This window comes from Phyllobates terribilis, unplaced genomic scaffold (assembly GCF_046119375.1).
Source record: "Phyllobates terribilis strain yellow unplaced genomic scaffold, ASM4611937v1 Scaffold_1__5_contigs__length_1240528914, whole genome shotgun sequence".
NCBI classification, from domain to species: domain Eukaryota; kingdom Metazoa; phylum Chordata; class Amphibia; order Anura; family Dendrobatidae; genus Phyllobates; species Phyllobates terribilis.
In genome coordinates, this window is record NW_027362761.1 from 181,004,793 (window position 1) to 181,148,971 (window position 144,179).

General features: G+C 44.7%; 1 protein-coding gene across 1 annotated transcript; it reads left to right on the plus strand.

The window, feature by feature from the left end:
• The first annotated feature begins 51,667 nt into the window (after positions 1 to 51,667).
• On the plus strand, positions 51,668 to 117,931 carry LOC141252826 (annexin A1-like). The gene is made up of 13 exons (XM_073670587.1): positions 51,668 to 51,825; positions 61,695 to 61,775; positions 61,929 to 62,016; positions 64,764 to 64,858; positions 66,504 to 66,617; positions 67,086 to 67,176; positions 69,195 to 69,274; positions 75,278 to 75,334; positions 78,505 to 78,598; positions 83,072 to 83,167; positions 96,434 to 96,492; positions 102,944 to 103,066; positions 117,669 to 117,931. Exons 2-13 carry the CDS (start codon positions 61,710 to 61,712, stop codon positions 117,723 to 117,725), a joined length of 1,020 nt encoding a protein of 339 aa, XP_073526688.1. The 5' UTR covers positions 51,668 to 51,825; positions 61,695 to 61,709; the 3' UTR covers positions 117,726 to 117,931.
• The last annotated feature ends 26,248 nt before the right edge of the window (positions 117,932 to 144,179 follow it).

Below are 144,179 nucleotides of genomic sequence, written 5' to 3' on the forward strand. Positions count from 1 at the left end.
AGTCTTGCGGAATTGGTGCGTTCTAATGCAAGTCAATGGCGGCGAAAACGCAGCGCTTCCGCAAAATTAATGGACATGCTGCGGATTTTTGAGCGCAGCATAAACGCTGTGGAAAAATCCGCAGCATGGTCATTGAAAGTGCGTAATTGCATTGGAGACCATTGGGGAAGGTTTACCAAGCGTTTCCCAAGCGTTTACGCTGTGGAAATTCCGCAGCGTAAATGCTTGAAAAGCGCATCGTGGGCACACAGTCTTAAAGTGTAACTGTTATTTCAGGAACATTTGTCGCAGAATGTCTGTGTCTGTCTCTAGCTCTTTCTTCCCGCTCTCCATAGAATCTTGTAAGCAATGACTGCCATCTCATATCTCAGTAATGTGAAAATCTGTCTTCACTGAATACAGATTTTACCCATAAATTGAGAGTGAAAGGTCAATCTAGGGGGTGAAAGAAGCACATTTCTCTTATAAGAGTATGCGCTCATGATCAGGAATAGTAGCGTTTTGGTGCTGCGTTCTACGATACAAGCACAGTGGATGGGGTTTATAGAAATGCCATGCCCACTGTGCTTCTATTTAACGCTGAGTACATTCATCCGGGGTGCGGGTTTACGAGCCGCAGCATGTGAATTTCTGCGGTTCTATTTGTCTACCCTTTTATATGCATTACTTCAACTTTGATATACAGTAAGGTTTTTAATATAGACAGTGTAGGACCATCCCAATTTAGGGTCACCTTGTCATTGGTGGGACGGCTTGTATACTTTTTTTGATCAAAAATAGTTCACTAAGTACCCTATATTTCATATGCAACTTTGCTTTACATTTATATATAATGATGGTAGGGTATGAGATATTTTTTGTCTTTTGTAGGTTTTGTATCTTTTTGCTAGTGTGAACATGCTCCTATTTCTTGCATGTGTACCATCTTAGACCTCAGTTCACACTGCTTGTTTTTTTGTCTTGTTTGCATTCTGTGCAAATTAGGGGTGTGGCATCCCCCTTGTTGAGCTGGTTAGTATATATGTAGCTTACCACGGGCTTAGGTGGTCTGATATTGGGACCCGGTTCTATTTGTCTACCCTTTTATATGCATTACTTCAACTTTGATATACAGTAAGGTTTTTAATATAGACAGTGTAGGACCATCCCAATTTAGGGTCACCTTGTCATTGGTGGGACGGCTTGTATACTTTTTTTGATCAAAAATAGTTCACTAAGTACCCTATATTTCATATGCAACTTTGCTTTACATTTATATATAATGATGGTAGGGTTTGAGATATTTTTTGTCTTTTGTAGGTTTTGTATCTTTTTGCTAGTGTGAACATGCTCCTATTTCTTGCATGTGTACCATCTTAGACCTCAGTTCACACTGCTTGTTTTTTGTCTTGTTTGCATTCTGTGCAAATTAGGGGTGTGGCATCCCCCTTGTTGAGCTGGTTAGTATATATGTAGCTTACCACGGGCTTAGGTGGTCTGATATTGGGACCCGGTTCTATTTGTCTACCCTTTTATATGCATTACTTCAACTTTGATATACAGTAAGGTTTTTAATATAGACAGTGTAGGACCATCCCAATTTAGGGTCACCTTGTCACTGGTGGGTCGGCTTGTATACTTTTTTTGATCAAAAATAGTTCACTAAGTACCCTATATTTCATATGCAACTTTGCTTTACATTTATATATAATGATGGTAGGGTATGAGATATTTTTTGTCTTTTGTAGGTTTTGTATCTTTTTGCTAGTGTGAACATGCTCCTATTTCTTGCATGTGTACCATCTTAGACCTCAGTTCACTTTGCTTGGTTTTTTGTCTTGTTTGCATTCTGTGCAAATTAGGGGTGTGGCATCCCCCTTGTTGAGCTGGTTAGTATATATGTAGCTTACCACGGGCTTAGGTAGTCTGATATTGGGACCCGGTTCTATTTGTCTACCCTTTTATATGCATTACTTCAACTTTGATATACAGTAAGGTTTTTAATATAGACAGTGTAGGACCGTCCCAATTTAGGGTCACCTTGTCGCTGGTGGGATGGCTTGTATACTTTTTTTGATCAAAAATAGTTCACTAAGTACCCTATATTTCATATGCAACTTTGCTTTACATTTATATATAATGATGGTAGGGTATGAGATATTTTTTGTCTTTTGTAGGTTTTGTATCTTTTTGCTAGTGTGAACATGCTCCTATTTCTTGCATGTGTACCATCTTAGACCTCAGTTCACATTGCTTGGTAGCATGTGAATTTCTGTAGTGGAGACGCTAGTCTCTGCTGCGTATTTTCCCCAATAGACTGTAATTAGATGCAGTAAATCCGCATAGTGCACTAAACACATGCGGATTTAACTGCGTGATTAGAACACAGCGAAAATACACTGCGTCCAAAACTCTACCGATCCTGATCGTGGGCACGTACTCTTAGACATATTACAAAGTTTCTTATCTTCACTTGAACTATTTACTTATGATTTTTTTTTTAAGTCTATGGGGATCCATCTAAAGTGGATGACACACTAAACACATTCTTTGTTCCATCAAAGTTTCATTTGTTTTCAACCAATACATTGTTAAGAGTCAATGGAGAAAAAAGTTCAGACAGTCTACCTTCTTCAGTGAAAAAAGAGGGATAAGATTAAAACTTATTCAACTAAGATAACACCTGAGAAAAAAATTGGTTTGTTTCTCTGAATGGTAACACCCACACAGATGTAGCGTTAATTGTATTGGCAAGCAGAGGATGTCGATGCAGTTGAACCCTACAGCAGAGCAGAGAGCCGTGGTCTCCTTGCCTTACCGCTTTCTGTTCTTTAGACTCATAGGTCACTTTAGGCATGCAACCTATCGAATGACAGGGAACGCACTGGACATCAGTGTCCCAGGTCAGATGGCTTGATGACATCACTGCATTGCTCTGCCTGCCCCTGGACACTGACTGTGATGTGGACTGTCCACGATCCTGAAGGTTAGGTGATTATATAAGGTACAGACCAAAAGTTTGGACACACCTTCTGATTTAAAGATTTTTCTTTATTTTCATGACTATGAAAATTGTACATTCACACTGAAGGCATCAAAACTATGAATTAACACATGTGGAATTATATACTTAACAAAAAAGTGTGAAACAACTGAAAATATGTCTTATATTCTAGGTTCTTCAAAGTAGCCACCTTTTGCTTTGATGACTGCTTTGCACACTCTTGGCATTCTCTTGATGAGCTTCAACAGGTAGTCATCGGAAATGGTCCTCCAACAATTTTGAAAGAGTTCCCAGAGATGGCCCTTTTGCCTTCACTCTGCGGTCCAACTCACCCCAAACCATCTCGATTTGGTGCCTTCAGCGTGAATGTACAATTTTCATAGTCATGAAAATACAGAAAAATCTTTAAATGAGAAGGTGTGTCCAAACTTTTGGTCTGTACTGTACAGGGGACAAATACAACCACCCCAAGACAAGACCACATATCACCACCACATAGTGACCGAATACTACAATACTGATCATTAATAAAAAAAAGCACAATACTAATATTACTACAAGTGCCATTATACACAGGAGCTGTACATAGTATACAGTGTATAGTGTAAGTGTACAGGTAATATGGGCACTCACCAGTGACATTATACACTGGAGCTCTCTATATAGTGTCAGTGTACAGGAAATACAGTGATCATCAGGGACATTATACACAGGAGCTCTGTATATATTATATAGTGCACAGGTAATACAGAGATCACCAGTGACTTTATATACAGGGGCTCTGTATACAGTGTCAGTGAACAGGTAATACAGTGATCACCAGTGACATTATACACAGGAGCTCTGTGTATAGTGTTAGTGTAGGTAATACAGGTACTCACCAGTGACATTATACACAGGAGCTCTGTGTATAGTGTCAGTGTAGATAATACAGGTACTCAACAGTGACATTATACACAGGAGCTCTATATAAAGTGTCAGTGCACACGTAATTTAGTGATCATCAATGGCATTATACACAGGAGCTCTGTATATAGTATCAGTGTAGGAAATACAGGGAGTCACCAATGACATTATAAATAGGAGCTCTGCATATAATATATAGTATACATGTAATACAGTGGTCACCAGTGACATTATACACAAGAGCTCTGTATATACTATATAGAATATAGTGTCAGTGTACAGGTAACACACTGACTCACCAGTGACGTCTCTAGCTGAAGTCCTTCATGTTTGCTTTTCTTCATCCAGCACAGACCACCATCACTTCTTCCAGCCAGGACTGGTCTCTACATAAAATAACACAGCTATCTAAAGCACCGTTTTCAAAGCACATTCCCCACTTTTCCCCCAACTTCTACACTATGCCAGATGAAGAAAAAAGTGACATAGTGCCACCCTGCACGGTAACAGGACCCCCCTCAATTCATCATTTGCTCTCCCCCCCACCCTCAATTAATCATCGTTTGCTCTCCCCCACCCTCAAGTCATCACCATTTGCTGTTCCCCACTTCCCAGTCTCAATTCATCACCATTTGCTGTACCCCATCCCCCAGTCTCAATTCATAGTCATTTGCTGTCCCCTATCCCGTCTCAATTCATCACCATTTGCTGTACTCCATCCCCCAGTCTCAATTCACCACCATTTGCTGTACCCCAATCCCCCAGTCTCAATTCATCACCATTTGCTATACTCCATCACCCAGTCTCAATTAATCATTATTTGCTGTTCCCCATCTCCCAGTGTCAATTCCTCACTATTTGCTGTCCGCACCCCACAGTCTCAATTCCGCCTCCACCCAGCTCCGTCTCTACCCCTCGAACCTTCCACAGTCCCACTGCCCACTCTTCGAAAAACTCCACTTCTGCACCATGTGCTCACCAATCACACAATAACAGTTCCTATGAACACCATATCACATATATAGCCATCAGCTTTTGATTTGGTCAAAAGATTTTTTAAGCCTCCACCACAACAAGGTAGACTCTTTTGGCCAGGTCCCACTCTACTCTAACCTATTAAACATTTCTTAAAATATCCAATACTCTTGTAAGGTATATTTTTCTTTTTTTTTTCTTTAAGGGAATGTGTCATATACATTTTTTAAAGTGATCAATAATACCACATACAAGAGACAAATACCATCACACCATGTCCGGACCACATATTATCACCACATAATGACCGAATACTACCACACACAAGGAGCAAATACCGCCACACCATGACCAAACAACATATCACGACCACATAGTGACCGAATAATGCCACATACAGGGGACAAATACCACCACCCCAAGACAAGACCACATATCACCACCACATAGTGACCGAATACTACAATACTGATCATTAATTAAAAAAAACACAATACGATTATTACTACAAGTGCCATTATACACAGGAGCTGTACATAGTATACAGTGTATAGTGTAAGTGTACAGGTAATATGAGGACATTATACACTGGAGCTCTGTATATAGTGTCAGTGTACAGGAAATACAGTGATCACCAGGGACTTTATACACAGGAGCTCTGTATATAGTGCGCAGGTAATACAGAGGTCACCAGTGACATTATATACAGGAGCTCTGTATATAGCGTCAGTGAACAGGTAATACAGTGATCACCAGTGACATTATACACAGGAGCTCTGTGTATAGTGTCAGTGTAGGTAATACAGGTACTCACCAGTGATATTATACATAGGAGCTCTATATATAGTGTCAGTGCACAGGTAATACAGTGATCATCAATGGCATTATACACAGGAGCTCTATATATAGTATCAGTGTAGGAAATACAGGGAGTCACCAATGACATTATAAATAGGAGCTCTGTATATATTATACAGTATACATGTAATACAGTGGTCACCAGTGACATTATACACAAGAGCTCTGTATATACTATATAGAGTATAGTGTCAGTGTACAGGTAACACACTGACTCACGTCTCTAGTTGAAGTCCTTCATCTTTGCTTTTCTTCATCCAGCGCAGACCACCATCACTTCTTCCAGCCGGGACTCGTTTCTGCATAAAATAACACAATTATCTAAAGCACTGCTTTCAAAGCACATTCCCCACTTTTCCCCAACTTCGACACTATGCCAGATGAAGAAAAAAGTGACATATTGCCACCCTGCACATTAACAGGACCCCCCTCAATTCATCATTTGCTCTCCCCCACCCTCAATTAATCATTGTTTGCTCTCCCCCTCCCTCAAGTCATCACCATTTGCTGTTCCCCACTTCCCAGTCTCAATTCATCACCATTTGCTGTACCCCATCCCCCAGTCTCAATTCATAGTCATTTGCTGTCCCCTATCCCGTCTCAATTCATCATCATTTGCTGTACTCCATCCCCCAGTCTCAAATATTCATAATCATTTGCTGTTCATTCCCCTCAGTCTCAATTCATCACCATTTGCTGTACCCCAAGTCCCAGTCTCAATTCATCACCATTTGCTGTACTCCATCGCCAGGTCTCAATTAATCATTATTTGCTGTTCCCCATCCCCCAGTCTCAATTCATCACTATTTGCTGTCCGCACCCCACAGTCTCAATTCTTAATCATTTGCTGTCCCCACCCCCAGTCTCAATCATTATTTGCTTAACCCCACTCCCAGTCTCAATTCATCACCATTTGCTGTTCCCCATCTCCTCGTCTCAATCCAGAATTATTTACTCTCCTCGACCCCCAATCTAAATTCATAATCATTTGCAGTTCCCACCCCCAGTCTCAATCAATCATTATTTGCTGTACCCCAACCCCCAGGCTCAATTCATAATCATTTGCTGTCCCCACCCCCCAGTCTCAATTAATCATTATTTGCTGTCCCCCATCTCGCCAGTCTCAATTCAGCATCATTTGCTGTTCCCCGCCCGCCAGTCTCAATTAATAATTAGTTGCTGTCCCCCACCCCCAGTCTCAATTTATAATCATTCACTATACCCCATCCCACAGTCTCAATTCATAATCATTCACTATACCCCATCCCCCAGTCTCAATTAATAATTATTTGCTGTCCCCCACCCCCAGTCTCAATTCATAATCATTCACTATACCCCATCCCCCAGTCTCAATTTATAATCATTCACTGTTCTCCATCTCCCAGTCTCAATTCATTCTCATTTGCTACCCCGGGCCCTCCACACACTCATTTAATTCATTTTATTAAAAAATCTCAGACGATTCCCTGCAGGTGCAGCTCCACTTCTGCTGTCCTCCTGGCGAGTACATTGCATACGTGCCATCATGAGTGCGTTACAGAAGTGCAGCACCAGGCAGGAAAGCTCTGGCTGTCCGGCGCACAGTACATTATACCCTGGGGCCCGGTGAGCAGAAGCACAAGAGCGGGGTGGCCCGGACCAGACTAGAGTCTTAGACATCTTTCAGTAGCACACTAATAGAAGTGGATGAGAATCTTGTCAGCATTTGACCAAATCTATTCCATCATTTTACATACAGTACTTTATCTTTTAAAGCCTTGTTGTAAACTTTACTCTATGAATCAGCCAGAGGAAAACACAATAAGCATGGGCCAATGCTCGTGGGCCTCTGCCTTGTGCTTGCCTCCCCAGGCCAAAATTTGCCAGTCAGCTCCTGGTAGACGTGCACTTTTCCAACATAACAATGATCCAAAACACACATATGTTATATTTCTGAAGAAAAGCATGATGAAACTGATTCAGTGGCTTGGTATGTCTTCTGATCTGAACCCATTCGAACATCTATGGGGAATTCTGAAGAGACAAGTTTAGCATCACTCTCCATTCATCATCCATCATCCAGGCTGTAAAACTGGTCGATCTTGAATAGTGGTAAAAGATAGATGTTGCAGTATGTCACCAACTTGTTCATTCTATGCCTAGAAGACTTGGTGCTTCCTTAAAAATCATGCAGGTCATACAAAATACTAGTGGTAGTGTTTGATGTGGGGTGTATTCATTATTGCATCCATTAATTTGAGTAAAACCGAAGATTTTGTAATGAAAATTATATTATTAACCTTAGTTTCCTGTTATAGGTTACAAAAATGTTATATGAAACTCAGTCTTGTCAACAGTTTGGAAATTATTCTTGTGTTCAGAGATATTAATTAAAATCTTACTTTTCAAAGGGGTGTACTAATTTATGCTGAGCACTGTATGTGTGTGTTTTTTTTAAATTTTCTAGTGCACTGCTACTTTTTATGGGTGGACTCAGGTAAGGGGAATTATTACTATATTTTTTGGAATGGCGTTATCACTATAGCTGGGGGGAAACACATTATTACTATATTTGGGGGTTCTGTCATCATTTCTATATGTGGGGAGACTGCCATTATTACTATATATTTAGTAGGACAGTGATTATCACTATATATGGGGGACTGAAACTATTACTAAATGTGTGCGGACTGACATTATTACTAGTGTTGAGCGAGCACTAAAATGCTCGGGTGCTCGAAGCTCAGGCCAAGCTCGCCGTGATACTCGGGTGCTCGACCCGAGCAACGAGCCCTATGTTAGTCTATGGGAGACCCGAGCATTTTTGCGGCGGCACCCCCGGCAGTCTTTCAAAAGCCTAACAAGTGCCCAAAACGATAGTGACAGTGCTCAAATGACATGGGGACAGCATGGGGATCGCCCCAGGAAGCATTTCTGACCCCCAGGTTACTGCTGTCAACAACGTGGTCAGAGGTATTAAGCCACTTTTAAGGGCTCACAATAAAACATTCAAAAACTAAACTGAAACTGCTTTCCTGTGAAATATGTTAAGGAAGTTCCTTTCCAGGGTAAAGACTTGTGTGTAAGGTAAAATAAATAACCAAAAAAAAAAATACTCCTCCACACCTTGAGCTATGTTCACAAGTAGCATTTTTTATGCATTTTTGCACTTTTGTATTGCTTTCAACTGTGACAAATGCATTCACCGGGAAATGTCATTTTAACATTTTACAACCTTATCTGGCCATGTGCTGTGTGACACATGCATACAGTGCTGAAAAGACATGGGAACAGCATGGGGAAGACCCCTTGAAGCATCTCTGACACCCAGGTCACTGCCTAAAAGTGTGCCCATCAGAAGTCAGCCTTGCCGCATCAGAAGATGCAGACTTGCAACTATCCCCGTGCAAGTTCTTGTCCCAGGGCAGTGTTCAATTGTACCTCCCACATTCCTTGCAATGCAAGCGCAAGTATGCAGCCTGCCACCCACCCACCCCCAGGCTACAATACCATACTGCTTGCTTGCACTTGAAATTGGGCCTTTTAGGCATGTGGAGGCGGAATCTGGCCACCATGTCATGGCTGCGTTGGCGGCCTGGTATCCATACTCAGTCCCCAGCTGCCCGGCGGCCGGGTGTCCACATTCGGTCCCCAGCTGCCAGGGGGCGGCCTGGTGTCCATACTCGGTCCCCAGCCGCCCTGCGGCCGGGTGTCCACACACGGTCCCCAGCCGCTTGGGGGCAGCCAGGTGTCCATAAACGGTCCCCAGCCACCCCTATTTCTCCTTGGAACATCCCCCCACACACTTTTCTTAGCCCGGCCTGCTTTAGGGCAGCATTGGACGAGCCCACCAGAGAACCAGACTCCTCCGGTGGGCCCTGGCTTCTCCATCAGGGGAGTTGAGAGTGCCAAGGTGAGGACCATGATGATGATGATAGAAGTTAGCATCTGCTTTGTTTTCTTGGAATGCAAGCGTAAGTGTGCAGCCTACCACCCACCTACCCCTAGGCTGCAATGCCATACTGCTAGCTTGCACTTGAAATGGGGCCTTTTAGTTTGGAGGAGGCCGAAGCGGGCCACTACCTCATGGCTGCTTCGGCAGCGAGGTATCCATACTCAGTCCCCAGCCGCCCCTATTTGTCCCGGTGTGCCTTATACATAAGATTAAGCGAGCATACCAAAACATTACCTGTGCCCTCCCCAGTGCATTTAGTGGGAAGGACAGTCTATTCCACTGTAGTGTGTGCATGCCAAACCCCTGTTCATGGTACATACAAAGATGCCTCCCACCCTGCACCTGTCGTTGCAGACTTGCAACTATCCCCGTTCAAGTCCTTGTCCCAGGGCAGTGTTCAATTGTACCTCTCCCATTCCTTGCAATGCAAGCGCAAGTATGCAGCCTGCCACCCACCCACCCCCAGGCTGCAATACCATACTGCTTGCTTGCACTTGAAATTGGGCCTTTTAGGCATGTAGAGGCGGAATCTGGCCACCACGTCATGGCTGCGTTGGCGGCCTGGTATCCATACTCAGTCCCCAGCCACCCGGTGGCCGTGTGTCCACACTCGGTCCCCAGCCGCCAGGGGGCGGTCGGGTGTCCATACTCGGTCCCCAGCCCCCCTGCGGCCAGGTGTCCACACACGGTCCCCAGCCGCCTGGGGGCAGCCGGATGTCCATAAACGGTCCCCAGCCGCCCCTATTTCTCCTTGGAACATCCCCCCACACACTTTTCTTAGCCCGGCCTGCTTTAGGGCAGCATTGGACGAGCCACTAGACAACCAGACTCCTCAGGTGGGCCCTGGCTTCTCCATCAGAGAAGTTGAGAGTGCCAAGGTGAGGACCATGATGATGATGATGGAAGTTAGCATCTGCTTTGTTTTCTTGGAATGCAAGCGCATGTATGTAGTAGCGGCTAGGCCTGAGGTGGTCAGCGTTTGGGCGCATATCCTACCTCCTCCGAGGATTGCTGGATGTTTTCGTGCTACTATTCCAGTTCTATGACTCCCATTAAAACAAAGCTTCTGGTGATAAATGATGGATGAGGTAGTGGCAAAAGAGAAAGAGCAGGAGGAACAGGGACCATTCACATCAATATCAGGCAAGTCAACCACACATGTCTTGTAGGATATGTTTCTGTAACAAAATGAGCGGTTCGGCTACACAGTTATAGGGCATACAGTGAGTGCAATGTCTACCAAAAATTTTGAGGCACTCCAATGCCCCGTGGAAATGACATGGAGGTCAGAGGGCCTTAACTAAACCGTTTTTTCCATTTATAGCAACTGGGTCTCCTGTACACTGTTGGCCTAAGCAGTGAATGGAAGGCTTTCCAAAAATTATGAGGAACTGCAATGCCCCTTGAAACAGACGTGGATTACAGCGTACTAAAAACCTTCTACCCATTATTGGGGAGTGGGTCTCCTTTAGTTTTCGCCTTTTCGTTGAAAAGCAAAAGCTGACTAAAATTAGGAGGAAATGCAATGCCCGTTGGAAGAGTCGTGGAGGTTAGAGGTAATTAAAAACAACATTTCAATGCCCTTTGGAAGAGCTGTGGAGTTCAGAGTGGCTTAAGAAGAGGCTTTTAATGCCCCTCAGAAGAGACGTGGAGGTCCCAGTAGCTTAACAAGACGCTTTTAATGCCCCTCAGAAGAGACGTGGAGGTCCCAGTAGCTTAACAAGACGCTTTTAATGATCCTTGGAAAAGTGGTGGAGGTCCCAGTAGCTTAACAAGATGCTTTTAATGCCCCTCAGAAGAGACGTGGAGGTCCCAGTAGCTTAACAAGACGCTTTTAATGCCTCTCGGAAAAGTGGTGGAGGTCCCAGTAGCTTAACAAGATGCTTTTAAAGCCCCTCAGAAGAGATGTGGAGGTCCTAGTAGCTTAACAAGATGCTTTTAATGCCCCTCAGAAGAGACGTGGAGGTCCCAGTAGCTTAACAAGACGCTTTTAATGCCCCTCAGAAGAGACGTGGAGGTCCCAGTAGCTTAACAAGACGCTTTTAATGCCCCTCGGAAAAATGGTGGAGGTCCCAGTAGCTTAACAAGACGCTTTTAATGCCCCTCAGAAGAGACGTGGAGGTCCCAGTAGCTTAACAAGACGCTTTTAATGCCCCTCGGAAAAGTGGTGGAGGTCCCAGTAGCTTAACAAGACGCTTTTAATGCCCCTTAGAAGAGACGAGGAGGTCCCAGTAGCTTAACAAGATGCTTTTAATGCCCCTCGGAAAAGTAGTGGAGGTCTCAGTAGCTTAACAAGACACCTTTAATGCCCCTTAGAAGAGACGTGGAGGTCCTAGTAGCTTAACAAGACGCTTTTAATGCTCCTCAGAAGAGACATGGAGGTCCCAGTAGCTTAACAAGACGCTTTTAATGCCTCTCAGAAGAGACGTGGAGGTCCCAGTAGCTTAATAAGATGCTTTTAATGCCCCTCGGAAAAGTGGTGGAGGTCCCAGTAGCTTAACAAGATGCTTTTAAAGCCCCTCAGAAGAGACGTGGAGGTCCCAGTAGCTTAACAAGATGCTTTTAATGCCCCTCAGAAGAGACGTGGAGGTCCCAGTAGCTTAACAAGACGCTTTTAATGCCCCTCAGAAGAGACGTGGAGGTCCCAGTAGCTTAACAAGACGCTTTTAATGCCCCTCGGAAAAGTGGTGGAGGTCCCAGTAGCTTAACAAGACGCTTTTAATGCCCCTCAGAAGAGACGTGGAGGTCCCAGTAGCTTAACAAGACGCTTTTAATGCCCCTCGGAAAAGTGGTGGAGGTCCCAGTAGCTTAACAAGACGCTTTTAATGCCCCTTAGAAGAGACAAGGAGGTCCCAGTAGCTTAACAAGATGCTTTCAATGCCCCTCAAAAGAGACGTGGAGGTCCCCGTAGCTTAACAAGACGCTTTTAATGCCCCTCAGAAAAGACGTGGAGGTCCCAGTAGCTTAACAAGACGCTTTTACTGCCCCTCGGAAAAGTGGTGGATGTCCCAGTAGCTTAACAAGACGCTTTTACTGCCCCTCGGAAAAGTGGTGGAGGTCCCAGTAGCTTAACAAGACGCTTTTAATGCCCCTCAGAAGAGACGTGGAGGTCCCAGTAGCTTAACAAGACGCTTTTAATGCCCCTCAGAAGAGACGTGGAGGTCCCAGTAGCTTAACAAGATGCTTTTAATGCTCCTCGGAAAAGTGGTGGAGGTCCCAGTAGCTTAACAAGATGCTTTTAATGCCCCTCAGAAGAGACGTGGAGGTCCCAGTAGCTTAAAAAGACGCTTTTAATGCTCCTCGGAAAAGTGGTGGAGGTCCCAGTAGCTTAACAAGACGCTTTTAATGCCCCTCGGAAAAGTGGTGGAGGTCCCAGTAGCTTAACAAGATGCTTTTAAAGCCCCTCAAAAGAGATGTGGAGGTCCTAGTAGCTTAACAAGACGCTTTTAATGCCCCTTAGAAGAGACGAGGAGGTCCCAGTAGCTTACCAAGATGCTTTTAATGCCCCTCGGAAAAGTGGTGGAGGTCCCAGTAGCTTAACAAGACACCTTTAATGCCCCTTAGAAGAGACGTGGAGGTCCTAGTAGCTTAACAAGACGCTTTTAATGCCCCTCAGAAGAGACATGGAGGTCCCAGTAGCTTAACAAGACGCTTTTAATGCCTCTCAGAAGAGGCGTGGAGGTCCCAGTATCTTAATAAGATGCTTTTAATGCCCCTCGGAAAAGTGGTGGAGGTCCCAGTAGCTTAACAAGATGCTTTTAAAGCCCCTCAGAAAAGACATGGAGGTCCCAGTAGCTTAACAAGATGCTTTTAATGCCCCTCAGAAGAGACGTGGAGGTCCCAGTAGCTTAACAAGATGCTTTTAATGCCCCTCAGAAGAGACATGGAGGTCCCAGTAGCTTAACAAGACGCTTTTAATGCCCCTCGGAAAAGTGGTGGAGGTCCCAGTAGCTTAACAAGACGCTTTTAATGCCCCTCAGAAGAGACGTGGAGGTCCCAGTAGCTTAACAAGACCCTTTTAATGCCCCTCGGAAAAGTGGTGGAGGTCCCAGTAGCTTAACAAGACGCTTTTAATGCCCCTTAGAAGAGACAAGGAGGTCCCAGTAGCTTAACAAGATTCTTTTAATGCCCCTCGGAAAAGTGGTGGAGGTCCCAGTAGCTTAACAAGACGCTTTTAATGCCCCTCAGAAGAGACATGGAGGTCCCAGTAGCTTAACAAGACGCTTTTAATGCCCCTCAGAAGAGACGTGGAGGTCCCAGTAGCTTAACAAGACGCTTTTAATGCCCCTCAGAAGAGACGTGGAGGTCCCAGTAGCTTAACAAGATGCTTTTAATGCCCCTCAGAAGAGACGTGGTGGTCCCAGTAGCTTAACAAGACGCTTTTAATGCCCCTCTGAAAAGTGTTGGAGGTCCCAGTAGCTTAACAAGACGCTTTTAATGCCCCTCAGAAGAGACGTGGAGGTCCCAGTAGCTTAACAAGACGCTTTTAATGCCCCTCAGAAGAGACGTGGAGGTCCCACTAGCTTAATAAGACGCTTTTACTGCCCCTCGGAAAAGTGGTGGAGGTCCCAGTAGCTTAACAAGACGCTTTTAATGCCCCTCAGAAGAGACATGGAGGTCCCAGTAGCTTAACAAGACGCTTTTAATGCCCCTCAGAAGAGACGTGGAGGTCCCAGTAGCTTAACAAGATGCTTTTAATGCCCCTCAGAAGAGACGTGGAGGTCCCAGTAGCTTAACAAGATGCTTTTAATGCCCCTCAGAAGAGACGTGGTGGTCCCAGTAGCTTAACAAGACGCTTTTAATGCCCCTCAGAAGAGACGTGGAGGTCCCAGTAGCTTAACAAGATGCTTTTAATGCCCCTGGGAAAAGTGGTGGAGGTCCCAGTAGCTTAACAAGATGCTTTTAATGCCCCTCAGAAGAGATGTGGAGGTCCCAGAAGCTTAGCAAGACGCTTTAAATGCCCCTCAGAAGAGACGTGGAGGTCCCAGTAGCTTAATAAGACGCTTTTACTGCCCCTCGGAAAAGTGGTGGAGGTCCCAGTAGCTTAACAAGACGCTTTTAATGCCCCTCAGAAGAGACATGGAGGTCCCAGTAGCTTAACAAGACGCTTTTAATGCCCCTCAGAAGAGACGTGGAGGTCCCAGTAGCTTAACAAGATGCTTTTAATGCCCCTCAGAAGAGACGTGGAGGTCCCAGTAGCTTAACAAGATGCTTTTAATGCCCCTCAGAAGAGACGTGGTGGTCCCAGTAGCTTAACAAGACGCTTTTAATGCCCCTCAGAAGAGACGTGGAGGTCCCAGTAGCTTAACAAGATGCTTTTAATGCCCCTGGGAAAAGTGGTGGAGGTCCCAGTAGCTTAACAAGATGCTTTTAATGCCCCTCAGAAGAGATGTGGAGGTCCCAGAAGCTTAGCAAGACACTTTTAATGCCCCTCAGAAGAGACGTGGAGGTCCCAGTAGCTTAACAAGACGCTTTAAATGCCCCTCGGAAAAGTGGTGGAGGTCCCAGTAGTTTAACAAGATCAGAGCAGGAGAAATTGCCGTCCGCACAGCAGGGGAACAGCTGACGTTACTGAACCCCAATAACACGGCAGCAAGTGTTGACTCTGCAGACGGCACTTCCGAGCGCCAACTGGCGGTGTTGGAGCTCAGGGATTACAGTTCAGGTGGTAGAAACATGAACACAACAGGAGACCTGGATACTGTTGCCAACCAACTATTTATTCTGGAAGAGGACTGGCAAATTCATGAGAGATCCAGGCCTTGTTCATTTTGAGAAAAGTAAGCCGGTCAACGTTATCGGAGGATAGTCGCATGCGACCGTCTGTTAGTACACCACCTGCGGCACTAAAGACGCCTTCCGATAATACACTAGCAGCAGGGCAAGCTAGCACCTCCAATGCATACTGACTAAGCTCTGGCCATGTATCCAGCTTACAGACCCAAAACTTGAAGGGAGAAGAGCCGTCTGGAAGTACACTAAGAGGGCAAGACATGTAGTCTGTCACCATCTGACGGAAACGTTGCCTCCTGCTGACTGGAGCCGTCTGTGATGGTGTAGACATTTGTGGCGGCGGGGACACAAAACTTTGCCACATTTGGGCCATACTGATCTTGCCTTGTGCTGAGGCGCTGCTTCTGCTCCCTCTTTGTGCAGAGCTTCCTCCACTGCCTCGACGCACTGAGCTGCTTTGTAAAGCACTAGCAGCACTGCTCTCTGTTGGAATGGAGAACATGATGGAATGCACCAGTGCATCTTGGTACTCCCGCATTTTACGCTCCTGGTTCAACGGTGTTATGAGGCTTTGTAAGTTGCTCCGGTAGCGAGGATCTAGGAGGGTGGACACCCAATAATCAGTCATGTTGAAAATGTGGCTGATGCAGCGGTCGTTTCTCAGGCACTGCAGCATGAAATCAACCATGTGCTGCAGACTGCCAACTGGCCAAGAAACGCTGCCCCCTGCTTGAGGCGTGATCTCTGCCTGCTCTGCATCACCCCACCCTCGCTCTAGATACTGACTACTAGAGCATTGTGTACCTCCCTCCTCCTCACAAAGTGTCCCCTGCCTAGGCCTTTGTGAGGAACCACATTGCGCAGACTGTACAGAAGCAGATGGCATTTGTGACTCCTCATCCTCCACCTCTTCCAAAACCTCCTACCTTAGTGCTTGCAGTGTTTTTTCAAGCAGGCAGATAAGGCAGATAGTCATGCTGACTAGTGCATCATCTGCACTCGCCATCCGCATGGAATAATCGAAGGCACGCAAAACGTGGCAAATGTCCTTCATAGAGGCCCACTCAGTAGTGGTGCAGTGTGAACGGCGCGCACTGTGACTAGTTTGCGCCTGCTGCAGCTGGTACTCCATTACTGCTGCATGCTGCTCACACAACCTCTCCAACATATGTAACGTTGAATTCCACCTGGTGGGTAGGTCACATATGATGCGATGTTCCGGAAGACGTAATCTGCGCTGCAGAGCTGCAATGCCCGATCTTGCGTTGCTGGAACGCCGCAAGTGAGCGCACTCTATGCGGACTTTGTACAGCAGTGCATCAAGATCCGGATAGTCCCTCAAAAAACTCTGCACGACCAAGTTGAGCACATGTGCCAGACATGGGATGTGAGTGAGGTTGCCTAGGCCCAGAGCTGCCACCAGATTTCGGCCATTGTCACATACTACCATACCTGGCTGGAGATTCGCTGGCACAAACCACACGTCGCTCTGCTGCTTGATGGCATTCCAGAGCTCCTGCACTGTGTGGCTTTGATTCCCCAAAGAAATTAATTTTAATATGGCCTGTTGACGTTTGGCCACGGCTGTGCTCATATCGGTCATCATAACAGGTAACCGTTCACGGGTCGATGTGGAGGTAGACCGTAACGGCTCCTGCAGCGCTGATTCAGAGGAACTGGAGTATGAGGAGAATGTGTACAGACTGGATTCCTGCAATCCTTGGAGTTGGCAGAACACGTACAGTGCCACTCTCAAGATCTGTACCCGGCTCCACAACATTTACCCAATGGCCAGTGAGGGAAAGGTATCGTCCCTGTCCATGCTTACTGGTCCACGCATCAGTGGTCAGGTGGACCTTGCTACTGACGGCGTTTTGTAGCATATGTTTAATTTTTCCCTCCACATGCTGTTGTAGGGCAGGGACGGTTTGCCTACTGAAATAAAAGCGGCTGGGCACGTTGTATTGTGGGACTGCCAATGCCTTAAAGTTATGGAAGGTGTCAGTCTCCACCAGCCTGAATGATAGCATTTCAAGGGCCTGTAGTTTTGCAATGCCAGCATTCAGAGCCTGTGCTCGGGGGTGGTTTGCCGAGTATGGGCGCCTTTTCTCCCATGCCTGTGCCAACGATGGCTGTAGACTGGCCTGGGAGTGTAAGGATGACAGGGGTGGGTGGAATTACACTGTGTCTCTGTACAACAGTGCCAGAGGTTCTTCCATGGCCATCCTGTGAGGAAGCCGAACCAGCTGTGTGTGAGCTGGAGGAAGAGGCTGCAACACGAGATGAAGAGGTGGTAGGTGGCGTTGTAGGTTGGCCTAGGTCTTCAGTGTGTTTTTGTAACTCCACCACGTGCTTGGTCCGCACATGTTTCCACATATTTGTGGTATTGAGGTTGCTGACACTTTTCCCTCTTTTCACCTTCTGATTACACAGCTTGCATTTGACAAAGCAAATGTCATCTGCAACTGTGTCAATAAAGGACCAGGCACTGCAAGTCTTGGGAGCGCCCGCTTTGGATTTTGGAAGAGCCATGCTCCTAATGGATGCCGAAGTGGAGGCTACAGGCAACCAACTCTGCCCCCTCCCTCTCCCTCCTTTTTGGGCCATTCGGGGAATCTCTTCCTCAGAGCTGCTCCCACCACCTTCCTGTCCCTCATGGCATGATGGGTCAAGGACCTCATCATCTACACCACCCTCTTCAAACAACTGCTTCTCCTGGGTAGTCTTGACAGCTCAGTACGCACCAGAAAGTGGCACCTGAGTCTCATCATCAGATGCGTACTGAGGTGTGCTGCTGACCATAGGCACTGTCCCACCCGCCTCTTCAGATTCAGAGAAATAAAACGGTTGCGCATCACTGCATACTATGTCTTCTTCAAATTCTCGAATTCTGCTTGGCTGGCCCCCTCTTTCCAAGCCAAGAGATTCAGAGAACAGAAGTAGAGATTGTCCAGGGCTCTCTGACTGCATGGGCAATTTGGCAGGTGGTGAAGAGACAGATGGGTGCTCTTCAGTGCTCAGGACCTGAGAGGATCTGGAACTAATTGAAGTCGATGCGTTAGCTGCCATCCATCCGACAACGGCTTCAATTTGGTCCTCCCGCAGCAGTGGGGTACGTCTAGCTCCTACAAAGCTGCGCATAAAGGACTGTTCCCTGGTAAAACTGGGGGATGCTGAGTCACTGGTGCCCGCAGCAGGCACAGAATCCCCATGTCCTCTCCCTGCAGGCACAGAATCCTCACGTCCTCTCCCTGCAGAAACTCCACGCCCACGACCACGACCACATGCCTTACTCCCTGCCTTCTTCATCTTGGTAGACTGATAAAGATAGGCAGAAAAGTACTAAGGACTTAGTGTGCTTATTCCTGAACAGCTGCTAACAGGTATAAGAAACACTAATTTTATAAAGTGTGGACTAGACTTTAATATGAGCTAATATGGCCTACACAACTGTAAAGTGGAGTGTTTGGTGAACTTTATTTATTTATTTTTTTGTCACAAAAAGACACTGGATGTGCCAAAAGATGTAATACCGATAGTATCACAAACTTTTTGTAGCTATTACAATGCAGGAAGGTAACCTACAATGCAATAGATGAGGCTACAAAAAATAGGCTAATACTAATCTGGCTGGGGCTGCAGGGCACAATGCTGCAGAAAGGCTCCTCTATCTACTCCTATATAGTGTGTTTGGAACCAAGGTAGCTGAATATGGATGGAACCACCACACTAATAGGAGAAATCAGGAAAAATGATCAATTAGCAAAAAAGGACAATGTATGAGGCAGTGATGCACGCTGAGCGCACTACAACCAGACTTGGCTGAAGCACACACTACAGCGTGAGTTGCATTCACACACAGAGACCTTGCAGACAGCGGTGAACAGCACAGAGAACTGTGCACTAGCGCTGCAAGGCACAGCGATTTATAAAGTAGCTTGGGTAAAGCAGAATAGAGCAAACAGGTAGCTAAAACTGTCACTCAGAACAACAGCGTCCTATCCTTAACTGTATTCACAGCAGAGTGAGCTCAAAATGGCGGCGGTGGCTTTTATAGTGCATCATGACATCATTTCAGCAGCCAATCACAGCCATGCCATTAGTTAACATGCTTACATGCCTAACAGGATGTGCCCACACTTCTTAGGATCCTCATTGGCTGAATAAAATGAAACTGGCTCATTGCATTATGGGAACTTCCAATTCCGGTATCCGATATTCTAAAAGTATCGGAATTAAGTATCAGAATTCCGATACCGCGAATATCGGCCGATACCCGATATTTCAGTATCGGAATGCTCAACACTAGTCATATCATCTACAGTGTCTAGTTTTTGATGGGTGATTGTTCATACAGCTTTAATATATGCATTTAATTATATACAGTATATATATATATATACTATATATATATATACATATATATATACTGTATATGTACAGTTGAAACCAGAAGTTTACATATGCTATATAAAAAGACACATATGCATGTTTTTCTCAATATCTGACATGAAATCAGAATAAACCTTTCCTGTTTTAGGTCAATTAGGATTACCATAATTTTTAATATTTGCCAAATGCCAGAATAATTAGAGAGAGAGAATCTTTTAAGGTATTTTTATTATTTACTTCAAAGTCAAAAGTTTACTAAGATTACTATGCTTTTAAACAATTCTGGACTATGATGATGTCATGTGTTTGGAAGCTTCTGATAGGTTTTTGGCAACGTCTCAGTTAATTAGAGACACACCTGTGCATGTATGTTAATGCACACCTGAAACACACTGCTTCTTTGTGTAGCAACATGGGAATGCCATGTTTGCAAATGCACACAGGAACAAAGACTTTAATTTTCGGAGACGTCCTGTGGTCTGATGAAACTAAAATTGAACTTTTTGGGCATAATGACCATCGTTACTTTTGGAGGAAAAAGGGAGAAGCTTGGAAGCCTAAGAACACTATCCCAACTGTGAAACACGGGGGTGGCAGCACCAGAAACTTCTGGTTTCAACTGTATATTACAGTATATATATTTATTTTATTTTTTTAACCCCATTCACCCCAAGCCTGCTTTCACCTCTCTGCCGAGGCCAATTTTATTTCAATTCTAACCAGTGTAACTTTATGATTTAATAACTCTGGAACGCTTCAAAATATCTCAATGATTCTGAGAATGTTTTTGTGACATGTTGCACTTCATGTTAGTGGTATATATTGGTCTTTAAATTTTCAAACTTAGAATTTTTATGCCCTAAAACCAGATAGTTATGCCACACAAAATAACATTTACCACATCTACTTTACATCAGTATCATTTTTTAAACATAATTTTTTTGTTTGGAAGTTGGAAGGGTTAAAAGTTCATCAGTAATTTCTCATTTTTCCAACAAAATTTATAAAACCAATTTTTTAAGGACCACACCACATTTAAAGTGACTTTAAGGGGTCTATATGACAGAAAATACCCAAAAGAGACACCATTCTAAAAACTGTACCCCTCAAGGTGCTCAAAATCACATTCAAAAAGTTTATCAACCTTTCTTGTGCTTCACAGAAATTAAAGCAAAGCGGAAGGAAAAAATGAAAATTTTACTTTTCTCCACAAAAATATTACTTTAGTCCCAATTTCTTTCATTTTCAAAAGGGAATAGGAGAAAATGGACTGTACAAGTTGTTGTGACGTTTCTCCTGAGTATACCAATACCCCATATTTGGTGGAAAACTACTATTTGGGCTTACAGCTTTACTCGGAAGAGAAGGAGCACCTTTCGACCTTTGGAGCGCAAAATTGGCTGGAATAGATAGCGGACGGCATGTCACATTTTTAGAGCCCCTGATGTGTCTAAACAGTTGAAACCCCCCACAAGTGACCCCATTTTGGAAACTACATCCTTCAAGGAAGAGGTAGAGGTAAGGTGAGCACTTTGAACCCGCAGGTACTTCATAGAATTTTATAACGTTGAGCCGTGAAAATTAAAAAACAAATTTTTCCTGCAAAAATGTTGCTTTAGCCCCAATTTTTTTTCTTTTCACATGCATAACAGGAGGAAATAGACCACAAAATCTGTTGTGCAATTTCTCATGAGTACACAGATGCCACATTTATGATGGAAAACTACTGTTTGGGTACACGGCAGGGCTCAGGAGGGAAGGAACACCAACTGAATTCTGAATTTTACCTGGAATATATTGTGGATGTCATGTCACAAGAGCCCCTGTCATGCCAAAACAGCAGAAACCCCCACAAGTGACCCCATTTTGGAAACTGCACCTCGAGGAATTTATTTAGGGGTTTAGTGAGCATTTTTAACCCTCCCGTGATTCGGAAAATTGTGTAACATTGGGCTGAATCAATAGAAAATTACAATTTTTTCCACTAAAATTTTGCTTTAGCCCCAAGTTTTCTATTTTAAAAAATGGATAATAGTAGAAAAATAAAAGTACAATTTGTTATACAATTTCTCCTGAGTTCGCCAATATGCCATATGTGGTTGAAAACTACCTTTCAACAACATATGCAAAGCTCAAAAGGTAAGAAAAGCTATACTGGAGTTCAAATTTTGCTGGAATGGTTTGAGCATGTTACATTGGCACAGCACCTGAGGTGCCAGAACAGCAGAACCCCTCCATAAGTGACTCCATTTTACAAACTACACCTGTCAATGAATTCATCTATGGGTGCAGGGAGCATATTGACCCCACATGTGCCTCATATAATTTTATACCATTAGGCAGTGAAGAAAGAATAATTACATTTTTATCAATAAAATTTTATTTTTAATTTTTATAAGGGCTATTAGGAAAAAATGGACCATATTGTTTTTTGTAAAATTTCTGCTGAATAATGTGCCAATACCCAACATGTAATCAGGAACTACTTTTCAGGCATTGTGGAATGCTTAGAAGGATGAAGCGCCATATAGTAGTGCAGATTTTGCTGTTATGGTTTGCGGCTGCCAATACCAACTGGAAGGGCCCCTGAGGTGCCAGAACTGCAGAACCCCACAATAGATGACCCCATTTTACAAAGTACACATCTCAATGAATTCATTTAAGGGTTCAGTGATCATATTGCAACCACGAGTGTGTCACAGAATTTTATTCCAATGGAAAGTTAAGAAAAAATAATTACATTTTTACTGCAAAAAAATAGTTTTAGCCCCAGATTTTACATTTTCTCAAGTAAAAATGGCACCAAAAGTTGTCACACAATTTCTTCTGAACGTGGCAATACCCCATATAGCTGTACTGCTTAGCCGCATGGTTAGACTCGGTAGGGAAAGAGTGCTATTGGACTCATGAAAAATAAATCGTAGAGTCTTTTGAGGACTCCATATACAGAGCCCCAAGGTCTAGAAGAGCAGAATTCCCCCTCAATTGACCCTATTTTGGAAATTACACCCCTCTGGGAATTTATGTACGGGTGTAGTGATGATTCTGACTCAATGGGTGTTTTCCAGAAACAAGCAGTGGATGTTGCTGAGTGAAAATTGCAAATCTGCCATTGTAATGCCTATACATTGTAGTGCCCATACACTGTTATACCCATATATTGTGCCCAGCTCATAATTCTGGAAACATGGACCCAGTAAATTAAGTCACATTGCTACAGTAATGCCAAACAAGTGGACGCTAAATATGGTACATTTGCACACTGTGGAGCTCAGAAGGGAAGGGGGCATTTGGATTTGGGAGCGCAGAATTCGCTGGATTTCTTTTGGGGTGTGAGGATCCATTGCGCTTTTCCAGAGCCTTTCTGCTACCAGTAACATGGAAGCCCCCTATATTTCCATTGACAGATGACAGACCTGAGTGTGAACTTGCTTTTTTGTGGATTGAGTTGAAGCTTTTATTGGGGACATTAACATGACATTTTGGATCACATTTATCCTGTGCTCTGTACTGAGTACTTACTGTACATTGGGGTTTCCATCTTAATCTCTGAATGACGTGATTTAGATGAAATCAATTTCACTATAATGAGGCCGCAGAATCACTCTGGACTCCGTCTGGCCTCTGTTAAGTGGTGTCTTTATTTTCAAACGTTATTTCTTGCACCCGGTCAAAAGCTTCTCACCTAGCCAAACCAGATGTCACACTTTGCACTGATGAGGGGGAACACCCGGAAACACCGTGTCTGAAAGGTGAGATTCTGACTTGACTTTTATCCTAAGTCATGTGGCAAAGCTTGGTAAAGGGTTGATATTGACTTTTAGGATTGCTACTTCAAATAGGTGGTACAAGAGTTCTAGTCCTCTTCCTCTCTGAAGAGGCAATTTGCATATTCTTTTCAGTGGTGTACACAGTGTTTCCATCAGCTTCTTTATAGGGAATCTTCCGCCTGGGGTTCTGTCTGAATCATGTACTTTCGAAATTTACATGGAAACCCCGCTTTAAAAGCTCAACATAGCGTGAAGGATAAATGATAGCAGAGCCTTACTGCGATCTTTGGGAGGCAGAATGAACAAATCAACAGCAGGTCAAATATAAAATAAGAGAAATTGAGAGAGGGAAGAGAGCGCAGAATCTAAGTGCAGTAACAGGATTCAAATATATTAAATAAGTGCTGATTGCACTCACCTTTTTGATGTCATTATAAACTTGTCTGTAATTCCACTGGGTGGGTTAGTAGTGAGTTCCTCCTGTTCACGGTTTGCAGCACAATCCTGGATACTTGTGAAAGCAGTCGTTGTGTTTCAATAGGAAACCACATATGTAATTATTTTCCAGGCGGTATGCACTCCCAGAACACAGTAGGTAGGATGTGGTGATATATTAAATAACCAAATTTTATTAGCATACAACGCGTGTCGACTCTATATGAGCCTTCTTCAGGTATTACATATAAGCTACTATTGCTTTGCGCATTTTATATATAAAGGAAGTCAGTGCAAGTTATTTTTGGGCATGTGCTTTATCAGGGTTTTAACCCTTATCATACAATCTCATATCACTCCCATTTTATCAAGAGCTTTACACGCATAAAAGCATAAACACTAAAAACGAATCTAAAAAATATTTTTTTTCAATAGCATACTTTTATTCTTTCTTTCTCTTTTCTTCTCTCTTTTATGTACAGTACAGACCAAAAGTTTGGACACACCTTCTCATTTAAAGATTTTTCTGTATTTTCATGACTATGAAAATTGTACATTCACACTGAAGGCATCAAAACTATGAATTAACACATGTGGAATTATATACTTAACAAAAAAGTGTGAAACAACTAAAAATATCTTATATTCTAGGTTCTTCAAAGTAGCCACCTTTTGCTTTGATGACTGCTTTGCACACTCTTGGCATTCTCTTGATGAGGTTGAGTCAATTTTAATCCATGTTAACTGGCTGCAAGTGTGATTTAGTTATTGCCAACACCTGTTAGGTGCCACAGGTAAGTTACAGGTGCTGTTAATTACACGAATTAGAGAAGCATCAGATGATTTTTCAAACAGTGCCAATACTTTTGTCCACCCCCTTTTTTAGGTTTGGTGTGAAATTATATCCAATTTGGCTTTAGGACAATTCTTTTTGTGTTTTTTTCATTGAAGACAAATTAAATGAAGATAATAATACCAAAGAATTTGTGATTGCAATCATTTTCAGGAAGAAACTGAGAATTATCTGACAGAATTGCAGGGGTGCCAATACTTTTGGCCACCACTGTATATACTAGCTATTGAACTCATTCTATGCCCAGGTGGCGAGCATTTTTATTGGTATATGGTCTCCCATCCTGTTATGTGTTGCCCCCATCCCGTGCCCCCATCCTGTGCCCCCATCCTGTTATGTGTTGCCCCATCCTGTTATGTGCAGCCCCCATCCTGTTATGTGCTCCCACCATCCTGTTATGTGCTCCCACCATCCTGGTATTTGTGCTGCCCCCATTCTGGTATTTGTGCTGCCCCCATCCTGGTAATTGTGCTGCCCCTATCCTGCGCCCCCATCCTGTTACGTGCTGCCTCTATCTTGTGCCCCCATCCTGCGCCCCCATCCTGTTACGTGCTGCCCCCATCCTGCAACCCCATCCTGTTACGTGCTGCCCCTATCTTGTGCCCCCATCCTACGCCCCTATCCTGTTACGTGCTGCCCCTATCTTGTGCCTCTATCTGGCGCCCCCATCCTGTTACGTGCTGCCCCTATCTTGTGCCCCCATCCTCCACCCCAATCCTGTTATGTGCTGCCCCCATCCTGCTCCCCAATCCTGTTATGTGCGCCCCCATCCTGCTTCCCAATCCTGTTATGTGCGCCCCCATCCTGCTTCCCAATCCTGTTATGTGCGCCCCCCATCCTGCTTTCCAATCCTGTTATGTGTGCCCCATCCTGCTATGTGCTGCCCCCATCCAGCGCCCCCATCCCATTATGTGCTCCCCCCATCCCATTATGTGCTCCCCATCCTGGTATTTGTGCTGCCCCCATCTTGCGCCCCCATCCTGCGCCCCCATCTCGTTATGTGTGCCCCCCATCCTGTTCCCCAATCTCGTTATGTACTGCCCCCATCCTGTTATGTTTGCCCCCCATCCTGCTTCCCAATCCTGTTATGTGCTGTCCCCATCCTGTTATGTGCAGCCCCCATCCTGTTATGTGCGCCCCATCCTGCTTCCCAATACTGTTATGTGCGCCCCCATCCTGCTATGTGCTGCCCCCATCCAGCGCCCTCATCCCGTTATGTGTGCCCCCCATCCCATTATGTGCGCCCCCATCGTGCTGCCCATACCATTATGAGATGCCCCATCCTGTTATGTGCTCCCCATCCTGGTATTTGTGCTTCCCTTATCCTGGCATTTGTGCTGCCCTCATTCTGGTATTTGCGCTGCCCCCATCCTGGTAATTGTGCTGCCCCCATCCTGCGCCCCCATCCTGTTACATGCTGCCCCTATCTTGTGCCCCCATCCTGCGCCCCCATACTGTTACGTGCTGCCCCCATCCTGCAACCCTATACTCTTATATGCTGCCCCTATCTTGTGCCCCCATCCTGCACCCCCATCCTGTTACGTGCTGCCCCCATCCATACAAAAAAAAAATACACTCCTACTCACCTTTTCCCCTCTCCCTTGCAGCGCGTCCTCGATCTCCGGTGAGTCTGGAGGAGGAGTGTGGCACACTGCAAATTTGTCTTCAACAAAGTGGCGCCGGAGATCGCGCAATGCGCAGGCACGAACTCCGGCGCCACACTCCTCCTCCAGACTCGCCGGAGAGCGAGGTATGTAGCCTAATAGCACCGGAGATAGCGGTATGCGGTAAGCGATTCTGCATACCGCGATCTCCTGCACCACAGTCCTTCACCCCGGCCTCTTCCTCCTCCCTCTCACCTGTACGGCAGATGTTTTCTTCTGTTCGGAGCCAGACTGCGCAGGCGTGTCGCGCGTGCATAGTCTATAGAGGCTTCGGACTGAGGGAAGCATCTACGGTTATATTATAGATATATCCATCTGAACTAACAGTGATTCTGAGGTATAATCCAGCTGCATATAATCAGTGTTAGGCAGGCAGGCAGTGTATGTGGCAGACTGCAGTGCATATAGCGCAAGAAGGTCCATTGAACGTCCTGCCTGCTGCTGCTGTAATAATTACAGATATTTGTAGACATAGCCCCAGATATCAGTAGCCAGGGCTAATTTTTTTTTATCTTAATCCTGGTTATTTGCTTAAAAAGCAATCCAGAGTACTCCATTTTTCTGCTCCATTTGCTTGTTAGCACTTTAGAATATTGCCAGATCTGTTCCATATTTCAGCGATAAAAATCCAGAAATTTGAACTGAACGTGGAAAATCAGACATATCACCTATAACAGTGTTCCAAAATCAGCCATTTCTGCCTTCCATTTCATTGCAGTGTGTCGGTCAAGCTATTCACACTATGTCTCTGTGTAGAATATTAGTAAATTACAGGCCTGCTATTTAAAACCGTGGTTCTCTGTCAAACATATACAGTAACATATAATAGTGTTCCAAAATCAGCCATTTCTGCCTTCCATTTCATTACAGTATGTCGGTCAAGCTATTCACACTAGGTCTCTGTGTAGAATAATATTACTAAATTACAGGCCTGTTATTTAAAACCGTGGTTCTCTGTCAGACGTATCACATATAACTGCATTCCAAAATCAGCCATTTCTCGTCAACGTGGAAAATATTGTCCTCCATTTAAAATGGGCAAGGTGTGTGGCAAGGGATGGGGAAGTGGACATGATGGTGATGGTGCATGCAGAGGCCGAGGATGTGGCCGTGGGCAAGCTGAAATTGTGCCACAACAAACACCCACATCTTGTCACTCGACCTTCCTGTCTCAGCTACTAGGGGATTGCAATACACCACTATTGAACATAGAGCAGTGTCAAAAGTTTGTTGGTTGGATAGCAGATAATGCTTCCAGACACTTTGCCACCGCCACCACCCTGTCTTCCACACGGTCATGTCTCAGTAGCCGTGAGTCTGGACCGCATATTCCTCACCCTGATCGTCCTACCTCCCACCATGCCGAGTGCCCGGAGACAACTGATTCCACACTTGGACACTCAGAAGAGCTGTTCAATTTTCCATTTGTAGATTCGGGCCTCTCACTCGGCCAGCTTCAAGCAAGTCAAGAGGAGAACGCGTGTAGCGATGCCCAAATATTGGAGCAGCCACGGTCACACGAAGGCAACGGTGGGAAAGTGCAATTACTGTCACAAGAGGTGGATGATGATGATGAGACACAATTGTCAGAAAAGTAAGTAAAATAAGGTTCCGGCACTCGTAAACAGATACAAGGAGTCAATAGTTGCAATTCAAAAAAAAGTTCCTTTTAATGATTCTCCAATAGGTAGCTGCCCAACGTTTCAACCCCACCGGGGTTTTCATCAGGGGCTTCAAATCAACTGATGCAAGATCATGAAAACAAAATAAAGAAAAACATAATATTAATGCTAGAAAAGCTAACATCATAATAGTGGGAAAACCATGGATTTGTCTACATTCTGATAGTGGATTAACGTATATTACTGAACATAATAACGAAGAAGCTGAAAAAGTGGTAAATAGATCGACATCCCACAAAACAAGATGACAGAGCAAATATTATATGGTGGAATGCATTAAGGAATAATACACATATAACACAGTGAGGCATATATCTACAGTGTATATACTCCATATGAGACATCAGACAACAGACCTGAGACTGAGAAGTAAAGGAGATATAACAGAAAATATTTAAATACCCAAGATTATAGGTTTTTGACCAATGCGGGTGGAGAGTCTTCCGGAACAGTATGGGATACCCAGGCAGCTAGTGCTGCTACTAGTAACAGTAAGAAAGAGACCCATATAAGACAGCAATATAATGAACGTAATGCTAAATATAATTAAATGAGAGTATACCTACCAATAGATTAAGGTGTCAGGTGTATCACCTAAAGTGGGTGTTAAAGGTGCCTATTGGAGAATCATTAAAAGGAACTTTTTTTTGGAATTGCAACTATTGACTCCTTGGATCTGTTTACGAGTGCCGGAACCTTATTTTACTTATTGGACTATGTTGTGTTCCTGGCACCTACTTTTCATAGTTGAGCCTGGTCTTTACATATCTTTGACAATTGTCAGAAAGTCAGTAGGAGGACCAGGGTGCGGAAGTGGAAGACGAGGTGGTGGATGATATAGTAACTGACCCAACCTGGCAGGGTGACATACAGAGCGAGGACAGCAGCACTCAGGGGGAGGGAGGTGTATCACCACAACAGCAGGAAGAAGCAGTGTGGTGGCCGCAGATAAAGGCGGGAAAGTGCTCCTCGTAACGCCAACACAACGGAAGTTGCCAATACAACTGTTCGGTCTTCCTGAGTCTGGTTGTTTTTTAAAGACTTCAGATAACCCCAAAAAGGCCATTTGCACCACCTGCCAGGCCAGCATCAGCAGGGGTAGCAAAACTAGCAGCCTGACCACCACCAGCATGATCAGGCACATGGTAGCAAAGCACCCGACTAAGTGGGCCGAACCCCAGGGTCCAGAAACAGTGTCTGCGATTGACACCACTGCTTCTTCCGCTGCTGTACATGCACACCAATCCCTTGTCCATGGCACAAGATGCCTCCCACCCTGCACGTGTCTTTGCACACTCTCAACTAGCACCATCAGCAAGCACATCCACGTCCTTGTGCCAGCGCAGCGTTCAGTTCTCCCTACCCCTGTCCTTGGAATGCAAGCGCAAATACACAGCCAACGCCCCACAGGCCACACTACTAAATTCACACATTTCGCAAATGCTTGCACTCGAAATGTTGCCTTTTAGGCTCGTGGAGACGGAAGCTTTCCGCAACCTGATGACGGCGGCCGTCCCTCGGTACTTGGTCCCCAGCGGCCACTATTTCTCCCAGTGTGCTGTCCCCGCATTACACAAGCACGTGTCCCACAACATTAGCCGCGCCCTCAACAATGCAGTTACTGGGAAAGTCCACCTAACCACGGACACGTGGACAAGGGCTTGTGGGCAGAGACGGTACATCTCGCTGACCACACACTGGGTTAATATAGTGGAAGCAGGGACCAAGTCGAACCTTGGGACGGAATACGTCCTCCCGACGCCGAAGATTGCGGGCCCTAGGTCAATCAGGGTTGCCTCCACATTCTACAGCTCCTGCACCTCCTCCTCCTCTTCAGCCTCCATCTCCGAAATGACCACATCAGTCGCAAGCTGGAAGCACTGCAGCACTGCCTCTTCCAAGCGACAACAGACAATGCTGAAGAGTTGTGGACAGCTCTGAAAGAGCAGGCAGATCTCTGGCTGACACCGCTGACCCTACAGCTAGGCATGGTTGTGTGTAACAATGGCCGGAACCTGGTGGTGGCTCTGAGGCAAGGCGAACTCACACATGTACCATGCCTGTCCCATGTGCTTAACCTCATGGTTCAGCAGTTTCTCAAAACCTACCCGAATCTGTTGGATCTGCTTGTCAAAGTACGCTGCGTGTGTGCCCATTTTAGAAAGTCAGCTACAGCTTCTGCCACCCTTGCCGTGCTTCAGCAGAATTTGCAGCTTCCAGTGCACCGAATGGTCTGCTATGTCTCCATACGTTGGAACTCTACATTGCAGATGTTGGGAAGGACTTGTGAGCAGAAGAGGGCAGTTGTTGACTACCAGCATCAAGAAGGCCATCGGTATTCAGGTCAGACACCACACATAAAACCTCAGGAGTGGACATGGATGTCAGACATCTGTACCATCCTCCAAAAGTTTGAGGACTCCACCAAGATGGTGAGCAGCGATGATGCCATAATTAGTGTCCCCATCCTGATTCTCTGTCTTCTGAAACGCTCTCTGCTCACAATTAAAGAGGATGCATTGCACGCGGCGCATGATGAGATGGAGCAAGGAACCACACAGGGTGATTCCACATAGCCCAGCCTCATCTCATCCCAACGTCGATTGTGTGACAAAGAGGAAGAGGAGGAGGAGGAAGAACAGGAGCTAGTTTCCTGTGCTATAGACTATACTACCTACACTACTGTCATACCGTCTGTTCAGCATGGATGGCCTGAGGACATGGAGGAAGAGAAGGAGCAGGAGAGAGTCCTCTTGGTGAGTACATGGAAGTCTTGCCTGTTAGCAGTCTGGCACACATGACTGAGTTTATGTTATGCTGCCTTTCCCGTGACCCTCGCGTTGTCCAAATTTTGCTGACAGTGTGACAGTCATTGCTGGTTGGTGATACTTCTAGACCCACGCTACAAGGAGAACTTTCTGTCTCTTATTCCCTTGCAGGACAGGCCTAATAAAATGTGCAATATGAGAAGGCCCTTGTTGCGGAATTCTTTAAAATATTCCCATCTGAAAACGCTGGCGGCAGAGGTCACAGTTCATTGGACAACCAAGGAGTACAGGCGAAAGAGACGCAAATGCAAACTGTCAAAGTTCTCGGACAATTTTCTCAGACCCTCTCATCGCTCAGGCCCTGAGGCGTGGGGTACTCTCACAAGGAGGGAAAAGTTTTGGAAGATGGTGAGGGAGTACCTTTCCGACCGTACCAAAGTCCTCCGTGATTCCTCTGTGCCTTATAATTATTGGGTATCGAAGCTGGACACGTGGCATGAACTGTCTCTCTACGCCTTGGAGGTCCTGGCCTGCCCTGCCGCTAGCGTTTTGTCAAAGCCGGTTTTTAGAGCCGCCGGAGGAATTATAACCAATAGGGGCATCCTCTAATAACCTTGGTCGCTCTTCTCTGCACCCGCTCTAGTTCAGCTATGTCTTTCTTATAGACCGGAGACCAGAACGGTAAACAGTATTCTAAATGTGGTCGCACTAGTGACTTGTATAGAAGTAAAATTATGTTCTCCTCATGAGCATCTATGCATCACATTATTTTATTTGCCTGTTCAGCAGCTGCCTGGTACTGGCCACCAAACGTGAGCTTGTCGTCCACCAATACACCCCGGTCTTTTTCAGTGACAGTTTTGCCTAGTGTTTTACAATTAAGCATATAATTATACATTTTATTTCCTCTGCCCAAGTGCATTACCTTACATTTATCCCTATTAAAGCTCATTTGCCATTTATCAGCCCAAGCTTCTAGTTTACATAGATCCTCCTGTAATATAAAATTGTCCTCCTCTGTATTGATTACCCTGCAGAGTTTATTGTTATCTGCAAATATTGAAATACTACTCTGTATGCCCCCTACAAGGTCATTAATAAATGTTAAAAAGAAGCGGGCCCAATACTGATCTCTGTGGTACCCCACTGTTAACGGTGACCCAGTCTGAGTGTGTTCCATTAATAACCACTCTTTGTTTCCTGTCACTGAGCCAGTTCTTAACCCACATACATATATTTTCCCCTATCCCCATTGTTCTCATTTTATGTATCAACCATTTGTGTGGAACCGTATCAAAAGCTTTTGAAAAGTCCATATACACAACATCCACTGCATTTCCTTGGTCCAGTCCAGAACTTACCTTTTCATAAAAGCTGATCAGATTAGTTTGACAGGAACGGTGCCTCGTAAACCCATGTTGATATTTGGTCATGAGGTTATTCTTCTTCAGATACTCTAGTGTAGCATCTCTTAGGAAACCCTCCAGGATTTTACCCAAAGTAGAGTTTAAGCTTACTGGCCTGTAATTTCCAAGTTCGGTTTTTGTCCCTTTTTTGAATATTGACTAGAGATGAGCGGTGTTCGACTAGAACTGTTCGCCAATCTCAAATTCGAGCTGTTTTGGGCGGTGTTCGAGTTGTTCGACGAACCCGAACAATTTGCAAAAAATTCGGCTGTTCGAGGTTATGTTCGATAACTGTTCGTGCACCAAAAGCGTGTCCTGCATGTCTGGCGCTATTTAGAGCACAAATCATGCAGGGATTGTCTGCCACTCACTGTAATGCCACAGCCATGGTGGTTGTGGCATTACAGTGATTGCCCAAATCGATGGGAACAGTGCTCACAGTGAAACATGAAAAGCCGGCAATTCAGCAGCGGAATACACTGGTACCCGACAATTTAGAACCGAAAGAATAGAGCTTCACACATAGATTAGATAGATAGAAACATGTCAGTCACATATATAAGAAGTACAGTGACAGTGTTGATTACTGTACTTGTCATTTAGTGTAAGGATTTATTAAAAAAAATATTAGTGTTTTCATGCACCGTCTCTTTAAAAAAGCCGGCCGGCAATTCAGCAGCGGTACCCGACAATTTAGAATAGAAGGAATAGAGAATCACACATAGATTAGATAGAAACATGTCAGTCACATATATAAGAAGTACAGTGACAGTGTTGATTACTGTACTTGTCATTTAGTGTAAAGGATTTATTAAAAAAAATATTAGTGTTTTCATGCACCGTCTCTTTAAAAAAGCCGGCCGGCAATTCAGCAGCGGCACCCAACAATTTAGAATAGAAGGAATAGAGAATCACACATAGATTAGATAGATAGAAACATGTCAGTCACATATATATGAAGTACAGTGACAGTGTTGATTACTGTACTTGTCATTTAGTGTTAAAATAAAGGATTTATTTAAAAAAAAATTGGCGTGGGGTTCCCCATAATTTTAGGCTCTAGCGGAGGTTAAGCAGATGGCTGGGGCAGATGTTTGAAGCCTGGGAAGGGGTAAAACCCACGGAGCTTCCCAGGCTACTAATATCAGCCCCCAGCTGAATACCTAGCCTTTACTAGCTATTAAAATGGGGGACCCCCCCAAAAAAATGACGTGGGGTCCCCTCTAATTTAATAGCTAGCAAAGGCTAGGCAGACAACTGGGGGCTGACATTAATAGCCCAGGAAGGGTGCCATGAATATTGGCCCGCTCCCAGGCTAGAAACACCAGCCGTCAGCCGCCCCAGAAATGGCGCATCCATAGGATGCGCCAATTCTGGCACTTAGCCTCGCTCTTCCCACTGCCCTGTAGCGGTGGCAGTGGGGTAATAGGGCTGGGGTTGATGTCAGCTTATAATGCCAGCTGACATCAAGCCCAGGTTAGTAATGGAGAGGCGTCTATAAGACACCCCCATTACTAACCCCATAGTCAAAGTTAAAAAAAACACAAACACCCATAATAAAGTCCTTTAATTGAAATAAAGACACAATTCTTTATTGTTCTAAATTAAACCATACTTACCATCACGCCCATTCCAGTTGAAGCCAACGATCCCCTGCAATAAAAGAAAAATAATAAAGCAACATCATCCTTACCTTTCCATGGTTCCCACGACAGCTTCAGCTCTGCTACATCGAGATGACAGGTTGGACCGCAGCAGAACGCTGCCATCCAGCCTGTCATCCCGCAGACACTGAGAAGCGCAGGCTTGCTTGCGCTCCTCAGTGTCTCTCTGTGACGGCATGCAGATGAGCCGAGGTCATGTCCAATGAACTCAGCTCACCTCATGCACGTCACTGACAGCGTGGTAATGCAATCAGAGCCTGTGTTTCCTGCGCTGTCGCGCAAGTGACAGCGCTGGAAACACCCGAACCCAAGTCTGAACATTAACACAGACTTCCAGATGAAGTCCGTGTTCGGGGTCCGGGACCGAACAGTAGATGTTCAATACAGACTCCGAACTTTACTGTTCGGGTTTGCCCAACTCTAAACATGGGAATATATGTACTATTCTTAAATTTTAAAGTAAAAAACACACAAACTGGTTGTCATAAAACAGGCTGCAATGCTTTCTTAAGAATATTAAATAAATTAATCAATTACATTGCTGAGTAAATTATTCAAATAAAACATAACATAACCCAATCCCAATAACGGCTCAGCCCTTAATTGACTCAAGCCGATCGTACAGTCCATTCATAAATACTCATAAAAACACTCAGGCAAGAGCTGGGTGTTACCTCCTTCCACAAAGCAATGCAGCAAAATAAAACTTAAAAAGGTGGAGGTTATTAGGGGAAATCTTCAAATTCTTGTCAGCAATGCCACAGACCATCTTGGGTTAAATAGGGCTAGGGAAAATCCATCTTCTTGAAGTGTCCTCTAATCATCTAAGCCACATTTTGTGGAAAACCATCTCCAGCCCTTCCAAATTCTTTCCAGCAACCTGGTAAGCTTGATCTTTATTCTTCTTTAATCCTTAATGAAAACTCAGAGAAATAATAGTTTAGAAGTAAGTAGTGCCTAATTAATATTATTACATATTAAGTCCAATATTCCCATGAGCCCCCTTATTCTTAGCAACCGGGGGCTTTACATTCATTATGTGTGGAGGATAGGATTTTCCAGCACCAGCAGCTAAATGAGAAAGGGTTCTTTACAGTTAGAGCAGTCAGAATGCCCTGATGTAAGAGGAAATAACGGCAGATACTATAACAAGATTTAACCTTCGTCTGGCTGAGTAGGTACAATTGTAACTATTCCGTTTTAAAATTGCAATAACTTTTTTTTCGAAAAGCCGTAGAGGGCTGAAATTTCGTGACATCTCTGCAGTTTTGGTCCAGAATATATTGGCCAAATTTCAATAAAATATCTCCACTCCCTTCCGAGATAAGGGGTCGAGATAATGCTATTTTATTATTATAAACAAGTAAAAAAAACTGTTCATTTACATTATAAAAGAAAATGTAAGAAACTTTTTTTTATTGATTTTCTTCGCAAGTAATGCATGTTGTCTTTGCTACCGAGTGTTCATCGCAAATGGGTTTCACACAAACCACACAAGACTTTCTAGTCTTACGTTGTTTTCGCCTCAGGTCTCGGCAGACATAGCAACTACCAACAACAGGGGAGGGTCCACAACTACCATGAGGTATTTGAGGGCCAGCTGCTGCTTTCGATGCTACCAGAATGCATCGTCCAAGCACCATTTCTACTGCACCTCGAAGAAAATGGTTTCTCATCATCATTCGGTTTGTACTACGATCTTCAATTGCAGGCATACACAGCTGATTTGCGAGATCTTTCAGGAACTTTCTTCGTTGATTCTTTGTCCTGAAGCTTGGATTGTGTTCTCTGTAGATGATGTAGGATGCTAACCCAGTGACATCAATCATATTGTAGAAAAATGCCAGAGGCCAACGTAATGTTCGTCGTTTCACAGTGTACTCTCTCAACATTTTATCCATAACATCAACTCCGCCTTTTGTTTTGTTGTAGTATTTTATTATCTCTGGCTTGGCTGCTAGTGTCTCTTCAACTTCTCCCGTCATGTGCATAGATGATAGAAGCACGACTGATTTGTTCTTCTTTGGTACATATGAACAGACTGTTGCATCATGATTGTAGGCAAAATTTGTCGAGTTTACAGGCCTTTCTTTGGCAGGCTGCATGTTGCTAGGTAGGAACCTTTTGTTTTTTCTCACTGTACCAACTAGTGTCATGTTCCAGGAGTTCAATACCTTAGCTAGTTCCATGGTTGTAAAGAAGTTATCGGTGGTGACATTTCTTCCAGAGCCTTTATACGAGCTCACTAGGTCCAATACTGTTCGTTCACCAATGTTTACTTGTCGAGGACCATCAGTTGGTTTCCCAGTGTAGAGCTGACCTTGTAATGGGTAGGCGTTTGACGAGTCACAAGCCCAGAAAATCTTTATGCAATATTTAGCTGTTTTTGAAGGTATATACTGGGTAAATTTAGTATGGCCTCTAAATGGAAATAATTGCTCGTCGACGGTGATACAATTATATGGCTTGTAGGCTCTCTCCAGATTTCTGTTCAGCATTGTCCAGATGTCCCGTATTGGTGCAGCTTTATCTGTTTGCACACGTTCTGCACGTGTATTTTCGTTGTCAAATCTGATAAATCTGAGTTTCATCTTGAAGCGGTCATGAGACATGGCTGCACGTATAAGAGGCAGAGCAGCAACATTCCACATTTCCTCCAGATTCTCTTTGTTGTCTCTGTGCACACCAGCAGCAATCAGTATGCCCAAAAATGCATGGAGTTCAGTTTCAGTAAATTGCTTGAATGTTTTTTGTGGTGGCCGTTCAGAAGAATCAGTAAAACGTTGTACCAGTTCGTTGTTGTAAGCATCACAAACTCTCTTGGCCTTTCGATTCGTTTCTCGTAATATGATGTCACACATCTCGAGAGTCATGATTGACTTGAATAGCTCTTTTGCTGTATACAGGTTGCTGATTGCTGCAGGGCCACCTCTTTGTCGTAGGACATTACGAGATTTTGTTTGTGCATTTGGCAGTGGATCACTACACCATTGAGTTTTATCCTTAGCAGTCCAAATGTCGCCTTTACTTTGAGGCACAGACTCATCCTCAACACTTTCGTCTGAGTCGTATTCTTTTTCCTGCTCTATGACCATTTCTTGTTCAATGTTTGAATCTTCTTCAGTAACATCCACTTGTGGTACATAGTTTTCATCATCAGATGCAACATATGGTTCTTCCTCATGCTCAGAATCAGATTCTTCTAGCATTCGCATTATTTCGTCAGACGTAAATCTGTAAATATTAAAAAATGAAAAATAAATAATTTTCCGAAATACTACACAATACTACATTATTGGCTTTTCACAAAATGATACTAACCTGCAAACACGTTTTCTTGGATTATGGCAGAAACTAGATCCAGCATCACTATCACTCATGATGACTTGGTAGATGAATTTTGGCTTCGTAATTTAGTTCAGTAACACGTGGCAAGTAGAATAAAACTCGATTCTAAAGTGCAGATAAAAAGTAAATTATTTCTAGTGCTAATTATTTATAAATGTCATTTATATATTATGTAAACCGTATACGGTTTCAGAATTTTCATTCCATCTTCGACTGTTTTTTTCGACCAATAGGAAAATTGTAACAGAGCCACCATCTTTATTTTGTGCTGAATATAAGTAAAACGTCGTAAAACAATATGTAGATACTACTTATTATCCATTTTTCGTATAAAAATCATACCTATAGTGATAAGTTTCATACAAAATATATGTAAGCCAAGTCCAGGCTCAAAGACAATTTCTGACTGTTCTGTCCCCACCTAAGGCGAATGAAGGTATAACTGGCTGTTAGATACTGTGAGACTTTCCTACCTTCGTATCCAAGAAATTGAAGACTTCACAAGCCTAGAAATGTGTGTGCTCACAGCAATGAGATGAACAGCAAAATGGCTACTGAGAGGAGGGAGGCAGGAAGAGAAGTAGAAGCCACTCCCAGTTTGAATCAACTTAATTGACAGCAACATAAGTGAGCAGTAACAACACTGGCCAATAGATATCAGCATAACATTTGTAGCTGAATGAACTTTAGTTTCTGAAACCAAGTAAAGGAGAAAGTCTTCCCACAGTGGAGGTATATATGAAGGTACAATTGTACCTCTGCAGCCTGTTAACGTTGTAAAATTATGCAGCCTGACGAAGGTTAAAAAAGGACCAGATGCTTTTCTCATTTCAATTGGCATCGTAGGTTATAATCTAGCAATAGAGAATGTACAACTGGCCAAGGACGGTTGAACTTGATGGGTCATTTTTCAACCCTTATAACTATGTAACTAAAAGGATTCCTTTTATTAATAATACAAGATTGGTAAAGAATGCCTGATATCAGTGGTGCACATTTCTTTGGTGTAGTGGCATATGGCGGAATTGGTGGTAGCTGCTTACCATAAATCACCATGAGTTAGTCTCCATGTACCATTCAGGGTTTGGTCAGATGTTTTTAAGAAGTTATTATTCACCTAGCTGTATGGCTGGGAAGGAGTGTAGAAAAAAATGTAGACGTCCAGTTTAATATTCACTGTCAATATAATTGCTCCAGGACACAGAGGAGATCTGTTCTGTTCTTCATCTTTTGAGTTGTCTTTGTTTAGTGTTATTTTTCTCTCTTTTTCCCATCATTCCACCCAAAGCAGGAGAAGGAGTAGGTAATGGTAGCAAATGATTCTGGTTGGCTTCCCACCTGTAGTTTTATGATAAGACTGTTATCAATAAGGTATGTGTATGCCCTGGAGCATTGTAAAGTGACCAGTCTAGACAGACAGCATTAGGATGGAGTACATGACTTTTCACCACACCGAATGCAATTTTAATATCTAAGTTTGTCAATGACTACTTTTCAGCTCTGTGTTTTCTTCAAGTGATATTTTATTGTAACTTACTGAAGTCAGTAAGGCAGCTTGCCTAATCCTTAATTATAGGTCTCTGGAAATTTATGGGTTAAGAGCCTCATAATTAATTGCTTGTGTCTTTTCAGATTCCCGCAACTATGGAGGGCAGAATTTAGGTTACTGGCATCTCAATAGACACAATGGTGTTATTAAATCTTAATAAGCCTACACATTTTCTCTGAGGTTTGAAGTTGGACTAAAGGTGATGTTTTTGTCAGGTGGGGGGTCAGAGTGTAGGGGTACATGGACTCCACCTTGATGGTTGACAGTTACTGTAGAGATGAACTGATGGAGTTGAAGGCAGACTTGCTCACTAGCAGTCCTGCAATTGGCAGGCATTATATAAAAAATCTTCATCTCTGGCTGCAGTTTGTTAAAAAATTATAAACTGTGCTTCACTCACCATGTTGGGTCCAGAACTGAATGTCTGGTCTTTCTCCCAGAGTCCAATATTGGCTGCGGTACTGACGTCACGTCCACAGTATGGCGCACAATCAGTAAGCTCATTGGCTCTGAGCAGGGCATTCTGTCTACACAGCCACAGTCACAAACAAAGTGAGTGATCTATAAGTAATCACAAGTTAGTCTGAAACTTTCCTTTAAGTAAGAACTTCACTATGTTATCATTTCAAATGTATCTATGATGTTTCACTTTCTTTTTACTGAAAGGTGTTGTCCACTCCTTCAGTTTCTGTAATTTTGGCACATGGTGTCCCAGTGCTCCCATCACATTATGTCATGTGAGCATTACAGGCGTGGTTGCGGATTGGCTGTTTCTCATTAATATTAATAAACTATCAGAATGGACATCCACTCTGAAGAAATAGTAAGGGTTGTCAGCAGTTGCTGATTGGCTGCAGCTCCCATGTGATATGACAATGTTATCACACTGGAAACCTGACAGTGTGGGATGTTGGGTATAATATTTTTTTTAATTTTACTTGGGCAACTAAGAAGGAGTTGTAAAGGTAGTTGTCAACTCCTTGAAGATTTGTTCTAGCTTATATCTTTTTAGGGGCAGCTAATTGTATAAATGCTATGTTATATAATAGAAAAAAATCAATTTGCATTGCACTGAATGTGATACAATAACAAACAAGAAAAAAATGAATAATGTATGAGCCACGCACATGAAAATAAAACTGGCAGAAGTGTGAGAGTCATCCAAAGCAGATGAACGGAGCAAATTTTTGCATTTTTTCTAGCTTCTGTTGAGAAGCTGTTGGCCTTTGGGCAAATTCAGTGCCTGGACATCAACATAATAAAAAAAAATATTTTTCCTACATCATTTCCAACTTTCCACTTGCTGATTTAAATCAGAAATAAATAGTTCAACTGGTAAGGATTTGCAGGCAGCGCTGTTCTGGTCTGATCGTCTTCCTTGGTCCGGACATATATGGGCATATCTTCAGCAACTTCCGACACCCACCATCTTGAGTTCTTCAGTGCATGAGGTTGTGAAGATGGCAGACTGAAGACAATATTAAATAAAACAATCTGTCTGGATCGGAACTCCACAGGACAGGCGAATATCTTTTTTTTTTTTTTACTCCCTTCCCCTTTATATTATTGAAAAATGGCAGCCACTTGGGGAGGGGAAACACACACAAAAAAAATTGAATTCAAGCAAATCTAGTTCCTTTTCTTTGTCAGTAGAGATAACGTCATGAGGGTCTTTTTGACAGGAGTTCTGTCAATTGAACTACAGGACACTCAGACCACATTTCAGGTCTTGTCCATACAGATCTGACGTGCCCCCAGGGCCGTGGGGTACTTGGTAACCGGGCCGGTCGATGCTGGGGGATGTCACAGTGGCAGTGACCCGGTCCGTGACCCAGGGCAGTCAATTAAAGGGGAAAAGTAAAAGGGGCTTAAAGTTTTTAGAGATATTGTTTGTGACGCCACCTGTGGTATGCGACTATATGGGGCCGCCGCTGCGGTGCAGATCCTCTGGAGCTGATGGTGACACAGCAGAGTTGGTTCAGCTCTCCACATGCAGAGCTTAGCTCCAGGGCAGTAGATGGTGATTTTATGAGGTAGATGTTGTTAGTGCTGTGTAATGCAGGGCTGGTGATGGTGCAGCAATAATTCAAGGACACAGTGGGGTGCAGTCTTTGGGTTTTACTCACAGTTATCACGCTGCTCCAGGTTACAACTGACAGATTATAACCACCCACATCATCCTGTGTTCACCAAGGAAGGGGTTCAGCAGCTCTCAAGTATTTCAGGAGTACTTAAACGGGACCCTGTTCTATGTTCCTTCCTCGGTCGTCTTCCTGCGCTGGCTCTCACCCTCCTGCCCTGCGCTTCACAATCAGTGTCCCAAACCAGTAGACTCGGATCCTGTCGGGTGACGTGCAGTCCCCTGGACCCTATGTGGTCACCTCTTTGGCGATATAATTGTGGTAGTTGGCAGCTGAACCTTGAAAGTACAATAGCCTTCGGTTATCTAGCTGAGCCCGATTCTTCTCCACTACTTTAGGGGCCAGTCCCCTCTGCGTCCTGATCCCTCCACGTCTGTGTAGATTCGGGCACATGGGTGGCACCCGCACTCGCCGTGCCCCTGGGATCCCCTCTGTCTCTGGAGCCTTCCCTCTGCTCCTGTCCTCTTCTCTCAGTCATTCCTCCTGGACCCCTCAGCCTGGGCCCTGCTCCTTTCTCCACTCCTCCAGAGATCCTCTAGGGCTCCTGCTTCCAACTCTCTCTCCTCTGAAATCTCACCACAGACTGATCTGATTCAAGATCGTTCCCCTCTTTCTTATACTCCTACTGAAGGTGCTCTCCTGATCTACTTCCTCCACCCACACCCACTACATGGTTCCCCCTCTCTCAGTTCCCCCCCTTCCAACCAGGGACAGGGCTCAGCATTGTACGCATGCATCTTGCCCCGCCTGCTGGTCTGGAAGGGTATAGTGTTGGATGCAGGTGGGTGGGTCCCGGGTAGTACCCCATCCTTACCTGAGAGTGGAATACCACACCTCTGGGTGAGATGCAGTACCTCTGTGGCGACTGAACCCACAGGGGCCCCACATACCCCCCTGGTAAAACACAGCAAGTCCGCGGGCTAGAACAGAGTAAAACAAATGTTAAGACATACAAAATTTTTTAGAATGCATTCACTTAAAAGAACAATATACAACTTTTCTCTTCCCTTTATGAGAGGCACATTTTCTTAAACGTCTCAGGTTTCTATTAGCATATAAAACATTATAAAAGCACTTTTAATAACATTCTTCTTCATACTCATAAAACATTTTTCCATGTAAAACACATTTTCAGCAGGCTACAGTGAGATCCCTAACCGGGTGTCCATCTCACTGGTGAAGGTGCAATTTGAGGGACCCGTTCGAAAACCCTCAACGTAGGCCCTGGGCGTGGCTGAAGGGCATAACTGGTCCACTTGTTGGACCACGTCTTCAGCCACACCAAACAGGTTTTTGTTCGGTGGTCATGATAAAACCAGCAAGAAGCACTTTAAGAAGTGCAAACTATTTACAGATGAAAGTTTTTGGCTGCTCATTGTCCTCAACCTAACAGTCTTTATACCCTCACTGGGTACACACAATAAGTAAACATAAATTCTTCAAACACACTAACTGGTTCAATACCCTCCCGGGTAACTTATTTACAGTCTTTGAACTTTTTCTTTAAACTGATCAGTTCAACAGCTGTGCTCCCTCTGGGGAAGCACCTGTCCTCCATAGGCTGGCCCAGCCGGGTCGTCAGGCTCGGATGGCATATGTATGTCCTCCTCCTCATCCTCCACCCTGTGAACATGGAGGTCATACCATCCATGCTCTCCCTTATGCCGGGTGTAAGTAACCCTGTCACCAGGGTATAGGTACCGGCCGGGATGTCCCTGTTGGAGATGGGACTCTACGTCGCTTCGGTTCATGAAAAAGTCCTTTGCCAACTGTGGCTCTCTTATGAAGCCCCACCCAGCTTCCAGGTCAAATTTCACCACAGTCCCCTCAGCGCGTGCACTGGGTGTGGGAGATTTGGTCTTGCGGACCCGGGTTTTGGCTTCCATGTTGCGGGCCTCCATCCTCTCCCACCTCTCCTGTCGCTCCTTACGCTCCGCTGCCAGTTTCCGGAGCTTCCGCTCACAATACTCCTCCCTTCTGAGGGCCTCAGATTGGGTCTCCCGCGGGAACCCCATGAGATCACCCTCCGGGTTATCCCACCTGTTCTCCTCCCCTTCTTTTGTACAGGTGACCAGGGCCGCAGCCGTGGGTTGTAGAGGGGCTATCTGCTGATCCTCATACTTCGTGGATCAGTCCCACTTGGGGCACTCGTACACCCATTCGGGTGTGCGGGCAAGGGGTTTCTGTAGGGGGCCCAGAAGCAGGTTTGCACTGCAGGCACCTGGAGCAGGGGGCTCCTGTAAGGGGCCCAGGAGGAGGTCAGCGCTGTCAGGGCCGGCAGGGGTGTCGCCGTTACCTGCTCCTGCGGCTGCTCCAGCACTGCTTGTCGCCTCCAGGTCCAGAAGAGGCTCCGCCGGGGCTGTGGCGCTGCTTGTGGAATGCAACGTGGACTGCTGCCAGGTCCTCAGCTTCTCCAGCAGCTCATCCTTTTAGATTGCAAAGGCAGCCTGCTGGGCCTCCTCCATCCGCCGGCCCAGCTCCTGTACCTCATCGTGGAGCCAGTATCCTCCAGGGACAGCTTAGTGAGGACTCCCTCCAGATTGAGGGATGATGTGGTAGGCTGCAGGCCACGGGCCGGAGTCTGAGGATTGTCTCCTTCCATCGTGCCTGCCGGGTGCGGTTTGTCTGCACTGCTGGAGGAACAACCCTGTCTCCAAAGTTTCTCTTCTCCTCTCCCCTTTTTGGGACGGTTCCATAGCTGCTTGCTGTCGGCCACACCTGGCCACACATGGCCACAGATGCACGGGACAGGCTTTACTTTTGGGGTCCATTTTGGGACCCGGCCCACGATGGGAGGTTTATTGTTGTCTTTTATCACGCACATAATGGCACTCGTTCTTCTTGGGCTGGCGCCACATTCAGTATTAATCACGGTCTATAGACGCACAATACCCGGCTATAACGGGTTGGTTCGTATCCTGTTTGTGACGCCAAGTATGACGTGCCCCCTGGGCCGTGGGGTACTCATCAACTGGGCCGGTCGATGCTGGGGGATGTCACAGTGGCAGTGACCCGGTCCGTGACCCAGGGCGGTCAATAAAAGGGGAAAAGTAAAAGGGGCTTAAAGTTTTTAGAGATAATGTTCGTGACGCTACCTGTGGTATGCGGCTATATGGGGCCGCCACTGCAGTGCAGATCTTCTGGAGCTGATGGTGATGCAGCAGAGTTGATTCAGCTCTCCACATGCTCTCTCAACCAGGGACAGGGCTCAGCACTGTACTCATGCATCTTGCCCCGCCTGCTGGTCTGGAATGGTGTAGTGTTGGATGCTGGTGGGTGGTTTCTGGGTAGTACCCCATCCTTACCTGAGAGTGGGATACCACACCTCTGGATGAGATGCAGTACCTCTGTGGCGACTGAACCCGCAGGGGCGCCACAGATCCGGTTGGTTAGCTTCTCCCCTTTGCCCTTACTCCCAAGGCTATGACTATACTACCAGGAAAGTCCTTGAGCCTGGTGGAACTATTGTGGTCACAAAAGATCTGACCATGTCTGGAACAGAGAGGGGACCAACAGTGTGAGGGTTATTTTATGTTGAGAAGGATGCACATCAAGTTAAAAAATGTTGCGAAGCAGAGAGCCACTGGCTCCCTTTACCACAATACCTATGCACATCAAAGGCCTATTACAGGCCAGATACTCAATGGCGCATTGACATCACTAAATTGTGCATGCCTGCACTGAGATATGGAGAAGAGAGTAACTGCTCATCGTGAAAATGGGGACATGTGAGAGGAATTGTTTTTTTTTATTGCTATGTGAAGAGAGCTAGAATGTATTCCTATCATTATTACTATTGACATAGTATGAGGGCTAAAAAATGGGCCATTTTTACTGTATGGGGGGCCAAAATGGCAGACATTATTACTGTATTGGGGAAAGAATATGGGTCATTATTACTCTATTGGAGCCAGAATGGAAGACACTATTCCTATATTAGGGCCAGAATAGGGGACATTATCACTATATTACGGTAACTTAGGGGACATCATTCATGTATGTTGTCAGAATGAGTGACGTTATTACATTATTCCTGTTTACAGCCACTTAGGGGACATTATTACTCTGTGGAGCCAAAATAAGGAACATTATTACTGTACCAGGCCACATTAGTGATGTCCCCCAATGTGGCACTATATATTAACAATCGCCCCTTGTGGCATAATGCATTCTCAATTATTAATTTACAAGGCCACAATTTGTACGTTCCAACTGTGTCGAGGCAAAAAACATGTATGCTATTACTGTATGCAAAAATGGTGTACATTACTTTTGTATTGGTGCCACTGGGATGGGGGCATTACTGCATATGAACACAAAGATGGACATTACTACTGTATGGGGAGCACAATAAAATTTGTTACTATTTTCCAGGGGCCACAACAGCATTAATTCTGTATATAGACCAAGGTGAAATACATTATTTGTTATGATGGAGTTAGAATGGGGGACATCACTACTGTAATATATTTTATTTTTGGGGATTTTTTTTATGGGCGGAACAAAAAGGAGGTACTGTTACTGTGTAAGGCATCACAACAACACTATGGCCATTTTTGATTCTTCATCTCCCGAAATGGATAAGTGGAGGAAAAATTGGGGAATATGCTCTAGAAGCGATCAGTCATAGATATCTGTAAGCTACTGTACATTCTGCTAAGACAAGTCCTGGCTCAAAGAAGTCAATGTGGACTGTGCTGGATGAAGAAGAAAGTTGAAAATAAATTACTTTAATTATAGACATCACCGGTGGAAAACTGGACATTACACTTACACCATACATATGTATCTACAGAGCTTCTGTGCATAATGTCTCCGGTGATTACTGTATTATTTGTGCAAGAGTGGTGGACTGTACCAACGTGTTCCTACTCCTGAAGTCACCAATTGCGTCATGTATATAGTGTTATATGTCTTTTGTATATCTTGTTTTGTGATGTGATAACGTATAAAGCATGAGTAATGTAGAGGTAATACATAAGTGTAACATGTACACTGTGAATAGACTGTTATGGTGTTGTACAGCATAGCGTAACATATAGATTAGTATGTAAGAGAAAAGCATAAGGCTTGGTATAAGATAACTGTAGTTAGCTGGGGATATAGGATAAAGTACAGTTACTATTTAGGACTAGACCACAATGGGATGGGATATGCTAGTATAAAGCAAACTACTTCCTGATAGTAGTCAGATAGGGAAGTACAGTAACCAAGGTCAAGTTCAAGCGCAGTGGGCTGCTGGCGGCACCCAGAAGCTATGATTCATGGAAGTGGGAGGTCTTACAAGAATCCCTTACAGACATTCCTGCAATGTCCGGAGCTCAGGGCTCGGTACAGGTACCAGGAGTAGTGCCCTATCTCCTAGCAAACAGGGGACGATGAATGCGGAACCGCGAGAAGGGAAGGTAATGGAAACTGGGTGCACTGTGGGACTGGACAGAAAATCCTTGGGATAGACACGAATAGCCAACTGTGAGGGACCGTCAGTGACGACACCAGGGAGATCACACAATTTCCCGCCGCTGCCACCAATTTGTCCGGACCGACAGCGACGACACCAGGGAGATCACACAATATGCCACCGCTGTCGTCACTCTGTCAGGATTGAGCAGGGATTCGCACGCACCCGATCCTGATTACTCACTATGTAGCTATCGGCAAGCGACCAGTGAGCGTATGGCATACACACTTCCGGATTCCAATGCATCGAATATGTGTATATGCCCCCGTACGGTTACTGCCAGCTTCACAATAGCCCAATTACTATTATTCGCTGCCACCACCAACCCAATTTGAAATATGATACAGGCCAGGTCGGACGCCTGCATTCTGGTAGCGTATATGGCTTCGGGGGAGGGAACGATTACAAAACAAAAGAAACAGGACTATTAAATTTTATATTTAATCCAAAAGGGAGGCAGTGTTTAGCAAAATTATACAAAAGGTTTTACAAAAGGAGACAATATAATACATATGCAGTTACATAAAATAATAAGGATTAAAGGAGAACGTACTATAAGATCGCAGAGACGATTCAGTATAGCTGGAGGGGGAGCGCCCCACTTTGATTTGACCATTATCGAACGTGATCCTTTGCTTATAGTCTCTATATTCCCTGGCAATGAATACTGACCCCCCTTCCGTTGTGTCTTTTATGCCGATGGGAGAGGCCTGCCCCTACCCCACTGTAATGACCTCTTGTGGGCTGGGCTTCAGCCTTCATATTTTTATTAGAATCTCTAACTTCTGGGATAACTTATCGCTGGTTGATCGCAGAAGCCCGAAAGTGGTACCATATTTTCTATGATGAATTTACCTTTCTCCAGAGACCACATATGACCTGGCTGCGGTCCATTATTCTGGTACTTTTGCGCCACAGCTCACCAGAGGGGCTTGCATCTAAGGGAAAATATGCATATTGTTCCTTAGCTGACCCTGCCACTAAAAATATGGACCCCATTATTATCGGAAGTATAGAATTCCAGATATTCCATACTTTGTGCCGGCGCCGAAAAGACTATAGATTTATGTTTAACTCTTTTGAAGTCCTGGGAATACAACCTTCTCAGCTAAATGTAAATTGTCGCAGGTCTGTGTTACTGGGAATGACTCGCATATTAATTGGGTCAGTAGCACCTTTTGTGCTAGCATTTGCTTACAAGCTACTTCTACTATGTGGGCTTAATTTGCATAGGAGCCACTGGCCAAAGTGTCAGCTTTTCTCCTCTGACAGATAGTATAAGGGAGGGGGGAGGAAGAGGGGTCTGGGAGAGAGAAATTCTTAATATTTCCTTAATATTTTTATGACACCAACGTAGGGATAGTCCCGGAGGAATGGATAGTAATACTGGAAACGGACTGTGTAAAGGAAATGTACTGAGTCAAGGAAACAAGGAAAAAGAAGTGTTGTGACCAATACTGCATGCTACAATCTCATGAACTTGAACTGTTCAGTAAAGTTTTGTTGGTTAATGCGAACTGTGTGTTCTGAGTTATGTGAGGCAGCTCCAAAGGAAGGAGGCCTGAAAGCAGCAGAGGCCTGTGACCTACAGGTGAGTGTGATGCACCCCACACTGGACAGGTCATTTGGAGTCAGACATGATTTTCCTCTAAAGTGCCAGGGCGTAATGAAACAGCAGCTTGGTCATGGCTACGGCTCTCGGTCACTTTATACCTGTACACTATACACTATATGCTATCTACAAAACTCCTTTGCATAATCTCACAGGTGATCACTGCATTATTTGTACATTTACACTATATACTATCTACAGAGCAGGGAACTTTTATCCCCATTAGAATGGAGGGACATGTTCGATTGCTGCTCCATTTATTTCTTATGGGACTGCCAAGCTCTATGCTCAGCTCTTTCCTGCAGCCTCATAGAGAATAAATGAAGTGGCAGTCGGGCAACCGACCAGCCATTCCATCTTTAAAAAAGGGATAAAAGTGCCCTATTGAAAATAAAATAAGTTTAATAAAGAAGTTGTTCATGGCGTCTTTCTTCCATCAGACTTCATTATTAGAAGTATGGGAATTGGCAAAATGCCATAAAACAGACATGGTAGATGACAAATAAAAAAAAACACCCGACACTTATCCTGGGTGGCAAATCTTGACACCATAGTTTGGGCCCATTTTAATTTTTGCTATACTTTCCAAACACATCTTTGTACAGCACTGCTTCCACTTTAGCTGTTTTTATTAAGGAGAACTTTTCCACTATTATAAGATACCATCGCACATTTATTCATAATCTGTTAAACATTACAACAATCTTTTAATGAATCTGATTTAACTATTTATTAATATATGATGTTCAAGTACAATTCTAAATTACGAGAGGTTAGAAATTCTAAAGGGATTATTTAACTTTTTTTGTAGGGATTCCTGTGATTTTTCTGTATTGCTTCCTTTTGAACAAGTCACAGCCTGATTCAGACATACCAACATTTCATCATAAATGGTGCTTGTTTTTTTAAAGGCATGTAAGTAACTTTATGTAAACACAGAGACAACAGTAAATTGCATGTTTAGAACTTAGTAACTTGGAGTTACAGGTCAACAATTCAACCTATTGTAGCTTCAGTGAGCTAGTGAATTCTTCAAGTCTAACCTGATTCTCTACGTTTTGTACAGTGCCTTTTAAAAGTATTCATACCCCGTGAGCTTTTCCACATTTTTTCACATTACTTCCACAAATTTAATTGTATTTTATTGGGCTTTTTTGTGATATACTAACACAAAGTAGTAAGTATTTGTGAAGTGTAAAGGAAATGATACATGGTTTTCTAATTGTTTTAAAAATGTAAACCTGAAAATTGTGACATTCATTTGCATTCAGTCCCCCCCCCCCCCCCGAGTCAATAATTTGTAAGACCCCCTTTCAATGCAATTACTGCTGGAAGTCTTTTGGGCTATGTCTCTATGAGCTTTGCACATCTAGAGGCTAACTTTTTTGTCCATTCTTCTTTGTAAACTAGCTCAGGCTCAGTGAGATTTGATGGAGAGCGTCTGTGAGCAGAAATTTTCAAGCCTTACCATAGATTTTCAATGGGATTTAGATCTGGATTTTGACTAGGCCAATCACACACGTGAATAAACTTTGTTCTAAACAATTCCATTGTAGATCTGGCAGCATGTTTAGGGTAGTTGTCCTTCTACAAGGTGATCTTACACCCCAGTCTCAAGTCTTTTGCAGCCTCTAACAGAATTGGATTGTCCTGTATTTAACTCCATCCATCCAGCTTCCCATTAACTCTGAGCATCTTCCCTGTCCCTGCTGAAAAACAGCATTGCCACAGCACAGCATAATGCTGCCACCACCATGTTTGACAGTGGGGATGGTGTTTAAAGGGTGATGGGCAGTGTTTTCTGCTTCACATATTGTGCACTTAGCCCAAAAAGTTCTACTTTGCTCTCATCTGACCAGAGCATCTCCTTCCACATGTTAGGTGTGTCCCCTACATTGCTTTTTGCAAACTGCAAATGGGACTTCTTATGGCTTGCTTTCAAAAATGGCTTTCTTCTTTCCACACTTCCATAAAGGCCTGATTTGTGGAGTATACTAATAGTTGTTCTGTGGAAAGATTCTCCCACCTGAGCTGTGGATCTCTGCAGCTCCTCCAGAGTGACCATCGGCCTTTTGGCTGCTTCTCTAATGAGTGTTCTGCTTGCTTGGGATGTCAGTTTAGGTGGACGGCCATGTCTTGGTACGTTTGCAGATGTGCTATACTCCTTCCATTTTTGGATGATGGATTGAACAGTGGTCCGTGACAGAGTTTGGGCTATTTTTTTTATAACCTAAACCTGCTTTACTCTTCTCCACAACTTTATCCCTGACTTGTCTGGTGTGTTCCTTAGTTTTTATGATGCTGTTTGATCCCTAATGTTCTCAACCAAATCTCTGAAGCTTTCACAGAATAGGTGTAGTTATACTGAGAATAAATTATTCACAGGTAGACTCAATTTACAATTATGTGACTTCTGGAGGCAATTGGTCACTCAGAATTTTATTTAGGAGTATCAAACTACAGGGGGCTGTATACCAATGCACGTCACAATGTTCAGATTTATATTTTTAAATTATTTAGAAAACCAAGTATTGTTTTCTTTACATTTCACAAATATTTGCTACTTTGTGTTGGTATCTCACATAAAATCCCCCCAAAATACATTTAAATTTGTGGGTGTAACAAAAACATGTGGAAATGTGGAAAAGTTCATGGGCTTCGAATACTTTTTCAAAGCACTGTATGTAATACCCTTGTAATGTGCTGATTAACTCTAATAATTAGTTCTATTACAATTTATTATGTGGTAACAAGATTATTTAACAATGTACAAAAATGAGCTTGCATTAGTCCCTTTACACACATCTAATTTCCCAATCTATATTTGGAGTATGAGAAGAAACTATCGCATGAAAACCGGGGGAATATTTAAAGGGAATCTGTCACCAGGGTTTTGCAGCTTAATTTGAGAGCATCATAATGTAGAGACAGAAACTAGTAAACCTGCTGGCATATCGTCCTCCATATTAATTAAACTGCCCCCACCACTGGCTTTCTGCCTATTCACAGTGTACATAAACATCTGTCAATCAGTCATGTGGGCGGGGTTATACATAGCTCAGCATTCAGATAACTGGTAGAACTGCAACAGGCAGCCCAGTAATTGATACATCACTGGAATCAGGGTCTCTACCGCTACCTTATGCTGCTCTCAGGTAGGGTAAAAAAAAAAACTACTAACAGATTCCCTTTAAGCATTATGCACATGTCAACACGATGAGATTCAAAGCCATAGTGTCAGTGCTGCAAGGCGCAAGTACTAACCACTGAATCACTGTACAAGCCCAGTTGTGGTTGCCTGTTTTCTGAATTGAGGTTTGAGAGCTATTCCCACTACTTAACCACTGAACTGACTGTTTCTTTGGCAACCAAGGATCATTATTATTATGCTGAAAATACGAATCCTGCAAAGTGTTATATATTATATAAAGTCTTACACATATGAACAACTGTGTAAAGTATTTCTAAACCACAGTTAAGTTTGCCAGAGGCAAGGGAGGCAAGATGTCATGACTTGTAGGGAGGTCTTTACATGCCATCTTCCCAACCAGACAGCCAATACCGGAGCTACAGAAAATATCCTCGTGTTGCTAGGTGTGGTTTTGTAACGTCCTTATAAAAATCAGAAGCCCAAGGCTGCATTCCTCTGCTTAGTATTTGTGAGACGCCTCTGCAGACAGTTTCTTCATCTGTAAGTTTTTACTTTATTTTGTGTTTCTTTCTATGCTCCTCTTCTGCTTTTCTTAGCTTTGTCTTTTTATACATGATGTATAGATCTAAAACAGAGATAAACTCTCCAAAGCTATCTGTGTGTTAAACATGTCGTAATCATCTGTGAAATGCCGTAACTGTAAGAGATATGTCGGTAAAAGTAGAAAAGTATAACGAGTAGAACGTAGAATAGTTTAGTACAGCTCATTTCCTATTTCTGCGGTTTCATTCTCTCCATGGAAACATATTGGGAAGGAAACCCAAACTGTGAGTCACCTAACCTAAGGCCTTAAACTGTAGGAAAACATTTTAAAGCTTTATTTCCAGGCATTCTCCAAATCTGTATAATTAGTCTGTATATAAAGCTGTATGCCTGCATTTATTGAGTTAATGCTATAAAAGCAAACTTTAAAAGGAGACTTTCTTCTATTCTTATTAAACTGGTTTTTCAAGTTCAGGACAACTTTCGTCATGTCTGCATTTGTAATAAGGGTATGGCTCTATGAGTGTTTTTCATACAATCCTACATTTTACTCATAAAATACTGAATTGTTTGAAAACAATGGTAAAGGCTAATAATTAATTACATTTCTGAAGGGAATAACCAGAAAGCTTTCTGCCACCAAGAGTACACTACTACTGGAAGTCAGAAGAGGGTTAAACACAGGATTTCTGCAAGTTAGAACCCTTAAAACTTGTCTCCATTTATCAATACAGTAACACTTATTTTTCACAGATTCCATGATTATATGCGGCTATACTGTCAGAAATCCACCTTTTGACTTCTATAGGAGAGTGCTCTGAGCATGCTGTATGTCCTGTGCATAGAAGGGGCAATGGGGAGGAGCGGACCTGTCTTCATCTCCTACTGCCAATAGGGTGATCCTGTTTTGTCTGCCTCCAAATTTATGTTGGAAGCATTACTTCATCGTAATCTTACTACTGGCCGACAGACAGAAGAGGCCCATGTGCAGGAACAGTATATGGGCCCTTTACAGTCCAATAGCTCATCATAATGCACTATTCCACCAGATTTGGAGGTGGAAATGGTCCTCCTTACATCTTGGGCCCCTGTGTGCTGCACAGGTAGCACCAATGGTATGTCTGACTCCAGGCGTATACATAGAAATCATGGAGACCCATAGCAGAAGTACTAATTGGGCCCCTTCCCACCTCAAAAAAATAATATTCGGTGTGGTAACAGAAGAGCATACCTCACAATTTAGCAGCATTTCCTTGTGAAATATTTCTTCCTGGTGAAGCCCCTAGATTTCCTTTTCATTGCCTCCATAAAGTATGATGCCAACAAAAGTGCCGTCCCCAATTCAGTATGATACCCCCACAGTTAATTCCTCTACAGTACCCACCACACGCACAGTTTAATGGCCCTAGTGTACCCCTCCCCCGGAAAAATATGGTGAGCCCAACATGGTATGATGAGCCAACTGTGACCCCAACACACACCTACATACAATATAAGGGGTCCCACATTGCCTTCCATACAGTATAATGGGCTCCACATAGTCCTCCATACAGCATAACGGGCCCCACATAGTCCTCCATAGAGTATAATGGGCACCACATTGCCTTCCATATAATATAATGCACCCCCATAGCACTGCAATCAGTATAATGGGCCGCACAATGTTCTCATTATTTAAAAATAAATAAATACTCACCTCTCCTCGTTCCCCCGATGCTCCCATCTTGGCAGTAAGTGTTCTATAGCTCTTTAATGCTGGGCACAGTGGGCGCAAAATAGTGATGTCATCGCGACTCCTGTGCTGAGGTTTCAGAGCTCAGACACAGTGAGAGAATGATGGAGGAGGGAGCAGATGGCCCCAACTTTCATCATTTCATCCAGGATGCCGATACAGTTGAAAGTGCGATGCTGGGTGGGGGGCCCAGTCGCTGGCCCTGGGCCCCCCTCCGATTCATGGGCCCCATAGTGGACGTGTGGTCTGCCGCCGTTGGCGGTACGCCATTGTCTGTCCCTGATTCTAACCCCAAATTACCGCTGTTACTACTATGTAACTGCATTTTTGGGCTACTTTTCAGAATAAGCTGTTGTATGTGTATGACGCGCCCCCTGGGCCATGTGCTGCGCTGCTGTGCAGGGGGAATACCCGGAGCCGGATCGCTGGGGGTTGTAGTTCTCCGTGGCAGTGACCCGGTCCGTGCCCAGGGTGGTCAAACCAGTGGCAGTCTAAATGTTGTAATAAGTGTCCGACTACGCCACCCATGGATTGCGGTCAGTGGGGACCGCCGCTGCGCTGCCGACCGCTGAGGCTGATGTTGGTTGCGCAGCCGAGTATGGGATAACTCCCCACGGGAGGAGTATTGCCTCAGGGCAGCTAATGTGAGAGATGATGGGAGTGATGGCGCGAGCGTCCCAGTCCCAATGGTGCCGGTGCGGCGAGGAATCACAGAGACGTGCAGTTGCAGTTTTCAAAGCTTTACTCACGGTTGTTATTCTGGTCACTTGTGCACATGAGGGACCGCCTGAGCCGTGCTGCGTTCACCAGGCAAGGGACTCGGTCAACTCCCAGGCAATTCCAGAGTGTGGTTCAGAGCTCCCCTCTCTTCCTTTCTACTGGCCGTCCCCACCAGTGACCCACCTTTGTCCAGCTTCCTCGGGCCTTCTGTTGGCGAAACCTCTCCCGGTTTCCCTGACCCTATGCGGTATGCCTTTCTGGTGGATGTAGTGAGGGGTCGCACCAAGATGTGGTCACAACCTCCGGTTTTGGCTGAGGATTAGTCGCCTCCACCAATTTGGGTTCCGGTACCCTGCTCTGCCAACCCTTCACCCAGTATCTCCTCTGGGCATATGGGGTTCCTTCTGCCTTCATGTCTCTGGGCCTTTCTCTGTGTTCCTTGCTTCCTTTCTCCTCTGTTCCAGTTCCTTTCTTACTTTCCTTTCCGTTCCTTCTCCTCTCTCTTTCTGCTGTTCCTGGCCTCCACTCCAGGCCTGGCTCTGGAGCTGGGCCCAGACTGAGCCACAGCTCCCTGTCAGCCCTTTCTGGCTGAACTCCTCTCTGAACTGAACACTGATCTAAGATGGTGCCCACTTTATATACCTCCCTCTATGTGTGAGCCCAGGTGACTAGCAACCAATGGGCTCCTAACTATGCCCAGAAACCCACCCCTATCTGCTCCTACACCACTGGGTGTACTTTCCCCTCCCCACTCCAGCCAGGAACAGAAGCTGTCATGCCTGCACTCTGTCTAGTGGGAGCACCGTTGGTCTGTCCCTCGGAAATGGGGTGTGTGTGCTGTATGCAGCCTACTGAGCCTTGATCCATACTCCATCCTTACCCGGGAGTGGAATATCACACCTCTGGTTTGAGGTGCAATACCCCTGTAGCAGCCGAGCCCTCGGGGTGCTACATGTACATTAGGAATAACATTATTTTTTGACCACTATATGACTTGCAGGCTCTGCTCACTAAAATCTTCAATAGCTTCTTTTTGGTTGCTCTGCCTCTTTCTCCATCCAGTTTCTACCCACTCCCTTACTTAAAGAATTCTAGACAGCAGATGTAATTTGATCTCTCACAAAAGACAGACCTATTGGCAGATTGGAGTATTTTGAGAATGAATAATCAGTGCAAGAAAGAAGAGATTACTGGAGAAAAAGATATATTACAATATTTCTTATCTTCACTTGTACTGCTGTTTTCTTTAAAGAGTAACTGTCATTTTATTTAATTTTACCATAAATCAGTAATGCACATGAAAATAAGAAATTTTGTAATATATATTATTAGTGAAATCTGCTTCTTTTTCCATCAGGACTGATCACTCATTCTCAAATTTCTCAACATCTGTCTTTATAGAACAGTTGGTGCTCACAAAGTTGTATGGAGAACAGCAATTGTTGTTTCACTTGCAGCACAATGTATGTGTCTGCCTCTAGCTCTTCCTTGCTCATCTCTATCCATAGAACTTTAAAAGCACCAACTGCCGTCTCCTTTCTCAGTAATGGGAATTTCTGAGTACTTATTTCTCACATTTTACCCATAAATTGAGAGTAAAAGATCAATCTAGGACATACATGTCAATCTCTGGCCCGTGGGCCAAATCTGGCCCGCAGGGTGATTATATTTGGCCCGCGACACCAGAACCACTACCCCTATGTGGGCCCTTTATTCTGTATAGAGGTCTTTGTCGGGTCCATTATTCTGTATGGAGGACTATGTGGGGCCCATAATACTGTATTGAGGACTATGTGGGGACATTATACTGTCTAGAAGGCAATGTGGGACCAATAATACTATAAGGAGGTCTATGCGGGGCCCATTATACTGTATGGATGGATATGTGGGGCCCATTATACTGTATGAAAAGCTATGTGGGGCCCATTATTCTGTATGGAGGCCTATATGGGGCCCATTATTCTGTATGGAGGACTATATGGGGCCCATTATTCTGTATGGAGGACTATGTGGGCCCATTATTCTGTATGGAGGACTATGTGGGGCCCATTATTCTGTATGGAGAACTATGTGGGGTCCATTATTCTGTATGGAGGACTATGTGGGGTCCATTATACTGTATGGAGGACTATGTGGGGCCCATAATTCAGTATGGAGGACTATGTGGGGCCTATTATTCTGTATGGAGGACTATGTGGGGTCCATTATTCTGTATGGAGGACTATGTGGGGTCCATTATTCTGTATGGAGGACTATGTGGGGCCCATTATTCTGTATGAAGGACTATGTGGGCCCATTATTCTGTATGGAGGACTATGTGGGGCCCATTATTCTGTATGGAGGACTATATGGGGCCCATTATTCTGTATGGAGGACCATCTGGGGCCCATTATTCTGTATGGAGGACTATGTGGGGCCTATTATTCTGTATGGAGAACTATGTAGGGCCCATTATTCTGTATGGAGAACTATGTGGGGCCCATTATTCTGTATGGAGGACTATGTGGGGCCCATTATTCTGTATGGAGGACTATGTGGGGCCCATTATTCTGTATGAAGGACTATGTGGGGCCCATTATTCTGTATAGAGGACTATGTGGGGCCCATTATTCTGTATGGAGGACTATATGGGGCCCGTTATTCTGTATGGAGGACTATGTGGGGCCCATTATTCTGTATTGAGGACTATGTGGGGCCTATTATTCTGTATGGAGAATTATGTAGGGCCCATTATTATGTATGGAGGACTATGTGGGGCCCATTATTCTGTATAGAGGACTATATAGGGCCCATTATTCCATATGGAAGACTATGTGGGGTCTATTATACTGTATGGAGGACTATGTGGGGCCCATAATTCAGTATGGAGGACTATGTGGGGCCTATTATTCTGTATGGAGGACTATGTGTGGTCCATTATTCTGTATGGAGGACTATGTGGGGTCCATTATTCTGTATGGAGGACTATGTGGGGCCCATTATTCTGTATGAAGGACTATGTGGGCCCATTATTCTGTATGGAGGACTATGTGGGGCCCATTATTCTGTATGGAGGACCATGTGGGGCCCTTTATTCTGTATGGAGGACTATGTGGGGCCTATTATTCTGTATGGAGAACTATGTAGGGCCCATTATTCTGTATGGAGAACTATGTGGGGCCCATTATTCTGTATGGAGGACTATGTGGGGTCCATTATTCTGTATGGAGGACTATGTGGGGCCCATTATTCTGTATGAAGGACTATGTGGGCCCATTATTCTGTATGGAGGACTATATGGGGCCCATTATTCTGTATGGAGGACCATGTGGGGCCCATTATTCTGTATGGAGGACTATGTGGGGCCTATTATTCTGTATGGAGAACTATGTAGGGCCCATTATTCTGTATGGAGAACTATGTGGGGCCCATTATTCTATATGGAGGACTATGTGGGGCCCATTATTCTGTATGGAGGACTATGTGGGGCCCATTATTCTGTATGAAGGACTATGTGGGGCCCATTATTCTGTATAGAGGACTATGTGGGGCCCATTATTCTGTATGGAGGACTATATGGGGCCCATTATTCTGTATGGAGGACTATGTGGGGCCCATTATTCTGTATTGAGGACTATGTGGGGCCTATTATTCTGTATGGAGAATTATGTAGGGCCTATTATTATGCATGGAGGACTATGTGGGGCCCATTATTCTGTATAGAGGACTATATAGGGCCCATTATTCCATATGGAAGACTATGTGGGGCCCATTATACTGTATGGATGGATATGTGGGGCCCCTTATACTGTATGAAAAACTATGTGGGGCCCATTATTCTGCATGGAGGCCTATATGGGGCCCATTATTCTGTATAGAGGACTATATGGGGCCCATTATTCTGTATAGAGGACTATATGGGGCCATTATTCTGTATGGAAGACTATGCAGGGCCCTTTATACTGCATGGATGGATATGTGGGGCCCATTATACTGTATGAAAAGCTATGTGAGGCCCATTATTCTGTAAGGAGGACTATGTGGGGTCCATTATTCTGTATGGAGGACTATGTGGTGCCCATTATTCTGTATGGAGGACTATATGGGGCCCATTATTCTGTATGGAGGACTATGTGGGGCCCATTGTTCTGTATGGAGGACTATGTGGGGCCTATTATTCTGTATGGAGAACTATGTAGGGCCCATTATTCTGTATGGAGGACTATGTGGGGCCTATTATTCTGTATGGAGAACTATGTAGGGCCCATTATTCTGTATGGAGGACTATGTGGAGCCCATTATTCTGTATGGAGGACTATGTGGGGCCCATTATTCTGTATAGAGGACTATATAGGGCCCATTATTCCATATGGAAGACTATGTGGGGCCCATTATACTGTATGGATGGATATGTGGGGCCCATTATACTGTATGAAAAACTATGTGGGGCCCATTATTCTGCATGGAGGCCTATATGGGGCCCATTATTCTGTATAGAGGACTATATGGGGCCATTATTCTGTATGGAAGACTATGCGGGGCCCTTTATACTGCATGGATGGATATGTGGGGCCCATTATACTGTATGAAAAGCTATGTGAGGCCCATTATTCTGTAAGGAGGACTATGTGGGGTCCATTATTCTGTATAGAGGACTTTGTGGGGTCCATTATTCTGTATGGAGGACTATGTGGTGCCCATTATTCTGTATGGAGGACTATATGGGGCCCATTATTCTGTATGGAGGACTATGTGGGGCCCATTGTTCTGTATGGAGGACTATGTGGGGCCTATTATTCTGTATGGAGAACTATGTAGGGCCCATTATTCTGTATGGAGGACTATGTGGAGCCCATTATTCTGTATGGAGGACTATGTGGGGTCCATTATTCTGTATGGAGGACTATGTGGGGCCCATTATTCTGTATGAAGGACTATGTGGGGCCCATTATTCTGTATAGAGGACTATGTGGGACCCATTATTCTGTATGGAGGACTATATGGGGCCCATTATTCTGTATGGAGGACCATGTGGGGCCCATTATTCTGTATGGAGGACTATGTGGGGCCCATTATTCTGTATGAAGGACTATGTGGGGCCCATTATTCTGTATAGAGGACTACGTGGGGCCCATTATTCTCTATGGAGGACTATAATGGGCCCATTATTCTGCATGGAGGACTATGTGGGGCCCATTATTCTGTATAGAGGACTATGTGGGGCCTATTATTCTGTATGGAGAACTATGTGGGGTCAATTATACTGTATACTGGTTGACCCGCAACTTTGTCCAAGTTTTTAATTTTGGCCCTCTGTGTGTTTGAGTTTCACTTCCCTGATCTAGGAGAATCTATTATTTTCACATGTACTATTGATTAATTAACTAAATAAAAATTAAAACGATGCATACTGTTGTCAGAATATACAGTAAATCTGAAAACTGAGGCCCTGATTCATCAAAGCAAGCAGGAGGAAGAAGACCTTCCACGGAGGAGGAGCTGAGCCCTGACCACCAATAACTGCTGAGTCCTCCATGGGCTTCCTCATTTGAAGGCTCTGCCTCTGAGTTCCTCAGGACCAGGCTTTGTCCTTCTGTATGAGTGAAAGTGGCAGAGGCTGTCTATGTGACACTGTGTCAGTGTGAAGCTTTGCCTGTAGCTATAGTATATAATGTGGAGTCTGCATTATACACTATATAGTATAGATTTTTGCAGCGATTTTTAGAGATGTTAGCTGGTTATCTGGCATTTTTTTCCTTACTCTTGATGCATATTTTGGGTCAGTGAACCTTTTTTCAAATTGCATCATCCTCATGTCCTTCTCGTTTTCTAGTCCATAGAGGGCCAAAGACAATGGGAAATCACATTAATAACAGTTTTTCTTAAAATCCAAGATAGACTTTTATTTTAGAATAACATTATGTATTTAATTAGCTTCTAGCCCGCTGCGGAAATATTAGTAACAGGAAATGAGTCACTTTCTGCATTGCAGCTATGTTAGGAGAACGTAACATTTCACTTATATGGAATTAGAGATTTAGAGCCATCTAGTCGTGGTTAATACTGGCAATTGTGGCCAGGCTTTCAATCTGTTTGTAAACGCAATGCATTTTCATGTTTCTGTAGTTACGTACGTACTACTAAGATCAGATAAGCAAAAGTGGTATGTCGAGGATTAATTACAAAGAGGGCCTGATTTCCTGTGCATTGAGAATAGTATAGTTAAAAAGGCCATCAGTGCTGAAAGCTATAGCTTATAGCATAGGTCTTTCACCCGTGTTCACCATAGAACACTCTCAGCCACAGTTACCCCATAACAGAACCAATGAAAGTGCCCCATTTACAACAGTGACCACAGGATATTGGCAGGCCATCTCCATCTAAAACATTGTCAACTGCGGTGAACTCATGTAACTGCCACCCACAATGCCTATAGTATGGTGGGAGTCAGTGTCCCTAAAACTTTGGTTCTGATAATGCATACGTTCTGGACCAGCTTCTGTATAGTGTCCCCTGAACATTACAGACAAATCTGCTATGGCAAGAAGTTAAAGCGAGTCCATCAGCACAAAATGACTGTTCAAACCAAGCACAAGCGCTCAGTGCACTTTTAGCATTGCCGAACAGTTCAGTACTCCTTCCCACCTACCTGTTTTCCAGCTATCTCCACCTCCTCTTCCTTGATTGACAGCTCTGGCTTTGCAGGAGCTAGAAAATGGTGGAGATAGATGGAAAACAAGACAATCAGAAGGCGCATTGAACTGCTTGTCCATGCCAAGTGTGCACCAAGCGCTTGTGCTTGGTTGGAACAGTCATTTTAAGCTCAAACTTTCGAGCTTCTTTTACCGCTTCAGGTTTCCAAAGATGTCAAGCGGTTAACAGAATTGACCTGACAATTCTTGAGGCATCTTCTGCTGAAGACTTTCTTTATTTTACAATAGAAGTCAATGGAAAGAGTCAAAAGACTTCCGGGTACCTTTTTGAGCATTTTGTTAATGCTTTTGCTTCAAAAACCAGTAGCGGTTTCTTCATTGTTGAATGGAGTTAAAAAAAATGTCTGGAAGACTCCAGTACAAAAGTGTCCCCCCCCCCAAAAAAAAAAATGCTCGAAAAACGAAAACAATAAACCTTACTGATAGTCAAGAACATTGAAAAAGTGCTAAGGAAACTACCAGAAAGAGCTAAAAAAAGACACTTTGGGTTTACAAAAGGCCGAAGAAAAGGAGTGATTCCTGAAGCGTCTTCCGCTAGAAAAACTAATGTTTTTGAGCTACTTGGAAAAAATGATGTGTGAACATATCTTAAAAGTTATAAGGATATTACTGTATACTAAACTTAAGTTTGAACAGTTCCAAAGACCAATGTAGAATCAGTTCACCATCTTTAAGACTTGCATCCAACTCTTTTTTCATTTTACAATATTTTTTCTTTACAGAGGCTCATCTACACCATGTCTTTTGTGCAAGAGTTCCTCCGCCAGGCCTTTTTCTTGGATGAAAATGCTGAACATGCAAAAGTAATTATATTCAGAACAGAATATTCAGAACCCGCACCTCAGTTCTTGCTTTTCTGAAGTGCAGTAAAGACTAATAGTTGTTATTGCTAACACAATTGTTTGCTTTGTTTTGGCTCAATATGTGTCTTATAATGGATAATTTTTACTTTTTAGCAAAAAGCTAGTGGAGGTCTTCAGGCGGCTCCAACATATGACGCCACTGCAGATGCTACTGCCATAGACAGGGCCATCAAAGCTAAAGGTACACCTGGGGCTTATTACCCCCATTCTTATAGGCAATGTTTAGAAATGTAATAATAAATTTATCCTAATGAAATTAATGATAAATCAAGCTTCTTCAAAACTGTAATTGTGTTATATTATAGTGTTCATATTTTGTCATATTGAAACATTATGTTGATTTTTGATGTCTTAAAGGGGTTGTCTGAGTATTGTCCTTCTCAATCACTGTTTCCCCCAAATAAAATAATAAAAATAATAAAACAGCTATACTCAATTTAGTACTGGTTCGTGTGACATTGTTATGTTATCATTTAGTGGCTGATTTACTCTCCCCTCCTTCGGACAAATAAAACATCGAGAGGAAGTGAGAGAGCAGTCGCACCTCTACCTTCCTCTGGATGTTAGTTAAGTCCAAAGGAGAAGAGAGAAGCCAGAGTTGATTGGCCTCAGGGATCGTGTGACATAACAATGTCATACGAGCCCTGGGAGAGTCAATGCCAAAACCACTGGAATGGTGCCGGCACTGGAGATAAGTATGAGGACACGTTCACATGTTCAGTATTTGGTCAGAATTTTATATTGGTATTTGTAAGACAAAATCAGGAGTGGGTGATAAATACAGAAGTGGTGACGTGTTTCTATTATACTTTTCCTCTGATTATCCCACTCCTTGTTTTGGCTTACATATACTGATGTAAAATACTGACCAAATACTGAATGTGTGAATGTGGCCTGAGTGTTATTATTGTACTTGGGGGAAACATAGTGTTTGAGAAAGGGTTGTCCAAGTAGTATGCAACCACAAGAATGCTTAGAAAAGCAGGTAATATACTACTTCTTAAAACTTAAATTGACCTGTATAGATGACCTTTTTTTTTTTCTTACAAAGTCATGTGGTAAAAACTTTTATGTGCCACAGGGACACACAGAGGTGCAGTATAGCCCCATCACAGAATATAGGTGATGAATTGGATATCTGCACAATACAGATCTGTAATGCAGCTGTACGCATGGGCACTTTCAGTGTTTTAAAACACCAGTTCCTAAAAATGGTATAAACCAATTACATTAACCCCTTTCTGACTTGGGGCATATTAGTATGCCCCACGTCATAACCCCCTGATCTATACAGCTGACATATGCCCGCAACAGCCGCGGGTGAAAACGCGATCCGCCCACAACAGCCGCGGGTGAAAACGTGATCCACCCGCGGCTTTTAACCAGTCCGGGAAGCGCGTCATAGGCCCCGTCCCAAAAGCGACCCCGTCACATGAACGCAGGTCGCCGATGGGTCAGCATGAAAACCCTGTGGTTGTTTCTGCCAGATTGCTATGAGCGCAACCCAGCGGACGGTGCTCATAGCAAGTGAGCAAATCTGCTACACACAGGCGATCTGATCATCGCCTGTGTGTAGTACAGGGGATCAGACAGTTGCTGCTTCTAGTCTCTCATGGAGACTATTGAAGCATGCAAAAAGTGTAAAACATTTTTTTTTTTAAATATAAAAATATATAAAAGTTTAAATCACCCCCCTTTCGCCCCATTCAAAATAAAACAGTAAAAAAAAACCCACACATACACATATTTGGTATCGCCGAGTTCAGAATCATCCCATCTATCAATAAAAAATTAAAAAATTAATCCGATCGGTAAACCGCGTAACAAGAAAAAAAATTCTAAACAGAATTAAGTTTTTTTGGTCGCCGCAACATTGCAATAAAATGCAACAATGGGCGATCAAAACATCCTATCTACCCCCAAAATGGTATCAATAAAAATGTCAGCTTGGAGCGCAAAAAATAAGCCCTCACCCGGCCCGAGATTACGAAAAATGGAGACGCTACGGATCTTGGGAAATTGCGCCTTTTTTTTTTGCAAACTTTGCATTTTTTTTTCACAACTTAAATAAACAAGAACCTGTACATGTTTGGTATCTACGTACTCGTAATGCCCTGGATAATAATAATGGCAGTTCAGTTTTAGCATTCAGTGAACATGGTAAAAAAAAACAACAACTGTGGTATGGCACTTTTTTTTTGCAATTTCACCACACTTGTTTTTTTTTCCCATTTTCCAGTACACAATATGGTAAAACCAGTGATGTTATTCAAAAGTACAACTTGTCCCACAAAAAATAAGCCCTCACACTGCCATATTGACTGAAAAATAAAAAAGTTATGGCTCTGGAAAGAAGGGGAGCAAAAAACAAAAATGCAAAAGCAGAAAATGCTCCGGTCATTAAAGGGATATTCCCATGTCCAAGATCCTATCCGAATATGTAGTAGGTGTAATAATAATAATATTAGCAAATACCTCCAATTAGAAATGTAGTATAGTTCTTCTGATTTGCTATGTCTCTTTACTCATGTGCAGACATTGCAGGACCTTAGGTATCCATGGTTACGACCGCTAGGAACTAGCTAACTAATTTTCACTATATCTGTGGTCGTAACCATGGATACCTAAGGTCCTGCAATCCCTGCATATAAGAAAAGAGAGATTGCGAATCAGAAAAACTATGCTACATTTCTAATTAGAGGTATTTTCTAATATTATTATTATTACACCTACTACAAATTTGGATAGGATCTTGGAGACCCTTTTAAGTTAATTCATTAAGTTGTTTCACTAAATGATGGCTCATATTTACAAATTGGCAGAACAATGTATTACAGTCAAAGGGTGTATATATTATGTTTACTAAGGAAGGCAGCAAGTCAAAACGTACTTTAATTGTCATCTTTGGATTTTTTTTTATTTTGAAAGGTGTCGATGAAGCAACAATAACTAACATTTTAACCAAAAGAAATAATGCCCAGCGCCAGGCTATTAAGGCAGCCTACCAGAGCTCCACTGGAAAGGTCAGTACAGTAAGATACCTCCAAAGGTCCACCTCTGTGAGAAGGGTATCTGTAGTCTACATACGATTTTCTATCAGGAGATAAAGGGAATGAAAAACCTATGTATTTTCTTGGTGACGACCACCAATCGAAAAGACTAGTTTCACAGCAATTTAGCTGGTTCTCTCAAAGAGGTTTCACTGTTATATACAGTAGCGGTAAGACTAAGAAATAATTGCATCTATCAGGGTCAGGAAAAGTAGTCCAAGTAACCATGACTGATCCACAGAGGGAAAAAAGTGAAGATACATCATAATGACAAATTAATGGTTATGTCAGTTTGTCAATTTACTCATACATTTCTAGGAGGAATGACAAGAAAAATACAATGCAGAGTTCTTAGAAAAATTGACTTGCTTTAATGGATATGTTAGTAGTCACTAAAACAGACATATCAGTAGAGCTGACGTGTCCTTCCTGATTCTGACAAATAATACCATCCAGCTACTGTATATAGCGTATGTATTTATAGATTATTGTAAAGAATGATAATTCTTTATTAGTACACGTTGCAAAAAGTTATCTTTAGAAATCTAATTTCTGCATACCATTGAAACTTGTCTGATATACAGTATTTCCTATATAAGCCACAGTAGAATATTAGTGATTTGACTTTTACTCAGGGCATCTTGGCTTAAAGTGAACCTGGCAGATGATATATGCTGCCTAATTCACGGGCAGCATGTATCAGGCACTGGCTGTATGTTCTCAGCTAGGTATGTTTGACTCTGAAACGATGCGGCGTTTCAGAGAAAAACATACTTTAAAAGCTGCCAGGGACCGAGCCGCGAAGTAGACTAGATGGACAAGCAGGTCCTCAGCAGCTTTTCCCAGCCCATTGCCCTGGATTGACGGGTCTACATACATGCGTGGACAAGACCGGTCAAGCCAGGGCAGCAGGCGGGGAGAAGCTGCTAGGGACCCCCCAGTCTGACTAGTCCCCAGTACTGCTTGGTCCCTGGCAGCTTTTATAGTATGTTTTTCTCTGATTAGCTGCATTGTTTTAGAGTCAAACATATCTGGCTGAAATGATACAACCAGTGCCTGATACATGCTGCCCGTGGATCGGGCAGCATGTATCAACTGTCAGGATCTCTTCAAAGTCAGTGCATTGCTTCATCTGCAGGTAGCTTGTCACAGGTTAAGCTAAGCAAATTCATATATGGTGGTTAGAAAAAAAGATAGCATACCAAGCAATTTATTGATTTAAATCAAGTTTTTTAACTAACAAATCAAGTCTAGTGGCTAGTCCAGTATGTGGTCCATCTGAATGACTGACAGTTAACCCTGCAATCTTACACAAGGAATGCTGTCAATAATTACAGAAAATGTCTCCTCCAATCTGGAACATTTACGGCACTTCGATAAAGGTATGCCATAAATGTCCAATAGATGTAGGTTCCATCTATCATAAGAACAAGGCAGTGGCGAACACTCCCATTGAAATGAGATGTGCCCACACATTACCACACTCGCAATTGATTTTATGGAAGCTCCCTTAGGAATGAATGGAGAAAGTCACAAATATAAACAAAAATCTGTTAAATAATGAAATATGTTATTTTGTTAAAGCTGGTATGCCATTGTTACTTTTATGTTTTTCAAGCCACTAGAGGATGCGTTGAAGAAGGCCCTTTCTGGTCACTATGAGGAGGTTGTTTTGGCTCTACTGAAAACTCCAGCTGAATTTGATGCTCAGGAACTTAAACATGCCACCAAGGTACATTACAGATTATAAAATATTAGCTATTGCTTTGGTTAAAGTGTTTTTGTTTATACAGTACAGCGGTGTAGACAATCGCATTCCCGGGGCTCACGTGAGGTTGTTATGACACTTGAGCCCGGCGCCAAATCACCGCTGGTATCACTGTCCTTGTCTTCAGATGTATAAGTAATCAAGAGTAAGTGAGGGCTGTGACTGGCCGCTCACTTCCTCTTGATTACTAATACATCTGAAGACATGGACCGAGACATCAGCTCGGATTATACACTGGGCTCACGTGTCATAACAACCTCACGTGAGCCCCGGTAACGTGAGTGTCTACACCGCTGGAACGGCACTGACATAGGAGGTGAGTATATGGGGAATGAGATGGGGTTGTCCAATTAGTGGGAAAACTCCTTTAAAACCATAAGTTGTCTAATTTTGACATTCACGTAACCAATTATATACTTTCAATGTCTAAAGGGGCTCGGAACTGATGAGGATACTCTTGTTGAAATCTTAGCATCAAGAACAAACAATGAGCTCAGAGAAATCAACAAAGTTTACAAAGCATGTAAGTATTGGAAATTATGCATTCAATCCTTAGGGTTCTTTATGATCCTTAATAATAGTTGCTATCTTGCCCAGTGTTATATCCTCCATTTTGATGAATCAATCATTTTCAAAATTCTTCATTGTGTTATGAAGAATAATGGTCCGATGGTCCCGATGTAATATTATCCCTTGAAAAATGTTTCATAAGACCACATTTTAAATCTAGGAGTAATTTTGGAGCTCTATATTGTAAAAAGAATGTTGGAAAGCTCAAGATGGTTCAAAGATGTGTTTCACTACAATGATATCGATGGTCTAATCTTCGGATAGGCTGTCAATATCATATATAGTATGATGTCAACCACAGACCCCCATATATAGTATGATGTCCACCATAGCCAGCCATGTATAGTATGATGGCCACCACAGCACCCTAAACAGTATGATATCCACCACAGCCCCCTAACCGGTATGGTCACCCCTGCCCACAGTATAATGACCTCTACAGCCCCATATTCGGTCCCCAGTATGGTCATCACAGTCCCCCCACTGTCCCTCATTTGCTGTCCCCCCCACATAGCCCCTCATTTAATGGCTCCCCCGCACAACCCTTCATTTCATGGCCCCCTGCACTGCCCCTCATTTCATGGCCCCCTGCACAGCACCTCATTCCATGCCACCCTGCACTGCCCCTCATTTCATGCCCCTTGCTCAGCCCTTGATTTCATTTTCAAATAATATATGAAAACAAAATCTTATACTCACCTAATCCAGGCTCCCCGTTCACCATCTCCTCTTCTATCCTGGACAGCAGTGGACCCTTGATGGCATGATGACATCACTACATCACACCGTCTGACATCCCCTGCGTGCTCCATCTCCTACAGGGCACAAGTTGGAAGTTGCCCGTGTCTTGCGGGAGTTCCCGGCGAAGCAGTGAGCAGATAACAGCTCCTCTGCTCCTGTTCTGGACAGCACTCATATGCAGGGAGGGAGCGACGGCCGGGACGCTGTCAGAGAGAGTGGTGAGCGGTGTCAGTAACCAACACTGCTCACCTGTGTGCCATCACTGTGCTGAATGCCTGTGGCAGGAGAAAGGTGCAGAGCGGCCACAGGCATTCAGCAATATTTTACAAAGCGCGCCCCCCTTCGGTAGGCAAGAGGTAGAGCCCTAGTTGGTGTCCTACCCTTTGTCCCGCCCTGATTAAGTGATGCACTTAGTCCATCCAAAATATTTAACCTCTAAAAGTGTTTTCAATATGTGTCTGTCTGAATATGAGCAGCCAGAACAAAATAATGCTATTGCTATAGCCTCTGATTTCTTTTAAATTCTGAGAAAATGTCTAATGAACGCCTTGTTAGAAAAAAATTCAAATTGTCAGCAGCAAAACATAGTTTCAGCGCAACAGAAACCGGGAGACAGTTACAGTATATCAATCGCACATTATGATATGGGAGGGATGTCAGTCATTCTTGTATGTTCACTAATATCACAAGTTCTATTTCATGGGCTCCAGTATTGCTGGTACAATGTAAATGAATATGAATGGTACTATTTTACGGGCACTTTGTCACTTTCTTTGGTAATTGTATGACGCTTTTCGTTTGTTCATTTATAAGCAAATGCTGTGGATTTAAGGATCTAGTCTATAAATTCAGAGGATATGGTCCAAGTCTTAAAAACAATAAAATTAGTTTCATACTACGGCTTTTCTACATGGTTTTCTACATGGTTAATTGTTGTATAGCAGCTTAATAAAAGATCTTGACTTCCATTACTGATAATTGTTTATCAGTACTTGCTTCTTTTTAAGGTCTAATTGATATAACTATGATTAGGAAACTTTCCAGATCAGCTTGCTGTTTATCATCATTATTTCAGTGACAAAATTCTCTAATCAGATGAATGCATTATGGCCGGCAACGAGGTCCTCTTTACAATAAAAATGTCATGTCTTTATAGGAAACTTTATTGTTTTATGAGCTTTTAAATGATTATCGGTATCATTGTAACAAATGTTCAACTTTATGTTACAGTATACAAGAATGATTTGGCAAAGGATTTAACCTCTGATACATCTGGAGATTTCCAAAAAGCATTGCTTGCACTTGCAAAGGTATTTGTGTATACATATTACATATACATTCACATATATATATATATATATATATATATATATATATATATATATATATATATATATATATATAGCAAGCTTTGCATAGCATACAGTATAAGGGAATATATACCCTAGATTCAGATTATGTACCTGCTGTCGGGCCTTTAGAGGGAGGTAGCCCCTCAGTGCCGAACACAATTGAGTGGAAAGAACATATGCAGGACTCTCTTTATTAGAATAAGTGCATTAATAGTAAAAAATGGGGCAGGGAAGTAGCCTGATATTCATTCAAAGTGTGTAAAGTAAGAATCTAAAACCAGACTCTTTGTCCTATTAAGAAAAACCCGGCACCATAACGGGGGGTTTCGGGGTGCTGAGAAATGTCATTTTTGTTATTGGGGGCACTTACATGCCACTGCTGCAAATGTCTTGTGCTTTTGTACATTTAAAACCCATCAATGATGTATTCACAAAAAACAAGAAAATTAGGTTAATGACTAGAAGTTCGCAAATGTATTGTCGAAAATTACTCTAAAACATATTTATTCTGCTCCGAGGTCTGGAGAAACCCCAAACCATAAAAGACGGGGGGCTAGGAAATGGTTAAAAAAAGATTATTCTTACCAGTCCTAGACTGCCCTTCAATTGTCCTAAAAATGCAGCTCCCTGATGGTTCTCTACTCGCTCCCTCCAGTCTTCAAATTGGTCTTTGGATTATCTGGTGCTGGCTTAGCCTCTAAAGGGGCACAATTCACACAATGACGTGACATGGATTGAGCCCAATGTAGCCACATGAGGCCTAGTCAGCTCCAAAATATCTGTAGATCAGAGAGATCGATTGGAGGACCTGCAAGGCGCTGAGCAACAGGAGAGATAAGCTGGAGGGTATAATATTTTTTCTATTTTTTAAAACCCCTTTTTGGCCTTCAAAAGAATCCAGGAAGACCACCATTTTGCTGGATTCACTATCATGAAAAATTTGCGTACTGGCAAATCCAAATAGTTTTGACGAATTGGTAACAAATTTTATTTGTTGTAAATTGATTCGCTCATTTTTACTAATGGCTTACTGAAAACAACTATGAAAGTAGATTTTTGGATTTTATCTCACTTAAAGGTTTTTTTTTCTGGGCTAAGTTAAATTTCTGCAGTCTCTCTATGTGACTGCAGATTGGTGAATGCTTGTAGTGTCCAATACACACAGAATTCCCCTCAATTGCCAAAATGTGCGGGTGGTCACATAACTGCCATTATGGGTTGTACATACTGTCAGTAATGTACCGACTAGGTTGTCATCCATTTCTCTAAATAGAACTGTGGGAGAAGCAGATCAGACTCTAGTCGAGTCATATAGAGTAACTGTGTAAGGAGATGGACAAGTGAGAAGACTCACACAGCTAATGCCTAACAAGTGTCCGCAAGCGAACGCCACCATCTGCTGGTCAAAGATGATAGGAAAAGGGAAAGCAGAGAGAATTGCATCAGCAGGAACTGAAGAGTGAAGTCCATGTTCCCTCGGGGAAAAGATTAGAAGAGACACTAGATCAGGTGACTGTTGTGGCGTGGTTAATAATAATAAAAAGCCCGGGAAGGCAGAGAAGGTGAGGAGTGGGCGTGTGGACCTGTAGCAGGATGGACATGTGAGCAGCGGAGTTGGCCATTACGAGAGACCAGACCTGAGTGAAGGACAGAGTAGCCCATGCGAGAGAAGGACCGAGTAACCAGATGCAAGTTAAGAACCGAGTGGCCAAATCCAGGTGACCAGAGCCAGAGATGAGGACCAGAGCTGGAAGATCCGAGCCAAATGAGCTGAACCAGGACCAAGAGAGATGACCAGGCCGCAGAAGGAAGTTTGTGTGAGCTGTAACTCCTGGTGTAAACGTACTGTACAAAGGGGACTGGGACCTTAATTCAGGAAATGGAGGCAGTCAGCGTGTTGTGTGTGCAAAGTGACTCATCGTTATGGGACTTACGACGGGGTATCGTAGACTGCCATTAGGGCCTGTGTGACGGTCTTTATTGTTTAGAGAGTGACAGAGAGACAACAGTGACAGGTCTGATAGGACTGTAATGCACTTCAGGTGGAGTTAGGCTCAAGACAGCACTGCGTGTTAATAACCTGTATAGATTCCCCGTTGTATTATAACCTGCTGCATTCCTATTGTTTGTTTTACCCTTTGATATTGGCACTAGGCACCACATATATTTGTGTTAAATAAATAATATCTCTTGGTTAAGTTACTATTGAGTCCTCATTCTCTGTGCTGCTGCATCCACGCACCTATTTACAATTGCACAAATTTAGCTCAAAATCTGAAACCCATTTTAATGAATGCTAGTGTTAAGCTAGCCTTATTCAAAAATATTAGTGTATATCTAAATAGCATTGATACATGCAGGGGCGGACACAGACTGTAGTGGGCCCCTGTGCAAGAAATTTTTGGGGGCCCCCCCTGCCCTTCATAAGGCAACAAAGTTATGTAAACATAACCCCCCCATGTGCAGCTCACACCCCCCGTGCATCTCTCATCCCCCCGTGCATCTCTCACCCCCCCGTGCATCTCTCACCCCCCCCGTGCATCTCTCACCCCCCCGTGCATCTCTCACCCCCCCGTGCATCTCTCACCCCCCCGTGCATCTCTCACCCCCCCCGTGCATCTCTCACCCCCCCCCGTGCATCTCTCACCCCCCCATGTGCATCTCTCATCCCCCCCATGTGCATCTCTCATCCCCCCCATGTGCATCTCTCATCCCCCCCATGTGCATCTCTCATCCCCCTCCCATGTGCATCTCTCATCCCCCTCCCATGTGCATCTCTCATCCCCCTCCCATGTGCATCTCTCATCCCCCTCCCATGTGCATCTCTCATCCCCCCCATGTGCATCTCTCATCCCCCCCCATGTGCATCTCTCATCCCCCCCCATGTGCATCTCTCATCCCCCCCATGTGCATCTCTCATCCCCCCCCATGTGCATCTCTCATCCCCCCCATGTGCATCTCTCATCCCCCCCCATGTGCATCTCTCATCCCCCCCCATGTGCATCTCTCATCCCCCCCATGTGCATCTCTCATCCCCCCCATGTGCATCTCTCATCCCCCCCATTTGCATCTCTCATCCATCCCATGTGCATCTCTCATCCCCCCATGTGCATCTCTCACCCCCCCATGTGCATCTCTCACCCCCCCATGTGCATCTCTCACCCCCCCATGTGCATCTCTCACCCCCCCCCCATGTGCATCTCTCATCCCCCCCACATGTGCATCTCTCATCCCCCCCACATGTGCATCTCTCATCCCCCCATGTGCATCTCTCACCCCCCCCCCATGTGCATCTCTCACCCCCCCCCCCCATGTGCATCTCTCACCCCCCCCCCCCATGTGCATCTCTGATTCCCCCCACTCCTGGTTAATTAATTGTATTTAAAAAAATAAAACTTGTTATACTTACCCCCATGCGATCCCTGCAGAATCCTGGCGCTCGTCCACGTCGCTGCCACCACGTTCTCCTGACGTTCGGCCATGTGACGGCGCCACATACATAGCCATCAGCTTTTGTTTTGGCCAAAAGATTTTTAAAGCCGCCACCACGATAAGGTAGACTCTTCTGGCCGGGCCCTACTCTAACCTATTAAAATTTTCTTAAAATATGCAATACTCTTTTTAGATATATGTTTATTTAGTTTTCTTTAAGGGAATGTGTCATATACATTTTTTTTTAAAATGACCAATAATACCACATACAGGGAATACCGCCACACCATGACCAGACCACATATTACCACAACATAGTGACCGAATAATACCACACAGAAGGGAGAAAAACTGCCACACCATGACCAGACCACATATTACCACCACATTACTAATATTACCACCACATTACTAATATTACCATAAGTGTCATTATACACGGGAGCTCTATACATGGTATGTATAATGTAAGTGTCCAGGTAATCTAGTGATCACCAGTGACATTATACACAGGAGCTCTGTATATAGTGTCAGTGTACAGGTAATACAGTGATCACCAGTGACATTATACACAGGAGCTCTGTATATAGTGTACAGGTAATACAGTGATCACCAGTGACATTATACACAGGAGCCCGGTACATAGTATATAGTGTAAGTGTACATGTAATACACTGACTCACTGGTGACGTCTCTAGGTGAAGTCCTTCAGCTACGCTTTTCTCCTTCATCCAGCACAGACCGCCATCACGTCTTCCAGCCAGGACTCATCTCTGCATAAAATAACACAGTTATCTAGAGCACATTCCCCAACTTCTACATTACGCAGCTGAATACAGACGTGCATCCACCATCAATATATGGTTAGTTATTATGCCACCTACCATTCCAAATATAAATTGTAATCCACCACGGTGCCCCCATTAACTGTAAATAGGCACTCAATATATAATTTAATTAGAACCTCTACTCTTTCCGCCAATTTGTTACCAGTTACACTCCTGCATCCGCAACGCCCCCTACTCTATGCTTCCTGCTCCCCGCATTCATTATTTACATGCACCCCCTGCCCCAATTCATTATATCATGTCCGTGCTCTCCCCACCCCATCATCATTTACTCTCCCCCACCCCACATTCATTATGTGCAGCTCATTATCCCCCTACTCCCAATTCCCCCATGTGCAGCTCATTTTCTCCCAATTCCCCCATGTGCAGCTCTCATCCCCCCCATGTGCAGCTCTCACCCCTCCATGTGCAGCTCTCAAACCCCCCCATGTGCACATCTTTCACCACCCCCCATGTGCACATCTCTCACCACCCCCCATGTGCACATCTCTCATCCCCCTCCCCCACATGTGCATCTCTCATCCCCCCACGAGCACCTCTCTCACCCCCACATGTGCACCTCTCTCATTCCCCTCCCCCACATGTGCACCTCTCTCATCCCCCTCCCCCACATGTGCATCTCCCATTCCCCCCCCACACACGTGCATCTCCCATCCCCCCCCCCACACACATGTGCATCTCCCATTTCCCCCCCACACATGTGCATCTCCCATTTCCCCCCCACACACATGTGCATCTCCCATTTCCCCCCCACACACGTGCATCTCCCATTCCCCCCCACACACATGTGCATCTCCCATTCCCCCCCACACACATGTGCATCTCCCATTCCCCCCCACACACATGTGCATCTCCCATTCCCCCCCACACACATGTGCATCTCCCATTCCCCCCCACACACATGTGCATCTCCCAATTCCCCCCCCCACACATGTGCATCTCCCAATTCCCCCCCCCACACATGTGCATCTCCCAATCCCCCCCCCACACATGTGCATCTCCCAATCCCCCCCCACACATGTGCATCTCCCAATCCCCCCCCACACATGTGCATCTCCCAATTCCCCCCCCCCCACACACACATGTGCATCTCCCAATTCCCCCCACTTCTAGTTAATTGTATTTTTAAAAAAATAAAACTTGTTATACTTACCCCCATGCGATCCCTGCAGAATCCTGGCGCTCGTCCAAATCGCTGACACCAGGTTCTCCTGACTTCCGGCCATGTGACGGCACCGTCACATGACCGGAAGTCAGGGGAATCTTGAAGGCGCTGCCACGGCAGCGCAGCACAGCGCTGAGATGTCCCGGACCCGGCGCTTAGCATGGGGCCAGGGGCCCCATGAGGCGAGAGATGCATAAGAGGGGGGCCCCCAACGGGGCTCCGAGGGGGCCCCTACCGGCCGGGCCCCATACTGGAGTCAGGGCAGTCATGCCCTGATGGCGGCCCTGCTGAGGCTGGAGGGGCCCCCTCTCCCTCGGGGCCCCCGTTCAATGAACCGGCTGCACGGGCGGTAGTTCCGCCCCTGGATACATGCAGTATTCAGAAACTGCAGTGTAAACTCCGCTTTATCTGGAATTGTTTACAAATGACTTTTATATGGCTTTATTAGACAATGTTTTTATTAGTACTTTATCCCTAGTTTAGTTATAACGGCAGTGTACAATCTGTGTATTGCAGGGGGACCGGAATGAAGATGCCCGTGTGAATGATGAGCTTGTGGACAATGATGCCAGGGTAAGTAAATCCCTCTTCACTTTTCGGTATGTCGGAGCTAATAGAATGTAGCTGTAGAAGTTACTGAGGTGACACTATTATAAATGACTTGATAGGGCGGTGAAAATCTTCATGTTACGCCCCAGGTTGTGTGGTGGTAGAAGTTACATAAAATGACTTGGCATAGTTACAATGAGGAAAGAGGTGCTTTCTTCCAAAACACAATGGAGTCAGTCCTGACTGGGTGTGTGTGAGTTAACTTGTTGCTTTTTTATTCGGTTGGTAGAAAAGCACTCTATCGAAATTCTTCAGTAAAAGTTTATCTGGCAAGTTTGGTATTGGGCTGCTTTCCTTGTTCACATCATCACTGTATCCTGGGGGAGCCCACCCCAGTACATGGTCTACACAGACATATGTAAAAGCGATCTGAAAATGCCACCCTAGATTCAGCAATACATTTATTATACATTGTACTGTAATGCATATACTGTGCTCACTACATCATACCATGTAATGACACTGCCACCTACAGGATAAACATAAAACATACAAGCCAAAATTGTAGATAGGTGTAACTTTAAATACAGTTATATGAAAAAGTTTGGGCACCCCTATTAATCTTAAGCTTAATGTTTTATAAAAATTGGTGTTTTTGCAACAGCTATTTCAGTTTGATATATGTAATAACTGTTGGACACAGTAATGTTTCTGCCTTGAAATGAGGTTTATTGTACTAACAGAAAATGTGCAATCTGCATTCAAACAAAATTTGACAGGTGCATAAGTATGGGCATCCTTATCATTTTTACTGACTTACTAAAGCACTTTTTTTGGTTTTGTAACCTCATTGAGCTTTGAACTTCATAGCCAGGTGTATGCAATCATGAGAAAAGCTACTTAAAGTGGCCACTTGCAAGTTGTTCTCCTGTTTGAATCTCCTCTGAAGAGTGTCATCATGGGCTCCTCCAAACAACTGTCAAATGATCTTAAAACAAAGATTATTCAACATAGTTGTTCAGGGGAAGGATACAAAAAGCTGTCTCAGAGATTTAACCTGTCAGTTTCCACTGTGAGGAACATAGTAAGGAAATGGAAGAACACAGGGACAGTTCTTGTTAAGGCCAGAAGTGGCAGGCCAAGAAAAACATCAGAAAGGCAGAGAAGAAGAATGGTGAGATCAGTCAAGCACAATCCTTAGACCACCTCCAGAGAGCTGCAGCATCAACTTGCTGCAGATGGTATCACTGTGCATCAGTCAACTATACAACGCACTTTGCACAAGGAGAAGCTGTATGGGAGAGTGATGCGAAATAAGCCGTTTGTGCAAGCACGCCACAAACAGAGTCGGCTGAGGTATGCAAAAGCACATTTGGAGAAGCCAATTTCTTTTTGGAAGAAGGTCCTGTGGACTGATGAAACCAAGATTGAGTTGTTTGGTCATACAAAAAGGTGTTATGCATGGCGGCAAAAAAACACAGCATTCCAAGAAAAACACTTGCTACCCACAGTAAAATTTGGTGGAGGTTCCATCATGCTTTGGGGCTGTGTGACCAATGCCGGCACCAGGAATCTTGTTAAAGTTGAGGGACGCATGGATTCCATTCAGTATCAGCAGATTCTTCACAATAATGTTCAAGAATCAGTGACAAAGTTGAAGTTATGCAGGGGATGGATCTTTCAGCAAGACAATGATCCAAAACACAGCTCCAAATCTACTCAGACATTCATGCATAGGAACAATTACAATGTTCTGGAATGGCCATCCCAGTCCCCAGACCTGAATATCATTAAACATCTGTGGGATCATTTGAAGAGGGCTGTCCATGCTCGGCGACCATCAAACTTAACTGAACTGGAATTGTTTTGTAAAGAGGAATGGTCAAAAATACCTTCATCCAGGATCCAGGAACTCATTAAAAGCTACAGGAAGCGACTAGAGGCTGTTATTTTTGCAAAAGGAGGATCTACTAAATATTAATGTCACTTTTCTGGTGAGGTGCCCATACTTATGCACCTGTCAAATTTTGTTTGAATGCAGATTGCACATTTTCTGTTAGTACAATAAACCTCATTTCAAGGCAGAAACATTACTGTGTCCAACAGTTATTACATATATCAAACTGAAATAGCTGTTGCAAAAACACCAATTTTTATAAAACATTAAGCTTAAGATTAATAGCGGTGCCCAAACTTTTTCATATAACTGTAATTTCTTAATGTTACCATTTTTATTAACGCTGTTATGCACAATACTGGTAAAAACGTACTTGTAAGTGCTGGTACTTTCTCAGACTACTGCAGCTCTGAATAATGTACAGTGTTAGATGCGATTTACACTTTCTAAGTGATGTACTGTACCAGCATTTATATGATAATGTACCCATAGAGTCTACTGGGCAAACATGCCAAACGGATATGTTGGGGATCCACAATGTACCTGTAGATTGATCGATAGATCGATATGAAACATATGCTGTGTATATAATGAAATAGCCACTCTAGACATTTGCCTGCTTGTTTCAATCAGTCCTTTCAAATGTAACCACTCAACACCGTGTGGATGTGGCCTCGCCTCTAAATATATTTTTTACATTTAGGGTATGTTCACACAGTTTTTTCAGGCAGTCAAACCTGATGTGGTTTTCAAACGGAAAAGAAGTGTTTTTTGATGCAGTTTTGGGGTCCGTGCACACAACATTTTAAATCCGACAACAGAACGGTGGTGTTTTATATCACAAAGGCCTTTTAGTAAAAAGCTTGAAATGGCAGTTTTGCTGTCATTTCCATGGCGGCTCCACTCCCGGACTATTTTTCCTGTATCTTCCATAAAGAGAGTTAGTGGCTTCCAATTGAAAACACCAGAAAAATGAACATGTTACTTCTTTTAACAGCTCCAGGATTTCCGAACCCTGAATCAGTTGAAAGTGGTATCAGAAGATGTGCACAGCAATATTAGTTGACGTTGCTGTGCATTATGTCCATTTTTTGCGGCGAGTCCGCCTGAAAAGACATCATGTGCACATACCCTGGATTTTATTTTTAGGAGGTTTTTAAATAGTTATTTTTATTACAAGATTTTAACTTGAGTGTCAAATGTCAGGCGGATTCCATGAGGAATCTGCATCAGAGAAATAACGAGACTTCTCTTTTACCTTCTTTTGAGCTATTTTTTTATCCTCTATTCTCCCAAGGCCCTGTATGACGCAGGTGAAAAGAAAAAAGGAACAGATGTTTCTGTGTTCATCAATATCCTTACAACCCGCAGTTCTCCCCACCTCCAGAAAGGTGAGTTTACTAGGGTAAACTAATCTATCTGCTAGTAGAATTTTTACATAAATAGTTAACTACAGATGAAATGGGGAAAAAAAGTTCATTCTTTTATAACACATAAAAATGAGTATTTGATGCTGTTTGCCACTAATAAGACTAGACACCTTGAAGTGTATAGTCAGTGTGTGTTCACATTTGGCATACAAGATGTAGACTTTATGCAACTTAAAATCTATTCCATACATGCTAATTGGGCTGTTTCTTCAGCAACCGCATGTATGGCACCCTGCAAAGACAGGCGTCCAAATATCTGTGAATTCTGATGGTGTGAGAAGCCAGCTCTTCAGCCATTTTTACACAAACACATGTAATTAGTGTAAGGGCTATTGTGAAGTCTGGAGGGTAGCAGCCCCTGCGAGAGAACTACTAAGCCCAGGAGAAGCAACCCTGCTCCCCTGGGATTGAGTGGTGCTGGAGATCAGGGAGACCAGCGAGTTTCTTTGCTGTGGTCATTGTCGGGACAACAGCGAAATCTAGTGTTCTGCGCGGTTCAAGAAGTGCCTAACTGCTAGACCACGTCAGTTAGGGATCAGACGAGGGATGTCTATGGAGGATCCTTAGTTGTCAGTGGTGGGAAGAGAGCTGAGGTACCTTCCTTTAAGCCTGAGATGCCGTGGATGCCATGGTCCAGGCTGAGAGGACTGACCGAATACTGACCAAATATTGATAGTGGGGTCGTGGCCTTAGTGCGAGTGTAGCGCCCCGAGGGTTCGGTCGCTACAGAGGTATTGCATCTCAACCAGATGTGCGATATCTCACTTCCAGGTAAGGATGGAGTGTGGATCAGGACCCTGACACCTGCATGCATTACACCACATTTCCGGGGGGCAGGGCGACCAATATGCTCCAAGTGGAGCACGACAGTCCCTGTCCCTGGCTGGAGTGGGGGGAGGGAACACCGAGGAAGGGTGGACCCTGTAGTGCAGGAGCAGGGAGGAAGCAGTTCCTGGGTGCACAGTTAGAGAGGTATAAAAAGGCGGGCACCATCTTAGAGTTCAGTTCAGTTCAGTCAGAGAGAAGAAGTGGCAGAGTAAGGGCCTCTGCATGGGGCTCTGCTCCGGAGGCGGGCCTAGCCTGTGAGGCCCAGCCAGCACTGAAAGAGCAAGGAGAGAGAGTTGAGAGTAAGAGGAGAAGAAAGGGAGCAGAGGCTCAGACCGAGCTCTGCTCCGCAGGCAGGCCTGAGAGAGCGGCCAGAGCCTGGAGGAAGGAGAAGGAAGGAAAAGGAGCAGAGGAGGCTCCAGGAACAAGGAACGAAGGGACCCCAGGGGTGTGGACCGGCGAGTTGCCACCGCACGCCCGAATCTACCTGCGTAGGGGGGTCAGGCCAAAGGGGGAGACCAGTCCCCGAAACTAGTGGAGGCGGGGAACTACCCTCAGCTAGAAACCGGAGGCTGTGACATTTTATGTGGCGCAGCCCCTCGCTACACCTGCTAGGAAGGCACCACATAGGGTCAGGGAAACGGCACGAACGTTTACCCGAGAAGGCCCGAGGCAGCCGGACAGAAACGTGGTCACTGGTGGGGTATGACAGGCCAGAGAAAGGACACACAAAGGGGGTCCTGTGAAACGTTTCAAAGTTATCTGGGAGTCGGCCGAGCCCCTCACCTGGTGAGCACAGTTTGACGTGGGACTTTATGACCTGCTGGAGTAACGTGGATAAAGAACTGTGAGTAAATGCCCTGGACAACATTACAGGACTCTGTGTTGTTACTGCTGCTCCCGCGCACCATCACCCCCAACATCTGCACTCGCTGCCCTGAGGCTATACTCCTCCCGTGGGGAGTTATACTACCCTCTGCTGCACCCACAACACCAGCCTCAGCGGTCTGCCCTGCAGCGGCGGTTCACTCTCACCGCAATCCACGGGTGGCGTAGTCGGACATTCAGCATATAGGCTGGCCATTTGGTTTGACCGCCCTGGGCATGGACCGGGTCGCCACCACGGAGACTACAACCCCCAGCATCACACGGAGACCCGGCTCCGGGTATCCCCTCACACACACGGCCCAGGGGGCGCGTCACAAGTATAGTGCTAAATGCAGCGGGAGTGAGGAGAGCCGCTACACATTGCAGGAAAAGAGCTGGAATCATCACACCATGAGGGGCTGTTGGCTCGAATAACTGTGAAGTGCTGTAATCATCATCATCAACTGCTCCAGTAAAAGCGAGTTTTTCTTCCTGTTGCACCTGAGGTCTGGACATTGTTTGTTGAGACAGGCTGATCTTGCATCAATTCCACAACTTTTCCCTTTTTATTCTGCTGAGGATGGCCTGCCAGCCTGCGAGACCACCGTGACAGTTTGCTGCAATTACGCCCCGGCTCGGTGGAGGCCGACCCAGACTCATGGATGTTAATGAATTCTGCTGAGATAAATGGCACATGTGTCTTCCTGCCACTTAGGATCATACCTTAAATTAATGCATATTATTACTGAAGTACATGTATTATGAAAAATGTGTTGGGTCAAGGACTTTTAGATCATATTTGCACGTCAGATTTGTGACACTGAATCTCAGAACTGAGGACAAACCTCCTCAATCATTCCCAATAGCTAGAACCTATCGCTTAGAATACTGTAAATAGCTGGGATACAGAGCTGAACTAAAACATAGTTTTCATTATGGGAAGCTGTCACATATCTCACTATAAAGGCATCCGAAAATTAAGGTACTAGCTAAAGTACTAGTTAAGATACTAGTATTTTTTGTTGAAGATCAAGTTTCACTTAAGGGGGTATTCTCTAGTTAGAAAATTTTCCTCAATCCTTGGGATAAGAGATAGCTTACCAATCGTTGTAGGTCCTACAAATTGTGGCTGGTGAAAGCTGGGCTTCTAAAGAGCCCTGGCTGAATCGTGCAGTGATCGATCATGTGCACTACTGCTCCATTCAATCTTAAAGAGAATCTGTCACCAGAAAAAATGCTATTAACCTACAGATATGGGGTTAATCTTCAGGTTAATAGCGTTATTATGCTGCCCAACGCCCGCATTTAGCTGAACACTGTTGGGAGAAAATTAACTTTATCCTTCCCAGCAGCATTCGGTATCAGTCACGGGGGTGCTGCCGGTTCAGTCACCGCGCCGCAACCGCACCCCCAGCCCTGACTCACACTGGCTGGGCATTGGGGCTGTTGTCAGTCAGTGCCGGGGACACAGTTACAGCCGCCTCTCTCTATACTCAAAGCAATGACTGAACCAGTGACAGTGCCGCCCCCGTGACTGAAGTCGGAATGCTGCGGGGCGAATAAAGTCCATTTTCTCTTTCTCCCTGCAGCGTTCGTCTAAGTGCGGGCGCCGGGCAGGATAATACCACTATTAACCTGTAGATTAACTCCATATATGCAGGTTAATAGCATTTTTTTCTGGTGACAGGTTCCTTTAATTTCCTGAGATAGGTGAGCACTGTGCTCTCCTGGCCTTCAGCACTCCCATTAGGATGAAGCAGGAATGTACATGATTAACCACCACTCCATTTAGCCTGGAAGAGCCCTGATTCTCAGGACCACTGGTGAGGCCACAGCGGTCAGACCCAGTGATTAGAAAGTTATCATCTATCTGGTGTATAGGGGATAACTTTCAAACTTGAGAATAGCCTTTAAAACTGAATAACTGTATTGCTATATGTCACTTTTATGCAATATTATACTCTACAGAGAGGCCAGATTGTATTAGATGTCATAGGCATCTAAATGGGACATTTCACTTTAGAAATAGTCTTGATTTAAACATTTTTATAAATACTTTCATGATTATGACCTAAGGTCTCCTTGACAGATCAGTGTCAGTATTTAGCATCAGTATTTGGGCTCGCTCACATGAGCGTATAACACGGACGAGTACTGTCTGATGTTTATTTGATATCACTCGGACCAATGTTTTACTATGGGGCAGTGCAGATCTGCGATTATTTTGTTATGCCAATTTGACATGAGAAAAAAAAAACGCAGCATACTGCGGGTGCATCCAATGATCGGATCATGCGCACCCATACAAGTCTATAAGATCGTGTGAAACATCGGACTGCACTCTGATGTCACCAAATACAGTCCGATTTACGTAGACAGAGACAATGGAGAAGATGGAGAAATGAATTGTGATACAATTCTCTCATTAGTGTCATTAATATAATCAAAGCAATTGTCTCGCATGAGAGAATATATGGCAGTGTGAGAGAACTCTTTATAAGCCAAAAACATGGAGAAGTCTCAAGGATACGAGATTAACTGATTACCCAGATTAAATAGAAAATGAATGATAAATGAATCTCTCATTAGCATTGTGTGGATTAAATGAATAAATCTATTGTTTAGAGGTTTACATTTTTGTTATATTCTGTCTCAATGTAAGATTTGCAATATGCATACTTTTTATGGTGTTCCTTGATGCATTTATGTAATCTGTTTCCATTGACAATATTTAAATTGCAGTTTTTCAGAAGTACACAAAGTACAGCAAACATGATGTGAACAAAGCATTGGACCTGGAGCTAAAAGGAGACATTGAAAACTGCCTTACAGCTGTTGGTATGTACTGATGGGTGGTCTACTAGGATAGAATATTGTAATCACAATTGATAACTGAATGTGGTTATTCAGACATATAGGCATATGTACAACTTAAAGGGAATCTGTCAGCAGGATTTCACCCACCCCCAAAAAAAACTATATGTGCATGTAGCTCTTTCCAAGACAAGTTCTACAATACCTTTACCTAAACAGTTTATTTCTTTATTACAATGAAATCAGTGTTTGAATTGATATGCAAATGACTGGCTATTGTTGATCTGAAGCCTCTGTCACTCCACCTCTATTCGTCACCCAGCACCACCTCCTCATGCTTGACTAAGGAGTTTTATGCTTGATAACACACAGTATAGAGCAGTGTTTCCCAAACCCCATCCTCACGGCCCCCCACAGGTCATGTTTTCAGGATCTCCTTAGGGTTTGGGAAACACTGGTATAGAGGCTGCCCTCAGATCTATTGCCTCATTTACATATAAATTCAAACGCTAATTTCTCAGTAATGGAGGAATGGACTGACTATGTAAAGATTTTGCTGGACTTTGACTGAGCTACATGCACATATAAATGGCTTTGGGGGGGGGGGGTTGTGCAATCCTGATGACAGAATCTCTTTAAATGTGTTTCTGGGACTTTAAGATTGATTACTCATTCTTAGGATAGGTCATCAATATGTGTTTTGGGAGGGACAAATGGAGTTCAGTCACATTGCAGAGACTAAAATATAATTATCTTTACCACATAACACTTTGACCCCCTATTCATCAAGACTAGCAATTAGGTGCATCTAATAAGTGCCATAACGTATGCCTCAACTCATCATGAATTACATGAGAGTGCGTCTCCATGCTCGTCGTATCCTCATCTCATCCTCATTTTCTCAAAATGTTGTGAATTTTTCAAAGCATTTTATTCTTGGAATTCTGGCGTAATCACTTTGCTGAATTGAAGCTTTAATGTCAATGTTAAATCATGTTACACTCTTAACTTGTTTTCACCGGACAACCCCTTTATCGCCTATTCTCAGGATCGATGATAACTTATGGATTGGTTGGGTCTGACCGATGAGACTTCCACCGATCAGCAGAATAGGTCATTTTTATCCCCTTTTAGAATTTAGAATATTGTGGTTGAACACATGCTTGACCACTATGGCATTCATTCCCTAATGGGCTCCCCCCAATCCTGGTATATGCTCTCCCCAATCCTGGTATATGCTCCTCCCTCATTCTGGTCCCCCATCCTGGTCCATGCCCCCCCATCCAGATCCATGCTCCCCCCATCCTGGTCCCCCATCCTGGTCTATGCTCCCCTCATCCTGGTCCATGCTCCCCCCCATCCTTGTCCATACTCCCCCCCATCCTGGTATATGCTCCCCCCATTTTTGTATATGCTCCCCCCATCCTGGTTTCCCATTCTGGTATTTGCTCCCCCATCCTGGTCCATGCTCCCCCCAACCTGGCATATGCTCCCCCATCCTGGTATATCCTTCCCCCATCCTGGTCTATGCTCCCCCCATCCTGGTCAATGCTCCCCCCCATCCTGGTCCCCCATCCTGGTATATGCTCCCCCCATCCTGGAATATGCTCCCCCCATCCTGGTTCCCCATCCTGGTATATGCTCCCCCATTCTGGTATATGCTCCCCCATCCTGGTATATGTCCCACCCATCCTGATATTTGTGCCCCCATTCTAGTATATTCTCCCCCATGCTAGTATATGCTCCCCCATCCTGGTATTTGTGCCTCCTCTTGGCATTTGCGCCCCCATCCTGGTATTTGCGCCCCCATCCTGGTATATGCTCCCCCATCCTGGTTTATGCTCACTCATCCTGGTCCCCCATCCTGGTATTTGTGCCCCCATCCTGGTATATGCTCCCCCATCCTGGTATAGGCTCCCCCATCCTGGTATAGGTCCACTCATCATGGTATAGGCTTTCCCATCCTGGTATAGGCTTCCCCAACCTGGGATGTGGACTGGATGTGTTCCTTCTTTCTGGGGCCAGACTGCACAGGCACATTGCACAGGTGCAGTCTATAGAGGCTTCAGACAGATGGACACATCCCTGGTTATATTATAGATGGCCCGTATCCCATTTTCAGACGCAAAAGCATGATGGAGCCTTATGGTAGAGGTATTAAATGGGAAATATTCCCACCCCTTATCCTGGTATGCGTGGCACCCTTCACCCCTCTTCCTGGTATGCATGGCCACCTCACCCCTCTTCCTGGTATGCATGGTACCCCTCATCCCTCTTCCTGGTATGCATGGTACCTCTTATCCTTCTTCCTGGTATGCGTGGCTCCCCTCATCCCTCTTCCTGGTATGCATGGTACCTCTCATCCTTCTTCCTAGTATGCATGGTTCCCCTCATCCCTCTTCCTGGTATGCATGGCCTCCCTCATCCCTCATCCTGGTATGCATGGCCCCCTGATCCCTCTTCCTGGTATGCATGGCACCCCTCTTCCTGGTATGCATGGCACCCCTCACCCATCTTCCTGGTATGCATGTTACCTTATAATCCCTCTTCCTGGTATGCATGGCCCCCTCATCCCTCTTCCTGGTATGCATGGCACCCTTCAACCCTTTTCCTGTTATGCATGGCCCCCCTCATCCATCTTCCTGGTATGCATGGCACCCCTCATCCCTCTTCCTGGTATGCATGGCACCCTTCAACCATTTTCCTGGTATTCATGGTATACCTCATCCCTCTTCTTGGTATGCATGTCACCCTTCAACCCTTTTCCTGGTATGCATGCCCCCCTCATCCATCTTCCTGGTATGCATGGACCCCCTCATCCATCTTCCTGCTGTGCATGGCCGCCTCATCTCCATCCTGGTATGCATGCCCCCATCCCTCTTCCTGGTATGCATGGCCCCCTCATCCCTCTTCCTGGTATACATGGCCCCCCTCATCTATCTTCCTGGTGTGCATGGCCGCCTCATCCCCATCCTGGTATGCATGCCCCCCATCCTTCTTTCTGGTATGCATGGCCCCCTCATCCCTCTTCCTGGTATACATGGCCCCCCTCATCCATCTTCCTGGTATACATGGCCGCCTCATCGCCATCCTGGTATGCATGCCCCCCATCCTTCTTTCTGGTATGCATGGCCCCCTCATCCCTCTTCCTGGTATACATGGCCCCCCTCATCCATCTTCCTGGTATACATGGCCGCCTCATCCCCATCCTGGTATGCATGCCCCCCCATCCCTCTTCCTGGTATACATGGCCCCCCTCATCCTGGTATGCTTGGCTCCACTCATGCCCATCATACTACACACAAAAAAAAAAAAAATGTACTACTCACCTTCTGTTCCAGAGCTGCTTCCCGTTCTGCTGCCAGCACTCAACTCACAGTGTGAGCCGTGCATGACTTCACTGCCATGCGCCCCCACACAGTGAGATGATGTTCCGGAATAGTTACTGCTCCCCATGCTGGGACTATGAACATGGGGAGTAGTGACTATTCTCTCACCTTAATAGCGCCCGCAATATCAGCCCAACCGCGGCTCCTGCTGCTACTGGACGATCGCGTGTGCCAGCTATTAAAGAGCATGAATATTCACCCCTTTCCATGCCCATGGGCATGGAGAGGGGTGAATATTTATGCCCTTTAATAGCAAGCATACGTGGCCGCCAAGTAGCTGCAGCAGCCGCGGCTGGGCTGACACTGTGCGCCCACTATTAAGGAGCATGAATATTCAGTGCTCCACATGCCCATGGGCGTGGGGAGCAGTGAATATTAATTTTCTTTAGCAGCGGGGACAGTTAGGCTGCAGCAGGCAGCTGCTGCCTCCTGTGCCCTGCTCCTCCGCCGCTGCCGCTCCTCCCACACACCCACCACCCACAGCAACAGTAGATTTGGACTATAAGACGTACCCCCCACTTTCCTCCAAAATTTTGGAGCAAAAAAAGTGCATCTTATAGTCCGAAAAATATGGTACTGCCATTTGGGGGCCATATTAATCACTAGTAGCTCTACAAAAGGCTTATTCATGAAAGCATAGAAGCTCATGTCACAGTATAGATTCTAGACGTACAGTAAACAATGCCTGCTCCATTACTTTCCTCTCGAAAACAACCTTGGTTGTAGCCCCAAGAAAATATTGTATTCGTAAGTCTAAGTGACCAGAGCTATTGATTTGTTGTTAATGATATACTTAAATTGTTCTTCACAGTGGTATTCTATTAAGACACAACCACTTGCATAATAGTGACACATTTCCATAATCCTCAATTGTTGGTTTCGCAAAATGTGGGCCAAAAATGAGTATCAGTATAGTATCAGTACAGTATAAACATCAATACAGAACTGCCCATACAATAATTTTTACCACATTTACTCAGAAATCAGAAGGCCGCGTACTCAGGGTAATTACTTTTACATCATTGGCAATATAAATTTGTCAGCTACAGTGCTCAATTATACATTATTATTATTTATTATTATTATTATTATTATTTATTATTATAGCGCCATTTATTCCATGGCACTTTACATGTGAAAAAGGGGTATAAGGCTGAGTTCACACGATGCGTTTTTCATGCGTTTCCGCGGCGTTTTTGCAGTTGCGTAAACGCCGCGTAAACGCATGAAAAACGCATGGTAGAAGGGCAGCAATGTTCCCCAATGGAAATCCGCATGTGCTGTGCCCATGATGCGGATTTTTCCGCAGCGTAAACGCTGCGGTCAAAAATCCGCAGCATGTCAATTAATTTTGCGGAAACGCTGCTCTTTTGCCGCCATTGACTTGCATTAGACCGCATGGAATCCGCATCACTGTATATGTTGATGCGCTTTTCATGCGGTCTAATGTGCGGATGGTACCCGGGTGTGGAGGAGAGGACTCTCATCCAGACCCAGGTACCATTAAAAAAAAAAGAATAAAATAAAAATATATATATTCTCACCTTCTGACGGCCCGCGCTGCGTCCTGCCGGCTTCCCGGGCACTTCGCGGTTGAATGAAGAAGGACCTTCGCTGACGTCAGAGTCATGTGACGGGTCACGTGACGCTGACGTCGGAAAGTCCTACAGTCTTCACTGCCGGCAGCCGGGACCGATGAAGCAGGACACCGGGGGCCATCAGAGGGTAAAGTATAGATTTATTTTTTATTTTTTGACATTCACACACTATATAAATCCATGCCGGCTGCATGGATTTATATAGTGTGAAGTTGACAAGCACTTTCCAAGTGATGCTAAAATCGCTTGGGAAGTGCTTGTCAACCCGCATGCGGAAATGAAAGTGAAGACCGCTTCATTTCCGCATGTCCCTGGCAGGAAACCGCATGTACAATCCGCATGCGTTTTTTCCTGCCAGAGAGATGCAGAAACGCTCAGGAAAAAATCCTGAGCATTTCTGCATCGTGTGCACATACCCTAATACAAGAACAATTACAATAATCTTGAACGCAATGTGACAGCGACTGGTACAGGAGGAGCGAGGACCCTGCCCGCGAGGGCTCACAATCTACGAGGGATGGGTGAGGATACAGTAGGTGAGGGTAGAGCTGGTCGTGCAGCGGTATGGTGGAGCGGTGGTTACTGCAGGTTGTAGGCTTGTCGGAAGAGGTGGGTCTTCAGGTTCCTTTTGAAGGTTTTCACGGTAGGCGAGAGTCTGATACGTTGGGGTAGAGAGTTCCAGAGTAGGGGGGAAGCACGGGAGAAATCTTGTATACGGTTGTGGGTGGAGGAGATAAGAGGGGAGTAGAGCAGGAGATCTTGTGAGGATCGGAGGTTGCGTGCAGGTATGTAATGGGAGACTAGGTCAGAGATATATGGAGGAGACAGGTTGTGAATGGCTTTGTATGTCATGGTTAGGGTTTTGAACTGGAGTCTCTGAGCAATGGGGAGCCAGTGAAGAGATTGACAGAGAGGAGAGGCCGGGGAATAGCGGGGGGACAGGTTGATTAGTCGAGCAGCAGACTTAAGGATAGATTGGAGGGGTGCGAGAGTGTTAGAGGGGAGGCCACAGAGCAGGAGGTTGCAGTAGTCATGGCGGGAGATGATGAGGGCGTGCACTAGTGTTTTTGCAGATTCATGGTTTAGGAATGTGCGGATCCGGGAGATATTTTTGAGTTGGAGTCGGCAGGAAGTGGAAAGGGCTTGGACATGTGGTTTGAAGGAGAGTTCCGAGTCCAGGGTTACCCCAAGGCAGCGAGCTTGAGGGACTGGGGAGAGTGGGCAGCCATTGACGTTGATAGATAGGTAAGTTGGGAAGGTTGAATGAGATGGCGGAAAGATGATAAATTCTGTTTTGTCCATGTTAAGTTTTAGAAATCTGGCAGAGAAGAAGGATGAAATAGCAGACAGACATTGTGGGATTTTGGTTAGTAAGGAGGAGATATCGGGTCCAGAGAGGTAGATCTGTGTGTCATCAGCATAGAGGTGATAATGAAAGCCATGAGACACTATGAGCTGTCCCAGGCCTAAGGTGTAGATGGAGAAGAGCAGGGGTCCTAGAACTGAACCTTGGGGGACACCGACAGATAGGGGGCGAGATGAGGAGGTGGTCTGTGAGTGGGAGACACTGAATGTCCGGTCTGTTAGGTATGAGGAGATCCAGGATAGGGCCAAGTCTGTGATGCCAAGAGATGAGAGAGTCTGGAGTAAGAGGGAATGGTTCACTTTGTCAAAGGCAGATGACAGGTCTAGGAGGAGGAGGACAGAGTAGTGTCGCTTAGATTTGGCGGTTAGTAGGTCGTTTGTGACTTTAGTCAGTGCAGTTTCAGTAGAATGGTGCGGTCGGAAACCAGATTGTAGGCGGTCAAAGAGGGAGCAGGAGGAGAGGTGGGAGGACAGTTCAGAATGGACATGTTGTTCCAGTAGTTTTGAGGCATAGGGGAGAAGTGATATGGGGCGATAGCTAGACACGGAGGATGGGTCAAGGGAGGGCTTTTTGAGGATGGGTGTGATTGAGGCATGTTTGAAGCATGAGGGGAAGACACCAGTTGTTAGTGACAGGTTGAAGAGGTGGGCTAGGGCTGGGATGAAGATAGTGGTAAGGTTTGGGATGAGGTGAGATGGGATTGGGTCAAGTTTACAGGTGGTGAGGTGTGATTTGGAGAGTAAGGAGGAAAGTTGATCTTCAGAAATGGTGGAGAATGTAGTTTTGGAGGAGGAGGGTTGAGTAGGTGTGGGGGCTTTAGGCAAAAATTTTGTCTGATTGTGTCAATCTTCTTGAAGAATGAGGCAAAGTCTTCGGCTGAAATAAGAGGAGAGGGAGGAGGCACTGGGGGATGGAGGAGAGAATTGAAGGTGTTGAATAGTTGTTTAGGGTTGTGAGACAGGGAGGATACATGAAGCTTATCTTCTCCATTGTCCTGCATTGCTGTCTAGTTGCCTAACAGCAGCCTTTAAAAAAATAAACAGCCATTTGCTATTCTTTATTCTTTTTTTCCGCAGACCTAAAAGATGCAGTTTCTTACTTTATGCTGATGTACAATAAAAATTGTAAAAATTGTATTGTGGTACCATATTAGCTAGATAACTTCTGATTCCAGATCACTAAGCCATCACTCCCACTATTTCTACATTTGTATAAAAAAAATTACTTTTATTACTTTGGTTTATCTCATCTTTCCCGTGCACAAATGTCCTGTTGTAACTTATCTTAAATGTTGAGCTCTGGTCTCAGTAATTCATTTGTAATCTGCCTACAGAGATTATTTTAAATGAAAGGAGGCATTACCAGTGTGAGACATGTAATGACTGACAGTTATAATCACACTCAGCAGATTTCATGTTGGTCTCAGTACAAACAGATATAGAGCTGCAGCTCTTTTCATAGTGCTTCTGCATAAATACGCAGCGTGAAAACCCCAGCAAATTCTGAAAATTGGGAATGCACCCTTAGGCCACTGTCCCACTATCAGTATTTGGTCAGTATTTGGTCAGTATTTTTTCTCAGTAGTGGAAGCCAAAACCAGGTGAGGAACAATCAGAGAAAAGGTAAAATAGAAACAAGTCAAGAATTCTGCATTTATCACCCACTCCTGGTTTTGGCTCTCACTCCTGAGAAAAAATACTGACCAAATACTGATAGTGGGGGCGTGGCCATAAAGTATAACTAGCATTAACTGGACATTTGTGCCAATAAAGTAACACAAAGGGCCCAATTTATCAAGGTTTTTGCCAGGTTTCTGGGGGGTAAAAACGCTTTGAAAACTCTCAAACTTTTTTACGCCATTCCCCGCTAGTTTTGCCAAAGTTAGTGGACCTCGGACAGGATGGGACATGATGAATCCTGCTCAATCACATTCATCAAAAGTTATGCCACTTTAGTGGTGTAACAGTCTCTGTCTGGAGTAACATTTCTGGTGCAGGCGTATAGCAGTTGTAAGATGCACTTTTAATTCTTTAAGTGGCATGCGCCTCTTAATGAATTAGGCACATCTTATTCCAGTGGTGCCTACATTAAGGCAAGCATACAAAACACCAATCTAAATGAATCAAGCCCAAAATGTTAAAGGGTTACAAGTAGTGATGAGCAAGTATGTTCGTTTAACCCTTTCGGCGAGTATACTCGTGCGAGTACCGAGTATCTTCAGCTTACTCGGTGATATGTTTGAATCACTCCCGTGTGCATGATTTGCGACTGTTTGACAGCTTTAATACATGTGAGGAATGCGAAAGAAAAAAGCATTTTAAGGATAAAAAGTACACCCTTCAGCCACTACAGTACCCTCTGTTTTGTCTTTTTCATTCTTCAACTATAGCTAAATACCTTTAAAAATGTTACAAAAATATTTATAATGGCTCTCCTGATCACTCTTTAGCACGCCTTAGCCAGTACTTATAAAAAGGCAGTAACATCATTTAAAGAAGTGTTCTTATCTTTATCTACCTGCCTCAAGGCTTCATGGTTGCCCACAGGCCTGACCTGTGCCGCTGGTCTGAACTGTGTGCTTCACATGCTGCTAGCAGTGGCAGCTTTCAATTTTCAGCCAGGAAGAACCCAGGTGGACTGAGGCTGGTCGTATCCAGTGATCGGGCTAGCTTCAGAGCAGCACAAGCACACTGTAATGCATAGAGCCTACTAGTGGCACACACTCCTTACCTCAGTAATTGTCCGCTCATAGATTGTAGGTTACCTGGTAACTTGAGCAACAAGATGTACACTGTAGAATTAAAAATCCATTCATTCTTGTGAATGGAGAGGATTTTTAATAAGTAAATTGCACATTTTTTTGCTCCAACAAAATGGCACCGGCGTCCGCGCATGCGCAGTAGCAGTTATCAATAGTGTTGAGCCACCCCCGTAGTGTTCGGGTTCGGTTCGGTTCGTCGAACACCGGGATGTTCGTGGAACTGTTTGCCGAACACCTTAGAACACTGTCGAACACCGTCAAAACCAATGGCAGGCAAATAAAAACACATAGAAAACAGCTTCAAAGGTGTCCAAAAGCTGACAAACTGCTCAGAAGACACTCTCTTTAAAAAAGCCGGCCGGCAATTCATCAGCGGCATACACCGGCACCCGACAATTTAGACAGAAAGAATAGAGCATCACACATAGATTAGATAGATAGAAACATGTCAGTCACATATATAAGAAGTACAGTGACAGTGTTGGTTACTGTACTTGTCATTTAGTGTTAAAGGATTTATTCAAAAAAATAATAGTGTTTTCATGCACCGTCTCATTAAAAAAGCCGGCCGGCAATTCAGCATTGGTACCCGACAATTTAGAACAGAAAGAATAGAGCATCACACATAAATTAAATAGATAGAAACATGTCAGTCACATACAGTACAGACCAAAAGTTTGAACACACCTTCTCATTTAAAGATTTTTCTGTGTTTTCATGACTTTGAAAATTGTACATTCACACTGAAGGCATCAAAACTATGAATTAACACATGTAGAATTATATACTTAACAAAAAAGTGTGAAACAACTGAAAATATGTCTTATATTCTAGGTTCTTCAAAGTAGCCACCTTTTGCTTTGATGACTGCTTTGCACACTCTTGGCATTCTCTTGATGAGCTTCAAGAGGTAGTCACCGGAAATGGTCTTCCAACAATCTTGAAGGAGTTCCCAGAGATGCTTAGCACTTGTTGGCCCTTTTGCCTTCACTCTGTGGTCCAGCTCACCCCAAACCATCTCGATTGGGTTCAGGTCTGGTGACTGTGGAGGCCAGGTCATCTGGCGTAGCACCCCATCACTCTCCTTCTTGGTCAAATAGCCCTTACACAGCCTGGAGGTGTGTTTGGGGTAATTGTCCTGTTGAAAAATAAATGATGGTCGAACTAAACGCAAGCCGGATGGAATAGCATGCCGCTGCAAGATGCTGCGGTAGCCATGCTGGTTCAGTATACCTTCAATTTTGAATAAATCCCCAACAGTGTCACCAGCAAAGCACCCCCACACCATCACACCTCCTCCTCCATGCTTCACGGTGGGAACCAGGCATGTAGAGTCCATCCGTTCACCTTTTCTGCGTCGCACAAAGACACGGTGGTTGGAACCAAAGATCTCAAATTTGGACTCATCAGACCAAAGCACAGATTTCCACTGGTCTAATATCCACTCCTTGTGTTCTTTAGCCCAAACAAGTCTCTTCTGCTTGTTGCCTGTCCTTTGCAGTGGTTTCCTAGCAGCTATTTTACCATGAAGGCCTGCTGCACAAAGTCTCCTCTTAACAGTTGTTGTAGAGATGTGTCTGCTGCTAGAATTCTGTGTGGCATTGACCTGGTCTCTAATCTGAGCTGCTGTTAACCTGCGATTTCTGAGGCTGGTGACTCGGATAAACTTATCCTCAGAAGCAGAGGTGACTCTTGGTCTTCCTTTCCTGGGGTAGTCCTCATGTGAGCCAGTTTCTTTGTAGCGCTTGATGGTTTTTGCAACTGCACTTGGGGACACATTCAAAGTTTGCCCAATTTTTCGGACTGACTGACCATCATTTCTTAAAGTAATGATGGCCACTCGTTTTTCTTTACTTATCTGCTTTTTTCTTGCCATAATACAAATTTTAACAGTCTATTCAGTAGGACTATCAGCTTTGTATCCACCAGACTTCTGCACAACACAACTGATGGTCCCAACCCCATTTATAAGGCAAGAAATCCCACTTATTAAACCTGACAGGGCACACCTGTGAAGTGAAAACCATTTCCGGTGACTACCACTTGAAGCTCATCAAGAGAATGCCAAGAGTGTGCAAAGCAGTCATCAAAGCAAAAGGTGGCTACTTTGAAGAACCTAGAATATAAGACATATTTTCAGTTGTTTCACACTTTTTTGTTAAGTATATAATTCCACATGTGTTAATTCATAGTTTTGATGCCTTCAGTGTGAATGTACAATTTTCAAAGTCATGAAAATACAGAAAAATCTTTAAATGAGAAGGTGGGTCCAAACTTTTGGTCTGTACTGTATATAATAAGCACAGTGACAGTGTTGATTACTGTACTTGTCATTTAGTGTTAAAATAAAGGATTTATTAAAAAAAAAAATTGGCGTGGGGTTCCCCGTAATTTTAGTCTCTAGCGGAGGTTAAGCAGACGGCTGGGGCAGATGTTTGAAGCCTGGGAAGGGGGTAATACCCACGGAGCTTCCCAGGCTGCTAATATCAGCCCCCAGCTGAATACCTAGTCTTTACTAGCTATTAAAATGGGGGACCCCCCAAAAAAATTACGTGGGGTCTCCCCTATTTTAATAGCTAGCAAAGGCTAGGCAGACAGCTGGGGGCTGATATTAATAGCCCAGGAAGGGTGCCATGAATATTGGCCCCCTCCCAGGCTAGAAGCACCAGCCGTCAGCTGCCCCAGAAATGGCGCATCCATAGGATGCGCCAATTCTGGCACTTAGCCTCGCTCTTCCCACTGCCCTGTAGCGGTGGCAGTGAGGTAATAGGGCTGGGGTTGATGTCAGCTTATAATGCCAGCTGACATCAAGCCCAGGTTAGTAATGGAGAGGCGTCTATAAGACACCCCCATTACTAACCCCATAGTCAAAGTTAAAAAAAAAAACAAACACCCAGAATAAAGTCCTTTAATTGAAATAAACACACAATTCTTTATTGTTCTAAATTAAACCATACCTACCATCACGCCCATTCCAGCTGAAGCCAACGATCTCCTACAATAAAAGTAAAATAATAAAGCAACATCATCCTTACCTTTCCAATGTCCCAGGACGGCTCCAGCTCTGCTACATTCACATGACAGGCTGGATCGCAGCCGAAAACTGCCATCCAGCTTGCCATGCCGCAGACACTGAGAAGCGCAGGCATGCTTGCACTCCTCAGTGTCTGGCTGTGATGGAATCCAGATGAGCCGGGTTCATGTCCAATAATCTCAGCTCACCTCATGCACGTCACTGACAGCGTGGGAGAATTCTCCTGCGAATGCGGTGAGCGTGAGAGACTCGGCTCATCTGGATGCCGTCACAGCCAGACACTGAGGAGCGCAAGCATGCCTGCGCTTCTCAGTGTCTGCGGCATGGCAAGCTGGATGGCAGCTTTCTGCTGCGATCCAGCCTGTCATGTGAATGTAGCAGAGCTGGAGCCCTTCTGGGAACCATGGAAAGGTAAGGATGATGTTGGTTTATTATTTTACTTTTATTGCAGGAGATCGTTGGCTTCAGCTGGAATGGGCATGATGGTAAGTATGGTTTAATTTAGAACAATAAAGAATTGTGTGTTTATTTCAAATAAAGGACTTTATTTTGGGTGTTTGTGTTTTTTTTTAACTTTGACTATGGGGTTTGTAATGGGGGTGTCTTATAGACGCCTCTCCATTACTAACCTGGGCTTGATGTCAGCTGGCATTATAAGCTGACATCAACCCCAGCCCTATTACCCCACTGCCACCGCTACAGGGCAGTGGGAAGAGCGAGGCTAAGTGCCAGAATTGGCGCATCCTATGTCTGTGCCATTTCTGGGGCAGCTGACGGCTGGTGCTTCTAGCCTGGGAGGGGGCCAACTGAAAGTAAAGATTACACAAGAACCACAGGGCGGTTTTCATCAAATCAGTTATCATTTTAATCAGAGTAACGGCGCCAAGCTGACACTGCCTGTAGTTTACTTAGCACAACCCTACTGACAGGTTCTCTTTAAGCACATGCAATATAAGCAGCGTTGTACCACTGGTAAATCAACATTGGTTCTTATTGCAGCTAAAAACGCAAATGTTATTGTGCACAAGTTTTTGTTCTGGTCTTTAAAGAATATTTACCACCAACTGCAGTTTACTTACAACAGGAATGTAAGCAAATAATAAAGTATCATAAAATGTATAACCTGTTTTTTTGTTTTACAGTGAAATGTGCTACGAACAGAGCTGCTTTCTTTGCGGAAAAGCTTAACCTATCAATGAAGGTATAACATACGTGTCTGCTCTTGTCCAGGTTATTGCTACTTTCCCACTAAAAAAAAAAAATGCTCATGCCTATACAACATACTCTAATCCAACATACTCTAAGCATGATAGAAGGTGTACTTATCAAAGATTCATTGAAACAATTAGCAGTGTGACATTCTGAACCCTCAAAGAATTTGGCATAAAAAAACATTGAATCTGTATGTCCACATCATATTTTACTTAGAAACTTAGGCTGTTAATAAAATGTTCATTTTAATGGCCCTATTTAAATACATTGGGAATTTGAATGATACATGTTCCCTTACATACAAATATGAATGATTACATCTGTATATTCTTTTTGACTGTTCTCTTTCTATTCATGCCTAAAAGGGGTTGTCAACTACCTGGACAATCCATTGCTGCTGCGCTGTCACTTCTTCTGCTTGTCTGAAGTTCATGCCTTCTGACAAACATTGAGCAAATGTAATGCAGGTGCTGGAATGCAACGCACAGAGACACAAGGCGAGAACAGTCAGAGATGAATATAAACAGTTTATATATATATATATATATAACAGGTATTCTGAACAAGGGATTGGCAACAAGGGTAATGAACAGTAATTTGAAATATTAGCAAAATACGAAGTCTCTCAAAGAAATGTTGTGCCCTCAATCATGAGAGACACCACGTGAGTTCTTTAACTTTGCATATGGCCCTAGCGGGGGTCACCGGTTATTCCCGCTAGGCCGAAAGTCTTTTCCGGATAAATTCAATTAGATCACGTTGAGCTTCTTTAGCCCCAACCGTTCCCCTCCCAACCTGAGTACCTAAACTCAATTGGCCCTGGCACCGTGAGTGAACAGTAGAAGTGGTGGCCCTGTTCACGTATGCAGCTACTCTGCCTTCACTGGCGTGACTTTCCTGGGGCATCCGTCTCTCAACTCCTCTCTGCTTGGCTGTTGGAGGCAATCTCTCAAGCCGGCGGAAGGGGGGTCCAGACCTCGTCTGTCGGCGGGGGATGTCGGGTTCCGCGATCTCACTCAGCACCACAAGCAGGTTCAGAGTCTCCTCAGCAGGCACAGCACTCGGATCACATCTCTGAGGAATCCGAAGCTCTTCTACCGGTGCCAGGCTGTGGCACCTCACAGGCCTCTGGCTTAGGCCTGCCACGCGGGGCTTCTTAGCACGCAGGGAACACGTCTGCTCCTTTCTGCTGCTTGGCGCCAAAAACTGCTCAGTCTTGGCGCGCTGGCCTCTTATCTCCCGGAACTCCTTCCTGGAAGTCACCTGATCGGGTCCAGTGTCTAAATCTGCTCTCTCTTCAACTTCCCTAGCATATCTTGGTTTTACTTGACTGTGTCTGGCCAGCAGATGGCAGTCTCTCTCCATCTTTGAAACATCATATAGGAGTTCTCTTAAAGGCTCTCTCGCCTCTACTACACAAGCAGAAGGAAGATATCAGTATTTGTAATACCATCCAACTCCCAATATACAAAAAAGCAGATTGGGAATTCCCCTTTAACAACAAAATATTTCAGGTTCAGGATTGTTCTCCTTTGTGTAGCACCTGAAGCTTGTTAGTGCAGTCTCATTCACAGCTCTCCTGTCCTCAGAATGCCTGTTAATGTAGGGACTTTTGATGAGACCTGTCCACTAGTGATGAGCGAGCATGCTCGCCACTGCTTGGTACTCGCCCAAGCATCTCAGTACTCGAGATGCTCGGAGCTCGCCGAGTACTTGCGCGATGCTCGGGTGGGAGCTCGGGTCCCCGTCCTGCATGTTTGGCGCTATTTAGAGCACCAATCATGCAGGGATTGTCTGCCACTCACTGCAATGCCACAGCCATGGTGGTTGTGGCATTACAGTGATTGCCCAATGGGAACAGTGCTCACAGAGAAACATGAAAAGCCAGCAATTCATCAGCGGCATACACCGGTACCCGACAATTTAGAACAGAAAGAATACAGCATCACACATAGATTAGATAGATAGAAACATGTGATTCACATATATAATAAGTACAGTGACAGTGTTGGTTACAGTACTTGTCATTTAGTGTTAAAATAAAGGATTTATTAAAAAAAAACAATAGTGTTTTCATGCACCCGTCTCTTTAAAAAAGCTGGCCGGCAATTCATCAGCGGCATACATCGGTACCCGACAATTTAGAACAGAAAGAATAGAGCATCACACATAGATTAGATAGATAGAAACATGTCAGTCACATATATAATAAGTACAGTGACAGTGTTGGTTACTGTACTTGTCATTTAGTGTTAAAATAAAGGATTTATTAAAAAAAAAATTGGCGTGGGGTTCCCCGTAATTTTAGTCTCTAGCGGAGGTTATTCAGACTGCTGGGGCAGATGTTTGAAGCCTGGGAAGGGGGTGATACCCACGGAGTTTCCCAGGCTACTAATATCAGCCCTCAGTTGAATACCTAGCCTTTACTAGCTATTAAAATGGGGGACCCCCCAAAAAAATTACGTGGGGTCCCCCCTATTTTAATAGCTAGCAAAGGCTAGGCAGAGAGCTGGGGGCTGATATTAATAGCCCAGGAAGGGTGCCATGAATATTGGCCCCCTCCCATGCTAGAAACACCAGCCGCCAGCTGCCCTAGAAATGGTGCATCCATGGGATGTGCCAATTCTGGCACTTAGCCTCGCTTTTCCCACTGCCCTGTAGCGGTTGCAGTGGGATAATAGGGCTGAGGTTGATGTCAGCTTATAATGCCAGCTGACATCAAGCCCAGGTTAGTAATGGAGAGGCGTCTATAAGACACCCCCATTACTAACCCCATAGTGAAATTTAAAAAAAACATCAACACCCACAATAAAATCCTTTAATTGAAATAAACACACATTACTTTAATGTTCTAAATAAAACTCTACTTACCGCATCGCCCATTCCAGCTGAAGCCAAAGATCTCCTGCAATAAAAGTAAAATAATAAACCAACCTCATCCTTACCTTTCCATGGTTCCCAGGATGGCTTCAGCTCTGCTACATTGACATGACAGGCTGGATCGCAGCAGAACGCTGCCATCCAGCTTGCCATGCCGCAGACACTGAGAAGCTCTTCAGTGAAGCTCCTCAGTGTCTGGCTGTGACGGCATCCAGATGAGCCGAGTTCATGTCCAATGAACTCAGCTCACCTCATGCACGTCACTGACAGCGTGGGAGAATTCTCCTGCTCAAGCGGTGCTGGCAAATGACATCACCGCTTGAACAGGAGAATTCTCCCACGCTGGGATGGCATTGAGATGGCAGGCTGGATGGTAGCAGAACGCTGCCATCCAGCTTGTCATCCTTCAGAGACACTGCAGATCGCAGGCATGAACTCGGCTTATCTCGATGCCATCACAGCCAGACACTGAGGAGCTTCTCAGTGTCTGTGGCATGGCAAGCTGGATGGCAACGTTCTGCTACCATCCAGCCTGTCATGTCAATGTAGCAGAGCTGAAGCCGTCCTGGGAACTATGGAAAGGTAAGGATGAGGTTGGTTTATTATTTTACTTTTATTGCAGGAGATTGTTGGCTTCAGCTGGAATGGGCGTGACAGTAAGTAGAGTTTAATTTAGAACATTAAAGTATTGTGTCATTATTTCAATTAAAGGATTTTATTCTGTGTGTTGGTGTTTTTTTTAACTTTCACTATGGGGTTAGTAATGGGGGCGTCTTATAGACGCCTCTCCATTACTAACCTGGGTTTGATGTCAGCTGGCATTATAAACTGATATCAACCCCAGCCCTATTACCCCACTGCCACCGCTACAGGGCAGTGGGAAGAGCGAGGCTATGTGCCAGAATTGGCACATCCTATGGATGCGCCATTTCTGGGGTGGCTGACGGCTGGTGCTTCTAGCCTGGGAGGGGGCCAATATTCATGGCACCCTTCCTGGGCTTCAAACATCAGCCCCAGCCGTCTGCTTAACCTCCGCTAGAGACTAAAATTACGGGGAACCCCACGCCAATTTTTTTTTTAATAAATCCTTTATTTTAACACTAAATGACAAGTACAGTAACCAAAACTGTCACTGTACTTATTATATGTGACTGACATGTTTCTATCTATCTAATCTAAGTGTGAGGCTCTATTCTTTCTGTTCTAAATTGTCAGGTACCGGTGTTTGCCGCTGATGAATTGCCAGCCGGCTTTTTTAAAGAGACGGGTGCATGAAAATCGGAGGGAACTAGTGTGTTCTGAGTGCCCTGCTATATTTTTCATGCACCCTCCTATATACCCAGCCTGCCTGTCTGCCTATATATTCTGCCTGCCTGACGTTTAATTGAGCACTGTTCCCATCGATTTGGGCAATTTTTGACCTTCTGCAGACCGCCGGGGGGGACCGCCAGAAAAATGCTCAAGTTTCCCATAGACTTACATTGGGCTCGTTGCTCGGATCGAGCACCCGAGTATTCCAATGTGCTCGACCCGAGCTTCGAGCACCTGAGCATTTTAGTGCTCGCTCATCACTACTGTCCACCCTTCTGGAACTAAAAAACAGTTTTCCTGTCTGAAATGTATTTTGATTGCTAGGAGGCTGATGGAGGAGTATATGACCAAACCACTCCATCAGTAGAGGACAGCGAAGAGCTGTGCAGTCTATGAGGAAGGTTGTACTAACAAGTGCAGGAGAAGAACCTGTAATACTTAGAGTGCCTTAGAGAGTATTCATACCCTGTGAACTTTTCCACATTTTTTTCTCGCTACTCCCACAAACGTAAATGTTTTTTTTTTATTTGATACACAAACATAATGTAGCAAGTATTTTATGAAATGTAAAGGAAATGATACATGTTTTTCTAATTATTTTAAAAATCTTAGAAATCTGAAAATACTGATGTGCATTTGTATTCAGCTCCTTTTAAGTCCTACAATAATTTGTAGGACCTCCTTTCGCTGCAATTACTGCTGCAAGTCTTTACCAGCGTTGCACATCTAGAGGCTGGAATTTGTAAACTAGCCCTAGCTCTGTGAGGTTGGATGGAAAGCCTCTGTGACAGCAATTTTCAAGTCTTGCCACAGATTGTCAATGAGATTTTGACTTGGACTTGGGTCGTTGTCCTGCTGGAAGGTGAACCAACTCCTCAGTCTCAAGTCTTTTGCAGCCTCTAACAGGTTTCCGTCCAGGATTGCCCTATATTTAGCTCCATCCATCTTTTTATCAAATCTGACCTACTTCCATGTCCATGCTGAAGAAAAGCATGATGCTGCTGCTACTATGTTTGACGGTGGGGATGGTGTTTTCATGGTGATGTGCAGTGTTAGTTTTCTGCCACAGACAGAATTTAGCCCATAAAGTTTTACTTTTGTCTCATCTGACCAGAGCACCTTCTTCCACATTGTAGCAGTGTCTACCCTACATGGCCTTTTGCAAACTGCAAATGGGACTTTTTACTATATGCTTTCAAAAATGGCTTTCTTCTTGCCACTCTTCCACAAAGGCAATATTTGTTAAGTATATGACTAAGGCCACGTTCACACATTCAGTATTTATTCAATACTTTACATCAGCATTTGTAAGCGAAAACCAGGAGTGGAACAATCAGAGGAAAAGTATAATAGAAACACATGCACCACTTCTGCATTTTTCACCCATTCCTGGTTTTGTCTTATAAATACTGATGTAAAATACTGACCAAATACTGAATGTGTGAATGTTGCCTAATAAATGTCCTGTGAACAGATTCTCCCTCCTCAGCTGAGGAACTCTGCAGCTGCTCCAGAGTGGCCTCTTGGCTTTTTCTCTAATTAGTGATCTCCTTGCTTAGGATGTCAGTTTAGGTGGACGGCCATGTGTTGGTAGGTTTGCAGTTGTACCATACTCCTTCCATTTTTGGATGATGGATTGAACAATGCTACTTGAGATGTTCAGAGCCTGGGCTATTTTTTTTATAATCTAAGCCTGCTTTACTCTTCTTTACAACTTTATCCCTGACCTGTCTGGTGCTTCTTTGTTTTCATGATGCTGTTTGAGCTTTAATGTTCTCAAACAAACCTTTGAGGCCTTCGCAGTACAGCTGTAGTAATACTAAGAATAAATTCCCACAGGTGGACACAATTTACCAATTATGTGACTTCTGGAGGCAATTATTCACTCAAGATGTTATTTAGGGGTATCAGACTAGAGGAGGCCGAATACAAGTGCACATCTTTCACAAAATTTTCAGATTTATATTTTTAAAATAATTAATACAGATTTTTTTATTTCCTTTACACTTCACAAATACTTGCTACTTTATGTTGGTATATCACATAAAATCCCAATAAAGTACATTGAAGATTGTGGGTCTAATGTGGAAAAATTGACGGGGTACGAATACTTTTTCGAGGCACTGTATACATTAGTAAGCGCCACAAATCATATTCCCAACACACTTATTAAAATACAGCAAAAGTGAATAACCCCTTTAATACCTGTTCATATGAGAAGTTATACACATATATCTTCTGTTCAACAGGGCTCTGGAACTCGGGACAAGGCGTTAATTCGTGTCATGGTTTCCCGGTCAGAAATAGATATGAATGAAATCAAAACCCACTACAAGAGACAGTATGGAAAAACTCTGCATCAGGCAATTTTGGTAAGTATAAAAATGAGCCCAACTATTTGTATGGAGAGAAGATACTCGTGATTATGTAACTAACACCATTTAGATCCAGAAGATATTAAAGATGATGAGTGAATAATATGAATAACATGGTCTGATTTGTCACTTTCTCCTGATCTGCATACTTAAAGTCATTTTTTTTGTAATATATATTGGAAGAACATTTTGAAGTCTGTTTCTCAGTGGTCAGAGATTTATCAATATTGTTTTACATTATAAGGCTCCTTAAGAATTCTTATTAAAAGGATTTTACAATTTCATATATTCATTTCAAAACTTACAGTGAATATGAAAATTACTATGTAATATACCTTAGAGATACGTTCCCACTATCAGGACCCGCTGCCCCGACGCTGCAGAACATCTGCACCACTTCCTCCTTCATTATGCAAATTAGCGGATACGCATTTTTTTTCCACATTCGGATTTTCCTCATTCATATAAGTCTATGGGAGAAATCCACATGTGTACTCACAAGAGAAATTGACATGCTGCGGATCTGAAAGACGCGCCACATCACAGTTTCCGCAGGTGATCCACAAGCGCACAGAGACGCGTAGTGGACATGGGATTTCTAGAAATCCCATCCACTATGCTGTAAGATCTGGCCGCTGCGGTTCTGATGCTGCATAAATACACAGCATCAAGCCCTCAGCAAATCCTGAACGTGAGAATGCACCCTAAAATGAACCTGACTGTCAGTCAGAGCCAAGAGTTACAGCCACTTCTCACTTTGCGCTGAATGGAGACTGAAAATGACCTGGCACCACCCATATGACTGGAAGCTGAACGCTGCTGAAGAAATAAAGTTAATTTCCTTCCGGCAGCCCCTTTCGCTGCCGGTGCGCATGGTGTCAGAACGCTATTAACCTGCAGATTAAGACCCGCTGACTTGGTGGATACAATTGGCCACGGCCTTTATTCAGATTAGTAACATACAGAATCTATATATCCAAAAACTCTGTAAACTTCTATATCCTAAAAATTTTAAACAAATAACTTCAGCTTAGCAAATACTCAAGCCTATTAACTGAGCTCAAACTTGCTGTTCATTCTGTTACCTGAAAGGCAAGATGGCCGGTGGGCCAGTCATACTAAGCAAGCATGGCTCCTCCCCACCAGGGGCTATTTCCACTAACGCTTGTAGGTTTAGGTTGAAAATATCATTCCCAATTTCCAATATATGAACCAAATCACTTTGAAAAAAAAGGCCGGGTACCCAACCTTACAAGTCAATGTGACAAAAGGAGAAACCTCCAATTTTTGGCATAAACTTACAAATCAACCTATTAAAACACTTTCTTATGTCTTTACAAAATCTGAAGTCAGCAGACTTAACTCACAAAGAAGAGGGTGACCCGAGGGTCAGCAATGAACGATACTGGGTCATCAATAGGTGAAAAACTTGCATAACTTTATTGATATCAGGTAGGATAAAGTGCGTCAGACAAATAGCACGTATCGGACTCATTTTTTAGTTTTAAGAACCATAAAGGGTGTATATGATACATAATATACAGTACAGACCAAAAGTTTGGACACACCTTCTCATTTAAATTTTTTTTCTGTATTTTCATGACTTTGAAAATTGTACATTCACACTGAAGGCATCAAAACTATGAATTAACACACGTGGAATTATATACTTAACAAAAAAATGTGAAACAACTGAAAATATGTCTTATATTCTAGCTTCTTCAAAGTAGCCACCTTTTGCTTTGATGACTGCTTTGCACACTCTTGGCATTCTCTTGAGGAGCTTCAAGAGTCACTGGAAATGGTCTTCCAACAATGTTGAAGGAGTTCCCAGAGATGCTTAGCACTCTTTGGCCCTTTTGCCTTCACTCTGCGGTACAGCTCACCCCAAACCATCTCGATTGGGTTCAGGTCTGGTGACTGTGGAGGCCAGGTCATCTGGCGTAGCACCCCATCACTCTACTACTTGGTCAAATAGCCCTTACACAGCCTGGAGGTGTGTTTGGGGTCATTGTCCTGTTGAAAAATAAATGATGGTCCAGCTAAATGCAAACCGAATGAAATAGCATGCCGCTGCAAGATGCTGAGGTAGCCATGCTGGTTCAGTATGCCTTCAATTTTGAATAAATCCCCAACAGTGTCACCAGCAAAGCACCCCCACACCATCACACCTCCTCCTCCATGCTTCACGGTGGGAACCAGGCATGTAGAGTCCATCCGTTCACCTTTTCTGCGTCGCACAAGGACACGGTGTTTGGAACCAAAGATCTCAAATTTGGACTCATCAGACCAAAGCACAGATTTCCACTGGTCTAATGTCCATTCCTTGTGTTCTTTAGCCCAAACAAGTCTCTTCTGCTTGTTGCTTGTCCTTAGCAGTGGTTTCCTAGCAGCTATTTTACCATGAAGGCCTGCTGCACAAAGTCTCCTCTTAACAGTTGCTCAAGAGATGTGTCTGTAGCTAGAACTCTGTGTGGCATTGACCTGGTCTCTAATCTGAGCTGCTGTTAACCTGCGACTTCTGAGGCTGGTAACTCGGTTAAACTTATCCTCAGAAGCAGAGGTGACTCTTGGTCTTCCTTTCCTGGGGAGGTCCTCATGTGAGCCAGTTTCTTTGTAGCGCTTGATGGTTTTTGCAGCTACACTTTCAAAGTTTGCCCAATTTTTGGGACTGACTGACCTTCATTTCTTAAAGTAATGATGGCCACTCGTTTCTCTTTACTTAGCAGCTTTTTTCTTGCCATAATACAAATTCTAACAGTCTATTCAGTAGGACTATCAGCTGTGTATCCACCTGACTTCTGCACAACACAACTGATGGTCCCAACCCCATTTATAAGGCAAGAAATCTCACTTATTACACCTGACAGGGCACACCTGTGAAGTGAAAACCATTTCCGGTGACTACCTCTTGAAGCTCATCAAGAGAATGCCAAGAGTGTGCAAAGCAGTAATGAAAGCAAAATGTGGCTACTTTGAAGAAGCTAGAATATAAGACATATTTTCAGTTGTTTCACACTTTTTTGTTAAGTATATAATTCCACCTGATGCCTTCAGTGTGAATGTACAATTTTCATAGTCATGAAAATATAGAAACATCTTTAAATGAGAAGGTGTGTCCAAACTTTTGGTCTGTACTGTATAATATGATAAATCACGTGCTATCCAAAAATATCGAATGATATAGACATGCGCGGTGAGTGTTTTGAGGCACATGATGCACATTACATCAACACCGATGACGCAACCAGCGTTATCAGAGACATGCGCAGTACACCATTACTTGCACACTTCCGGTGACTCGGTCAGCATCATCAAAGACATGCGCAGTACATGATGTTGTGCACTTCCGGGTATGCGGCCATTACCGGCATAAACATGTGCAGGAGATGTATTCTGGATGAAAACGCCCCGCTTGACACTGTCTTGTTTGGGGGCGTGCCTACTTCTGTACATGTGTAATAATCATTTGGGATCCTATTTATAGCAGCCCATCATTATGGATATACACCCCTTGAGGAAGGCTCACGCCGAAACGCGCGTCGGGGGGGTGCACTGTGTGGCCGGTGTTTCTGGACTTGAGAGACTGAAGTAATATGTATACAGTGGTCACACCACTGTGGTCATATATTATACTTTTGGTAAATTGATGATATGAGGCTACATAATTCATGATTATTATAACTCATATTAAATTCTATACACATCCACTCTACAATGTTTATGTACTCTGGCCAATCTAACATATGGGTCCAGCACCTTGCCACCTGTAGGCACTTAGGTGTTTTTATGGGGGAGGTGCACTTTATGGCGGTCTTGGACTCTAAATGAATGAAATAACATATGTAATGTAGTACCACTTGTTTATGTGGTCAATACAATGTGCCTAGATTAATGATACATAGTCATCCGATATTTTTGGATAGCATGTGATTTATCATATTATATATTATGTATCATATACACCCTTTCTTAAAATTAAAAAATGAGTCTGGTACGTGCCATTGAGAGCACCTTTGGTAATTTTTATCTATTTGTCTGATGCACTTTATCCTACCTGATTTCAATAAAGTTATGCAAGTTTTTCACCTATTGATGACCCAGTATCATTCATTTCTGACCCTCGGGTCACCCTCTGCTTTGATAGTATATAGAACGATTGGTCTATATAATAAGTCCCTATAGTAGCACAAAACAATATGGTTTCTTGTCACATGACGTTGCTACAGTTTTCGCGATGCCTTTATTTATAGACTTAACTCACAGTAGTCTAGAAGTTCAGAAAATATGATCTTAACACCTAGAACCAACCTGATCTCCAGCAAACATTTCTTCATTTGAAAGATGTCCCTAGTTTCCCTATGTTGTTTCCACTAAGATGGATGATAAGGATGTCAGGGGCCAGAAATCTGTCGCTTATCATCAGAACGATATAGATCGGCCATCCCATCTTTGTCCTCTGATACCCAGCCTACAAACTTTCACTTGATCAGAAGACAATGGATGATGGAATGCCCCAGAATCCAAATTGTATAACCTGTGAAAACTATAAAAAGAATATTAGCACCAGGTTACTTTCTAATATACAGTTAAAAACAGACTTACTCAAACCGCAGCCCAACTACTAAAAGAGTAAATTAAAAAGTACCTGTCACCTAAACCCAAGTTAGACAACAATTTCCTTAAAACACTTCTGAACTGAAAAACTGAAACTGCGTCAGTGGCTTATCAGACTGGTGGCTTACCAGACTGGACATATGTGGAGGTCCAGAAAACCATTAATCTCAAACTTTTGCCCTTTCCAGACTAATCACCTTGTGATCTAACTATATGGACTAAAACATAACCAGTGTTGACTAATACGTGCCTTGTGCCTAGACCATCCATTACCTGCTTCTCCTATGAAGTAGCTCTCCTATGTGCAGAGCAGCGAAAAATAGTAACAAAGCTGCTGTAGAAAAAGAAACAGTTTGAATTAATTAACAACAAGGACGAGAAACCGTGCATAACTCTTCACTAACAATAACTATTCAAAGGCCGTATTCCAAAGATTATAAGGGAAAAAAGATACCCCAGCCAAGTTCCTCTCCACCGTGGAATATGCAAGCACTTTTTCAAAAGCCTTCATACAGAATAACAAAGCAGCCTGCTCCTGACTTTGAAATAAATCCCAATTCTTGACACTACAAAAACTGGACCATTGCTCCCATGCTGCCAAATAGCCTTTCCATGTTGATGCCTCCACCGAGCATTGTAAGAGTTCCATCATTGAGACCAAATTAATGCCCATAAACACTCCAGAAAATCCCACCTATTTCGGTCCCTGGCACAAGCTCGAAAAACTTGGCATTGGTCCCCAGGCCTGATGCCACCTGGTCGTGCCCCATTTCCCATTCCAATAGACGCCAAAACTGTGTGACCCTGCCACATCAATAAACAAATTCATATCCTCAGTTGCTACAAAGGGATCTCGCCGTGCCATTCTGCTGTTAAAATATTTCAAAGTCTCCAACCAAATTTCCAGGTCTTCCTTGATTTCCTTAGAAATATGCACATGAAAAGATGAATTCCTTATCCCTGCAATATACATCGCTAATCGCATAAAAATGGCCCTACCCATTGGCAGCACCATAGAAGCAAAGGCCAATAGCCCTAATAGAGATTCTTCATCTTTAATTGTTGCTTTCTTTTTTTAACATAACGTAACTAATGCTTTTCTGCATTTAATAATCTTGTTTACCGGCAATTGAAATTCATCTTTAATTGTATCTATCATAATCCCCAAATACTAAGTACAACTGGCAGAAGAATCTCGTCTTATCCTTTGCTATTGGGTTACAAAAATTATTGCAAGTTAGCTAAAAAGTACACAACAGTTGACTACACACATAGGAGTCCTTTTTCCCTTCAAATAAAAAATAATGTAAATAATGTGCCATCCCTCCCTTCATACATTATACCGCAACAACCCATTCAATAAAGGAAGAAAAAGGCACAAAGTAAAAATAAGGTAGTGAGCACTCCATAAACATTTATCTACATAAAAGAAACCGCCAAACTGAAAACCCAGTAAATTAAAGCCATTCGGGTGGATAGGTATTGATCTAAACGCTGTCTACACTGTGTGCCGAATTATTAGTCAAATGAGTATTTTGATCACATGATAATTTTTATACATGTTGTCCTACTCCAAACTGTATAGGCTTGAGAGCCAAATACCAATTAAGTAAATCTGGTGATGTGCATCTCTGTAATGAGGAGGGGTGTTAACTAATGACATCAACACCCTATATAAGGTGTGCTTAATTATTAGGCAACTTCCTTTCCTTTGGCAAAATGGGTCAGAAGAGAGATTTGACGGGCTCTGAAAAGTCCCAAATTGTGAGATGTCTTGCAGAGGGCTGCAGCAGTCTTGAAATTTCCAAACTTTTGAAGCGTGATCACCGAACAATCAAGCGTTTCATGGCAAATAGCCAACAGGGTCGCAAGAAGCGTGTTGGCCAAAAAATGCGCAAAATAACTGCCCATGAATTGAGGAAAATCAAGCGTGAAGCTGCCAAGATGCCATTCGCCACCAGTTTTGCCATATTTCAGAGCTGCAACGTTACTGGAGTAGCAAAAAGCACAAGGTGTGTGATACTCAGGGACATGGCTAAGGTAAGGAAGGCTGAAAAACGACCACCTTTGAACAAGAAACATAAGATTAAACTTCAAGAATGGGCCAAGAAATATCTTAAGACTGATTTTTCAAAGGTTTTATGGACTGAGAGTGACTCTTGAAGGCCCAGATGGATGGGCCAGAGGCTGGATCGGTAAAGGGCAGAGAGCTCCACTCCGACTCAGACACCAGCAAGGTGGAGGTGGGGTACTGGTATGGGCTGGTATCATCAAAGATGAACTTGTGGGACCTTTTCGGGTTGAGGATGGAGTGAAGCTCAACTCCCAGACCTACTGCCAGTTTTTGGAAGACAACTTCTTCAAGCAGTGGTACAGGAAGAAGGCGGTATCGTTCAAGAAAAACATGATTTTCATGCAGGACAATGCTCCATCACATGCATCCAACTACTCCACAGCGTCGCTGGCCAGTAAAGGTCTAAAAGAAGAAAAAATAATGACATGGCCCCCTTGTTCACCTGATCTGAACCCCATAGAGAACCTATGGTCCATCATAAAATGTGAGATCTACATGGAGGGAAAACAGTACACCTCTTGGAACAGTGTCTGGGAGGCTGTGGTGGCTGCTGCATGCAATGTTGATCGAAAACAGATCAAGCAACTGACAGAATCTATGGATAGAAGGCTGTTGAGTGTCATCATAAAGAAAGGTGGCTATAATGATCACTAATGTTTTTGTTTTTGCATGTCAGAAATGTTTATTTCTAAATTTTGTGCACTGATATTGGTTTACCTGGTGAAAATAAACAAGGGAGATGGGATTATATTTGGTTTTTATTAAGTTGCCTAATAATTCGGCACATTAATAGTTACCTGCACAAACAGATATCCTCCTAAGATAGCCAAATCTAAAAAAAAACCACTCCAACTTCCAAAAATATTAAGCTTGGATATTTATGAGTCTTTTGGGTTGATTGAGAGCATAGTTGTTGATCAATAATAAAAATAATCCTCTAAAATACAACTTGCCTAATAATTCTGCACACTGTGTAGCTTGTCACTAAGGCACCAGACCCAAACCCTCTAACTACATCCACCGCCTGATCAAAAGACATATAACACACTGACACTAAATTGAATGAGTTTGGTTCTTTCTTTGGGACTACCCTTAGAGGTGAAAGATGAAAATTAGAAAATGGCTATTCAACAAAGGTACCTGCCACTTTACCAGCTTTAATCTGTTAATCTATATCTCTACCACGTCTGGATCCACAAATTTTTAATTGTTTACCCAAGCACAACCGACACCGCTAAATGGAGAAATAGCAAAACCATCAGAGAATCTTTCAATTAATAGCTTGGCCACCTTGCAGTTTGGATACCATTCTAGCCAAGCTAGCATGCTCTCCACTTTTACCAATGTCTATGCACTTGTTAAAGTATTCCTTTGTAGAGGGCTGACCTGGCAAATTCGCCTTTTTAAAGCATCTTGCCATAGGATGCGTGCCTCCAGAAAAGGAACACTCATGTCTGTACTTTCACTAGTTAGGCAATTTACATTGAGCCTCATTAAAGGCAAAATATAGTGCATTGTGAAAGTATTTGGCCCCTTGAACTTTTCTACCTTTTGCCACAGTTCTGGCTTCAAACATAAAGATATAAAATTCTAATTTTTGGGGGGAAGAATCAACAACAAGTGGGACACAATTTTGAAGTGGAATGAAATTTCTTGGATATTTTAAACTTTTTTAGCAAATTAAAAACTGAAAAGTTGAGCGTGCAATATTATTCGGCCCCCTTGAGTTAATACTTTGTAGCGCCATCTTTTGCTACGATCAGTTTTGCACATCGAGAGGCTGAAATTCTTGCCCATTCTTCCTTGCAAAACAGCTCAAGCTCATTGAGGTTGAATGGAGGGCGTTTGTGAACAGCAGTTTTCAGATCTTTCCACAGATACTCGTTTGGATTCAGGTCTGGACTTTGACTTGGCCATTCTAACTCTTGGATACGTTTATTTTTCAACCATTCCATTGTAGATTTTGCTTTATGTTTGGGATCATTGTCTTGTTGGAAGCTGAATCTCCGTCCCAGTCTCAGGTCTTTTGCAGACTCCAACAGGTTTTCTTCCAAAATGGTCCTGTATTTGGCTGCGTCCATCTTCCCATCAATTTTAACCATCTTCCCTGTCCTTGCTGAAGAAAAGCAGGCCCAAACCATGATTCTGCCACCACCATGTTTGACAGTGGGGATGGTGTTTTGAGGGTGATGAGCTGTGTTGCTTTTACGGCAAACATCATTTTGCATTGTGGCCAAAAAATTCGATTTTGGTTTTATCTGACCAGAGCACCTTATTCCACATGTTTGGTGTGTCTCCCAGGTGGCTTGTGGCAAACTTCAAACAAGACTTTTTTTGTATATCTTTGAGAATGGCTTTCTTCTTACCACTCTTCCATAAAGGCCAGATTTGTGCAGTGCACGACTGATTGTTGTCCTATGGATAGACTCTCCCACCACAGCTGTAGATCTCTGCTCAGTCTTCTCCTTGTTCGAGATGGAAGTTTAGAGGGATGGCCGGGTCTTGGTAGATTTGCAGTGGTCTGATACTCCTTCCATTTCAATATGATCGCTTGCACAGTGCTCCTTGAGATGTTTAAAACTTGGGAAATCTTTTTGTATCCAAATCCGGATTTAAACTTCGCCACAACAGTATCTCGGACCTGCCTGGTGTGTTCCTTGGTCTTCATGATGCTCTCTGCACTTGAAACAGAACCCTGAGACTATCACAGAGCAGGTGCATTTATACGGAGACTTGATTATGAAGCGCCCCCTGGGCCGACTGTGTGGGGGAATACCCGGAGCCAGGTTTCTGTGTAATGCTGGGGGTTGTAGTCTCCGTGGCGGCGACCCGGTCCCGTGGCTCAGGGTGGTCAAACCAGTGGCGGATCTGTTTATTTGTTTTTTAATGTTTAAATGTCCGACTACGCCACCCGTGGACTGCGATCACTGAGAACCACCGCTGCGGGGCAGTCCGCTGAGGCTGATGTTGTGTGCGCAGCAGAGGGTAGTATAACTCCCCACGGGAAGAGTATAGCCTCAGGGCAGTGAGTGCAGATGATGGGGGTGATGGTGCGCGGGAGCAACAGTAATGACTCAGAGTCCAGTGATGCAGTCCAGGGTCTTTACTCACAGTTTTACACTCCAAGCCACTTCTGCAGGTAATGGCTGCCCACGTCATACTGTGCTCACCAGGCGAGTGGCTCGGCCAACTCCCAGGTACCTTTGGAGTGCTTTTCAGGACCCCCTTCATGTGTCCTTTCTCTGGCCTGTCGTACCCCACAATTGACCACGTTTCTGTCCAGCTTCCTCGGGCCTTGGCGGGCAAACGTATGTTCCGTTGCCCTGGGTCCTATATGGTGCCTTCCTAACGGGTGTAGTGAGGGGCCGTGACACGTGCAATGCCACAGCCTCCGGTTACTAGCTGAGGGTAGTTGCTCTCCTCCACTAGATAAGGGATCCGGTTCCCTTTCTTGGCCTGACCCCCCTACTCTGGTAGCGGCGGGCGTACAGTGGCGACTGGCCGGTCCGCACCCCTGGGGTCCCTTCACTCCACTCCTGGAGCCTTCTCCGCTCCTCTCCTCTCTCTTTTTCTCCTCCAGGCTTGGGCCTCGGTTGCTAGGCCCGCCTCTGGAGCAGAGCTCCTACAGAGCCTCTGCTCCTGTCACTTCTCTCCTCTACTCAACTCAACACTGACTCCAAGATGGTGCCCCCCTTATATACTCCTTTTCCTAGTGCACCCTGGATCTACTCTCCCCACCCACACACTACTGGCTTCCCACTTTCTAGGTGTTCCCTCTCCCACTCCTGCCAGGGACAGGGATAGTTGTGCTCACTCTTGGGAGCATTGTCGCCCTGTCCCCTGGAAATGTGGTGTAGTGCATGTGGGTGTTAGGGTCCTGAGCCACACTCCATCCTTACCTGGAAGTGAGATATCACACCTCTGGGTGAGATGCAATACCTCTGTAGCGACCGAACCCTCGGGGCGCTACAATTACACACAGGTAGATTCTATTTATCATTACCAGTCATTTAGGACAACATTGGATCATTCAGAGATCCTCACTGAACTTCTGGAGTGAGCTTGCTGCACTGAAAGTAAAGGGGCCGAATAATATTGCATGCCCCACTTTTCAGCTTTTAATTTGTTAAAGTTTAAAATATCTAATAAATTTTGTTCCACTTTCACAATTGTGTCCCACTTGTTCTTGATTCTTCCCCCAAAAATTAGAATTTTATATCTTTATGTTTGAAGCCAGAAATGTGGCAAAAGGTAGAAATGTTCAAGGGGGCCAAATACTTTCACAATGCGCTGTATGTACCCTTTTTAAAAAATGCTTGTGTCAGTGACCTCTGCAAACCACCTGACTTTGACAGCAGCATTAAATTGAGCCACAAACCCACAGCTTTCACCCCCCATTTAAGTGAAGGGAAAACTACCAATCTCTGCCTAAAGTTCTCGTCATAAATATACCAACTGAGACCAACAATATTTTTGTAGGCTTCAAAGACTACATTGACATGCTGAAATAAGCATGAACACTTTTTTGGAAACTTCACACCCATAATACTGGCATAAATGCAAAAAGGCCTGCAGCCAGTTGTTAAATGACCTAAGTTTGGGTCTATGTCTTTCCTTGTCCTTTTTCTCTATTCTGGCCAGGAATTCTTTGGAAGCTGGCAATCATGGCAATAAGTCTACAAATTCAATACGTCAATGCTCCCCTCCTATGCCATCTGAACCCTCGTCTAGTTGCATCCAAACGTCATCAACCTCCGGGGCTCAGAAGGATTCACTAATCGATCCCGATTGTGGGGGGGGCATACTCCTATAGGATGCTAATAAATTTAACAATTGTGCTAGGGCAGTGGGGAGGTGGGTATGGGACAGACTGTGCTCACCACCTGGTCCTCCTGCATGACATCTTGTCTGAAGAGCCAACTGCCATCCAGTCCTTCAGTCCTGGGACCAGTGACGGCATCCTCAAGCCGGTGGCCAACCGAGCCTTGACTGGCATGCTGTGGTGGTAAGGTGCCTGCTGTGTTCCGCCATTGCTGACACCTTCCTGGTTTCCTGGATCCTCTAATTGGCAAAGAAAAATATGAAATATTATTCTTCAGTTGCATTCCACTGTGCATGCTCCAACGACATCATCGCTCATTGATTTTGGTTCACCGCTCACTCCCATTGCAGCCTCCGGATTGGCTAAATCTCCCAGTGGCAAGTCCATGCATCGCTGAAGACACACCAGGGCACCTTCTTCTCCCATCTTTCTCCAGAGTTCTTCAAGCCGGATGTCCATCTAGCCCTATTACAGATATATAGACAGAAAATTAAAAAGTTATGACTTTGAGGAAGGGGAGGAATTAACAAATGTGCTAAATTACAAAATTACCCAACTCTTGGGGCTCATGCAGACATCCGTGGATCCGTGGATGCACAGACTAGCTGCTGGTCTGCCAATCTGAGTATGACAACTTGATGTTTGTGGCCAGTCTGTGCATTGTAGTCCATGATCGTACCAAGATCCACGGACATGAGTATGAGCCCTTAAAGGTATTATTCAGGATTTTTTTTTTAAAAGCCTCAAGGCAGTTAATGTGTTAAAATAGTAAAAACATCATTACTGATCTGTTAAATACCACGCTACACCATTTCTTCTCTTCTGATTGGTATTGTCCTTTCGACAATAACAAGAAGCCACAAATTGTAACTAAATCGCTTCAGTAAATCATTGGCCTCACTAATTTTATGCCATACATGTAGGCACCAACAAGGAGGCCAATGAATGGCTGCGGTGGTACTTCTTCATTGGGGAGGTAATAAAAGATCTGTGGCACTACCAGAGTTATTTTGATATTTTATCACATCCCTTGCTGAGAGATTTTTTTTTTTTAAATCCAAGACATGTGCACACAATCAGGAGCCGCTGCGGATTTGAAGCTCCATTTTTATGCAGCGTCAAACCCACAGCGGCCAGCTGTTACAGCACAGTGGATGGATTTCTAGAAATCCCATGTCCACTATGCATCTGCGGCTCACCTGCTGAAATTGACATGCGGCACGTCTTTCCAGACCGCAGCATGTCAATTTCTCCGGCGGGTCCGCATGCGGGCTTTCCCCATAGACTAACCTATATGAGAAAAGTCTGCATGTGGAAAAAAAAATGGTGTCGCTCATTAGCATATTGAGCGGAAACCGCCGGCGACTTCTCCACAGTGTCGGGACCGCAGCAGGCTCTAGATGGTGGGAACGTAGCCTAACAGATTTCAGGTCCCTGTTTTAATAGTTTTACGGCCTGGGAACATTGCTAAATCTGATGTACTGTGTGTTAGTGACACATTGTAAGAGCCCTTTAACAAATAGAGAAAAAGGCAGATATCTTGAATTATAAAGGGAAGTGGAATTTTACTTTTTTTTCTGAAACATAGATTTAGCATTGCTTAAACTAACACACAAGAACACTCAACACAACACAAGCCAATTGTATAGTTAGTTGTCGAGATTCTACATTGGGACATCTTGCTCCATCATGATACCTTTGTCATTTTAAGAAATTCTACATCTGTATATTGCTTTGTAATAGTTTCACTTTACACTAGACTGGAACTGTGAGTTACAGATCAATATTATGCACCCATAGAATTTTATAGTCTCACAATGTTCCTCTGTGTGTAAATCCAGTGTTAAAGAGAATCTCTCTCCAGATTCATGTTGTAAAAATCATGAGTAGCATAAATCCTGGCTGCATAATTGCTGCAAAGTAGTTTTTACTTTGAAAAACTCTAGCGTTTCAGAGAAAATATACTTTAACGATCCGGCCTTTGACCATAGCTGGAGATGAGAACAGTTGGCTCTGCCTCCCAGCCAGCTATTCCCAGTGCCGTTGCAAGTAATTGACATGTCTCTTGCATAGTGAGAGATCTATCAATCACCTCTAAAAGTGGTGGAAAGAGTTGGCCGGGAATAGAGCTGAACTAGAATGGTTTCTGGCTATGGTCCCCAGCCGGCTCTTTAAAGTATATTTTTTCTGAAATGCAAGAGCATTTTAGAGAAAAATATACTTGGCTGTAATTGTTAAAAAATTGCAGAGGACGAACAGATGATATACATTTATATTTCTGTCTAATGTTAATCCAAAACATACACATCATCAAATAGTATATCCCTGTTGACTAAATTGGATAGACCAATCGGAAAAACTTGAACACAACCTATAATAGAAAATCCGACAAGGAGGCCATATATAATAAAATAAAAAACCTTTATTCAAAAAATAGGGTATGTGGTGGCAAAGAAAAGAGCATACACATTGATGCAAACTGCCTTATGAAACCGTAATAATGTAGCACAGGAACACAGAGCAAGGAATAGACATGCAGCTAAAGTGCACTACCTGTCCACATGGGTCAGACCTGCAGCAATAGCAGGATGTCTGTGTAAGTTAATGTGCACCTATGCTCAACTAGGGCACTAACTAAGTTATACAGGATTAAGAACAGCAGAGTATGGGCATGACATATTGGCCACTAGTAGTAATAAATATAAAACACTAGATACATATTCATGGCTGTGATGCCCTCATACCTGCGAATGATAATATGCTCTTATAGTGCTGGCTCCTGGCTGAGTGTTTCTGCAGCACGTGTACTGCTCACCCCGACGCGCGTTTCGATGCATCCTTCCTCAGGGAGTGACCTGCGGTGGCTGCAATTGTGCATAGTTTGGGCAGCATGAATTGGGTGACAAGTTCCCTTCAACCACCAAAAATGAATTTTGACAAGCTCCATGGCTTTATGGCATCATACAGTAGTTTCAGATCCACAATGCAAAACTGCAGTGACTCCATGTACAGCATTATCGTGTACTTGACCCGTTTGTCTCAATATAATGCAAATTGATAAAAAAAATAATTATTTTTATTTGCAGGATGACACCAAAGGAGATTATGAAACCATTTTGTTGGCTCTGTCCGGAGGTGAATAAACATGATCTGGTGACAATTTCAAAGAGAACCAAAAATTTGCTTAAGCCGTGGAAGAAGACTACAGGCATCAATATCTCAATGCAATATGACATTCCTATACGACTGTATATGATCTGTGTTTTATAACATGGTTTCATTTTACACAATAATTTTGTATCAAACTACTGTTTGCCAAACCAATAAAAAAAAACATTTGTAAAACAAACCGTGAGAAAAATGAAAGATGCATTTTTTTTTATTAAACTGAATAAAATCAAGCTACAAAAATTCACACATACCTAAAATATTAAATTGTTACTTATTATTTTGATCTAATTACGTAAAAATAGAATTAAAGAGGTTGTCCACTTTCAGAAAAGTTTTTCCTATAAGCATAAGTAGTAAAAAACAAAACTTTGCTTTACTTACCCAGTCCAGCGCTCCAGAGTCTCCCACTGCTCCCGGTGTTTACTCTGCCCCTGTCCAGCGCTCGATAGTCTCTGCCGCTGCTCCTGGTGTGTACCTGAGGGTTCAGTCGCCACAGAGGTACTGCACCTCACCCAGAGGTGTGGTGTCTCTTTCTCTCAGGTAAGGAGGGAATGCTGCCCGGAACCCCAACTCCCACATTCAACACTACACTGCTCCAGGCCGGCTGGAGGGGCAAGATGCACTGTGTTTCCTGTAGAGCCCTGTCCCTGGCTGGAGTGGGGGGTACCAAAGGTAGGGGGAACCAGTAGTGGGTGTGGGTGGAGGACGTAGAGTAGGGGAGCACCATAGTAGGAGGTATATAAAGGGAAGCCATCTTAGGGTGGCAGGTCAGTCATTAAGAGGAGTGAGTGAGGACAGTCAGTCAGGGAGCAGAGTCTCGTCAAGAGCTCTGCTCCACAAGTGGGGCCTAGTGATAGAGGCCCAGGAGGGGAGCAGAGGAGGAAGGCTCCGTTCTATAGAAGGGATCCTAGGGGGTACGGCAAATGCAGGATTGCACCCGTACGCCCCGAATCTGCCAGGTGTCAGAGGGATCAGGCCGCAAGAAGGGGACTGGCCCCTGGACCAGCCTTGTTACTCCAGGTCTCGGCTGGAAAAACCGGAGGCTTCTGACTTTTATAGTGCAGTTGCCACAGCCTCATCCTAGTCACCGTAAGGGTCAAGTAGGTCCGGGACCTCCAGGTTGCCAAGAGGGACTTCAGAGCACCCGAGCGGGACTGTAAGTGTGGAAGCGCAGGGCAGGACGGAGAAGACCCAGCGTGAAGTCGGTCAAGGAAAGGGACATAAGAAAGCGGGGTTCCGTCAAGCACTCCTGACACATCTAAGGAAGAGCTAAACCCCCGGTCTGGTGAACGCAGTGCGATGTGGGAGGCTGACACCCGTACAGTGTACCTGTGGAACTTACATAAGAACTGTGAGTAAAAACTCGGATGACTGCACTGCACTGCACTGCCTCCGTCAATTATTTCTGCTGCGCCATCTCTCCCTCTGCACTACAAGCCCCAGCATCACCACCCACCAAACTCCACACTGCCCCGGGGGTCCGCTCCACCTGTGGGGAGCATAAACACCTCAGCTGCCATCCCATCACCCCCCGGAGGTCTGCTGCAGCGCTGGTAAACCTTACGAGGTACCACAGGTGGCGTCACAAACTATTTACTTTATTTTTTTATTTTCTATCCAAGTTACAATCCCCTTTTTGGTTGACCGCCCTGGGCCACGGACAGGGCCAGCCACTGTGACATACCCCTCAGCATCCATAGGCCCGGCTGCCGAGTACCCCACTGCCCCGGGGGCGCGTCATACCCTGCCCAAGTCCAGCGCTCCAGAGTCTCTGCCGCTGCTCCCGGTGTTTACTCTGCCCTGTCCAGCGCTCCATAGTCTCTGCCGCTACTCCTGGTGTGTACCCTGCCCCAGTCCAGCACTCCAGAGTCTCTGCCGCTGCTCCTAGTGTTTAGTCTGCCGCTGTCCAGCGCTCCAGAGTCTCTGCCGCTGCTCCCAGTGTTTTCTCTGCCCCTGTCCAGCGCTCCAAAGTCTCTGCCGCTGCTCCTGGTGTTTACTCTGCCTCTGTCCAGTGCTCCATAGTCTCTGCCGCTGCTCCTGGTGTTTACCCTGCCCCATGTCCAGCGCTCCAGAGTCTCTGCCGCTGCTCCCGTTGTTAACTCTGCCCCTGTCCTGCGCTCCAAAGTCTCTGCCGCTGCTCCCGGTGTTTACTCTGCCCCTGTCTAGCGCTCCAGAGTCTCTGCCGCTGCTCCTGGTGTGTACCCTGCCCCTGTCCAGCGCTCCAGAGTCTCTGCTGCTGCTCCTGGTGTTTACTCTGCCTCTGTCCAGTGCTCCATAGTCTCTGCCGCTGCTCCTGTTGTTTACCCTGCCCCATGTCCAGCGCTCCAGAGTCTCTGCCGCTGCTCCCGGTGTTTACTCTGCCCCTGTCCAGCGCTCCAAAGTCTCTGCCGCTGCTCCCGGTGTTTACTCTGCCCCTGTCCAGTGCTCCATAGTCTCTGCCGCTGCTCCTGGTGTTTACTCTGCCTCTGTCCAGGGATCCATAGTCTCTGCCGCTGCTCCTGGTGTTTACTCTGCCCCGTCCAGTGCTCCAGAGTCTCTGCCGCTGCTCCCGGTGTTTACTCTTCCCCTGTCCAGCGCTCCAGAGTCTCTGCCGCTGCTCCCGGTGTTTACTCTGCCCCTGTCCAGTGCTCCGTAGTCTCTGCCGCTGCTCCCGGTGTTTACTCTGCCTCTGTCCAGCGCTCCATTGTGTCTGCCGCTGCTCCTGGTGTTTACTCTGCCTCTGTCCCGTGCTCCATAGTCACTGTCCGCTGCTCCTGGTGTTTACTCTTCCCCGTCCAGCTCTCCAGAGTCTCTGCCGCTGCTCCCGGTGTTTACTCTGCCCCTGTCCAGCGCTCCAGAGTCTCTGCCGCTGCTTCCGGTGATTACTCTGCCCCTGTCCAGTGCTCCAGAGTCTCTGCCGCTGCTCCCGGTGTTTAATCTGCCTCTGTCCAGTGCTCCATAGTCTCTGCCGCTGCTCCTGTTGTTTACTCTGCCTCTGTCCAGGGATCCATAGTCTCTGCCGCTGCTCCTGGTGTTTACTCTGCCCCGTCCAGTGCTCCAGAGTCTCTGCCGCTGCTCCCGGTGTTTACTCTTCCCCTGTCCAGCGCTCCAGAGTCTCTGCCGCTGCTCCCGGTGTTTACTCTGCCCCTGTCCAGTGTTCCGTAGTCTCTGCCGCTGCTCCCGGTGTTTACTCTGCCTCTGTCCAGCGCTCCATAGTGTCTGCCGCTGCTCCTGGTGTTTACTCTGCCTCTGTCCCGTGCTCCATAGTCACTGTCCGCTGCTCCTGGTGTTTACTCTTCCCCGTCCAGCGCTCCAGAGTCTCTGCCGCTGCTCCCGGTGTTTACTCTGCCCCTGTCCAGCGCTCCAGAGTCTCTGCTGCTGCTCCCGGTGATTACTCTGCCCCTGTCCAGTGCTCCATAGTCTCTGCCGCTGCTCCCGGTGTTTAATCTGCCTCTGTCCAGTGCTCCATAGTCTCTGCCGCTGCTCCTGGTGTTTACTCTGCCTCTGTCCAGTGCTCCATAGTCTCTGCCGCTGCTCCTGGTGTTTACTCTGCCTCTGTCCAGTGCTCCATAGTCTCTGCCGCTGCTCCTGGTGTTTACCCTGCCCCATGTCCAGCGCTCCAGAGTCTCTGCCGCTGCTCCCGGTGTTTACTCTGCCCCTGTCCAGTGCTCCAGAGTCTCTGCCGCTGCTCCAGGTGTTTACTCTGCCTCTGTCCAGTGCTCCATAGTCTCTGCCGCTGCTCCTGTTGTTTACCCTGCCCCATGTCCAGCGCTCCAGAGTCTCTGCCGCTGCTCCCGTTGTTTACTCTGCCCCTGTCCAGCGCTCCAGAGTCTCTGCCGCTGCTCCCGTTGTTTACTCTACCCCTGTCCAGCGCTCCAGAGTCTCTGCCTCTGCTCCCGGTGTCTATTGTTATTTGCAGTTCTGATGTCACATCAACAGTGCTGCAAACAATGCCTGAGGTCAATTGCATTGTCGATGTAGACATGATGTCAGCTGTGCAGACAACAACAGACACCAGGAGCAGCGGTGGGCATAAGATGCTTGACCTGAGCAGGGTAAGTAAAGCACAGTTTACTTTCTAGTTTTATTTTGCCAAAATGCATGTAGTGTAAGAAGCAATTGCCAAACAATTTTTAAGGTGTTGAACTTTAATGCAAATAGTGCAGAGGTGCTATGCTAATGATATAGAAGGCTGCACTAGGTAATCTGGTGCTTGTTATATCTATACATGCCTTTTGTCAAAATTACCTCCACAAATGCACGTCAAGAACATCTGGGGTGGGCAGCTTACCATTGTGGTGTCATATTATAAGAGAAACTGGTCTGTATTAGTAGATGAAATAAGGAACATCAGATTTTTTTGTGTGTGCTTCTATCAGCATGCTCCTTAAGGACACTAATTTCAATAATTGCACAATGCCAGTATGACACAATGATACAACAATTACATATAAAATGAATGATGACGAGCACACACCTATAACAATAAATATTAATTATAGAGAAGGCTGTAAAGTCAGGACTTGGAGCGTTGATCACTTCGTTGTTGAGTGCATCACTATTCAGTATTTCACACCATTGGCAGAAATTAGAGCCCAAAGCTAGTTTCACACGAGTTTAAGGCCAGTGCACATTTTCACCCATATTATAGCCGTAATTTCCGGCCCATCCCCGGGACTGATGATAGGAATCTATAAAGCTGTCAGTTCAGGTCTTAACTCAACGGTTGGGCTGGGATTTGCAGCAATAATATTAGTGGAAAAAAAGTGCACTTGTATTATGCCTGCAAGAAACTGGCCTTGAGGTCTCAAACCCCCTCCTCTTATATTACACAAATGAATATGCATTTAATAACTGCTGATGTATAAAAACGGACTGCACACAGATGACAAATGAGGAAAAATCTGAGTTTTCTAGATTAAACTTGAATTATATTTTTATATTCTTGTGGGAACCTATTCTTAATGTCAGTTTGGGTAAACTCTACTTCCAAAGAATACAGAAAAAAATAGCATCATATTCCAAAGATTCAAAATATCAAGACAATCCAAAATTCTGTGTAAGTAGAGGATTTTATTCTTCTCAGCTGATTAACAGCAAACTTTCACCCATATTTTTTTGGCTATGAGAATTGTCTGGAAAAAGTCTAAAAATCCAATAAAAGTGTTTATAAAAAAATATATATACCGTATTTTACAGATTATAAGACGCACAGGTTTACACTGTGTTCCAAATTATTTTGCAAATAATATTTTCTCAGATTTTCCCAAATTACCTATATGAATTGCAGTCATTGTAATTTTCCAGTCAAATAACTAATAGAGTACAATTGAAAGGTTTTTGTACAAACTGCCTATGATAACAGTATATTTTTAAAAAAATAAAAAACTCAAACTGCACTCAAAATGCATGTTCCAAATTATTATGCACAGCAGAGTTTTCAACCTTTTCATTTTAATAAAGAACAAAAAATGGTCATTTTTGAAATTATAAACATTAGCAGGTTATTACAAACTGAAATCAAACAGTTTTCAACTCAAAACTTTATTCTAGGTGATGTTACATTTGCACATAGGACCGCTTGTTCGAAAGGAGCTTCTGAACTCTATCGTCCATTGAATTTCAAAAAACAAAAACATACAACGAAAGAGGGACTACCATAAAGGTTTTCTTTAGAAAAATGTATAAAGTTTATTATTTAGAAAAGCTTTTAATATAAAAGGCACAAAAAATGGGGGAAAGTGAACCAGAGAAAAGTGGTAATTAAAACCGCCTCTCACCAAAGCGATGTCCCCACCCCAGGGGGCCCCGTTAATTTAATGTAATCGTATTACTCAAGCAGAGACACTGCATAAATCTACTATAGTCATAATAACAATAAATGGCAGTCAAGGTCAATAAATACTCATATTACACAATTAGTATACCTATATGAACCATCTGGAGTAGTGAAGGGGGTAGTAAATCTAGAGCCCCCTTCAACATCCTATTCCCATACTAATTATCGGTACATACCAGGGACACAGACGTGGTTCTATTCAGGAAGCCTGAGACCAGGGGACCCGTGAGGGGGGGCACACAGGTAAGGTGAAGCGTCCATTGAATTTGTCAGGTTTTGGATGGTTTCTGCTTCAATTGTTTTGCATGAGGACAGAATACCCTCCCAGAGCTGTTGCTTAGATGTGAACTGCCTCCCGCCATCATAGACACTCCTTTTGATGATGCTCCAGAGGTTCTCAATGGGGTTGAGGTGAGGGGAGCATGGGGGCCACACCATAAGTTTGTCCCCTTTTATGCCCATAGCAGCCAGAGATGCAGATGTGTTATGTGCAGCATGAGATGGGGCATTATCATGCATGAAAATGATCTTGCTGCGGAATGCATGGTTCTTCTTCTTGAACCATGGAAGGAAGTGCTGTTTGAGAAACTCAACATACATTATGGAGTTCATCTTTACCCCTTCAGGGATCCTAAAAGGGCCGACAATCTCTCTCCCCATGATTCCAGCCCAAAAAATTACTCCACCTCCTCCTTGTTAGCGCCGTAGCCGTGTTTGCATGGGGTGTCCATCAACCAGCCATCCTGCACTCCATCCATCTGGACCATCGAGAGCATTTCATGCATGATAATGCCCAGTCTCATGCTGCACATAACACATCTGCATCTCTGGCTGATATGGGCATAAAAGGCGACAAACTTATGGTGTGGCACCCATGCTCCCCTGACCTCAACCCCATTGAGAACCTCTGGAGCATCATCAAAAGGAGTGTCTATGATGGCGGGAGGCAGTTCACATCTAAGCAACAGCACTGGGAGGGTATTCTGTCCTCATGCAAAACAATTAAAGCAGAAACCATCCAAAACCTGACAAATTCAATGGACGAGAGAGTTCAGAAGCTCCTTTCGAGCAAGCGGTCCTATGTGCAAATGTAACATCACCTAGAATAAAGTTTTGAGTTGAAAACTGTTTGATTTCAGTTTGTAATAACCTGCTAATGTTTATAATTTCAAAAATGACAATTTTTTTGTTCTTTATTAAAATGAAAAGGTTGAAAACTCTGCTGTGCATAATAATTTGGAACATGCATTTTGAGTGCAGTTTGAGTTTTTTATTTTTTTAAAAATATACTGTTATCATAGGCAGTTTGTACAAAAACCTTTCAATTGTACTCTAATAGTTATTTGACTGGAAAATTAAAATGACTGCAATTCATATAGGTAATTTGGGAAAATCTGAGAAAATATTATTTGCATAATAATTTGGAACACAGTGTATAACATGCACCCCAACTTTGGGGAGGAAAATAGCATTTTTTTTTTAAATAAAATGGTGGTGCATGTTATAATTTGCTTTTAGTGTAGCTTACCTGGGTGGCGGCGGCAATGGAGGGGGCTCCCAGGTGGCAGGGTGTGGTGTTCCTTGATTTCACAAAATTTCGGCGGTGCCCCTGCAACGCCGAACACCCTGTTCTACTAGCCTGGTGCACACAGCATCGCCCCACTCCTGCCTCCACAGCAGCCAGAAGCTTACTGCAGCAGCAACCCTGGGATCCTGCTCCACTGCAGCTACAATTTGGATTATAAAGTGCATTTTATAATCCGAAAAATACAGTATATATGTATATAAATATATCTATACATATAAAACATTAAAACTAGTGATCAGCGAGCGTGCTCGCCACTGCTCGGTACGCGACCGAGCATCTCACTGCTCGAGATGCTCGGCGCTCGCCGAGTATTTCCGGGGTTGCTCGGCGGGAGCCCGGGTCTCCTCCCTGCATGTTTGGCGCTCTTTACAGAGGCAATGAACATGCATGGATTGCCTGCCACTCACTGTAATGCCGTAGTCATGTTGGTTGTGGCATTACAGTGATTGGCTGGCCACAGAGCATCATCAGGTCTATATCAGACCTGGCGCCGCCATGCTCGTCACAGTCACTCCGGATCAAACAGTGTAGGGAGAGGTGCTTGTGTATTAGGTAGTGTAGGGAGAAAAACTGTACATTACACATATCCATCTTAACGAACAGTCCTTTTGAGGACTAACTAATCCATCTGCAGAGATATCAAGATATCAGGCAGGCAGTGTATATAGGCAGACAGGCAGGGTATATTGCAGACTGCAGTGGATATAGCACAAGAGACTCCATTCCAATTCTGCCTTCTGCTGCTGTTAGATATTTTTATACAAAGCCCAGGTCTCAGGGGCCAGGAATACTTTTCTTTGGATCTTAATCCTCATTATTTGCTTAAAAAGCAATCCAGAGAACACAGTTTTTCTGCGCCATTTGCTTGTGTAGGGAGAGGAGCTGCTGCGTCAGGGAGAGATTTGCTTGTGTATCAGGTAGTGTAGGGAGAAAAAATGTACATTGCACATATCCATCTTAACAAACAGTCCTTTTGAGGACTTACTAATCCATCTGCACAGATATTAGGCAGGCAGTGTATATAGGCAGGCAGGCAGGGTATATAGCAGACTGCAGTGCATATAGCACAAGAGACTCCATTTCAATTATGCCTTCTGCTGCTGTTAGATATTTCTATACAAAGCCCAGGTCTCAGGGGCCAGGAATACTTTTCTTTGGATCTTAATCCTCATTATTTGCTTAAAAAGCAATCCAGAGAACACAGTTTTTCTGCGCCATTTGCTTGTTGGCACTGCAGAATACAGCCAGGTCCTTTCCATATTACAGCGCTAGAAATCGAGCTATTTAAAACTGTGTTTTCTCCGTCAAACGGATCACATATACGTTGTCAGAAAATACTGCCATTTCTGGCCTCCATTAAAAATTTCTTTCAGTGTGTCAGTGAAGCAATTCACAGCAGTTTCCTGGTCAAACTACTTACCTACAGGCCAGGTATTTAAAACTCTGTTTTCTCCGTCACATGGATCACATATACATTGTCAGAAAATACTGCCATTTCTGGCCTCCATTAAAAATTTCCTTGAGTTTGTCAGTGAAGCAATTCACAGCAGTTTGCTGTTCAAACTACTTGCCTACAGGCCAGCTATTTGAAACGCTGTTTTCTCCGTCACATGGATCACATATAACTCAGTCATTTGTAGTGAGCGTGGAAGATACTGTCCTCCATTTAAAATGGGCAAGGCACGTGGCAAGGGATGGGGAACTAGACGTGATGGTAATGGTGCATGGAGAGGCCAAGGACAAGGCCATGGGCAAGCTAAAAATGTGCCACAACAAACACCCACATCTTCTCGCCTGACCTTCCTGTCCCAATTTCTAGGGGACCGCAGCACACCACTATTGAACCCAAAGCAGTGTCAAAATGTTGTTGGTTGGATAGCGGATAATGCTTCCAGTCACTTAGCCACCACCACCACCCTGTCTTCCACATGGTCAAGTCTCAGTAGCCATGAGTCTGGACCACATACTCCTGACCCTGATCCTCCTTCCTCCCACCATGCCGAGTACCCAGAGACAACTGATCCCACACTTGGACACTCTGAAGAACTGTTCACTTTTCCATTTATAGATTCGGGCCTCTCGCCCGGTCCACTTGCCCAAATATTTGAGCAGCCACGGTCACACGAAGGCGATGGTGGGAAACTGTCACAAGAGGTGGACGATGATGAGACACAATTGCCAGAAAGTCAGGAGCAGGACCAGGGAGCCGAAGTGGGAGACGAGGTGGTGGATGATATAGTAACTGACCCAATCAGGCAGGAGGACATGCAGAGCGAGGATTGCAGCACACAGGGGGAGGGAGGCAGAGCACCCCAACAGGCAGGAAGAAGCAGTGTGCTGGCTACAGACAGAAGGCAGGCAACCATTCCCCGTAACACCAACACGAAGGAAGTTGCCAGTACAACTGTTAGGTCTTCCCGAGTCTGGTTGTTTTTTAGAGACTCTGCCGATAACCCCCAAAAGGCCATTTGCACCACCTGCCAGGCCAGCATCAGCAGGGGTGGCAAAACGACCAGCCTGACCACCACCAGCATGATCAGGCACATGGCAGCAAAGCACCCGACTTTGTGGGCCGAACCCCAGGGTCCAGGAACAGTGTCTGCAGGTGGCACCATTGGTTCTTCCTCTGTTGTGCATGCAAGCCAATCCCCTGTCCATGGTGCATGCGAAGATGCCTCCTGCCCTGCACCTGTCGTTTTACACTCTCAAGTAGCAGCATCAGGAAGCACATCCATATCCTTATCCCAGCGCAGTGTTCAGTTGTCCATACCCCAGTCCTGGGAACGCAAGCGCAAATATATACGCCCTGCAGGCCACACTACTAAATTCTCACATTTCACAATTGCTTGCGCTCGAAATGTTGCCTTTTAGGCTCGTGGAGACAGAAGCATTCCGCAACCTGATGGCGGCAGCCGTCCCTCGGTACTCGGTCCCCAGCCGCCACTATTTCTCCCGGTGTGCCGTCCCCGCATAACACAAGCACGTGTCCCAAAACATTAGCCATGCCCTCAACAACGCAGTTGTCCACCTAACCACGGACACGTGGACAAGTGCTTGTGGGCAGAGACGTTACATCTCGCTGATGGCACACTGGGTTAACATAGTGGAAGCCGGGACCCAGTCGGACCTTGGGACGGAACACGTCCTCCCGACGCCAAGGATTGCGGGCCCTAGGTCAATCAGGGTTGCCCCCACGGTCTACAGCTCCTGAACCTCATCCTCCTCAGCCTCCTCCTCTTCAGCCTCCATCTCCGAAATGACCATATCAGTCACAAGCTGGAAGCACTGCAGCACTGCCTCGGCCAAGCGGCAACAGACTGTGCTGAAGCTAATATGCTTAGGTGATAAACCGCACAATGATGAAGAGTTGTTGACAGCTCTGAAAGAGCAGGCAGATCTGTGGCTCACACCGCTGAACCTACAGCCAGGCATGGTTGTGTGTGTCAATGGCCGGAACCTGGTGGCAGCTCTGAGGTGAGGTGAGCTCACACACGTACCATGCCAGGCCCATGTGCTTAACCTCGTGATTCAGCGGTTTCTCAAATCCTACCTGGAGCTGCCGGATCTGCTTGTTAAAGTACGCTGCCTGTGTGCCCATTTTAGAAAGTCAGCTACAGCTTCCACCACCCTTGCCGTGTTTAAGCAGCATTTGCAGGTTCCGGCTCACAGACTGGTGTGTGATGTCCCCACGCATTGATACTCTACACTGCAGATGTTGGGAAGGATATAAGACCTCAGGAGTGGACATGGATGTCAGACATATGTACCGTCCTCCAAAACTTTGAGAACTCCACCAAGACGGTGAGCGGCGATCATGCCATAATTAGCGTCACCATTCCGCTTCTCTGTCTTCTGAAACGCTCTCTGCCCACAATCAAAGAGGATGCATTGCAGGTGGAGCATGATGAGATGGAGCAAGGAACCATACAGGGTGATTCCACACAGTCAAGCCTCATCTCATCCCAACGTGTATTGGATGACAATGAGGAACAGGAGGAGGAGGAGGAAGGACAGGAGCTAGTTTCATGCACTATAGATGGTACTACCTGCACAGCTGTCATTCCGTCTGTTCAGTGTGGATGGATAGAGGACAGAGAGGAGGAGGAGGAGGAGAGCATGGTCAGTCATCCTCTTGGTGAGGACATGGAAGTCTTGCCTGTTAGTCGTCTGGCACGCATGGCTGAGTTTATGTTACGCTGCCTTTCCCATAACCCTCGCGTTCTCAAAATTTTGGGTGACAGTCATTACTGGTTGGTGAGACTTCTAGACTCACGCTACAAGGAGAACTTTATACCTCTTATTCCTGAGGCGGACAGATCTACAAAAATGGGGCTGTACCAGAAGGCCCTTGTTGCGGAACTATTAAAAAAATTCCCATCTGAAAACGCTGGCTGCAGAGGGCACACTTCGTTGGACAACCAAGGAGTACAGGAGAGACACAACTTCAATCCAGCAGAGGCAGGGGAACACTGTCAAAGTTCTGAGAGAGTTTTCTCAGACCCTCCCATTGCACAGGCCCTGAGGCGCGGGGTACTCTCACAAGGAGTGCAAAGTTTTGGAAGATGCTGAGGGAGTACCTTGCCGACTGTTCCAACATCCTCTGTGATTCCTCTGTGCCTTATAATTATTGGGTATCCAAGCTGGATACGTGGAATGAACTTGCTCTCTATGCCTTAAAGGTCCTGGCCTGCCCTGACGCCAGCGTTTTATAAGAGCGGGTTTTCAGTGCCGTTGGTGGAATTATAACTGATAAGCGCATCCGCCTGTCAACTGAAAATGCTGACAGGCTGACTCTTATAAAATGAACAAGGGCTGGATTGGGCCAGACTTCTCAACACCACCGAATGATAGCAGCGTAACATGAACTCAAATACAATGTCTTTTCTTGTTAGGTATATTCCCATGCCCCTTTTCACACCCACCCATGAGTATACGCTTCCTGATTTTGGCTATTTGCTCTTGTCTTCCTCCTTCCCCTCTTCCTCCACCACCATATCACCAGGGTGACCATGGTCCGTGAAGCAACACCCACATCATTTTTTTAAAGGGTGTTTATGATGCCCGTAAAAAAAATTTTTTATACAGTATGTTCATGTATACACCCCAGGGGTAAATGTTTGTCAGCCTATACACTTGTGCATGGGCATTACAAGTATAGGAGGCCCGCTCCTTTCTAATGGGAACATTTTTTTATGAGGCCCTCCTCCACGTCTCTTCCAAGGGGAATTGAAGTGCCTCCAAATTTTTGGCAGCTCTTGCATTCACTGCATAGGCCAACACTATTGGAGACTCTCTCCTTTCTAATGGGAATTTGTCGTTACTGTGGCCCTGCTCTATGTGTCTTTAAATTCTTAGTGGGGTTTTTCCTAAAATTGGTCAGCCGTTGGACTCACTGCATACCCTATAACTTTATAGCAGACTCCTGAATCCTCCGGGGTGCAATCTGATAACAAATGGAGAGAGACTTTTCTGCACCCTGTAACTGGTACTTCGCCCACTTCATGCAGTAAGCTTGGCAAAGTGCACGTCAAGGCGGTGGTTTCCCCCGAGTCTTTGCACCCCTCCAACCCGGTGCAGGATTTCCAGTTGTCCCGTGAATCCTTTGGGGTGCTACCCGCTATTAATAAGTGGAGAGAGACTTTCCTGTTTCCTGTTCCTGGTACCTCGCCCACTTCATCTGTTGCTGAGGATGGCCCAATGGAAGGAAACATCCTAGTTGCCAAGATGATGAGACCAGCTTGAGGAGAAGGATTGGCCTCCAAATTCTATGCAGAAAATCCTTGCTGGCTGGAGGAAGAGGGGGCGTAAAGGGGGGGGTACTGTAACATTCCTGGCAGCGTGCTTGCATGGTGCACCTCCTCCCACCATGCAAGACCGCGATCTTACCTGTCAGTCCATGCTGCACTCTTTGTTTCAGTTCCTGCTGTGTCCATGTCTCTTGTCTGATTGCTTAGGGCGTCGGCGTGGCTTTCTGCTTGTTTCTTATAGCTACTGTGTGCACAGTCCTAATGCATCCCCAGCCTATTGCTGTGAGTCACTGGATACTTAAACCCCCTCCACCAAGTAGGAAGTGCCTGAGCAGCATCTTCACTCAGTTTGTCTTTGCAACTGAGTTGCCAGGTCCTGTCCTGTATCTAGCTAGCTCACTGTTCTTTGGATTATCACATGTGAGTACCCCCTTTTGGCATCCATGCTCCTTTACAGCACCCTCTAATGCAGCTATTCTACATGCACAGTCTCATTATTTAGGATATCAATATGCATTAGTTTTGGTGCTCTCACGTCCCCAACTTACTAACTGGCATACTTATAATATATAGAGGCCATATGCCTCGACATTTGCACTTTTATTCTTATGAGAATTTATATATGTATATTTTTTTATGCTATTTTTGATGCTATTTCTCTATATATTCCAACTTGAAAAACCCCTTTATGCACTTGCACTTTACTTATTTTTAGGGGGTTTATGTGTTTATTTATTTATTTACTTACTAACTGGTTATAGCACTTTACAATAGGGTTAGTGCAGTACAAAGTTTATGATTTCATATTTGCCGTATATGGGCCAACTCCCTTGTACCAATATAGACATGATGGAGGTTTGGTTGTCGTATCATTTGAAGGCACCTGTTTTTTTGTTTTTTATTTTTGAGAAAATATTTTAAACTATTGAAATAAACTGAATTGATTTTATATGAGTCTATTTAATCTTCCTTTGAACTGGGCCCATGCAGCCTGAGTTTTATTTTCTGATACAATCTATTTGGGAGTGATGATTTTGACCTTTTTGAGTTATATTAGGTCCTGTCCTGTATCTAGTCTATCTGCCACCCTGAGGGCTGTATACCCAGGCCTGTTACCTGTACTTGTGACTTTAGTCAGTTTCCGCCACCCTGGGGGCTGAGTTCCCAGGCTCGTTCCTGTATCTTGTTCCTGGTTCAGATCCTGTCTGAACAGTGTCCTAGTCCGTTACCTGTTTGTCTCTATGTCTGTACCTCTTCCTTTTCCTACAGTATCTGAACCTGCACCTAACTCCAACTCGTTGTCTCTGTACTTCTGTTTGTGCGTTTGGTGTCCACTCGCTACTTCATTGCAAGTACTTTGTGTGTATCTGGTTCTGCTCGTTCTGTTTCCCTGCCTCTGTATCTAACTCCTGTGTTCTAGCTATCTTCTTGTGTTCTCCAGTTTGTTCCATGTGAACAAAGCCCTGTCCTGTCTACCGCATCTGCGGGTTTTGCTCTGCTTTGCTTGTTCACCGCATCTTCGGTTTTGCAATGTTTTGCTTGTTCACAGCATCTGCGGGTTTTGCTCTGCTTTGCTTGTCTATCGCATCTGCGGTTTTCCTCTGCTTTGCTTGTTCACCGCATATGCGGGTTTTGCTCTGCTTTGCTTTTCTACCATATCTGCGGTTTTGCTCTGCTTTGCTTGTTCATCGCATCTGCGGGTTTTGCTCTGCTTTGCTTGTCTACCGCATCTGCGGGTTTTGCTCTGCTTTGCTTGTTCACGGCATCTGCATTTTTGCTCTGCTTTGCTTGTTCACCACATCTGCGAGTTTTGCTCTGCTTTGCTTGTTCACTGCATCTGCGAGTTTTGCTCTGCTTTGCTTGTCTACCGTATCTGCGGGTTTTGCTCTGCTTTGCTTGTTCACCGCATCTACGGTTTTGCTCTGCTTTGCTTGTTCACCGCATCTTCAGGTTTTGCTCTGCTTTCCTTGTTCACCGCATCTGCGGGTTTTGCTCCACTCCGTCTACCGCACCTGCGGCTCCGTTCCAGTATCCTAGTCTGTACTGGTCCCTATACTGCCAGCGTTTCTCCCTGCCAGTACCTGTCTCTCTGCATGTCAGCCGTGCCTGCCTGTGCCTACCTGTCTGCATGCCAGCCGTGCCTGCCAGTGCCCACCTGTCTGCATACCAGCTGTGCCTGTCAATATCCACCTGTCTGCATACCAGCCATGTTTGCCAGTACCCACCTGTCTACATGCCAGTCTAACCTGCCTGTTCCTGCATTCCCCGGTGTGGGTCAATAGCTGTGACTGGGGTCTGATCTGGAGTAGCACCTGGTCCCTCTGCTCGGTCCCTCCCTGGATCACTGAGTCGACTGAGCCGCCGTGCGACCTTGGTCGGATCGGGTTGATACTTAGTTACGCCCCTCCAGGCACTCCTCGGTTCATGGTACAGTGGGATCACTAATCACGCTCACGCCAGTCAGTCTGGGCACGAGCGTAACACCCTATAACTGTATAGCAGACTCTCTCCTTTCTAATGGGAGTTTGCCGTTACTGTGGCCCTGCTCTATGTGTCTTTAAATTCTTAGTGGGGTTTTTCCTAAAATTGGAAAGCAGTTGGACTCACTGTATGCCCTATAACTGTATAGCAGACTTTCTCCTTTCTAATGGGAATTTGTCATTACTGAGGCCCTACTCTATGTGTCTTTAAATTCTTAGTGGGGTTTTTCCAAAAATTGGTCAGCTGTTGTACTCACTGCATAACCAATAACTGTATAGAAGACCCTCTCCTTTCTAATGGCAACATGTCATACTTGTTACTGTGGCCCTGCCCTATGTGTCTTTAAATTCTTAGTGGGGCTTTTCCTAAAATTGTTCAGCCATTGGGCTCACTGCATACCCTATAACTGTATAGCAGACCCTCTCCTTTCTAATGGGAACATGTCGTACTTGTTACTGTGGCCCTGCTCTGTGTGTCTTTACATTTTTAGTGAGGTTTTTCCTAAAATTGGTCAGCCTTTGGACTCACTGCATACCCTATAACTCTATAGCAGACTCTCTCCATTCTAATGGGAATTTGTCGTTACTGTGGCCCTGCGCTATGTGTCTTTAAATTCTTAGTGGGGTTTTTCCTAAAATTGGTCAGCCGTTGGACTCACTGCATACCCTATAGCTGTATAGCAGACTCTCTGCTTTCTAATGGGAATTTGTCATTACTGTGGCCCTGCTCTATGTGTCTTTAAATTCTTAGTGGGGTTTTTCCCAAAATTTGGCAGCCCTTGCAGTCACAGCATGGGCATTACCACTGTAGGAGACCCGCTCCTTTATAATGGGAACTTTTTTTACTGAGACCCTCCTCTATGTCTCTTCAAAGAGGTATTGGGTTGTATCCAAATTTTTGGCAGCCCTTGCAGTCACTGGATACGCAATAACAGTATAGGAGACCTACTTGTTAATAATGGGAACAACAAAGCATAGCCGGCTGATGGCTCTCTAACAATAGCTAGGGCCAACTGCTGGCCTTTTAAGAATAGTAAGGGCCGTCTGATGGCCCTATAAAAATAGGCTTTATGACTTTCAGAGTCCCTCCATCATAAATAAAACAGGATGTGTCTGATGATGTGTCACACACCACATTGCCAGATAAGGTTGTAAAATATTAAAATGACATTTCCCGGTAAATGCATTTGTCTTAAAAAATAATGTAAAAGAAACAAAACAATAGGATCTTTCTTCAGTATAAAAACAGCATCACCAATTTAACCTCAATGTAATCACATTGTTCACCTCCTCCTCCATCTCCGACATGACCACATCAGTCACAAGCTGACAGCACTGCAGCACTGCCTTGGCCAAGCGGCAACAGGCTGTGCTGAAGATAACATGCTTAATGTTTAATTGACAAACCGCCCAGCGCTGCAGAGTTGTTGAAAGCTGTAACACAGCAGCCTGATCTGTGGCTCTTACCGCTGAACATACAGCCAGGCATGGTCGTGTGTGACAATGGGCGGAACCTGGTGACGGAGAAATGACACCCAGAGTAGATACAGTTTCCCTCTATGCCAGTCATTTCACCAAACTAAATACAACTCTCATAAAAAAAAGCTGTGGACTGGCTCCGTACAGTCCCTGGCCACAATCACCTGTCAACGTGTTTGTGGTTAGGTGGTCCTTCCCAGTAAGTGCACTGGGGAGGGCATGGGTAATGTTGTGGGACCCGTGCTTGTGGAAGGCGGAGACGACACCGGGAGAAAGAGTGGCGGCTGGGGACCGAGTATGGACACCCGGCCGCCGCCGGCATGAGGTTGTGAGAAGGTTCCGCCTCCACGAGCCTAAAAGGCCATATTTCAAGTGCAAGCAGCTCCCCAGAAATCTGGCAGTTTAGTGTTGCGGCCTGTGGGTGGATGGCTGACTGCATACTTGCGCTTGCATTCCAAGTAACAGAAAACTAAGCAGATGGTGACCTCTATCATCATCATGGCCTCACCTCGGCAGTATGAACTCTCCTGAAGGAGAAGCCAAGGCCCACCGGAGGAGTCTCCGGTTCTCTGGTGGGCCCGTCCAACCCTGCCGAGAAGCAGCCCTGGCTAAGAAAAGTGTGGGGGAAAGTTCCCGGACACTCTATCGCTGTTTTTTTAATGTAGATCGGACATGCTTATGCATGTTATTTCTTAAACCGCATTGCAGATCAGGCCATTGTCCAACTCTGTATTCATGAAATTAAATGCGCAAACAAAGATGTTTGTGTGTCAAAGCACCACCGACAAGTGCGAGTTGATGTTGGACGGGCTGCCATTGCTTCTGCAGCAAGCTGCATTAGAGGACTTCCTGGGAGAAATGACACCCAGGGTAGATACAGTTTCCCTCTATGCCAGTCCTTTCACAGAGCTAAATACAACTCTCATCAAAAAAAGCTGTGGACTGGCTCCGTACCTTCCCTGGCCTCATTCACCTGTCCATGTGTTTGTGGTTAGGTGGTCCTTCCCCGTAAGTGCACAGGGGAGGGCATGGATAATGTTGTGGGACCCATGCTTGTGGAAGGTGGAGACGATACCGGGAGAAATGATGGTGGCTGGGGACCGAGTATGGACACCCTGCCGCCGCCGGCATGAGGTTATGAAAAGCTTCCGCCTCCACGAGCCTAAAAGGCCACATTTCAAGTGAAAGCAGCTTTAGAGGACTTCCTGGGAGAAATGACAGCTGTGTAGATATGGTTTCCCAAGTCCTTTCACCAAGCTAAAGAATATGGCTGTGGTGAAATACAACTCAGCAAAAAAAGCTGTGGACTGGCTCCGTACCATCCCTGGCCACATTCACCTGTCCACCTGTTTGTGGTTAGGCGGTCCTTCCCAGTAAGTGCACTGGGGAGGGCACAGGTAATGTTGTGGGACCCGTGCTTGTGGAAGGCGGAGACGACACCGGGAGAAACAGTGGCAGCTGGGGACCGAGTATGGATACCCACCGGCATGAGGTTATGAAAATCTTCTGCCTCCACGAGCCTAAAAGGCCACATTTCAAGTGCAAGCAGCTGTCAAAAATGGGCAGTTTAATATTGCAGTCTTTGGGTGGGTGGGTGGCTGGCTGCATACTTGCGGTTACATTCCAAGGAATGGGGTAGGGACAACTGAACGCTGCACTGGGACAAAGACGTGAACGGTGATTGTTGCAAGTCTGTAACGACAGGTGCATGGCGGGAGGCATCTTTGCATGCTCCAAGGATCACTTATGATGGGCACACTTTTAGGCAGTGACCTGGGAGTCAGAAATGCTTCCAGAGGTCTTCCCCATGCTGTTTCCATGTCTTTTCAGCACTGTATGCATGTGTCAGATGATGTGTCACACAACACATGGCCAGATAAGGTTGTAAAATGTTAAAATGACATTTCCCAGTGAATGCATTTGTCTTTGTTGAAAGCAATGCAAAAGAGCAAAAACGCATCAAAAACGCTACATGTGAACATAGCCCAAGGTGTGGAGGAGTATTTTTGTTTTTGGTTATTTATTTTGTCTTATATACAAGTCATTACCCTGGAAAGTATGTTCCTTAATATATTTCCCAGGAAAATCCATTTTGGTTTTGTTTTTGTATGTTTTATTGTTAGTCCGTAAATGTGGCGTAATACTGTGACAACGTTGTTGACGGCAGTGACCTGGGAGTCAGAAATGCTTCCAGGGGTCTTCCCCATGCTGTTCCCATGTCATTTGAGCACTGTTCCCATCGATTTGGGCAATTTTTAGGCCCTATGCAGACCGCCGGGGGGAGCCGCCTGAAAAATGCTCGAGTTTCCCATAGACTTACATTGGGCTCTTTGCTCGGGTCGAGCACCCAAGTATTCCAATTTGCTTGACCCGAGCAACGAGTACGCGAGCAATTTAGTGCTCGCTTATCACTAATTAAAACCCAACACCCAAGAATCGATCAAGAATATAGGAGAAAATAATTTAATAGTTAAAAAATGCCTGTTTTTGGAGTATATGGGCATGTGGTGGCACAGAAGGTGCTCACACAGAATAAAAGACAGCAATAAATAACAATACAGACAAGTGTAAAAACAATATATATATATATATATATATATATATATATATATATATACATATACACTACAGACCAAAAATTTGGACACACCTTCTCATTTATAGATTTTTCTGTATTTTCATGACTATGAAAATTGTACATTCACACTGAAGGCATCAAAACTATGAATTAACACATGTGGAATTATATACTTAACAAAAAAGTGTGAAACAACTGAAAATATGTCTTATATTCTAGGTTCTTCAAAGTAGCCACCTTTTGCTTTGATGACTGCTTTGCACACTCTTTGCATTCTCTTGATGAGCTTCAAGAGGTAGTCACCGGAAATTATATGCATGGTACCCCATCCTCCATTCTGGTATGTATGGTATCATTCATCCCTATCCTGGTATGTATGGTACCCCTCATTCTGGTATGCATGGCACCCCATCCCTCATCCTGGTATGCATGGCACCCCATCCCTCATCCTGGTATGCATGGCACCCAACTTCCCTATTCTGGTATGTATGGTACCCCTCATCCTGGTATACATGGCACCCCTCATCCCAATTCTGGTATGTATGGCACCCCTCACCCCCCAATCCTGGTATATATGGTCCCCTCATCCCCCAATCCTGGTATGCATGGTCCCCTCACCCCCCAATCCTAGTATGCATGGTACTCCCTCATCCCTATCCTGGTATGCATGGTCCTCTCACCCCCCAATCCTGGTATGTGTGGTACCCCTCATCCTGGTATGCATGGCACCCCATTCCTCATTTTGGTATACATGGTACCCCTCATCCATATCCTGGTATGCATGGTACCCCCTCATCCCTATCCTAGTATGCATGGCCCCATCACGCTTCAATCCTGGTATGCATGGCACCCCTCACCCCCCAATCCTGGTATGCATGGTCCCCTTACCCCCCAATCCTGGTATGCATGGTCCGCTCACCCCCCCAATCCTGGTATACATGGTACCCCCTCATCCCTATCCTGTTATGCATGGTCCCCTCTTCCCCAATGCTGGTATGCATGGTACCCTCACCCTCCAATCCTGGTATGCATGGGCCCCTTTCCCTGGTATGCATGGTCCCCTCACCCCCCCAATCCTGGTATGCATGGTACCCCCTCAACCCTATCCTGGTATGTATGGCACCCCTCACCCCACAATCCTGGTATGCATGGTCCCCTCACCCTCCAATCCTGGTATGTATGGCACCCCTCACCCCCCAATCCTGATATGCATGGTCCCCTCACCCCCCAATCCTGGTATTACAGTCCCCTCATCCCTATCACGCTGCACACATATGAAGAAATAAACACTTATACTCACCTTTCTTCCCTGTGGTCCAGCGCTGTGTACCGTTCTGCCAGAGGCTGGGGGGGAGGAGTGTGGCGCCGGAGTATGCTCGTGCCCTGTCCGGTGCCATTTTGCTGAAGACACACTGCAAATGTGTTCAGAGGTAGCTGCTCTTAGTAAGCACCTGTTCACACCTAGTTTTTGTAGTGGAAGTGCCGTCATTTTCTTTGTTACTAGATTTAGCGTTGACTGAGCACTCCACCCCCACCCCCATGCCGCAGGTGGTTTTAAATGCATCAGGATCTGTCTTTCCCACACATAAGCAGACGGAGGTCTCTTACAGAGGTATTCACATTGGTAGGTCCTGACATCGAGAAACGCCTTACCGCGGCTGTCAGGTACACATGAATTGGCCAATTTATGCGCTAAGATTTCTCATTTATTTACAGCAGAATGCTATTCATTTTCAATACTTCATATTTCATGCGCTAAAAAATTTTTTTTTTTAAAAAATTTTTCATTTATTTCTATTTTTACAGCAGTTATGCTATTCATATTTCATATCTATATACTCAGTGTTACAGTGTGCTACTTTATTTGTTCATTATATATGGAGGTAGCTGCTCTTAGTAAGCACCTGTTCACACCTAGTTTTTGTAGTGGAAGTGCCGTCATTTTCTTTGTTACGAGACTTCACACATAAGACCTCAGGAGTGGACCTGGATGTCTGACATATGTACCATCCTGACAAACTTTGAGGAGTCCACCAAGATGGTGAGTGGCAATGACGCCATCATTAGCATCAGCATCCCACTTGTCTGTCTTTTGCAACGCTCTCTGCAGAGAATTAAAGAGGAGGCATTGCAGCCAGAGTATGATGAGATAGATCAAGAAGCCGTAGAGGGCGATTACACACAGCCCAGCCTCATCTCATCCCAACGTGCATTGGGGGACAATGAGGGAGAGGAGGAGGGGGAGAAGGAAGAACAGGAGCTGGTATCATGCGCTGTAGACAGTAGTACCTGTACAACTGTCATACCGTCGGTTCAGCGTGGGTGGCCTGAGGACAGGGGGGAGGAGGAGGAGAGCATGGTCAGTTGTCATCTTGGTGAGGACACGGAAGTCTTGCTCATTACCAGTCTGGCACGCATGGCTGACTTTATGTTACGCTGCATTTCCCATGACCCTCGTGTTGTCAAAATGTTGGGTGACAATCATTACTGGTTGGTGACACTTTTAGACTCCCGCTACAAGGAGAACTTTCACTCTCTTATTCCTGAGGTGGAGAGGTCTACAAAAATCGGGCAGTACCAGAAGGCCCTTGCTGCAGAACTGTTAAAATAATTCCCATCTAAACACGCTAGCGGCAGAGGTCACAGTTCGTTGCCCAATCAAGGCGTACAGGCGAGAGAGACGCAACTCCAATCCAGCAGAGGCAGGGGAACACTGTCAACGTTTTGGGACAGTTTTATGAGACCCGTCCAGCTTACAGGCCCTGAGGCGCAGGGTACAAGGAGTGGAAAGTTTCAAAAGATGGTGAGGGAGTACCTTGCCGACCGTACCAGCATCCTCCGTGATTCCTCTGTGCCTTTTAATTATTGGGTATCCAAGCTGGACACTTGGAATGAACTCGCTCTGTACGCCTTGGAGGTCCTGGCCTGCCCTGCTGCTAGCGTGTTATCGGAGCGTGTTTTTAGTGCCGCTGGGGGAATTATAACAGATAAGCGCACTCGCCTGTCAACTGACAATGCTGACAAGCTGACCCTTATCAAAATGAACAAGGGCTGGATTGGGCCAGACTTCACATCACCACCAAATGACAGCAGAGTAACATAAAGTCAAATACACTGTGTTATTTCGGGAGGTGCATTCCCATGCACCGCTTCACACCCACACATGGATATACGCTTCCTCATTTCGGCTGTATTTTGCTCTTCTTCATATCCTCAGCCTCCACCACCACTATACCACGAGGGTGACCTTGGTCCGTGTTGCCAGCATTGCAAGTTCCTCCGTCCTAATTTTTGGCAGCTTTTGCTTGGAAGGCATAGGCAAAGACTATGGGAGACCCACTCCCCAATAATGGGAGTAATGTTTTTAAGGTGCTGTACTGCATGGCTCTTCCAAGGGGCATTTAAACCATCTTGTTAAGCTACTGCAACCTCCACATCTCTTCCAAGGGGCATTAAATCCGTCTTGTTAAGCTACTGCGACCTCCAAAACTTTTCCCAGGTGCATTGATATTGACTTTTTATTCCACTGCGACCTCCACCATTCTTCCAAGGGGCATTAAAACCGTCTTGTTAAGCTACTGCAACCTCCACATTTCTTCCAAGGGGCACTAAAACCGTCTTGTTAAGCTACTGCGACCTCCACCTTTTTCCAGGAGCATTGATATTGTATTTTTATTCCACTGCAACCTCCACCATTCTTACAAGGAGCATTAAAACCGTCTTGTTAAGCTACTACGACATCCACGTCTCTTCCAAGGGGCATTAAAACTGTCTTGTTAAGCTACTGCGACCTCCACCACTTTTCCCAGGGGCATTAAAAACGTCTTCTTAAGCTACTGCGACCTCCGCCACTTTTTCAAGGGGCATTGATAATGTCTTTTTATTACACTGCGACCTCCACGTCTCTTCCAAGGGGCATTAAAACCGTCTTGTTAAGCTACTGCGACCTCCACCACTCCTCCAAGGGGCATTAAAACCGTCTTGTTAAGCTACTACAACCTCCACGTCTCTTCCAAGGGTCATTAAAATCTTCTTGTTAAGCTACTGCGATCTCCAACATTTTCCCCAGGGGCATTAAAACCGTCTTGTTAAGCTACTGCGACCTCCATCACTTTTTCAAGGGGCGTTAATATTGTCTTTTTATTCAACTGCGACCTCCACCATTCTTACAAGGGGCATTAAAACCGTCTTGTTAAGCTACTACGACCTCCACATCTCTTACCAAGGGGCATTAAAACCGTCTTGTTAAGCTACTGTGACCTCCACCACTTTTCCAAGGGGCATTGATATTGTCTTTTTATTCCACTGCGACCTCCACCACTCTTCCAAGGGACATTGATATTGTCTTTTTATTCCACTGTGACCTCCACGTCTCTTCCAAGGGGCATTAAAACCGTCTTGTTAAGCCACTGCAACCTCAACGTCTCTTCCAATGGGCATTAAAACCATCTTGTTAAGCTACTGCAACCTCCACATCTCTTCCAAGGGGCATTAAAACTGTCTTGTTAAGCTACTGCAACCTCCACGTCTCTTAAAAGGGGCATTAAAACCGTCTTGTTAAGCTACTGCGACCTCCACCGCTCTCCCAAGGGGCATTAAAAGCATCTTGTTAAGCTACTGCGACCTCCACCATTCTTCCAAGGGGCATTAAAACCATCTTGTTAAGCTACTGCAACCTCCACATCTCTTCCAAGGGGCATCAAAACTATGTGTGTGAAGAACAGCACAGGGGGCACATAGCCACAAGATGGGGACCTGGATGGGGCACATAGCCACAGGATGGGGACCTGGATGGGGCACATAGTCACAAGATGGGTACCTGGATGGGGCACATAGCCACAAGATGGGGACCTGGATGGGGCACAAAGCCATAAGATGGGGACCTGGATGGGGCACATAGCCACAAGATGGGGACCTGGATGGGGCACATAGCCACAAGATGGGGACCTAGATGGGGCACATAGCCATAAGATGGGGTCCTGGATGGGGCACATAGCCACAAGATGGGAACCTGGATGGGGAACATTGCCACAGGATGGAGACCTGGATGGGGCACATAGCCACAGGATGGGGACCAAGATCGGCTACATAGCCACAAGATGGGGACCTGGATCGGGCACATAGCCACAAGATGGGGACCTGGATGAAGCACATTAGTACAAGATGGTGGCCAGGATGTGGAACATTGCCACAAGATGGGGACCTGGATGGGGCACATAGCCACAAGATGGGGACCTGGATCGGGAACATTGCCACAGGATGGGGTCCTGGATGGGGCACATAGCCACAAGATGGGGATCTGGATGGGGCACATAGCCACAGGATGGGGACCTGGATGGGGTACATAGCCACAAGATGGGGACCTGGATGGGGCACATAGCCACAGGATGGGGACCTGGATGGGGCACATAGCCACAGGATGGGGACTTGGATGGGATACATAGCCACAAGATGGAGACCTGGATGGGGCACATAGCCACAAGATGGAGACCTGGATGGGGCACATAGCCACAAGATGGGGACCTGGATGGGGCACATAGCCACAAGATGGGGACCTGGATGAAGCACATTAGTACAAGATGGTGGCCAGGATGTGGAACATTGCTACAAGATGGGGACCTGGATGGGGCACATAGCCACAAGATGGGGACCTGGATCGGGAACATTGCCACAGGATGGGGTCCTGGATGGGGCACATAGCCACAAGATGGGGATCTGGATGGGGCACATAGCCACAGGATGGGGACCTGGATGGCGTACATAGCCACAAGATTGGGACCTGGATGGGGCACATAGCCACAGGATGGGGACCTGGATAGGGCACATAGCCACAGGATGGGGACTTGGATGGGGTACATAGCCACAAGATGGAGACCTGGATGGGGCACATAGCCACAAGATGGGGACCTGGATGGGGCACATAGCCACAGGATGGGTACCTGGATGGGGCACATTAGTACAAGATGGGGACTTGGATGGGGAACATTACTACAAGATGTTTGCCATTATTACTATATGATGCTAATTGTAAGACAATATCACTGTATGTGGCCAATTGGGGGAAACAAAATTGTAAAAATCAAAAAAATAAAAATAAAAATAAAGCATGAAAAAATATTGGGCACTAAAAATGCTGTTTTATATGTAAACTATAGTAAACACAAAAAAGTGCACGTTTATTATCGCCACATCCATAACGACCCAAGCTATAAAAAAATAAATACGGCAAAAATGTTCAAAAGGTATATACAAAAAAATGGTATCACTAAAAATGTCACATTGAACAAAGAATGCGGCCCCCCAAATTCTAATTTTTTCCATGTGCGGCCCATATACCCAGCCGAGTTTGAGACCCCTGCTCTAGTTGGTTTCACATGCATATTTTTGGTGAAAAATGCCTTGTTTTTCTTAATGTTTTTTATGGCAACATTTTTGTGCTTTTCTACAGAAAGACAGATGTCACTTGGAAATCTATAGTGTAATAAAAACTTGTTTTGGTGGTGTTTTTAGGGTTGGTGGTATTTTTTCTGAAAACTGCATTTTTGGGTATGGATATTGCATTTTGGGGGTCTTTTTTCCCATTTGCTTCTGTATAGTATGTAAAAATTGTAAACGAATTCTAGTAAAATGCAAAGAAAAAATTCTTTAAGTTTTATTTAGATGTGCATAAAACATGGTTCTGTATATGCCTTTAGGATGTCAACTTTGGGACAGTAGAGTTTCATGGATGTCTGAA

What these genes read in the sequence shown, in the direction of transcription:
- LOC141252826 (XM_073670587.1), top strand. Translation starts at nt 61,710, where the DNA reads ATGTCTTTTGTGCAAGAGTTCCTCCGCCAGGCCTTTTTCTTGGATGAA. An exon ending in CATTGCTTGCACTTGCAAAG is followed by an intron (nt 69,275 to 75,277) that starts GTATTTGTGTAT and finishes TGTGTATTGCAG; the next exon opens with GGGGACCGGAATGAAGATGC. An exon ending in CTCTGCATCAGGCAATTTTG is followed by an intron (nt 103,067 to 117,668) that starts GTAAGTATAAAA and finishes TTTTATTTGCAG; the next exon opens with GATGACACCAAAGGAGATTA.